This window comes from Drosophila montana, unplaced genomic scaffold, assembly GCF_035044405.1.
Source record: "Drosophila montana isolate Dmon_TW-CO22-7 unplaced genomic scaffold, ASM3504440v1 contig_2438_1, whole genome shotgun sequence".
NCBI classification, from domain to species: domain Eukaryota; kingdom Metazoa; phylum Arthropoda; class Insecta; order Diptera; family Drosophilidae; genus Drosophila; species Drosophila montana.
Genome location: NW_026997315.1, coordinates 135508 through 250236, shown reverse-complemented (window position 1 = coordinate 250236; position 114729 = coordinate 135508). Strand labels below are relative to the sequence as shown.

Genomic DNA, 114729 nt, shown 5'->3' with positions numbered 1-114729 from the left:
TCTTATTGCTGTAGCTGGCGCTGTCGTTGCTCCTGCCTCTGTTTGGTAACACAAATGAAAATTTATTGTATATGCTTTATGCATGCGTTGATACAATGTATAAGGGTAACAGGACAACGCGCGTATATAATAAATTTTCAATTTTCTGCACAGGACACTCGACAAACTGCGTCGCTTAAAATGAAATTTGCCAGGCGAAAGCATTAATCAAAAAAATTATTGTAAATATGTTTATAAGTAAATGAACTAGCATAAGAGCAGAGCAACTTATATTCCTTTGGCTGCCTATTGTAATATGCAAATTGGAAAAGTTTTGCGCACAGCGCTGAATATTATCCTCATTTTTTTTTCCTATTTAGTTGTGGGTGTGTTTTTTTTTCTGTGTCTGCAACTGCAACGTTGGGCTACACAAACATCACTCATACGCCGCGTGGGCTTGCAACCTAATTAACGTTTTCGTTTGAGTTATCTGTCTAGAGTATTTTTTACTTTCTTTCTTAGGTCCAAGCTAGAAAGGCTGCAAATGAATATAAAAAGTAAAGTTTTGCGATCTCAGGAGCTGGGAAGTTTTTGTTTACAAAGGCAACTTTTAACCTTTGTGTGTGTGTGTGTGTGGGAGGAGGGTGGTGGGGGCGTGAATGGATGCTTGGCACAGGTAGCTAATAGCTTGGGGTATTTACCTGAATGTCGTGGCTGCTCTTTGTTGCTATCTCTACCAGCCACATTTACAAGTCATTTACATATGCGACGGCTTAGCTCGCAGCTAAAACAGCAACAGGGCAACACGGCAACAGTCAACAACCATTTCAACATGCTCTATGCGGTCGGTGTTGCATTAAAATTTATGCTTACAAAGCCGCTTAAACAGCAACTGCCACAAAAGTTGCAGCTGTGTGAGTGAAGTTTGTCCCACGCGCCGTTGTTGTCATTATGGAAAACTTTACGGTTGAGCTCGGGGTAACATTTTTCCAAAATAACGACTTGGGTCCATTGAAAGGCACGACCTTGGCATCTAATTGATATGTGAGCCTTTATCTAAAATATTTTTTTTTTTAAATTAATGAGTTAGATTTATTTTGGGATTCGGGCTAGGCTAAGGATATCGCTGCCCCAAACCATGTTAGTCGAAGTAAAAGAGGTAATTTAACAATAACAATAATATTAATAATAATAATAATAATAATAATAATAATAATAATAATAATAATAATAATAATAATAATAATAATAATAATAATAATAATAATAATAATAATAATAATAATAATAATAATAATAATAATAATAATAATAATAATAATAATAATAATAATAATAATAATAATAACAATAATAATTATAATAAAATTAATAATAATAATAATAATAATAATAATAATAATATTAAAAATAATAATAATAAAAATAATAATAATAAAAATAATAATAATAATAATAATAATAATAATAATAATAATAATAATAATAATAATAATAATAATAATAATAATAATAATAATAATAATAATAATAATAATAATAATAATAATAACAATAATAATAATAATAATAATAATAATAATAATAATAATAATAATAATAATAACAATAATATAAGTAATATATTATTATAATAATTATGATGATGCTGATGAGGATGATGTTGTTCTTGTTGTTGTTGTTGATGATAATGTTTATTATTAACAATAATATTTTTATTGAGACGATGGCTTTTGAATGCCTTTTTGGTATATGGGGCCACTAAATTCCCGCGCTTAATATTAATAGTAACAATATAATATATATATAACAATAATAATAATAAGAATAATGTGTTAGTAATGATTATAATATTTATACTAATTAATAATCATTCACGTGGAAGACATGGGAAATGGATTAGCAAAATTCCTAGTTGAAAATTGATTTCAACATTTTCTAAAATAAAAAGACACTTTATTCTGTTACCGGACCCTCCCTGCTTGAAACCTGAAACCTATCCCCAACAACAAATGAACATATTTTTTCTTAGAAATTGACTTGTGTCGCTTGATGCACACATTGGACTTTGATGTATTTTGCAAATGGGGGCTCGAGAGTTATGGGCGTTGCGCCGTTAAACCTCAGCGCATGCAGGTTATCCTGTTATACATATCCTAAATATTTATGCTGATATGTGTGCATGATATGTGTATAAGATAGGTATAGCTTGGAGCCTGCGATGACGTCATGAGGCTGTGTTTGAGCGGGCGGGTCACGTAAAAGTAGCTCGTTAAAAATTGATGATGTGCATCAATGCGTGACGATATGGCTCTCAGGCTGAGCGCAGGGCCGCACTTGGTCCACGCCCACTTGATTGCAGATATGGGGCGGGGTGGGATGCTTGGGGGTGGTAACTGCTAACCCATTGGTGTTACCCTTCTTGGTTTCACCTTGGCCACCATTTTGTGCTTCGAGGACTTATCAACGTATTTGTTTTTAACATTTATGACATTTTAAAGCCGCATTAAAACTCGTAAAAAAGTCACAATAATAAAGCAAAAATGCGATATACAACTTTTGCTAAATGTATGCATATATCTGGAGGCACCTCTCTCTCACACGTGCGTGTGTATGTGTGTGCGTGTGTGTGTGAGTGTGCAGTCGACTTGCTAACCGGAGCACTGATATATAAATATATAATGCATGTCTGTTTGGTTTTGTGCTTTGATTTAACAGCGGTTGGGCGCAGCGTCGCTGATTTATAGCTATACGGTGCCCCACTAAAAGTATGTCAGACAGCCGCGGCAAGCTCTAAGGCTTGCGAGGTGCGTCTATAAAATAATCTAGCCTAGTGTCATTTATAATCGATCATTTATAATCGATAATTCATATAAGTAAGGTGCGTTAAAAAAATAATCGAGCCTAATGCCATCTCTATCAAAACTTTACAATCAATAACTTATTTAAGTAAGTCTAATAAGTAGGAAGACTCTAAAAAATAATCGAACCTTGTCTCAGCCCTAGCCATAATTTATAATCGATTACTTTTATTGATATAATTGATAAGTAAAGTGCGTCAAAAAAATAATCGACACCAGTGACATCTCAAGCGATAATTTATAATCGAATAGCGATAATATATAATAGATTCCTTTTATTGGTATAGCTAATAAGGTTCGTCTTAAAAATAGTAATCAGTGTCATCTCTGTCGATAATTTATAATCGATTACTTTTCTTCTTCAAGCTGATAAGGTGAGTCTAAAAAATAACCTAGTGTCATCTTTTGCGATAATTTATAATCGATTACTTATATTGGTACAGATAAAAAGTTATCTAGGGAAAACTAAATAATATGCCCCTTTATCTTAACGCAGGATTTATTATTTGGTGCAGGTCTGGAGATCAAAATAGAGAGGGGGTAAAACAGTATAATCTTTCCGCGTTTGAGTTCCCAGTAAATACTCTCTCTTATGGCAGAGGATTTTCCTAAAAAGCTGAGCTTGCGAGGAAGCTATAGAAGAATGGTTGCATAGTTATTTAACTGAAAAAAAAAAACGGACTGCGGCAAGTTCCTAGCCAGTCTACCCTGTTATAACTGACTTTAAGCACGTTCGCAAAATTATGAGCACCATTTTTTATTACAGTGCAAAGCATATACAAATTATAGACCATAATACCAAACAAATCAAGTCCAACCAACGAGTTGAAATGAAATTAGAAATTTAGCTGAACTAGTTAATATGGACATTTTTAGATATTTAAAAGATATATGTTGAGGTATCTAGGACTTATCAGATGCCCCTCCCATGGGCTTATATTAGTAAAAAAAAAGAGCAGGGCACAGTCTGCTGTTAGGCGTACGGAAATTTAATTAGTGCACAGACGCGTTCAGCGCTCCGAAAAGCATGCAACGAAATGTGAGAAACATGTAAAATGTATTTGAGTTCAACATAAATGCATGCATTTAACGCCTGGCTACGCTCACAGATAGGAGCGAAAGATGTAGCACGCTTTCAGGCGTTGCGAACATAAAATCAGCCCTAAATTGAGCTGTATAAAAAAGCTATGCGCATTTCAGACCCTTGTACTCCGAGAATCTGTTGGTAAAGAGATTTGTAAAGGTTTAAAAATAGAATTCTATAATAAAGCAACCAAAGTCCATCATCTTTCTTAAAATAACCAACTTGGTGATATTAAGTGTGTTAGAGTCCTCCACGAGCGTGAAAAAATACCTAGTGAAAAATGAACATTAGCTCCGCTTCTTTTACTCGACTGTGCAGATTGCAGTTCAATGTACAATACATCGATCGACAATGTCGATGTTACTCATTTCCATTAACATTTCGAGGAATGTAAGCAAAAATACCAAATAGCGCTGACATCGGTACTTAATGCTATATTATATATTTACTTGTGGCGCAAACAAAGTGGAACAACTTTTTCAGAACATAAATAAAGCTCTTTGCTCTGACTGACTGATTGATTGCTTGACGGATTGACTGATTAGACATCGATTGATTTGTGTTGTGAGGCCCAAGCCGTAAGAGCTAGAAAGCAGAAATTTGTATTTTATGTAGCTTATAAGTATTTCACTTAATATTGTGGAAAATTGGTTGAAAAAAGCTGAATTTGTGAGCACGTATGCACATGTGTATGTGTAAATAGCGGGTTAATTAAATATATTTTATGTGTTTTTATACTCTTTATATATACATATACATATATATATATACTAGCGGGTATAACCCGGCCTTGCCCGTGGCACGTATGTTATAAAATCAAAAAAGCTTTGAAAATGATTTTGAAACTGATCGGACGGGAATCAAACAACTTTTATGCAAATCGAAAAACTCTTAAAATTCACCAAAAAAATCTTAAAAATGCATTTTCCACCGAAGGAGTTTACATTTTGCGAGAAATGTGAAACACGTCTCTAATGATTTTTCTTATAGATCTTTGGAAATAAATTTGAACACAAAACGTCATCCACCAAATCTTCGACACCCATTTACACCAAGGAGGGATGGTTTTTCAAAAAGCGTGAAACACCCCTCAAATGAATTTGAACAAAGATCTTTGAAAATAAGTTTGGGGCCGATCGGATGGTAAACAATAAAGTTACATACAAACGTTTTTCGCGATTTTTACACACTTGCGAGTGGAATTTCCCGAAACCCCGTCTTAACGTGCACCTACATCACATAAGGTAACTACAGTGAAAATTTCAGCTTCCTAGCTCTTAAGGTTTGGGCTGTGCGTTGATCACCAATCAGTCAGTCAGTCGGTCAGTCAGTCAGTCAGTCAGGACAAACAGTTTTATAAATAGAGATATACTCTGTCTTTGCCTTTACTTTTTTTCTCTCCCTACGTCTTTTGTTCATTTAAGGTTGTGTATGAATAAAAAGTCAGTCTCCCTTATCTTACTTGATGGTAAATTGTGCGTGTAAAACATTTTTAAATATAAAAACATTTAAATTTTTTACTTACTAAGTTTGATGTTAAAAACAATCTTAAGCTCAAACAAAAGCTCCGCTTTTAACTCTCACATATGTCGACATTCTTTGTTTATTATTCAAATAATGCTTTAAGCTGTAATTGCATAAAACACATTGCTCATTCGACGATAGACTTTGTTTTACTTAAGCTTTTGGTTTGTTTAAATCTCGTGCTTGTTAGGGCAACTTTTGGCTAGCGTCTAAAAGCCAATTAAATCTCCAACAATAGGCATTCCTTTCAGAACTTTTTCCGGTAGAAAAAACTTGGGAGTAGTTTATGCAACGTCAACTCTGGGCGAGACTGTATTGATTGAGGTCTCTGCCCCAATCGGGCCTCGGGCTCACTAGCTAATTGAGTTTGGCAACAGTGTGTAAGATTACGCATACCACATGTGGGCGCCCAAGTAACTTGCAGTTGCCGCCTGAGTTGTCAACCTTTTTTTGGGGGGGCAATAAACAAAATGCTGACTATGTACATTTGTTTTTTATGTTTACATGGCGGCACTCAGAAACCAAACTCAACGCATGCTATTTACCTAAAATATTACGCATATGCCACAGTTGCCAATGTGTATGATGTGCCAACACCGAAAAAAAAAAAAAAATACAAAACGCCCACGTGTGCTGAAAATGCTTTTCAACCTAATGGAAAATTCAACGCGTTTACCTTTTTTGATATACGAGCACGAGGCTAGCACTTGCTCAGGCGGTTGTTGAATGTGTGTGCTGTGGCAAGGCAAACCAAGTCAAGTATCAGGCAGCGGTTAGGCTTTAAAGCAGTCGCACTCAAGTGTCAGGACATGCGCCTAACACTTAGCACCTAGCGCCCCACAAACGAGCCTCACAAGCACAAAGGAAATTCATAGAATTTGACTATTTTTATAAAGTTAATGCCAAACGTTTCCTATTTCGACCAAGGCTGTAAACAAGCTTTAGCCCGAACCAGCTCGAAATCAGAATTCAAATTTACTTTCGCTTATGTATCGAAACTTTTTTTATCCCATCTATCGTTTGGTTCTAAATAAAAAAAACTATTGAGGGAGATCTAGCCTAGAGTTATAAGTAACCCAACCATTTGTAAAATTGACAATTGAAAACTGATTTATTTCATTGAAATATAGAAAATATATGACAAGCTAAGAAGAAACACCTGGGTTCATGGATGTGAAAACCCAATTTAAAGAACCGAAGCCAAAAGCAGGAATTGAGCTCAAACGGTGAATCGAACCATCGACATTTTTTTGTTTTTTGGCTTGCCGTGGCTTCAACAGCACATTTTGAAATGTTTTTATGGTGTTACTGATGTGATTATATTTAATTTGTATAAAAAGCGAAGCTCTTTCACCAGCACAGTTGTTCTCCCAGGGACAAACTGTACTCTGGTATGCTCGCTTTGCTTTTCTTAAAGCTTCGAAAAAGGGACGAGTCTTTGGCAATTCCAGAATCTGTAGGCAGAGTCTTCAGATGATATCACCGGAAGGCCAAGCAGACAGCCGAAACTAAACAGGCTAAACTTATGCCTCTTTGTTTGCTGGTTAGTTTTTTATATAAAAAATACTCAACATTGTACAAAAAAACACAAACACTTTTCATAAGTATCCAACAATGTTTATATTTTAACAAAATGTTAAGACGTTTTTGGAAAATAAATATTGTCTGGCTGCGCAGTCAAAAGCGACTTCGCATCTGATAAGAGCAGCATCTTAGTTATTAGTTCGCTCTGCTTTAATTTCTCTCATCTCATTGTTGTATTACTCAAAATTATAAATAATAAATCAATTGTCGCTTTGCTTCAATCGGCACGTACCAATTCGAGTTCGTTTGCCGTTCTAGAACTATTGTTATTAAATAAAAAGCACAGAACAATTCGGGTCTGCCTGCTTCTCTTAATTTACAACAAATATACAAACAAATTGAAACACAAGCAATAAAATCAGTTTAATTATTTCTAGTGTGAAGGCCAAAATGCTCGATAGCGCAACAAATATAAAGGACAATTCATTACTAAAATTAAGTTTGACGTGCCTTTAAAAAGGAGCGGATAAATATATTAGATTTGCAAATGGTAAACGAAAGCCTACATGCGGATTTTGGTGTTCATTCAAGAGACAAGCAGACAGAGAGACATGGGTAAACCGACTTTCCTTGTGCTTCTGTTCGTTACGTATAAATCGACCACTTATTTATAACCATTTAACCCTTTCTTGCATATGCTCTCTTGTGTGAAATATGTAGTTTTACATGGCAAATCGTTTACTTTTGATTATGTTCAAACTCAATTTAGAATATTCATTATAATTGCATATATTCCAAATAAAAATCAGGTTAGATATCACAAGTCCGTGCGATTTGGAAGTCTAAGCGGAAAACTTGTTATCAGCTTATCGTACCGATAGAAAATTCAACACATTTTAAATAAAAGTATATATATTTCTGTTACAAAGAGCTCTAGCTTAAGAAAATAAATATGCATATATTGAAATTAATTTCTAATTTTGATGCACTCTACTCGTTGCGTTCCGTAAGCAGCGAGCTCTCCCACTTTTGCCAGATAGCCGAGGGCCTGAACTCTTTTATGCTCTCATGCCAGTGCGTAGACGCCTTGTCGGCTGATATTTGCATTCTTGGACTTGCCCGACTCTCGGATCCAGTGGACACTGAACAAATCGAAATGTTATCAATTTGGTAGCTTTTAGGGCTTTCTAAGCGAACCCATGACTTTATCGATTGTGAGTCCCATACAGATACGGAATCGGATACTTCCGAAACATCACTGCAGCAGCTCGCATTGGACGACCATGAGTGGCCAGTCAGAGACGGTTCCTGTTCAAGCAGCGTTGATAACTTGGTATTGCTGTAATCGTCCTCTGTTGGATATAGAATATATTGTTCGTAATCAGTATCGCTTTCCTGCAGCATCTCAGAGTAGGCAACGAATTCCTCGTAGTTAATGGAGCGCATGTTGGGGCATAGTTTGGTCACGGGGCGATGGTACGTGCAGCGGGTATCTTGCACCCAGCGGCGCGGCACCATTAGCTCCTTTCTGGCACTAGGTAATTCCTTAAACTTGCTGGTATCGCCGCCCAGGGTGATTACCAACGTGCTGTAAAAAATACCATCCTCTATCAGTTTCTTCTTCTCCTGCACTTTGGAGAATACGTCCAACACATGCCCGAACGGCCCCATCTCATCGCGATCTAGACCGTTCAATTGGCAAAGGATTTTGGGGGCCAGATAAGCGAAGCGTATATTCTTAAGCACATTACCCACACAGGCAATCCGAGCGGGCCAGTCCACATCCAGCCAGTGCAGCACCCCATAAAGTAGCTACGATGGGGAAGAAACAATTAGAATCCAATCCAAATTGGTGCATTGCCAACCTCAGTTTCAGAGTTAACAGCCAAAGAGCTGGACCTAAGCAGGGCGCATATCTGCATCTCGCTGAGGTGCAGAAATTCCTGACTACAGATTATGATCAGCGTCGACTTGGATATGCGGGTGGCCATTGCTTGGTTAATCTGATATAGCTCATGAAAATAACGTGACTTGTACATCACGGCAAAGGCCCAAAACTCCTTGAATTCATCACAGTCGAGCATTGCGTAGCACTGCTCCAGCAGTTCTTGAATCTCCAGGAAGCAGGCAGCTCGTACAAACCGCACCACATCCTTTGGCAAAAATGCCACATTCGACCTGATCATCCATTTGTAAATCTGCTCAAACGTGTCCGCCGTAAGCGGCGCCTTGCGCAAGTCAATCACAGTCTGGCCCCGGCACAGGGCAAAGAAGTTGGAATAGCTGCCCAGCACAATGCCGGAACAGGCAAATTCACGTAACTCGATCATTACAATTGTATCTGGGTCCTCGCCACGCTCTATGGTTCGTATTATCGGCCCTAACCTTGACTCTACCCTGTCCACCAATATCGGCTCGTTTAGCCGTTTGTTCCTTTCCTCTATACACTTTTTAGTGCATCTCTTGTTCACAGCGCACTTTTGTACGCATAACTTGTGCTGTAACTTGCTCGTCCTGTGGTTGGCAAACGCTTTTGCCATGTTATGCAGCTGTGGCTCTAGATCGCTCAGAAATAAAAGGAAGTTATAATTAAGCTAGGGTCACATGTGCCATATATCTTGCAGTTCGTTAAATATAAATATCATCTTGCACTGAATAGACGAAAAAAACCAGGTTAAAATTAACAATGAGCTTGTGAAGACCTAATAAATCGACGTTGTAATTAATTAAGCTCTGGCTTCTCATAGTCAACTGTAAACATCAGTTGCTCGTCGTAAACATCAGGTGGCAGCACTAACCTCTTTATGAATAAATTAATAATGAAAATGTGAAGGCGAAGTTAAATTTAAGGTAGGGTCACATGTGCCATATATTTCTTTAAACGTGCGTTACACGTTAAGATAGCAAAAATCAGTTGCTTCTTCATGTTTAAATTTACAATGAACAACGGGATAACTTAATAAAAGAAAGTTATAATAACGAAGCAAAAACGTAAGTTGATCTCTGAGTTAGCTGCCTTGGTCGAAAAAAACCATGAGGCTACACATAATTGCTTCTTCATGTTTTAATTTACACTGAACATATGGAGTCTTGCAAATGTACGTGTTTTTTCTATCAATATTGAGGCTCTTAGTATTCTCCAACACTGGCAGCTAGTTAATGTATATGCCAAAATTAAATTCAACTTACGTCTTAAATTCTTTGACGCTGTTTACGAGCACTGGCAGCTCATCCTTGGAGAAATGGGCCAAATAAGGACGACATTTGTCCGTTTGGATGTTATTCATTTTTATTATAAATTTATTGACTATTGTATTGTAAAAAAATATTATCTGCTTTTTGACTAACTCTAATCATGTAAGGTTTATTGGTGATTAAGCTGAAATACTTGGCCTAGGTTGCTTGGTTCGGGTGTTGAAGTTTAAAACGAGCCATGCAATTAGTTCCCACTGTCTAAAATGGAGGAGAAATTAGTAAAAGATCAGAGATTTTGCGAATGTATATATTAGCTTCTATGTACATTTGGAAATGCAAGTCTATTTACTAGTCAAGCAATATTCTATCCAGTTTTCCTACTTGCTTATGTCTCAGGCTAGGATAGTTCAGATGTCTATAGATATTTCTTGAATCGTTGTAAATCATTTTGTCCTTCTTCCTGTATTCAATTCAATGTTAACTCGCTAGCTCAATGCTGACTAATTTTGCACTAAATGTCAGCAAAATCAGATTTTACCAGAACATTACCGAAAAATATTTATGCTTTTCCAAAGAAATTTTAAAAGGGGACAAAGATAAATCGTTGGTTTGAAATGCTCTTTGGGCTGTCATCAAGTTGTGTACGTCATAATTTGATTCGGTTGTAATACAAATAATTTGACATTTTAATAAAATTTCTGATAAAATAATTTTCCAGCAATTTCTCGGTATCAATTGAGAAAAGTAAAAATAAATTGTTGCATGGCTGCGCAGTCAAGAGCGCATAGCATACTTTTGGGCGCAAGCAAAAAATAAAATACGTACTTTATTGTCAAAGAAAACTATGAAAACAATTTTATATAATATTCTTGAAAACAAACTTGTAAATGCTTTAGATGCTTACAATTTATGTTGCTGGTACATCTGCGGCAAATTTTCGTTTTAGTTTGACTAAAATGAGCGACATTGCGACTTGAAAAATATGTAATTGCTTAAATTAATAATCTTAAATGTTGTGCACTGCATTATAAATAACTAGAGTCATATTAAATAACACAACAAGTTGTTTATTAAGCAGCGATAACAAAATGCAAGCAAGAACTTTGCTAATGAATACTCACGACGGCGCAATACTCTGTTCCATGTGCAATTACAATTCACCGACTGCTGTTGCTTTTCTCTTTAAATTTGTGAAATATCCTATCATAATATGAAAATAATATCATAATAATGCTATAATAATATTATAATAATTATTATTTCCTTCATTTAGAAGGAAATACATTTAAATTAAAAACATTTTTTGAATACACTTTGAAAATGAAAAATTTACATCTATTTTCAAAAATATTCGGCAGGAAGTCTATCGAAATATGTGTGTGGTTTTATAAAAAAGATGTCATATACTAGTTGGTAACTCTTGCTTGTGAGACATTAAAAAGAATGCAAGCAGCATTCAAGTCAATAAAAGCTCGGTTCCTACAAACCCAAAAAACTCATTTTTCTCTTAGACATAGAGTATAAAAACCAAAGAAAAATAAAAAAATGAAAAACAAAAAAAAAACAGAAGAAATAAGATGTCGCCGCTTTGCGTTCTTCAAAAATTCATGACAAGACGCACAAAGTGCTCAATTTTATGAAATGAAAACAGCAACTGGCGGTTGTTGCCCTCGCCCGACTGCCTGCTCCTCCAGCGCTCAACTCCTCGCCGACGACCGCATACTTGCGCACGGCTGCTGCTCAGTTTTTTTCTTCTTTTTTTTTATGGTTTTGCATGAAATATGCAAAGGTGAACATTTGACAAAATGATTTCCTAAGCTGCCGCTAAATTGTCAAATATTAACGTGCTGTGCGTCGCTTGGCAGCCAGAGAGATGACATCAGTATAGATGCCCGGCTGTAGATACAGAAGCAGAGATACATTTGTACCTAGCTACACAAATGCATTTGCCGTTGCAGTTTTATATTTTTTTGGTGAGATGCACACTTATTGCATCACAGTGGGAATGCGGAAAACGCTGACGCATGCGGTCGGTAGCAATGACATCACTTTACACGCACGATTTGTGGCAAATGCTGCCATAATTTCTGCCTCGATGCTGCGGCGAGTGGGCGCAGGATGACCAATGCAAGATGGCGACGACTTCCGCGCGCGCACACAAACGGAAGCCAGCTACGTCGCTGTCTGTATGTGTGCGTGTGTGTGTGTGTCGCCATTGTCAACGTTCGTCTTTGCCATTTGGCCCACACACTCGCACGCACACACACACACACACACACACACACAGACACTCTTGCCACGCTGGCATTTGGCTGGCGTCCAACAAGCGCCCATCATTTTTGAGTACAGTCAGCAAAAAAGCTTCGGTTCACAAGCTAAGATGTAAAATTGTGTTGCATACCTTGCAGCGTTCTGGCTGTAGGTGACAGCAATTAGCGTCTGACAGCTAACTCCATTTCAGTCCACATGACTGACACAGCCAATGGACAACTGAACGGAAACTTTTTCCCAAAATCCATGGAAAAATCCACCCTCAACGCTCTGCCCCGCACCAGGCAAAACTTACCTGAATTTGTGAAAAAAACTCAGTTCGCTGCAAAACGTAAAAATGCAACGAATTGAAAACTAACTTCCTTCTGCCCGTGAACGAAAATAGCCTCCCGTAATTTAGTACTTTTAAGGAAGTTCGATTCGACAACAGAATTTAAAATGGGTTCTGCCTGCCATCAGCTGATTATCAGCTACTAGGAGGATACATTGGGCGTAAATAGGCATTATTAATATATAAATGTCATATAATATATCATTGTTATATTATATAGCCCAAGAATCACATGCTTCATTGACATTTCCAACCAGCTCGGTAAGTCACATGTATCGCAGATTGCCCTTTGGGCTCAGGCTTTGTTTTTTATATAAGTTTTTATGGTCGCATTATGATTTGCTGTTTTCTTCGTTTATATGTCAAATCTATATTTATACAGCTCGTTTACGAACGGCCATTTCCAAGAATATTCATGCATACATAAGAACACGCTTAGCTGCTTTTTATAACCCATATTCTAGACCCATCAGAAATTGAATTTACTTAGATTATATATCTACTTAGAGGCCTTAGATAAAACATAAAGCCATGGAACTACATGACATCAGCTAAACATAAAACTCAAACAACTGTAAGCGGCCATAAATGGACGTCTTAAACAATTTCCCAGAACTTACTGGACAATTAATCCGTCAATTGGATAATACGAGAATTGGACTTATAGTTGACCTGTTGTCAATGCCCACTAAACAGCAGCAATAAGCTGACATCATGCGCTGAAGATGACGTGCCAAAGAGCTCTTGTAGCTACGTCCCTTACCAAATCGGTCCAATGCAAATGTGCGGCAGCAATAAAATTGCAAACTTGCCGCAATCGCCTCTCAATGGAACAATGAGCCAATGCTCGGAATGGCAACTGAGCATTTGCCACCAGCGCAGTTTTGGCGGCAAACGCCTACGCGACACACACGCACACACTCATAGTGGCTGTGGCAGACAATTGTCTGGGTGTGTGTGTGTGTGTGTGTTTTGGTGTTGGTCATGGCACTCATTTCTGGCTTGCGGCTGCTTCAAAAATCACTCATTGAGAACGCCACGCACACACACAGCCAGACAAATGGCATTATATCCATCTATATATCTATGCATATATATTTATATATATATATATTTGCTTATATGTATCTATGTATCTGGTAGATGTGACTGTTTGTTAGTTTTGCTAGTTGGCAGCCAAAGCTGATTGCACGCGTGGGTGTTTTGCGTTTGGCGCTTTGTCTGTGTGTTGTTTTCATATCCCAAATACATATTTGTACTAGCCAGCAATTTGTTGTAAACTACTACGATCCCACTGCGCACTCTATCTCGCTCTAGCAGCCTATGTGTGTGTGTGTGCTTGTCAGTGTGTGTCAGTGTATGTGTGTGCGTCATTAAGTTTCATTTTATGACAGCGTCGCGAGTAATAGTAGCAGAAACAGTTGACGCAGCGTCTCTACTTTCAAAACTGGAAATTCCTTAAGCGCGTGGGCGTCCTGTCAAGACAATGTGCTGTACCCCCTTTTAGCCCACCCACAACTCCCACCCCGCCACCTCCTTTCCTTACTGCGCAGGAGTTGGGAGCACTGTTCTGTATGCCCGTCGCACGTCGCTGATTTGTATACCCTCCATTCATAGTTGAAAAGGGTATATTACTTCTGGTGGAAATGTATGTAATAGACAGAAGAGAGCAAAAAGAAGGCATAGCCATGTTATTGTAGGAAACATTAAAGGCTAAAGATTTTAAATTTTCAGCCAAGTTTGTTAAAAATTATCGATAACCTGCCCTTCTGTCATTATATCGATAAAAATTGATAGCGATATGCTAGAATATTCGCAGCTCGGCGCTGAATACAGGGTATTTCCTAATCGGTCCCAATCGAGCATTCTTACGTATTCTTAATGGAATTTATGCGACGCAAACTATTTTTAGTCGCTCCTGCTAAGAGAAAACAAAAAGTTATTAAAAGGCATAGCCTGATTTTTTTCTGGGCACGTATTTCGCCCAGGCGAGTGAGTAAACCCGAATGCCGACTATTTCTCAGATTGGCGCGCTTTAATTGTGGCGCGTGGGAAAGTCGTTTGGTTGGATGCCAATTTGTATTGGCATATTTTTTTTTCTGTAGTTGTCTGCCTGAGGCTAGAAATTACATCAGCGTATATGGTTTATACGTCAAGCTCTCGAATTGAGATGAATAAATACGTGAACGGTTGAATACGCATTACGAATCTTTTTTTTCTATTCACATGGCTTGAATTTGCGTCATGTTTATTTTTTTCTACTCCTTTTGTTTTGTTATTACCAAAGTTCATTCATATGCGGAAATTCGCGTCATGACTTCTCCAGAGCTGTCAATATAGCTGAAATCCTGCCCGGGCTTAAACAACTGCGAAATCTATTGAACATTTTGTTGTTTAAATTTTTAAGATTAAGTTTGTTTCCGAACAAAAGATGTTAACTAAATCTTAATTTTGACCAGTTAGCACAATTTATAAATTACATAAGTATTCAATTATGCCATGCCTCTTTTGTGTTGCATTAGGAAAGCTTTATTTCGTCTTCGTAATTCGAATTGCTATCCAGCCAATAGCTAGGAGTGGAAAAAAGGCCTGTGCATAACTTGCTGCCCGGCGGCGCGTTCGTAATAGGTTGCAACATTTTTGGAGGCACACACAAAGTGGCAGCTGTCAGTAAAATGCCAGGTAGCAGGTCTCTTAAGCGAGTGCAATTTGGGGCTGGAAGTGCGGATGGAAATTTTTGTGGAGTGTGGACGATTCTAGACGAGCCTAGATTTACCAAGAGCCATGCGAGCCTGTCAATAAAAGCCATTAAATGCGGTACCCTTTACCACAAAATGTTGCATAAAATGTCAGCGGGACAGCGGGCGGTATAATCGCAGTAACGGTGTGGGCGTGGCCACAGCGAAGGCCGTTGGGGGGGGGGTGCATGTTGGCTTTAGCCTTTGGCTTTACAGAAGCCCATTTTGCCATAACAATTGTGTGTGTGAGTGTGTGTGTGTGGGTATGGGTGTGTAAGCGTGTGCATGCGGGGCAATTCACAATAGTTAGATATGCGCTTTTATTGTCATCATAATTTATGGTTTAGTGCGCCCGGCGCATTGTCGCGTGGGCGTGGCTGCCGCCGCCCACATGGCCGCATATGTCTTTTGGGCCGCTGTGGGTCGCAAGAGAGCGGACAAATTGCTTTTCAATCAATTGAATTTGCAGTTATTGCACTCAAAAGTCGCCCCACAAAAGGTCGCGCCTTGTGGCCCAAGGAAATATTACACATACGCCACATGCGCCAGCACGCACTCACATAGACAGCAAATGTGTGTGGGTGGCTATGTGTATGTGCGTGTGTGAGAGAGATTGGAAAACACAGCGATATGTATGCTCGAGGATTGACTTTTCATTCATAGCTGGTATCGACTTTTGGTTTTCCACCATTGACTGGCAACTGGCTGCAAACGCCCCCGAAACGTTTTGTATTACAAATGGAAATTTGTCGAGTTTGCCAAAAAAAAATTATAAAATATATATAATACTTTTTTGTTTTCTATATTTTTGTGTTTTTCTTTTTTTTTGTGTGCAAAGTCAGACGCCGCCGACGCCACATGGCGCGGGTGTTGGCTTATTTATGATGTAGTTGATAAATAAAATAAATTTCATTTAAAGCACATTTCTGCTTATTATATTTATGCGCGCTATTTGTGTCCACAAATTTGGCCGTAAATAATATATAAATTGCCAAGCCCTTAGACACACCCACCGCCCATCAAAGCCAATGGGACCGGCCTCGTAAGACTGGCAGTTGCAATCTGCAGCTGACAACCGATGCGATAAGATAAAGATAAATCAGGCAACTGCTCGCTGCAAGCGATCGAGATGCCAGTACTCAATCAACAAATTGATAGATTGACAGTAAATGCTGAAGGGGCCGCAGGTGGTGCTTGATGTTATGTTTGGCTCTTATGGAACTTGCAACACACGGCGGCTCTGCGATTATGCCGCACTCCATAATCACACGGAGGGTTGTGAAATTGCGAATATATTAATACGAGGCATCCGAATACCTGCCTTCAATTGAGTAACCAAAAGGAGGACAAGCCTTCGCCGAACTAATAACAAGCCTTCCGTTGACTGGCCACGCCCACGGCACGTACAAGCGTTTTGGCAACCGCAATGGCATGTCGCCAAAGCCAACTAAATTAAAGTAAATCGGGTTGGGTAACTTTGATTACAACCACTCTCAAATTATCGATATCACTATCGATACTTTAAATGGTGCGCTCTCTAGCTGCAAGTATCGATTTTTTTGTGATTATCGAATGTTTCTATTGCAACCGTTATTGGTTATATATAAAAATCATTAAATAAAAAAAAAAATAATAATAACATAATTTTATTGTTATATAAGAATTACAAATGTCGAGCTTGTGCCCAATCGATAGTCTTGTGATAAGCTGTTTTTAATTGTAAATTAAACAAGAAAAATGTTCTAGTTCAAGGCACTGAGATCATCTCAAAAATACTAACAAATATTAATCACATAATTTACACTTTAGCATCGTAAAAACAGCAAACCGCGTATACAGAAAACCCATTTGGGGTCCCATTGTGTCTGGTCTATGCTTATGACCAGCCGCAAATTTTATGGCCGAAACGTGTTGGCAACATTATGACAATCGCCATTAAAGTTTAAAGCATTTCAGCACACACTTAGCGGTCGACCAAAAACTCCATGCCACCTGAAAACCACCAAAAAACCTGAAATAATTCAAACCTTTCAACTCCTGCCTGCAGCCTTATGGATTTGTTTTTCATACACTTACAGAGGGTATTATAATTAAGTTATTCAATCTGCAATCCCTGAAAGAATATATTTAAATTCATAATCGGTGTTAACAGCCAAGTTTAGATAACTTTCTAAATATCTGAAGTTTGGCTGTTTCGGTTGTATAAAATAGTGTTGAGCAAAATCTTATTAGCATCAGACTATTACGCTGGAAATTGAGTTTCAATAAGACAACTGTGCTACGAATATTTCTATTACAGTATATTTTAGCTTCTGCATACTAAATGAACTTCTACCTTGTTTTTATACCCTGAACCCATTGAAAATGGGTAAAAAGGATATTATATATTTGTGCAAATGTATTTAACAGGCAGAAGGAAGCATCTCCGACCCCATAAAGTATATATATTCTTGATCACCATCAACAGCCGAGTCGATCTAGCCATATCCGTCTGTCTGTCAGTCCGTCCGTCTGTCCGTCAGTCTGTCCGTCCGTCCGTCTGTCCGTATGAATGAACGCAAGTATCTCAGAATCTATAAGAGCTAGAGACTTGAGATTTTAGCTGAAGGTCCTCCTAGTACCTGCGCATATCGATATTCGATAACTTGCCCCGTTTCCAAGTAATCGATAAAAATCGATATCGAAATCCTGTTTTTTTTTTTTAGCAATTTTGGTAAATAACAAGGGCTAAAATCACCAAACTTGACATGCAGCTTCTAGAATAGTATATATATATATCAAGTATCTTTCCTTTTATACCTATCGCCTGTTGGAAGAGGGTTCAGGGTATCCCCTAGTCGGGAGCTCCCGACTAGAACCTCTTACTTGTTATTGTTGTTTTATGTTTATTTGTCCTTTAACGGGGTTATGAAAAGGGCAATAGCTATATAAATTTTAGCTGATTATAGGTATATAATATGTGACTTATTTTAATGCATTTATTAAGTTCTAGTCTAATTTGTACCAAGGGAAATTGGGAATTGTAAATGTATTCGTTTAGGAGCTTTCAGTAAAGGCCGGCTTAAAAGCTTATATACATATACACACACACTCTCTCTGCTCACTTAAAGTAGCTCATGACGTTAGCCACGAGTTGGGTTAGGTTAATGCAATAATAGTATAAAAGCGTTCATATGTAGTCAAAAATGTGAACCCAGAAATTTATATTTATCCAGTTTGGTGCAAAGGGGCAGTTATAGAAAAAATTGCATATGATCTACAAGACTTTTTGCTAATAAAAAACTTAAAACTTAAAAGTTCGATACAAAAATCTTTGAATCGCATTTTCCACCAAGGATTCGAAAAGTGTGAAACACGTCTCGAATGGTTCTTCAGCTTGAGCTGTGTTTGAACTGTGCGTTGATCACCAATCAGTCAGTCAGACAGGACAAACAGTTTTTTATATAGAGATGGATAGGCCATTTAAGCATTCCAATTTTTACGATAGCAGGATTCGCGCGCATTCGCTGTTATCGATAAAATTTTTCACGCCAGTGATGAGCGATTGGCATCAAAGTGCTGCTGCGGACCGCGGCTACAGTAAAAAAAAGCAAGCGTTGTTTTCTGCTTCTTGAACTGCTATTGTGTGTGTGTGTCCTTGTGCGTGTGTGTCCTTGTGTCTGTGCTTGTGTGTGTGTGAAAGTTGTTGTTTACTCGGTCTCAGGCTCGTAATTAATAATTATGTGAAGCGACTGACTCAGACGAAGACAAAGCGAAAGCCAGGACAAGCCGCAAAATGGGTGAAAGAGATGGCAAGAGAAGGATAGAGGGAGAGGGAAAGAGGGAGAGAGAGATAGACACAGATACAGACTGAAATCAGTCGAGCGCATTTTGCCTATGCGGCTTTTGAGCTGAATTAGTTAATTTGCAGATAATTTAAGCGTTAAGCAGGCTCTTCGTTAGCTGTTCCATAGCAAAGTACATACATACATACACACACACACACACATCAATTAGTTGGTGTTAAGCGACTCGCATTTAACAGCTTTTGTAACCAGTGTCCTGCTGTGCAGGACTAGGCAAATTTTGGCCAACTTTGGGCTGTTGCAATTTGTTAGTACATGTGCTGTCTGTGCCTCTGTGTGTATGTGTGCGTGTCTGTGCGATAAACATAGCCAATTAAAACTAACGGGATTTGTCTAATGCTGTACGCACTCGAGCGCAGTTTGCTTTAATTAAATCGCCTATCACAGCAGTCTCAAGTTGTCAATTAGCCACACGACAGCAGAGGGCAGAGGGATCGGCGGGCGTGGAATTTAATTGCAAAGTAAACAAGTTGATAAATGTAAAATGCCTATAAATAAGTTATTGATGGTTATTTTTAGACGCCATAGGCCATTATTATTGCACGTGTTGCGTTTCGAAGAAGTGCAAATATTTGCCCACGTAATTGAGCAACGGATTGGATTGCCAAGAGCCAACGCCGAGTGGAATTGGAGCAGAAGTGGTTAGCCCGGACCGGGAGCGGGAGCAGGAGCCGGATGCGAAGCCGGGCAACGATGGCAGCTGCGTCTAGACGTGAGGCGATGGAGGAGTCAACTGAATAAATGCGATAAATATACCACCAGGGCAAAATCAACAGCTTGGCAAGTCAGGCGTTAAGACACACACACACACACACACACACACACACACACACACACAGAGACACACGCATTCGCGCACACTCGCATGTATCTAATAAGCGTGTGTATCCAAAAATGTACATTGGCTGGTAAAACAAAGGCCCAAGCGATTTGAAACAGGAAACTTATGCTTTGCAGGAGTTTGTGTCATCCTTGAAGGAATTGCTTCAGACACTTTGTCTCAGTTGGCTTAATGACTTTACATTTGTGTGCAATCAAAACAAAAGAGCGAATGCATAATTGAATTACCTCAAGGTAAATGCTGTTCCTGGATCAAATACATTTATCTAGCAATTTCAGCTAGTTAATATTGCTGCCTTGTCGGATGCTCTTTAACAACTCAAACAACGCCCACAAGCAACTCAAACATTTACTTATAATGATCTATGTGATTAGTTGCAAAAAGCATTGCCTACTTTTCAGCCGCGCCGCATCACACTGTGGGACAAAGGCGTTGAAAAACTGTGCAAAAATAAAAGTGGATAAAGCAGAAAAGTTTAAATGGGTATTGGATACATAATTGTTTCGAATTCAAGGCTGCATTTGGCTGAAGAGTATTCAAGTTTTTGTTATCCTCGTTTTAAATTTTTGCAACCACTGTGCGTTGTAGACCATGATGGTGGGCGGAGCCTTTTTGCTGAAAGTGAATTATGCTGTTAGCTGTTTGCCTGGCCGTTGTTTATCATCTAGTATATTGAGGTTGTTGCTGTAATTGCTTTAGTTTTTGGCCATTGATTTGAACGCCCAAAGGAACCCAGAAATGCTCGGTGGGCGTAATTTATGTAACTGTCACTGTGGGCGTGTGCTTGCCTTGCCTTGCCTTGCCAAAGGGCAAATGCTAATAAGCTGGCTAGTCCCGCGTTCACCTAGTTCCTGCAAGCCGGGCGTGACGTCACACGCTTGATGTGTAAATGACAAGCAAATTGTAAAAGTTGTTAAACGCGCAAATAAAATGCGAATAGACAAAAGTTTTGTAGCGCCTACGGATGTGGCGTCTAGTTCTACGCCCAGCGATGTGTCCTTGACCAGCAGCAAGAGGACTAGGCAAAAAAAAAATATAATAAATACAAAAAAAAATGATTATGATACAACAAAAGTAAAGTTGACAAACAAGAACGTCTCCGTTGACGGCATGACAACCAAATAAAAAAGTTTCCGAAGCCTCCTTCTCAGTGAAGTTTGGCAATGGATGATGAACGTCATCAAGAGCAAATCCAACGAGCAAGCAAATAAACAAACTGCCAGCCAGAAATGAATACTTATATAAAACTCATCAACGTCATCAAAACGGCTGTTACCAAAAAAGCAAACAAAAGACCAGCTAGCGACAAATTTAATGACAATAATAAAACGTAACAGTTACATTTTCCATTGCTCATCAACGTCGTTAAGTGCCAGGGTAAAGCTGATGCGAATGCAAACAACTGCAGTCCGGGAAGCTGCCAGGCTGCCAGGCAGGCAGGCAGGCCGTGCGGACAACTTCTTCTTTAGCCGTTTCTCTCGCAACAGTCGACACAGTGCCAGCCACACTTAGCATTACTTAAAACAAACACTGCACCACAGTGACCAGAGGATTTGCATAAAGCGCAACACAGCCTCAGCATTGTCCTTGCAGCAGCTGTGATTCGATTCAGCCCGGGCTGTGGCGTAGCAACGAGTACGAAGTAGAGCCTGCTGCCGCATGCCTTGAACTTGAACATTTTGCCAGTCGGGCTCTCAGTTAGACCCCACCCAAGCACAGAAACACACAAAAAAACAGAAACCGAAAGCAACTGCTGCACTCGCCGCTTGACTTAGTTGCAGCTGTTGCTGGCATAAAATTTCACCATTTTCTTTTTATTTACCCAAACGAGTTTACTATAACAAACGCCAAGTAAATTTGCAAAAAGTTTGACTACTGTGCACATTTTAATGGATTTAATTAACTAACTTTTAAGGCAGGTCTTTAAAGGAATGTTGCAAGCACATAACAGAACGGTTACCAAGTAAAAAGCTGGAGACTGAACGTAACCCTATCAGGTTATTTTGAATGCAAATATATGTAATACTAAATAATAAAACAGTATAAGAATTGGGTGTGCCCAATGACAATGGCTTAATGGATTAACTGCTTAAGCTCTGCTTACCAAAACGCGATACCGAGAAAAATAAATGAACCTAAAGACGCATTTCTCATCAATGTGGCAACGGGCGCAAAAATGTTTAATGTATGGCAGCCCTAGCAAGGGCTAAGAAATTAAAGTTCTCATTCTCTTCATCTTCAAAAGGCAATCCTATTTGCCTATTGTTGACCAAGTCGAGGCTAACGAAATGATAACAAATTTCAATTTTTGCTGAATTTGAACCAGCTACCTCTCGCTTGTCAGTCTGACACTCAGACACTTAAGCTCGACAGGCGTCACGTTCGCAAAGCACAATTTTATGACCGAGATGATGCGGATATTAGTTCCCTAATGTGGAATTGAAGCTTCAGGTAAAATTTCAGCTAGCTAGCTTTAACGATTTAACAATATATTCAGTTGGAATACCTTTGATCTTATTATCTTCCATATTAAACATTTATTGATTCTTTAAAGCTTCAATCAATTACTTGGGTGCGCTTTTAAAGCTTTTAAAGCCAACTAAAGCTGAAAGCCCAACAATTATTTTTGATGGGTCGGCTTTTGAACCTCACTTTCCAAATCAACTTATGAATCCAGGCTTGGCTCGAAGCTTGCTCAAATTCTTTACAATTTTTAAAAGAACAAAAAAAATTTGGTGAAAATACGATTCGTCAAAGATTAAGATACGGCTGTTGCTTAATGACAACTTATCCGGTTGGAGGTTTGGTTAATGGTAAATAAATAAATGAAATTCCGTATATACATATACATATATACGTATTTTGTCTGCATCTCTCATTTAGCGTTCTTTTTTCATGCCGAGCCTCAGTTAATTGCTGGTTTGGTATCCATTAGGCATAAGCTGATATGTACGCTTGATTCTTGGCTGCAGAATGTGGTCGTGACTAGCACTACAGAGCTCAAACCAAAAACTGTCTAAATATAACAGTTTACCATATTTAAATTCTACTTTCAAGGTCAAGGGTTACGCGCTTAATTCGAGCCCTCATCCTGTCCTAAATTTAACTGGCAGGCAAAGTTTTTGAGTGCCAAGTGCCTGCCCCCAGGCTGGGAGTGGGGAGGGTCTGGCTATAAATCAGCGCCTGAGTGCAGTTCGGGGCACAAATACTTATATGGCATATGTGACATGACCATGAACTGTCGGTTGAGTTAGCTGCGACATTCTCTGCGCTCACCCTGGTACGGTTCGGTGCTTTGAACTCGTCAGTAATTACAATTTTATATTCAAACGACTTGCTATCAGTTCGGCCCAAGCAGCCAAACAATGACGACACTTTCTGACGCAAATTTTATAGGATATGCAAGCACTTATAGGCTACGTACCGTTAATGACGATGTCTGTGCCACAAAAATGCGACACACTCATATTAAGCACAAAGAGGTCAGAGTAACCAATAATCAATACAAATGCAAATATAGAAGTTTCGTATAATGGTTTTAAACAGGAGTTCGAGGTGGCAAGTTAAGCTTATATTATTAGATATTTGTGCATTATTGTAATTAATTTATGATTTCTATACCACAGCAAAGATCCCAAAAACTAAATACCCAGATAATTTGCTAAGGTGTAAACATATATATTTCGTTTTAAAACTTTTGTTGTGGCATGTTAAATATCAATATCATTTATTTTGCGCACAACGTAGGACGTATTTTTTTTAAAACTGTGGAATTGCTTCTTAAATTAAGGTACCGTGCATTCGGCAGTTAGCGTGGGACTTGTTTTATTTAAAAAGTGTGTGTATTGTTGTAGGCTAAATTGAAAAAGCATTCATTTAGCATCCAACTTGGGATTTGTTTTACGTTAAAAATAGTTGTTGCATTAGTTAATTTAAAAAAGGGTTGTTGTGTTGATACAAATAAGTATGTAAGTACCCCTATTTCGCGGCCAATGTCGGACTTGCTTCATTTTAAAAATACGTTTTTATTCTGGGTACATGTGGGTACCTTATTTTGCGCCCAGCATGGGCGCATTTCTATTTTAGAAACGAGTGTGTTATGTCTTATATATTTTATTTAAATGTTGTGTTACATATCATTCATTTAGTATCCAATGCAGGTCCAATTTAATCCCATTGTACAATGTCCAATTGCATTTACACCAGCAAACCAAATTAACCCGGCGTCCTGCAAGCAGCCATGTGAACATTGTCTGCTGTTTTTTTCGGTAGGGGATGTGCGGATGTCCGCCATAATACTAGTATTTCACAATTATATGTATCAACAAATAAGCATATTGGAGAAAGACAAACAAGCGTCGCCGTGGGGAGAAATCAATAAATGAACTGAGCTCGTGGCGCGTGCGAGTAATCAAAATGACATTTGCTTGCGGCCGCAACGACAGCGCATTTAAGTATGCTATAAGTATTTTCAGTACTTATCGATGGGCGGTATTCGGGGGCGTGTCACCGCATTGATTTGCGCAAATCAGCAACCTAATCGCCAATGAAATGTTAATTGGATCAACATGTAAGTGCCGCCTGCAAATGCCACGGATATTTCGATCATCCATCTATATACCACGCTTCGCACAAATTCAAACGATGTCGCGCATCTAAATAAACTTTAATTAATTTTAAGGCAGCAATTGTGGGCGTGACAAACACCCAACAGCAGACCTCACATTCGCCAGCGTCGCAATAATTTCCAATTAAGTCAAGTGTGCGGCAAGTCAAAGCCGCCACAAATGAGGTGCCCCAAATGCTACCCGAAGGCCAACTGGTTGTACATATGCCTGCGTGTGTGTGTGGGTTTTGTTAGTGTTGGGTGCACAGGTTGCCGTACTAATTCATTTATTTGCAATTATGGTGATTTACCTGTGCCCATTTGCCCATTGTGCCCGCCTGCGGTTCGTTAGGGCCAGCATTTCGAACAAATGGACAGACAACGTGTTGGTCAATATGCATGCACAACAGATTTCTGATTAATTTCATGTTCCAACTTACTTGCAATTACTTACAATTGACCGAAGAGCGTTTATTAAACAACTTTGTGTAGTTAGATTGAAGCATATAACGAATGAAACTCAATTTTTGACATACTAATCCTTTGTAAATTTAGCTCCTGGCTATTGGATTTCACTAGATATCACTTTTAGAAATCTTAATAGACAAACGATTCATCTACTATTCTGAAAGAATTGATATTTTAAATAAACGAGAGTGCTCTAGTTTGATGTGTTCGACTTCTAAGTTTCCTTCTAAACAACTGGAATAACTGTTTGGAGTCTGATTTTAATGAAATTTTTATGGCTTTCAAATGTGCGCAAATGCAAAAGCCCAAGCATATACCTCATGCGTTTTATAAAATTTTTGTGGTAATAGGGCGAGGTATGCAAAAAGTGAAATATACATTATCTTCATATGCTTTACGAAGGCCCACATTCTAAACGTTACCTAGTTAGTTATTAGTTTCGACAATAACGATTTTTATTTCTGGAAACTGAACAATAATATATATGCCTTATGCGGAAAGCCGTCTGCGTGTTACATACATATATATCTATAAAGCCATTATACTCTTTTTACTAATTTTCGATGGGTTTAGGGTATAATTAACATTACATAGATTTTTTCTACATTTCGATTAAGGTTTGTTTTTTATTATTATAAGTATATGTCCTATTTAATTATGAGCAATCAGCCCAACTTTCATTTAAATAGCACAGGCAATTCAATAATACACTGGAATTTTAATTCTGAATATTTTGTGTTTGTTGCTCTCATGAATGGGTCGCTTAGACAACTCATCTGCCGAGGACAACAGATATTTAAAATACCCCTCAAATACCGCGCAAATTACGTAAAGTAAATCTACATTCTCAATCAGAAATAGAACATATACGCCTACATTTATATAAGCTGCTTGGCTTCTAGAGCTTCGTCGATCAGCCAGATTATTGCCGCACTGGCGCACCGCATTTGGCATTTATCCTTCGGCGCCCTGTCGAGGACTCTGAGCCGTTTTCAATGGCCACTCAGGCAGGGCCCGTTTAGACGCTAAGCACCGTTGCCAGCATCGCAAATATTTTTCGGGAAAACCGAGGATACTTGAGTGGGAGACGGGACGTGGTAGGATGTGCGATGGTTAGATTGCCCTGAAGGAGTCTGGGCAAAATCAGAAATGTCAATATTTCCAGTTGAGCGCAGCAAAACAAGCGGCTTGAAAAAGCGCAGAGCGACGACATTTTTGCCGGAAACTAATTTAAGAAAATTATACGAATGCGTGCGCCTGGTCGGAAGAGGCGACTGTTTCATTTCTGGACTTTGCGGACAGCCGAATGGGGCACAGACTGAGGCGCAGGATAGAAACCCGATTTGCTATTTGAAGCGGAAGTGACCCTTGAAGTTTGATTTTATTTGTGCGGCATTGCCATTGGCAAACAGATTTAAGCTGCGCCTTTCGACTGTGCCAGCTCGCTCCTTTAGCTCCTCATGTACAGATCTGTACACAGTTATTTATTTATTTATTTACTTATTTATTTGTTGCTGTTCAATTTTTAATCAACAGCTTTGACTTCTTGGCAGCGGCTCTTACACTTTATGCAATTTCCTGTTTGGCTGTATCTAAACTCAAATAGCAAAAGGCAAAAAGCAAAGCAAAATTTAAAAATAAAGAAGGAACATATAAATGAAAATAAAAAAGGAAAATCTAACCCGGCGGGTTGCCTATTTTTAGGTGCCATCCCATAGAATTCAATGTCAACGACAGCTGCAGCGGCAGCAGATTGGTAAGTAACGATTGAGCGGGGGGTGGGCTAAAGGATGGGCGGTGGCTGTGCTGGAGTCTAAGGGCTGAGGGCTGAGGGATGAAGGGCAATTGCAAAAAGGCACTCGTGGCGGAAGTCCGTAAAGCTGCCATCAAGTGCCAACTTGAACATAAATAGTTAAGACACGTCTTATAATAGGGATAGAAAATAAAAGCTTGATGTCTGCCGGTGCGAATAAGCAAAGGAAATATAAAAGTGTAGCATACTTTTGTGCACCTAAAATAGTTGATGATTATACTTACTGCGGTATTTAAGTGTGCAGTATGTTTTGCTTAAATAGAATAATCTATATTTTATGGTTGTCAGGTAAAATAGCTGGATTCCCAGTTCAATCCCTGTTATTTTTGGATATTTCTAAAAAGGATATATGATAGTTATACAAATAAAATGTTAATATTAACAATAAATATAAAGTATTAATGTTGAAATTATAATAACGTTATTAGATAAAACTGTCATCGCGATAATTGTCATATTATTCTCTCACATCTGACAGTAAATTACAATTCATGGAAAATTGTACTTGTATGCAATCAAAGAATTTACATATATCAGCAATATTATAATTTTACCACTTTATTAGCTGCCAGAATTATATATAATAATATTATAAAATTGCACGAGGAAAGCTAAATACGTTTTCTGATGACTTATAGACGGTAACAGAAGGTATTTATGTTACTCCCCACTTTAAGACTTACTACAATATTATTTCTGTTATACGTAGTATAAAAATATAATTTCATATCCCGAATCAATTAAGATTTATGTAGCTATACGGAGATTTGTAGCTATAATCGCGAGCCTTTATGATTAATCATCATCAATCAGCTTAGGTTTTCATAAAAATATATTTTAAATTAATTGCATAACTTGACAAATTGGTAGCGAAAAAAGATTTCGGAAAGGAAAGGTAACCAGCTCGTAAGGCCAATTCATTGGAAATTCGCTAACTTTTGAGCTGTACACGCGACGAGCCCAAAAGTTGAAATGAGTGGCCAGCTAAGGTGTCAAAGCCAAAGACAATAGAAACATGCAGCGACACCAATACACACACAAGCACTCGCGCACACACACGCAGACGCAGCTTCGTGGCCGTATATCGTGCTCGTGCTTACGTCACAAATATGCGTAGGCGTCATCATCGTGCGGCTGCGGCACACCCACTGCTCCATCCAGCTTAGTCCAGTCGCGAGTCGTCGCCGCCGTCGTCGTTGTCGCCGCTCATTGAAAGAGCAAAAGGGCCGCCGTCGCCGTCGCCGTCGCCGTCGTCGTCGCCAGTACGGCGATAATGTCTCCATGCCGTACACTTGACGCTTTCCCCAACCGTGGGGCGCTGTTTGCTCAATGAAACTCGTAGCTTCGATTATTTTTTTGTTGTTGACGTAGTCGCCGCTGTTGTCACTGCGCCGGCGCCTGGCTGAATCATCTGTTGTTGTCGCCCTGTTGCCACTCCGACCGCCTGCCTTGGCCCAGCCAATGCATTTCGCTTGTGGTAGGACAGTTTATGAGCTTCCACTGGGCACAGGACACAAGTCGCTTAGCAGGTAGACACTGGGGATGGGAGACAACAGCTTTGCTAAGCTCGCTCAGCTGTTTGATATGCTTGTAGACTTCATCGCAGTGTAGACTTTTGTGCAACAAATTGTGTATTGAAGCCGGCTTTTTCTAAGGCTCTCTCTATAGCTGATGGTAAGGGATAGCTAACATAGGGCTAGAATGGCTAAGAATAAATACTGGTTATTTTTGGTTAATTAGGGTAAATTTAACAAAGAGTTAAACATGTAAGTTTGTTTTAGTATTTTATATATACAATATTCAAAGTGGTCTACAAACTACCAGTCTATCATTTTCAAAATATAATTTTACACAAATTAGATATTATTGTAAATTAAAAATAACGTAAAAGAAAATATATTGACATGGATTTTGTATTTGATTCTTTGGTATTACATTCTGAATGGAAAAATAACAGGCTGACTCTTATACAACTTGTAATGTCATATATTAACAAAAGGTTAAAACCTTTTCCCGTTGTAATAAATTTGTTACTATTTTAAATATTTGTTAGTTAGCTGTTTTAATTTATTTTAATGTTATGAGTTTTCCATAAAAAAAATGTCTACAAACAATACTATGGCTATGCGAAAGTTCCAAAATTGACAAGCCCAACCACTACAACCAAATTCTCATTCAGATAGTGCGATGTTAGCACAACTTCATCTAGCATTAAAACTATATTATAATTTTTGGTTCTGCTGGCTCGTAAAACGTAAAAGCCACAGACATTGTGACGACAACAGCAAACCGAGCAGAACTAGCCATGGCCGGCACCTGCCCCAAAATGTCCCAATGCCCATTCCAAATGATGAATTTCAGATGAGGCACACACACACACGCGCACACACACACACACACACACACATAAGCAAGTTGCAGGCAAACAGCAGAATCAGTAACAGAATCGGAACCAACAGCAGCAGCGGCAGCGGCAGAGGCAGAGGCAGTCGATGACGATGATCCTTGCATAGTATAAGTACGAGTATAACTATGAATATAGTCGTAGTTCTCCTTCATTCATGTATGCCTGACTCAGTTCCATTCGGTTCTCTATTGTAGGAGCCTGCAATTCATGTTCTCAGTGCCCATGTGTAGGAAAATACTTTTCCGTTTTATATATTTGCACTTGTTGTTGTTGTTGCTGTCGCTTTTATTGTCGTCGTCTTGTTTTGCTTTTTACAACTGTGGCAAATGTGTGGGCGTCATCAATGTTCGAACTCAGTAGTTCGAAAGAGGGGCTCAGCTAGGGGTAAATATGTGAGTGCTTGTATAAGTAGACTGAGAAAAGTCTCTTTGATGCGCAAGTGTTGGATGCATTCCATAGTTGTTAGAATAAAGTAGATTTGTGGAAAAATGTTTCCTAGAAATATTTATTGTTCTTTGGCTTCCTTTTCTTTCGTAAATTAGTTTTTTTTTACCTCTTTATATAACTTAATATGTAATATTGACACATAAGATGCAATCAAGGGATAACTTTATTATAAAATTCATTTTATAATTGGATTACACAAAATATTTTATCAGACTTCATTTATTTAAGATTCTTTCAAATAATATTTATACAAAAATTTGTATCCTTGTTTGTATATCCTTGTATGTTAAAATCATCTTAAATCTTAATTTTATATTTATTCTAACAAAATTGACATACCTTTAATACCTTTTTTACCCTCAATTATTTTTTCATTCTTTTGTGGTTTTCAATTTCCATGCTTGCTCTGCATTGTGAAATTCCTTTATACAGTCATGAAATACTTTATATGTTACCTTTACTACTTATATTTAACTAACGGGACTTTCCCTTAATATGTGCCAACTCAGCAAATTTTCTAGATAATAATCTGAACTGTGGGTTTAACCGAATTTATGAAACCAAATTAAATAAATTATCAAAGTAAGCCACAATCTTTTCAAGGGACAGCGGACAATGGGGGAATAAGAGGCAGAAGAGGAAGCGGTCAAATCGCTGCTGCTAATAGGAAAATCCTATTAACATAACGGGCTAGCCAAGTGCGAAAATTCGAACAAGTTGCTGCCCCTACGAGGGAGAAAAGGACATCATATGGGCGATGCCGGCACAATGAGCGCAGTTCGAGCGTAAAGCTAACCGTTGTCGTGCACTCTTTCTCTCTCTCTCTCCCACTCCCTCTCTCCCTCACTCACTGTCTCACTCTCTCTCTCTTTTTTTCCCTTTTGCTGTTTGTCTTTTGCTGTCGTTTTCGCTCGCAGTTTGGCAAAAACTCTACACATGACGCAGCGCACTGGCTGCTGCTCTGCTGAGACTTCGGCTTTGGCATAGGTTTCGGTTGCGGTTTCGGCTCCGGATTCGGCTACAGCTTCAGCAATGGCTTTGGCTTGAAAACAAGTGGTTGAGCGTGCGGCCTGTTCAGTATTGAGCGAACAAACGTATATGTCGTTTCGTGCTCGTTGCCCGTTGACTGAGTAAACGCACAGGAAGAAAATAGCAGCAGCAACAGCCAGAAGCAGTAGCAGACGCAGCAGCCAGCGGCCAGGACAAGTGAAATTCGAGGCACGGGCGACAACAGCAACAACGAGCAGCATTGCCCGAAACGAATGCACAACGAACCTGGCACGACGACTACGAACAGAAACGACTCACACACACATACACACACACACACTCGCACACATACATAGGCACTGGCGGCGGCTTGTATGAACATAAAGTGGAAATACGAAACGCCTTGAGGAGAGCAGCGCCGACGTCGTAGTCCGTGACGGCAACAACAGCAGCAGCGACAGCGACTGCGACTGCGGCAGCGACCGCATCAAGCGGCCAAGCAAAAGGCAGACAAACAGGCAAAACCTGCTGAGACGATACGACGAGTCCTTGCTCGTCGGTTCATATGTGCGGAACACTGAAGAGACACACTAGAAAAAGTTTTCACATCAAATAAAAGACTCCACACACAAATACAAGAAAAACATAAAGAATAATAACAACAACAAAGAAGCAATCAAGTGAAATTCGTGAAAAGAAATACATGTTTTTAAAGTGCAAACCTAATTCCCCCCTACAACAAAAAATATATTAACAAATATTTCTTAAAAATTTTCGAAAAATTTTCAACAAACCAAAATAATAAACTACAGCAAAGGAAAAGTCGTGTAAGATTTGTGCAACAAATAAAAAGAAAATTAAGTCTATGAAACTAAAACAAAAGTGCCGCAGCTGAGCGCTAAGCAAAAAAGTGCTAACAAGTTCCTTCAACAAAAAACAAATAAAATAAAATTTAAAATATATATACAACAATAACAACACAAATATTGTTATAACCATAAAAAACAAAAGTATACAAATATTATACACCATACAAATATTTCTTTGCATTTTTATTAAAACACCCAGTGAACAAAAACAGCCACACAGATAAAAAGAAAATTGCAAATACTGATCAAAGTCAAAGTCTTAGAAACGAAACGATAACCCAAGTGCCGTGCGTTCAAATTTCTGCCTCCCATATAGTAGATCATATGAAACATCAAATTTGGCAAGCGTGAGAGATATAAAAGGACCACCTAACGGGAAGCTATAAACACAGCAAGCGGTCAGAGCAAGATTTTTAGGCAGCCGCAAGCGACTTCCGTGCCAGTAAGAGTAACGGTAGAGTACGATATAGTGCCGACGGCAGAGATTTCATATATATATCTAAATATATGCATACTTACATATATACGTACATGTGTGTGCATATATAGACAGCAACTAGTGTGCCTACGCCTGTGTGTGTTTCGTCTGTCAGCAACTCCCTCGACAAAGGCCAACAAAGTTCAACAAACAACAGGCCAGACACTTCAGTTGGACAAGTAGACAATTGATTATTGATTTTGTCTAAAGGCAACTTCACAGCTAGCAGCGGCGTATAAGTAACGGGCGCGTTAACTGAAAGAAAAGGAAAAACCTTTGCGACCAGTGTTGTGCAGTGCAAAGCGCTATAGCGCGCAGTGTTGAGCAGCGAGCATGAAGACTTACAAGCGCTAAGCACGCAACACAAACAACCAAAGCAAACACTGCAAGTGACAAAAAAAAAATAACTCACTCGCACGCTCTTTCCCCCCCTAACCCATTCTTTGGCTCTCTTTGACACTCACACACACGCGCACACATACATCGCCAACATAAGCCGTTTAATTGATAAAGTGCGCCAAAGCAACAAATCGAAAATGTTCTTCTCGCTCGCACAGACTCTGGTCTGCGTGCTGCTCATCAACGGCGGCCTCTATGCGCTGCATTTGAGCGGCAACAGCGAGAAGCAGGCGGGCACTGGCTCCAGCTCGGGGCCAGGCTCCGGCCTGGGCTCAGCGTTGAGCGCCGGCCAGGTGAGCGCCTCTGGTGCTTGGCAGCCGCAGCAGCAGCAGCAGCTGCATCAGCATGCGGGCGGCGGAGCGCCACCTGGCGGCGGGCTGGGCAGCAATAGCCATGGACATCGCTCGGACGGACATCGTTCGGCGGCTGCGGCTGCTTTCGATGCGACCACGGGCCGTTTGAACAGAGAGATTGCGGACATGGCGCAGCTGGAGCGCGAGCGTTTGATGCTCCTCGGCCTGGCCAAGCAGACGGCCGAGAGTCCCGATGCGCCCGCTGGCCACCACGGCCGGCCCATCATCGCTGGCCGCGTTCAAATGCAGCCCAGTGAGGGCCTGGACGTGGGCGACTATCCGGCTCTGTTGCAGCAGGCAGCTCGCGGCTTTATGTTTGGCAGCGTGCAAAAGCAGCCGCCGCCACCGCTGGCCGCCGACGAGGACTACGAGCAGTTACGTGAGTTTGGACGGCGTCCCGTTAAATACGACTATGGACGCGTGATGCAGCCGCCGGAGCGTGAACTGGAGGACGAAACCCTTTATGAGCCGCTGCATGGCTTTGGCGACTTTGATGACTTCTCAGAGCTGGAGCCGAATGCCGAGGAGCCGCATTTGGGCGAGGATGAGTTGCTGCGCGAGCTAGACGCTTATCAGTATCATGGCTTAGAGGAGGAACCGCTGCCCGAGAATCCCTATCGTGCGGCAGAGCAGCTCGAGCTGAGCGCACCCGATGCCCTACAACAGCTGCTCGAGCAGGAGCAGCGCGATGCACCCGGCAAGTCCAATCCGAAGGCACACTCTCCCGGCAACTACAACATACGCATGCAGCAGAAGTGGGCCAGGAAACGGGCTCAGGCACCCAGGCAGCAGCAGCCGATGCTCCAGCGCAACATCTTTGGCCAACACTTCAAGCAGCAACGCGGCAAACTGGCACTGGCCAACTCGGAGGCCACGGCCAGCAAGCATCTAAAGGCGGCCACACGTTCCGGCAGCTCCAGTGCCAGCGCCACCAAGCTGGAAAAGTCAACCCAGAACGAGAATGGAGACGCAACGAGTCAGCTGCAGAACAAACAGCCGCACGAGTCACCAGCATTAGCATTAGCTGCTGGTGATGCACAGCAGCAACAGCAGTCGACCTCGTCCTCGTCGTCGTCATCGTCATCGCAACAACAGTCGTCCCAGCAAGAGCAGAACAAGAAGGAATCGGATCAGTCGTTGATGCATCCCAATCACAAACGATCAGGCAGCGCCGCCGCTGGAGCACTAGGTGGCTATGCGTCGCCGCCAGTCTCCCACAGCATTGCCAGCCAATTGATGCTGCGCACAGCGCGCGGCCAGCGGCAATACGACGTGCCACAAATCGGTGAGTGACCAAATCCTATAGTCAAATGTTTATTTATATAATATGCATATTAAATATAAAGATATTCGGTAAGTCGGTGTGCTCGATGCATAGATTAAATGTTTAGAAAATGCAAACACAGTATCATAGACATAGATTATTTTCTTTACAGACCAATTTTGCACTGATTTAATGCTATTATTGAAAATCCGCCGGATAACGATTTCTATATAAAACACTATCCTTCAGACACCTCACAAAATATCATAGATTTAGATTGTGTTCTAGACAAAATAATTTTTCACAGATTATGTATATAATATTGAAACTTCAAATTCCGACGGAAGTCCAAAAATATCGAACATTTTGAAAATTGTTATTAGCATTTGCTAAACATAAACTTCAGGAGTATCCGTATAGAAAAAGTATACTATAAATAAGAAAATTAAATATTTTAAACTGGAATCAACGTGCTTTGTAATTTGGTTAATTTTTAAATGCATATAATTCCCTGACAGTTAGACGTTTTCACATACTAAATCCCATTTAAAAAAGAGTCTCATAACAATGTGGTATAAAAACTCTTACAATTTTTTTCAAAACAAGCTTCAGAAAATAGTTTCATTTTCTTGCCTGAGACATTGAATCGAAGCAAATGTCTAAACTGGATTTGAAGAAGTAGTATATCCCATATCTGATTTCTTTTCTTGCCTTAAACTTACTTTTAATTCTTGCTTATTATAATTACCAATATTAAATCTAATTATAAAAAGATAAAAGATCCAGTTCATTCCAAAAAAAAGAGAAAAAACTAAGCACAAGCCAAAAGATTTCATATTCCTCCCTTAACATTAATTAAAACGAAAATACCGTCATTATAATTCGAAAATTAACTGAAACGGTTCCATCAATGTCCGGCACTCTGCAGATATTTACAGTTAAATGACGCAGCAATTTCTTCCCAGGCAAGAATCTGAATGTGTTGCCCACCAAAATGCCCAACCCTATATGAATTTCTCTATTAATAGTGTCCGTAGAAACGAACCTGTCAAATCACACATTAGGTTAGTTCTAATGTTTTGTTTACTAGTTATATACTGTAAATGGTCTAATTAGAAAAAGCCGAATACACAAATAAAATATTCCCATTTTAGCTTCGAATCCTTGCCCGGCTTAATAACCTTTTGTATTTTCAAGCACATTCCCCAATTAAACCTTATCTCTGCCGGGATACAACCCCTCTAGAATTTTATATAGCTAATTTTATACATCGCCTGTCAGTCTGGCCAATTGTTTCGGGGGGGTAGGCGCGCTTAACCCCTGGCGTGTTTACGTATTTCGGTTACAATTCACTTGATTCAGTTATTAGTTTTTATGACTTATTTTTATTTTGGGTCGAACCCACCCCATTAACCCCCAAGGGCAGTCGCTAATCGCTCTATTGGCGCACTGTCTATTTTTGTTCCAAAATTTATATCTTTGTTTTTTTTCCCTCGTTCTATTCGAATTGGAAGTTACATACATATATATATATGTATGTATATGTATACTATTTATACTCGGACAGAGCCAGGGTACTTGTCTGGCGCTTGCATAATTCATAGTTCAAAGACTCGGTAGCGCGCTGTGGTGCGGGTTTAGCTAGAACTGCACTGCGTTGGCGTCGCTTGGAATTTAATCCTTTTAGCCCGATCAGCATTGCCGGCCTGGTTGGCCTGGTTGGCCTGGTTGGCCCGGTCAGCCCCGGCAGCCTTGGCAGCCGTCCCATCAATCAGGCATCAGCTATCATTTAATAGATTGTCACTAAATCATTTGTCAACAGCTGGGCGGCGTGCACGGACAAAGTTTTTGTGGATCGAATCGCGAAAATATATATATATATTTTGCAAATATTCGCTTTTAATTGGCAACAACTATTTCGGCTGTATTTGTAAGGCTGGGGGAAACGTCCAACTTTTTGGCCATTGCATTTAGCAAATTAGTCGCATTGTCTGCGAACAATTTTCAGGAATTTCCATTGCCGCCCAATTCAGCTCGCACTGAAACTTTGCTTCGGTCTGGCAAATTTGCGCTATCCGCTTACGGTTAATCACTTGGCTGGCGTTGCCGCCTCTCCTAAATTACTTTACAGCAAGTTTTGATGGTCGCCATGAATACAGAATGTCAGCCAAAGACAATCGGAGCTGGTTTTTTGAACTGGTTACCTTGTTCCACCCACTCACTTTCTGAGCATTGTAATCAATTTTAATTTTTAATTATCACTTTCAAGTTTAATGACATAATTTTTATGGCCATGAGCTAAATGGCATGCCATTGTGCAAGTCACTCTACACTTACACATACACACAGGCACACAAACACTCTTGCGTGAATGGGCGTGGCATTGGCCTTATTAAAACGTGCAAAATTGTTGGAAATTTCGTATTTATCGGAGGTCGGAGATGTATTTATAATGAATTGAGAAAGCGTGTCGCTTAAAAGCTAAGAGCATCCTTTTCATTAAACCTGTTGTGCTCTATAATATAATAGAAGCTATTAAGCTAATAGTATTTCCTATTTGATTGAAGTTTTTTTTAAGGAATTTTCGGGGTTGATGAAAATTGGTTACATTCTTGTGTAAGATACAAAACTAATTAATAAGTAATTTTCAACTGTGTTTTCATGTATTTTATATATTTTATTGTAAATTATATATATATTATATATTTATATATATATATTATTGCTTGTGCATTTAGCAACTTTTTGAGCTTCAAATTGATTATTTTTAGAACAACAATTTATAAAACACAATTAATTATGATATAAAAACACGTTATTATGATTCTTATATGATACTTGATGAAAATAGTAAATGTTTTTGTTTGTTCATATTAAAATATAATGAATTCAAAATACACTATATTCATTAACGGTAATTAAGTCAATTCCATACGTTATGATTGAAGCTTTTTATTTGTATAAGAATTGATCCTGATTTAACAGTCGTATATCCCCAATTTGTATTTTGTTTGATTTTATATCTGGAATAATTCTAATAATTCCGTAGCTTACACGCTTATGCTTCCCTTTGTCAATCAAATGTGATTGAAGTGTGGAACTATACAGCTTATTTTGTGCAAATAATATCAATGGCTTTGCCGAATGCGCTGCTGCCTTAATATGTAGCCAAGTAAATGTATTTTCCGCCCATTTAAAGCAATTAATATGCAAAGTACTTGAAGTCTATTAGCCAATCAAATTTGTTTGAAACTGTTATTAGGGCTACCTCAGACTGCCGCGCTATACTTCTCTCTCTTACTCTCATTTGGATGGGGCAGACACCTTTTCTCTTTTATCTGCTTACATCTGATCGAATAAAGAAAATGATTGTAAACTTTATTTAAATTGTTTTTCCTTATGTCAAAGGCAGGGCGAAGGAAACTTTTGGTTCGTTACGGAGAAACGCAAATTCAATAAGACAATCAATGAATTTTCATTTTATGCGCACACTTGCGCAATTCTTATTGCTGTTGTTGTTTTTGTTGTTGTTGCTGTTGCTGTTTTCCTTGTTGCCAATTGTCACTGGCGCTTTTCATTGGAAATTTTCTTCTGTGTGCACGCACAATAGCGGCTTTGGCGAGGGCGTCGAGGAAAAACCTTGGCATCACCCAGCCCGACCCACATTTCATGCGGACTGAGCTTATTTAAATATATATTGAAGTGTGTGTGCGAGAGTGTGTGTGTGTGTGTCAAGCAACATGTGTACGGTGCCCCATTGACGATGCAATAACGTCATCAACTGTCATCGGTCGCTGAAGTCGTCGCTTTTGTTGTTTCACACTTTGCAGTAGTTGGGAAAATTACAATTGTTATTTCAAGTGTTTACATTGAAATTGATCGCACACACACACACGCACACACGCCCACACATACATACGCGCGTCATTTGCCCGGCGGAAAGTGCGACCAGCGACGCCTGTCGCTGCGGTGTGAACTCAGCTGCAGAAGCCGCCCCGCTGCTAGCGTGTCCTGTGCTGACCGTGCTCTGCGCGTGTGCATGTGCGTGTGTGTGTGCGTGTGTGTGGGAAAATGCTTGCAACGCTGGCAGCTTCCTCATTGTCGCATTAACCTTTTTTCCATGGAAAACTGTGCGGCATTTATGTGATGGTCGCGTTTTTATATCATTACACCACTTACTTTCACATACGATCCTTGATGTATGTGCGTGTGTGTGTGTTTTTTTCCCACTAATTTAGTAACAACACCCCAGGGGGTGCCTGCTGACGACCATCAGCCGGTGCCCGCCTCCGCCTCCGCTTTCGCCTGTGCCTTTGCCTTTGCCCTTGCCATTGCGTCCGCCGGACAGGCCACAGACACAACACTCATTTATATAGCCGCTGTTTGACATGTCCTTGCTGTGCGGGCAGCGTGCGCACGCCTTTGGTTTTCACTTTTGTTGATTTAATTTGTAATTCGAGTAACAACTTCGAGTGGCCACTGTGCGCATATCTACTTCACATCTGGGGCACAGCGGACGCGCCTTCTTCAAATGTTTTAGCGCTGCCCGCTCGCTGTCTGTTAAATATTACGCAAATTAGTTGGAACTGTTATTGGAGTTCTCTTTCTCTTTGACTGTGTGCGTGCGTGCGTGTGTGTGTCAGTGTGCGAGGGTGGGCCTCGTCAGCGGTGTCCTGTCATGTGCGTGGGCTGCTGCAGCCGCGCTGTCTGCGCGCTGTGGAAAATTTCTCAAGACGGTGACGAGCCCAGGACACAGCGACGACAGGCTGTCTGTTGGCTGCAGGCCTTCTGATTGGGATAGGTTACAGAGCATGTGTACTGTGTCAGTGTGTGTCTGTGTGTGTGTGTGTGTGTGTGTGTGTGTGTATCCCGAGTATTTCTCAATAATAGGGCATTGAAATGCAAAGTCGAGGATTTTATGCGCTTGACTCGGTCAGAAGATCAGACAGATGACTTTCGTATGATTTAAATTAAATGAGATTTAAAAGAAAAAAAAATAAAAAATAAACCGCTTGATACTTATGCTTATCATGCAACAAAGATTTTCATGCATTTTTAAATATATATTTTCTTGTTAAAGAACTTAAATGTTAAGCTGTTTTAAGTAAGCGGAGAAATTGTGTGTCATAAATGCTGTCTGTAAACGAAGGAATCATCAAAAGATGTCAAGTATGTTCAACTTATTTACTTGATAAATAACTGGAACTAGTATTAATAATTATGTTATTACTATCATTATGTAACAACAGTTATATTCATGCCTTAAAGTTATCATAACAAAGATAGAATATAAAGCTAATATGGAAATCGAAGCTAGATATAGCTCAAGAAATTGTTGTCCTTGCACCAGTCCACATTTTCTCATTCATGCCGTTAAATAGTTTCAGAGCGCCTTACAATAGGTCTATTAAGTCACAGAAAGGGTCATAAATATAATTTATAATAAAACTTCCATAAAATAAATTAAAAGTGGACTAAACGCAATAATGCAGCTCAACCAAACTGAATTGCAAATGTACTAAAAAGTGCTCAAATGTACTCACATATTATTATATTATTTGCGTATGTATTTTATAGTTAGGCATTTTATTTTTGGGTCTGTCCTTTTCTGGCCCATGACCTACAAAAATGTATATTATTTTTCCCTCTAATTTCGATACATGCTTTTCTTTTTTTTGGGGGCCATTCAGATTGTTATGGCTGTTGTTGTGTGCGCTGACCAAAAAAGGGACACATTTGACATTTGCTCAGTAGTTGGACATGAAGCGGTTCCTTTTTAGTTTTATTTTTTTTTCGGTTGGTATCTTCCTTTTGATGACAAGGCCGCATTGGCCTCTGTTGACCAAATGTTACTTTCTTGGCAATTTGTTGGTGTTGCTCTCGTATTGTGTCCTGTCAGTAGCGGCATTTGCTGCCGACTTTTTGCCTTGTTGTAGCAACAGCTAATTAGCCGCAACTCAATTTGCATAAGCAAATGTGGGGCGTTTGCATTTGGCCGAAACTAAATGAACTGTAAGCGACGACATCGCCTACGTCACACGCCCACAATACGTGTGAGTGTGTGTGTGTGTATGTGCGAGAGGATGCTACGCGTTAGGCGACCAAATTCGTTAATGAACACGTGTCAAATGTTAGAGCTGGCACTAGCACGACTAACAGATACTCTTCTGCGCGGCTTGATACTTGGTGGAGCTAGTGTCAACTGGGCACGACTAAGAGACACTCACATGCAGAGTATATTCATACTTATTTCTACTTAGACTCAGCCTTTTTTCTAATCACTATAAATATGTAGGGTATTTACGATATCTATTATTAAATAATGTTGCTATTAAGTACATAAAAACTATTTATTTATTAGGCTTCAATTTGGCATATACATATGTATTTCCAAAAAAAATGTAAACATATTTTTTTTTGTTTCCAAACGGATTAGCTAAGCATAAATTTTGTAAATTTATAGGGTATGCCTGGCAGTTTTTGCTATTTATTTAAAATGATTTTCCTTTTGGTTTTTTATTTGCTCTAACAGTAAATTAGCTTCACGAGTCAACGCAGCGCCAAAAATAAACAGACGACATGCAGAAATTAGGCAGAGGGTACTCTCAGTCATGCACACACACACACACACACACACACACACATGCACACAAATCAATAAACAATGACATCATCAGAATGGCAGCATCCGCCTGACAGATTTTAAAGCATACACACAGGCGCCCGACCGCTTGCATATATAATTATGGCGACGTCGACGGCGACAGCGAAGCCGAGAGAAAATATTTACATTAGCGTAAGCACAAGGCGAGAAGACGAGCGGGCGGGGGCAAACCATTGAGCAGGCCAATTGTAGGAGAGTGTCTGTCTGTGCGTTAGTGTGTGCTAGTGTGTGTGTTGGTGTGCCATTCAGCCAGTTTGACGACAGCAGCAGCAGCAGCCCAAAGCTGGCTACCAATTTTTTTCCCAACTGTTTTTCTTTCTTTTTCGGCCAGCGCTTGCGTCACAGAGGCAAAAGCGTCTAGGGAAACGAGTGATATATACTAAAGTGGCAGATGAGCTTGTTATGCATGTGTGTGTGTGATTGTGTGTGTGAGCAGTCCAATTGCTGCTTAGTTTTGCTTTTAATGTGCGAGACTGGGATTTTTTCTGTGCGCTGTTTGTTGTTGTCAAAGGATTGCGAAAGTTGATAAAACAAATGAATGAGCCATAGACGCACACATGTTTATATAAATATAGATGAGGCAGACAAATTGTGCTTATGATCAAGTCAATTAAGTATGCTATAAATGGCCAGCAAATGAGCGTGTCAGTGTGTGTGTGTGTGTGTGTGTGTGTGTGTGTGTGTGTGCGTATAATAAGACACAAGAGACCAACGCGCATATAAGTACAGCCAAATATATATGTAGTAGATATAGATATATAGAACGAGTCAAGCAGCCGCAAAGGCACTTAGTCATCCAAAAACTCAGCGCAAATAAATGTAGCTGAGTAATTGTGTGTGTACGTGTGTATGAGTAAGCACGTCGCTCTCTTGCTAGCTGTGTGTGCGTGTGTGTGCTTGTGCTAGAATTTTTTTAGTCAATGAAGCGTCAAGGACTTTTGCTTATGATATACTTGCACAAGATTCAGAGGCGACCACCTCAAAAGATGATGCAATGCGAGGTGGGCACAGCAAGAACAACAACAAAAACAGCACGTAGCATACTTTTAGGCCACAGACGTGTGAGATTGTGTGTGTGTGTGCGTGTGTGTGTGTGTGTGTGTAGTTGCCACAACGTCGTGCCTAATGAGTTGTGAGCTGACGCGGAATTTATGAATGAACTGCCCGACGTCAGAGACAGCAAAAAAGAAAGAGAGAGAGCGAGATTGAGAGCGAGCGAGCTAGCCTCAACTTGGCTGAGTTCAAGTCACTTCATCATGTGGCACAGCCCCACACCCATTTTGGTAGTCAGCGTCTTGGTGGCATTGTTTTAGCGCAAAGTGCGCGTAAAATTAGCTAAGTAGCATGAATTTTGCATATATTTTGCTGAGCAAATATTACACAAGAAGCAACAACAACGACAACAACAAGCGATACACACACATACACACACACACACACATAAATAATGGGTTATTTATTGGCAGAGTGTTTCGCTCTGCGTGGGTAGAGTGGGCGGTGGAGTGGGTGTGCCAGCTCCTTGGTAATTGGCATGCAAAGTAAGCTGTAAGCCGTCTGACTTATGGCCTGATAAATGACTTGTCTCAGCATACTTTTGGCCACGGCTTCAGTGCTCACTAATTTGTGCCCAGGCTTAAAGTGACTTCCTTCCGTTCGAAAGGTTTCAATTCCAGCTGACATTTTTAGCTTTGAGCCAGATTGGCATAGCCAAAAGGGAAAACAGTTCAGGTCCATAGCTTAAAGCTTACACTTTTCATATGAAATGAGAGCTTTTCTTTAAAATGTTCTGGAATTCTGTTTAATTTGTAATTTTAGCAAGTGCTGCTTCAGCATTTCTGTTTCGATTTACAATTTTCACAATTTTCAGCTGCAATAAATTGACAGACAAATTTTTGATTGACATAATTCCATTGCCATTGGAAATTGTCATGCTGCATTTGAAAAAGAATTTAGAATTTATTTATACACATATGATTTGTATTTGTGATAAATTTTCATTTTTATTCATGACAGCTTAACTCGTTCTATGATTTACAAATAAAATGTGATTAGTTTCTGAATCAATTCGATTGACTGCCTTTTTCAGGTGATTTGGCGATTTGATTTTTAACATCAGGAGTACGTTTTAATTTGCAAAGCTGTCATCGCATTTTCAACAAATTTTCATTTACATGAACAATATATGGAACATCTTGAAAATAGTTTATTTTTTTTATTATCATTTAATTTAGTTTTTAAGTTCGAACCAGAACCAAAAGTTGGGACATAACGTAAGCTCGCGCTTTGATAAATCACACGCGCTCTGCAGTTAATCACAATTAGGATTTGTTGTTTCTGGTGTCTTTTTTTTTTACAAACGGAAGCAATTTCGAAATTAGTTTCACGATCTTTGGCGGCCATTAATTATAATTGGGTCATGGCGTGACATGGGGCTTACAATTCAATTTAATTAAATGCATTTATTATTTGCATATTTGTTTCTGTGATTTAATTGAGCCGCACAATACACGTATTTAATATGCTACTTTTTATCACGTCTATTGGCGACACGTGCCACGCCACAAAAACACAAGCGCAAGCACAAACACAAATAAAACAAATAACAACAACAGAAGCAAACAACAAATAAATAAACAACATATAGAAAAACTTTGCGTAGGCGTCCATGCGCCAAATACAAATTGGAGGCAGACCCAAGCGCGTGCTTTTGGTCAATATAAGTGCTGAATATTAAAAATAGATATTATATAATACTTCTATATAATACTTTGTATAAATAATAATCGAAACATTATCTGAAATGCACACATGCCGTATAAATCGAAAGAAGAGGACAACTTAAGTATAATATAGCAAGAATTACTTTTCTAAAATTAGTTTAATCATAATAAATAGTTGAATGACAAAAAGCGAGATTTTGCTGACCGAAATTCACAGTGTATATAAATATATACGCATATTTAAAATAGATCGATGATATAGGTAAATAATATCGATAGTCGCAATTAAAATAATGCTTTCTATCGAAAATTTGTTTGCATGCAACCCTGCTTTCACAAGTGGATGATCGATGCAACTTTTTAATATTCACGACATCAAAGTCCTCTAAAATTTATGTTGTGTATTTATATGATCGATAATCGCAATTAAAATAGAAGAAATATCGATAAATTGCTTGCATACAACCCTGCTTTTGCGAGATAATGAGTAATGAAAATTTTTAAAAACACACACAAACCAAAAAGGCATAGAAATGTTTTAGTTTTCATCATGGGCAGTTTAGAAGTAGCATTCTATATATAGCTTTTGATACGCGCATTAAGCGGGCACCTACCCCACAGCATATTCAAAATCCACAGCGCAATGGCGCTTGTCCTTGAACCTGCCAGCTAGCCATATAAAATAGAATACCAAAAAAAATGCGAAAGGAAAGTACGAGTATCTACAAAAAATATTTATTGGTTGGCCCCAAAAACCGTTTCGTGGATAAAAATCTAGGCGCTGACAGCGCTCAAGTGCGCTCACACAAATGGCATATGAGTTTTTTTCCTACAATTTTTTTTTTTGTTGCCTTTGCAGTAGATTGGGGAAAAGGCGTTGTGCGTCATGTGCTATGAAAATCAAACGCAATAAAAATCATAGACATAGTTATATAGTATATTTGAACATATGTATATAATATATACATACATATATACCTCTGGGTACTTATATTTGCTGTAGCGGCTCAATGCCAACGGATGCGATGAGCGGAAGTATAAACTGGAGCAGGCAAGCCCGGCTTGTTGGTGTGTATATTTTTAGCTGGCACTGTGGCTGAGTGCAGAGCCATGCTAATGCAAATTATAGCCTATTTAAGCTGACAGCACATAAGTCGGGAACGGGACGGGAATGAAACTAAAGCCTACTTTAAGACTCGCACACTTGAGCTTGTCGCACACAGAAACTAAAATGCAAAGTGCATTGAAGTGCCCATCTCACAGAGTTGCACAAGTGGACGGCTGGGCTCTGTGTGTGCTGTGTGTATATGTGTGTGTGTGTGCGTGTTTGTGTGCGTGGGAGTGGATCCCTGTAGCTGGCTACTTAAAGGCTTCCGCCAGAAACTTGCACTCGCTTTCGCAGCACCCGTGCATAATGAGGCTAACACACGCCCAGCTGCATGCATAATTTAGCAGAAACAGACAAAAAACACAAACAAACAAAAAAAAAAAACAAAGAAAAGCCGAGTAAAATAACTGTAGCACATAGAGCACGGCGGTTGTGCTTTTCTTACGCCCACACGCTCGGCCGACCTCTTGCGGCCGAAATTTGCCTGGCTTTCGGTCTTTTCTGTAGCATCATGCTACAGTCGCTATTGGTAATAAGCAAATGGTTTGGGACAGCGCACAAAAGTATGCAATATTTATACACACCCACTTATATTTTAATTTAAAAGCAATTTACATACTTGAATTATATGCTCCAAAAAAAACTTTCTCAACGGCTCGACCCATTTATCAAGCAGCTGCAAAATTATTTGCAACATTTTACAACAGGCCCTCTGGCCCCTGTTGGCCAGCCTTCAATCAATCATCTTTTTTCCTTTTTTCAGCTATCATTTTACCACGTGGGCGTTGGTTTTAGCATGTGGTCAGTTATATAAACTCAATATCAAAGCTGGAGCATTACACAAAAAACGAAATAAAAATAAAATATACAGCTTTTGATCAATATATGTAAGAAAACAAAAACAATTTTGGGCAGAGCGCGATACATTTAAAAATTCCGATCTGTTTTTGGAACTCAAGCGATCATTTTACTACCTAAGTTCTACTAGGATTCCTAAAAATGTTTATTGAGTGTTTGGCTTGCATGAAGTATTATTTTAATTGCAGTATTTTTATAATTTAACCGTTTAAAGCTCACAGAAAGTTTAAGCTGTAAAGATACATAAATAGCACCGTGAGATTGGGGAATAAAAAATGATAAAAAAGCCGAAGTTCGATTGTATTTTAATATCAGAAAGTTGACTTATATCCTAAACATATGTTGCACGTTTAAATTTGTTTAAACTAATTAGACAAACGACTGTATCTGCTTGCATACAAGTAAGACTCGGCAATTGTTGCGGCTAAGCACTAGACTCGATGGATTGGGACACCACAAAATACGTAAATACCAACTAGAAACGGAGCCTTCTTTGTCAGCCGCATAACCAACACTTGTTGCCTGAAGCAGGCTGAAGAAGCCGCAGGCCTTGAGCAAACAGACAGCCACACCTAACCAGTCAAGCAAACCAACGAGCCAAGCGTCGAGGTGCCTAAACACCCACTACACAAACACAGCTCAAGACACCCACACACACACACCCACACACACACCCACACACACACACACACGCACGCACGCATATACGCCACGACACATAACCACAGAACAGTATTGAGACTTTGGGAGCGTAGGTTGTGGCAGCCGCTTCGGCGCATCTATCTGACTAATGCAGTAACAAAGCCAGAAAAAGAAAAGGACAAAATTACGCATACGCCACAGTGGTTCCAATCAGGCAAAGCCGCCAGCGAAGCGCACAAATTAAATTGACCTTTTGCGCAATTGGCGCTCTAGCTCGTGCAATCGAAATCGAGCCGTGTAACAACAAGAAATTGTAAGGTGGATTTTTTTGATAATACCCTGTGCACAAACTAGCCTAAAGATGGGTATTTTAAAGCTGTGTTCATAGCCTATGTATAGAGGATGAAAATATATTTATACATTATTTTACTTCAAATAATTAAAAAATGGAGTGCATTTTAAATAGATAATTTTAGTTATCTACAATTAATTAAATGCGAAGAGCTTTCTTTTGTTAAACAATGAGTCACAGAGTATCCCATTGTCGTATACTTTTCAATATTGTTTTCCTTTTTGTCCTGTTGCTGTTGGACTTCCTAACGAGCCGAATGTATGACAACATGTTCTGCCCGTGCCCGAGAAATGTTTCAACTTAAATCCAATTCAAAGCGAAACCCGAACCCGAACCAAATCCAAATACCGAAAACCACAGGCGAAACCACATTGTCTGCGTCTCCACGGCGGTTTGGCTCAATGCTGGCAAATAAATGTCAAGGTACGAGTCTGTCAGCGGTTGATTTTGTTGTCGCTCGCGTTGTCCTTCTTATACTTATCCTTGTCGCTCGTCGTTCGTCGTGCGTTGTGCTTTAGTTGAAATTGACAGCTGGTTTTGCAATTAAATAAGATTTATGTCGCTGCAGCTGCCGAGCCGATCCCGAAACGGCTTAATGCCCCTGTTCATGTTTGTATATATATACATATGTTATATATATATATATATAGTATTTACCTTGGCTGCCTTTCGTTTTTGCATTAATATGCCAGCAGCTGCCTGCAAATGACCTCAGCTGTCAATTGTGCGTATGCGTAATGTCTGACTGTTTCTCTTATTCTTCCTTTTCTTTTTTTTTTTTTTTTGTGAACGCCAAATTTGCTATTATGCAATACAAGCCATAATATACCCAACCATTCATCAATAACATTTCTAATGCCATTTCCTTTTTTTCTTTTCTCTCTTTACAGGTAAGTTCTCTTGACGTGCGTTAGAAACATGTGTTTCGCTTATTTATGGCTAAGTATTTGGGCTTACTCAGGTGCGTAATTAAAATTAAATGTTGTGCAAAATTTGTAAAGTTTTTAGTGTTCATTCTAAAATGTTTGAGACGTTACTTTTTTTTGAATTTTTTTTTACATTTTGTTATTGAAGAGGCTATATTTAATCTGTGGCTCTTTTAGGACAGTCATTAGACTCCTGAAGACTTATATAGAAAGTCACACTGAACATATGCAAGTCATCTTCAAGAAAACACCATTTGTTGATTTTTTACAACTTGAAAGCCAAAGTTACAAAATTTGATCTAAGTGAATTTTTATTATGCGCAGCTAACCTACCATTACCAACAAGACAGACAGACAGGAGCTGTCCAGCGTAACAATTTGGCATTTTTCCTAACTAAATTTAAATTAGTTTTAGCCTTAAATTCTCATTACATTTAGCCACCTTTAAAAAGGTTTTGAAGCCATCCATTACAGTTATGCCTCAGCTAATGGGCACGTCCAATAGCTGCAACAGCTCGTCTGGGAGGGGGCGGCTGGTCAGACACACAGTTCGCCCGGCGGCTCTGTGTGTATGCGTCTGTTTGTGTGTGTGACCATCCCGCGCAGCGAACAAACAACTCCGTCTGTAGTTTGCAGGCGCAGGCACCTGCTAGGCACATGGGTTGCCAGGTGATATACATGATAGGAAAAGTCGTAGATAGCTCCAGAGCGCTGGGTACATAGCAACTTATCGCTGCCTCTTGCTGTGTGTATATTTAACGCCAGAACGCCTAAAGCTATACACCATTATCTATACGACTTTCGCAAACAGAGAGGGGCAGGACGCGGGTAAGTCAGTCAGTCTGGGCGGTCATTGAGAGAGAAACGAGAGAAATGAGAAACGGGCGAAATGAATACGCGACAAGCGTTAGACCTGACTGGTTCGGTCTTTAACCTGGTGCTGTTGCTGCTGCTGGTCAAGTGAAAGTATCCACTAACGCAGTTGCCTACACACACACACACACACACACGCACACACATACCCACACACATGCCGACATTGAGCACCTGTCCGGCACGTAATGAGGTCACTGAAATGGGTGTGCGGTTAATTTTGTTGTGTTCGTCCCTTGCCGCGCGTTTTGTGCTGCGTCGTTTCTCACATAATTCAATTTTCGCGACATTCTGTCAAATAATTGTTTGATGGGCTGGCCCAAAGACTGTCAATGGGCCGCACACGTTGTCTGTTTTGATTGGACTGCGGCATGTTGGGTTTTTGGTATAATCAATTGGTAGCTGCATTGCATAACAATTGGGTTTACACTCCTTCTTTCATTCGGCTGGCTGGTATTGTTTTCTAATCAAAAAACTAAACAAAGCAAACAGAAGTGCCAAACACTTGAGCCACTGCGTAAGCCATAAACAAACAGCTACAGCAAAGGGCATGAAAATAGAAATGGGCAGGGGAAATGGCTGTGGAAATGACAACAATGCAAACTTACCGCCAGTTTTAGCATAACAAAAGGCCCAACGCACATTCCCATCCATGAATGAATGGCCCGCTGCCCAGGCAGCAATACAGCCCTGACACAGGCCCCAGTCCCCACCCCTCAATCCAGACGCTCTTTGAATGAAACAAAGCGTGGTCGTAAATCGCCGGCCAGGGCATCCAGCGTTGAGCACTCTATCACGAGTCACTGTTCTGGTCACTGTGATTTCACACACAGTATCTTAAATATAAGACTTATTACTTTATCTTAGTAAATAGACATTTTTGAAAATTCTAATTTCACATTTCACATTATTTTTAACCCTTTCTTTATTCATTTCAATCAGTTTATATTCAGATTCTTATAAGTTTTTAATTTATTTTGTTGTATGAATACTTAAGTATTTGCATATTACTATTTCTATATTTTATTAAGTACATCAAACCTTTTTTAAATATAATACATGAATATATATAATCATCAGTTTATTATTTATATTATTATTTTAATATTCTGTTAATTATTTTTAATTCTTTTGCATATATTATATTTTTGATATCACCCTAGTGTTCAGTCCTGGTTCATGTTATCTCATATCGGCTGGCCATCTGGCAGCTTGTTTTTTTTGGGCAGAATGTGTTCGGGGCAGCGCTACGTTACGGTCTGACTGCTAAGGTCAGAGTTGAAATTGAGTTTTGCTGCAAATTTAATGGACCAAACGACGGGCGAACCCAATGAAAAGTTTAGCAAAAAAATGTTGCTTAATTTCGCGTCGCCATATTGTCATTGGGCCTTGCCTTTGACTTTGAGAGCGTTTAACGTTTGCCACCACACAAACGGGGATTGAGTGTGGCCCCCCGCACACCAAGCCGGGCAACCAAACGTTTAGAGCAGACTGCATCAGCCCTTAAGGCCCCAGCGGGGGGCGCTGGCTGCAAGCAGCGACCCTTTACCTCTGACTGTTTGCCGGGAACGCACTCGCTGCTGTCTGCATTTCTTGAAAGGGGGAAAGTGACTGTTTGTCGGTGGGGAAGAGGGGAGATGGGGGCTAGCTGCATATTTTGCCTGTTTTGCTGCTGGTTTTGCTTTGCTATTAATATTGCCAAAGGTGCGCACTCTCCGGTACTTAAGTGGCTGCCGTCTGCGAACTGTCAACGGGGGTCGCCTGCTCCTGCCGGCGACTGGCTGCCTGACAGCCAGGCAGCTAAACCTCAGACCCAAGCTAAGCCGACTGCATTGTGTCATTTGACAGTCTCGGTCTCAGCCCCTAGACTCAGTTGCAGTTGCAGTATCGCCCCCGCCCAACCGCTTCCTGCTTGGGCTTTGTCTGGTTCGCATCCCCGACCCGAAGAAGGTTCTTGTGTGTGTGTTGCAACATCTTTGGAGGGCGGTGGAGCCACTTGGCTTTGAATATCACGCGGAAATTAAGTAACTAAGTAGCCAAATGCAAATGCCGTAGTCTAATCAAAAGTTTATATTATGCACAGCAGAAAAGCCAAGGCATATTTCACAATAAAAACGCGCCATAACATGAATATCATATAATAAGCAAGAAAGAGAGAGAGGGAGAGAGAGAGAGAGAGAGAACACTGGCTGGCCAGGTATAGGCGATAGTAGAGGTATAAAAAAAGGAAAAGTTTTATTGTCAAAGCAAACGCATAAAGTTGCCTTAAAAGTTGAAGCCAAGAAACGGTTCGTCCTGCAGAGACTATTTTTAGACGCCAACCCACCGTGCTCGTGCCTGAGCCTGGGCAAAAGTTTTACTCGACAAAATTACAGTGCAACATTTTTAATGAAACTTTTCTGCTTTTAGACGTCGAGCGTCTAAATATGTAATATTTGTATGTATAAGAGCAGAAGGCGTTGCGCGCAGTCTTAATGAAAAGTCAGCGCCACGAAGCGCTACGTGCCTGCCAGGCGACCAGCCAAAAATAATATTAATAATGTGCCGAGCGGCAGCAGCAGGCGGAGACGTTGCACGGGTAGAGCGGGAAGGCCAGGCGTTAGGGTCTATAGTCTGCTACGTGCTGGCCAAGAATTGGCTGTCTCAGTGTGCCTGAAGCTGAGCTATCATCCAAAAGCCCAAAGTGGACGATTGTTACTTTCTTTTTGAGCTCTCACAATTCTCACTTTTATCTTAAGCGCTGCTCCTTTTTATTTAGCTTGTGGGTTAGTCGCTGCTTTTGTGCTTATTTCCGTTCCCATTTCCCCAGAATTTCTTAGCGCTTGTGCCTTTCTTCTTTTTAAAACAAAAACAAATTCATCTATTCTGCTTGTTTAGCTTCTTATGCTACACTTTGATGCAGGTGCGAAATTAAAGGACCGTATTTCAGTTCTTTTCATCAAGGGTGTAATTAAATAAGGCAAATGTTTGTATCAAAAGAAATGAGTTATCTTCAACTCTTTGTTGTATATTTACGCATATTCTCCATTATATGCAAATATTTCTGATAATGAGTTTAAGTGCAGTTCCCTTTTGGTCCATGCACCTTCTACGAAATTAAAAACATAGAATATAATAGGCTATTGCCCGATTCGACTTGAACAGAGACACTTTAAGTCATGCTTTTATTGTATGCATGCTTTTTATTTAATTGTCATTTAGATAGATAAGTGTGTATATTTATAAAGCCATTTTTTTAATTTTGAAAGTAATTTTAACATAAATAAACCTCCTCCTGATTTCCATTATCAGCATCATATTATCCCAATTGTTTTCAAAGTTCCTGTCTCTCTCCACTCCCACATGGTGGCCCCCATTTTTGTTTTGTTTTTCCGTATATTTTTTTTGTGCCCCTTGTTAGCTGCGTGCGCGTTGAAAAACAACTCAAAACGTCAAAAGTTATAAATAATTTTCATATGTAAAAGTGATATGTTCAAAACATGTTGACAGCGCAACGCAGTCCGAGTCGAGTCCTGCGGCCGCATTGCTGTCCCAGTTTCTGGTAATGCGCAAAAACTTCAAAGTAAACAAACAAACACATCACCAGGACCCGCATCCACATCCGCATCCACGGCCACGTTGCCTCGTTGCCAGACAGGAGAGCACAGAAATTTATGTTGATTTGCACATGTTTATGTCCAGTTAGCGGCACCTGTAGGGACGGTGGGGGTAGAGGGCAGAGGTCAGACGCAAGGGGTCGTTGCTTGTTTTGCTGTATGTTTTTGGCAAGCCAAGCACAAAGCGCAGGGAAAACAGCAAAAAAAGAAGTGAAAAAGAAAAGCATTTTGTATGAAATTTGTATGGCAACGTTGCCAGGAAAACAATTGCGAAAAGTAGTTTTCCAAGTGCTGCTCCGACACGTAGCCGGGCGAATGTTTACCACGGGAAATTCAACTAATGTGCGCTTAACACACACGCATACACTCACATTCCAGTTGGTGGTGCATTAAAAATGAAAAAGCCAATGGCCGAAAATAAATCCAAAACGCATCCCATTTCATTTAAATGGTCAGCGCGCGGCCCCACGCTGGCGAACCCAACTAATTTAAATTATTGAGCGGCATTGATTGCAGTCGGCTGGTTTGGGTGCTGCTTGTTTTCATTGATTGGTGGCTCGCATAGCCCAACCGCAGCTGACGCAAATGACCACAAAGCGGCGGCGTCGGAGTCGGTGGTTCAAGACGTTGGCGACGATGGCGCCCCACGATAATCATCATTAAATCAACGACAGGACCTAAAATTATAGCCATTAAAGTTATAAATAAAACGCACAAGTCGCTGGTCGGGCCTCCATTTTTGTGGGCGTGGCCAAGCTTGTCGTCTCTCTCTCTCTCTCTCTCTCTCTCTGTTTGCCTTCTGTAATTATTTTGATTTTGAAATAGAAATAGAACATGGCAAGTGCTCTGAAAAATCGCATGCGCAAATTGAATTAGCAGCTGCTTCCAACTTAAAATGATATCGTTTGGAATACTAGAAAAAATATCCAATTGCATTGCTGGAGAGTGCTTGATTTGGGTATACCCTGTACTATTTTGAGAAACAAAGTGAAAAAGTAGCACAAGTATCGACCTCTTAGAGTACATTATATTCAAATTGTCCTTAATTACATGCTTAAATATTCCACTTAACAATTGTTAAGGCTTTATTTAAAGTCTTTATTATTAATGATTATTTACTAGGGTTCACTCCGCTATAAATAAGCAATCGTGTCTATTATCGAGTAGATTTATTTTTCAAATGATAAAATATAAATATATATAAAATATGTATTCAAAAAATATATTAAAATATATAGTAAGATTACTCAAAACAAAGTTTTTGAAATATTTTTTTTATCTCGAAAATATTTACATTTTTTTTGTGATTTTCTTTATTATATATTTATTTCTATATTATTAACTATTTTCTAGTGTTCCCATCTCTCATCAACCATTAATCGTAGTTTCTTTCCAATTTTTTTATTACTGCAAGTTTAATTTTCTTAATAAGTATTTAGCAAAATATTAAATTATTTATTCACTAATTTTAAAATGATAAAAATATGGCATTATTACGACAAGGTAGACATTATTATTTTCGAAATAATTAGCGAAATTCTGCAACAATTTTGAAAACTCCAACAATATTCACATTCATTCAAATACAACACTCTTTGGTATTTATTATGATCAGACGATATTATTGTTGTAATGTTTTTGTCGCCAAAGTATCTATGCATTTAAGCTGATTATGGCTAGAGTCTTCTATTAAATGCATCTCTCTTGGCTTCTCTCTCTCTCTTTTTACAAACAATTGTTAATTTTGTTAAATTTCATGATACTGTGACGCAGTGGCCATTGGCCAATATTTGCCTAGGCGTCGCGTAGTTTTGCGCTTGATTACATTTTTTTTTGCGCCTGATGGAGCGCATGCCACCCCTCGTTACACTCAGCGCCCAATGGCAGCCGCCCGCGCTGGCCCACAGTCTGGGCCCACAGGGTTTGCTGACGTCAGAGCGGGCACGGCAGCAACGACTTTGAGAAAGGCCTTGAGCCGGCCAGCGGTACATAACGGTTTTAGAAATACGAATCGAAATTGGAATACCAATTCGTATGGGGTAGGCAATTAGCAATCGCTTGACTGTGAAATTAATAACAATTTGTGGGCAGCACCCAAGAGCAGCAGCAGCAGCAGCAGCGTCATTTTAACACACGGCTGCACTCGTCAAATGAGCAGCTAAGCAATTAGTAAATTGCCCGAGCCATCCAAGATTCATACAACTTGAAAGTGTATCAAACTAATTGTGGTCGTTGCTATGGTGAAAGTACTTACAGGCCGTCAACATCGATCGTTGTCGCCTTTTAACGGCGGCTATAATTTAAAGTTTCTATTTTTGGCATAATTACATTAAATGCTTGTAACTCCAGATATACATATATATATATTTTTGAGTTTGATATGAGATCTGTTAATAACATTTTTTGAATATAACTTATGGAGCAATTATTTAGTTTGGACTGCTTTCATATTTTTCGTTACCTGACGCTTATAATTCTCAAAGACTTAAAGCGCTGAGAGGCTAATCCTTATGAAATCCTTATGATAACTGATTACTTTATCGCTGCTATATATTGTTCTGTATAGTTACATACTGTTATTTATAACTATAACAAAAATAATAAACAAATAATTGTCTAAGCTAAATACTTCTTACAAGTATTTCAGAGCTGGTTACAGGCTATTTGCCAGTTTGTAAAATTCAGCTTGACCATTGCTATCGTCGTGTTCTTTATTAAGTAGTTAATTTATGGCCGACAGAGCTGCAATTATGTCATTACCGTGCTGGCTGTGCCCGCAATCTGGACCCGTCAACTGGTCTTATTTGCATAGTTCCCTGCTTGCAGCCGTTGTTCTTATATATTTCAGCATTGTTGTGCTTCTACAGCCTGTAACTGAAAAGCTTATCTTATCAGCTGTGATTAGACGAGCTGTTTGCGTGATTGCTGAGTAACACGAGGCTTATGCATATGTATACTAAGGAACAGATAGAGCGAGATATAGAAAAAGAGAGGCACACAGGGTGGGAATTACAAATCGACGCTAAGCGGATTGCATTGATTTGTGAAGCGATTCAAAAGTATTATGTCTGGAATGTGTTTTTTAATCTGTTTATGTAGATAGAAAACTACTTAGAAACTATGTATCTTTATAAACTAATGTTTTAGTATCATCATTTTATATCACCTACCTAGATTTGTTCCTCTGTCTATCTGTTCGTCGTTAATAGATAAAAACACTTGATTTTGCATTTGGTTCTTTCATTTAAGGAATAATTCGGTCTATTCCCTAAAGTCTTAGAACAAATTTCTACGTTTAAATGAATGAGAATGAGTTTATTAAAATCTAGCTTGTTTGCATCAAAATCGATTAGTATCAATTTAAAAGCAAACACTGTGATTCCTGCAGAAAGTATCTGCGGCTGAGCACTCGCAGTAATGACACCCAATTCCTTGGAAATTAAAATGTGTATAAATTCAAAGATATATAAATGTTTATATAAATAGCTTGTAATTTAATTAATGATACCGTTTTTTTTTCTAAATCGTCAAAGACAATATTAAAAATGTAACTAAATATAGCTAACATGATTTTTCAAAGGTTCGGTTACTGAAAGATAGGCGCCAATTTCTGTGGCAGCTTCAACTTATCAGAATCAGCTAGGCTCATTAAGCGTGCCCCAAAAAGTAGGCAACAGTTTGCGGCAGCTCATTGTCAGACCTCATAATTTTGAATGCCCCGTCTCTGTTGTTGTTTTTGCTGCGTTGGCGACGCATTAAACATCAATTAGCAGAGTTCAGTTTAATTAGAAACGAGCTGAATATAATTGAAAAAAAGAAAGCTCAACACGCTGTCATTTGGGGCCGCTGGACTCATTGTCAGCCGTTCGTCGTTTTGGGGGCTGGTGGGGCTCAACAGGTGCTGCCAGGCTGAAATTGAAATACGCCCCCGCTTACCACAGGAAAGAACAAAATTGAGCGCGTGGCAAAGTGGCAAGTGTTGCCACCAGTAGCGTACACACACCCACATAGCCACACACCCACACACCACACCTGTCGAAACACTCCTCCGTAGGGGCAAAGCATCGACCCGCCGCTAAGCACACACCATACACCATACACCATACACCATACACCACACACCACACACATACACACACACGACAAGCGGAAATGACGACGACGTTGCCTTCATTTTCATTGTTTAACGGAGGTTAAAGCTTGCTGCCAGAAACCGCAGACTTTACTCTTGCTGCTGTTGTTGTTAGGCAAAGCGAAACGCAAATGAATGCCACATGACGCAGACAGAAAAATTTGAGCCTGGCTAAGCTTGAAAAAACATTAAAAAAATCAGCAAAAAATAAAAGCGAAAATGTCGCATACCAAAAAATGTGCCTGCGCTTTGTTTTTTACATATTTCCGTCGCGCATTTTGCCGTGACTTAATTGCTGCTGCCCTGCTCCCATCGCCAGATGTGTGTGTGTGTGTATGTGTGCTTATGTGTGTTTATGTGTGCTTGTGTATGTTTGTTGCTCTGCTATACAAATCCGCGCTTTTGACGCTTTTCGACTTTTGTGCGCTGGGCCTTTTAAGCACCCAGCAGACAAATGTGCTAAAAAACGGGGTATGCTAATAATGCCCAAATGTGTGCGGCAGGCGCAAAGGGGCGTGGCAGCGACATCTTGTAGACTACAACAACAATATATATGTAAAGCTTTGACTTCTTAAAATAACCCAATAATTATTTATGTTCAAATGAAAGCTGAGCCAAAGTCTCAAAGTATTTGTTGTTGAAATAAATATCAATTACTAACGATGTTAATCGATATCGATATTCAGGTTGTTGATGTGCAGTTGATGAATTTTTAAAAGTTTTTAAATGAATCTATTAGTTATGCATTATATGTGCTTCAAATCAAAGGTGAGCTAACGAAATTAATCGATATCGATACACAGATTTTTGATGTTCCCTTAGAGCATTATTGAGTCTTGCCATATAGAATAATCCTTCTAGCTATGCATTATTTATTCTATAAATGAAAACTGAGCCAAAGACATAAAATTTGTGTTGTTAGTAAAATAATCAATTGCTAATTAAATTAATCGATATCGATTTACTGATTATTGATGTTCAGTTATTGAATTTTTAAAGTATTACTTTGTTAAATATTTAAACTGTTGAGTTTATAACTTGTAATTTAATTTTAAAAAATTTGGTTACATAAAAGCAACAAAGAAAATTATTTAAAAATACTTAAAAACATTTTAAAAAGTGTCGAAATAATTCGCTTTCTAATTGATCATTATACTACCACTAGTTTTGTAGGATATCTAAAAGTTGTTCATATTGTTGCTTAATTATTGATGTGGCTCTTTTTTTATTTTTAAATTGTCGTGTTGCTTTGTCGCATTTTAATCTGCGCATAGCACGCGATTACCGCCGCACCCCCTCGACGACCCCGCGCTGCCAAAACACAATCCGCCGGTAGCGCTAAAGTATGTAAGAATTCCGGCAACAGTCAAGCAACAGCCTTTCCTAAATGTACACATGTGTGTGTGTGTGTGCGTGTGTGAGTGTGTGTGTGTTCTCTGTGAGTGTGCGTGTGTGTGTGTTTGCATTGTCGCTGCTTAAACACGATTTACATGCAAATGCGACGACGCCTTTTGCTGCCTTTTTTCGGTTCTTGCCGCACACAAAAATAAGTTTCTCTGCTTTATTTTTACACCCCGCCAATTATAAATAATGTGTATGTGTGTGTGTGTATTGTGTGCATGTTTGTTTGGCACTATTTTTAGCTGTTGTTCAAATTAAAATAAATGCAACAATGGCAAGTTAATTTGATTGTGCGACGTTGGCCGACATTCCATATATGTGTACATATAAATAAATGTACATATATTTTTTTGCTAACCATTTTTAATGGAACTTTTGTCGTTGTCGCCTGCCATTTTTTCTTTTTTTTTTGTATAAAATGCAATTTAAATGCAAACTAGACTTTGACATGTTTTTTTTTTCAGTTTTTTCTTTTGCTACTTCATTGTATTTTTAGTTAATGTGCGTTGAATGTATGCAAAGAAATTGGTTGCATAAAAGGCGGACCGCAATGCAATATGAATTATTTGTATGTTAATTGAGATAAATGAAGTGGGCGTACAATAGCGAAGCATCGCAAAAATTAAAGTAATGCCAGCTTGAATTTAATACAAGCGGACTGTGCAGCAGATCGGCAGATTTCTGAAGGTAAATCAGTCAATACGTATACGGAGACTGATTAGTTAACCACCGAAAATAATATTCGAAAGTTAAATAAACTTTAAATATAAACCGATACAGCATTCTATTGATGATATTGGAATGGCAAACGCATAAGTTAAGCAATTGTTTGAATACTTTTTGAATTTTTAACACTAAAATGCAGGAAGTAAAAGCATAAATAGCTATTTACTTTATGAAGGCACTTCTGGGTAATTTAAAATCATTCACACGATCCTTCAAGGTATTAATTCAAGAGTGGGGAATCCCGAACTTGACTGAAGTGCTCTCGTCAAAGCAATTTACGACTAACATATTTGAGCCCAAGACCCGCTTAGAAACTTTAATGGGAGCACTCAACAGCCTTCAAAATGAATACAAAGGACCGCATTAGTTGAGTTCCAATCTGACAAGTTAAGTGGACGCCCACCCGATGGGCCAGCATAAGGCTCAGATTTCAATTATGGCAACCAGGCGAATAACTAGAGAACAAAAGATGAGGAAAATACAAAAACAGTTAACAAAGAGAAATAATAATTAAGCGCATAAAGTGTAGCGCAAGTTTTATTGCGGTTCGAATTTCAGACGATAAAAATGAAAATAAAATTACCAGCAAATGCCAAGGAGCCCAGCCGGGCAGCTGGGCAAAAGAGCGTGACATTTGTGGCCATGGCGAACCGCATACTAATAAAGAATTCTGTCCGCAAGCTCAGCAACACGAGCGGAATCTATGCATTCGAACAGTTGGAACTGCGTTCAGCTCTAGACAATGCCCGGTAGATATCAGTTTTAGCGTGGCCTGTTTGTAAAGCACTTTGCGCATGTTCAGGCTGGGAGCTGGGGCTGAGGGCTGGGATTGGGGCTCGGGTTCAGGTCAAGCAAATGCCTTGAGACATCTCCACAATGTTCGAATGAAGCCAAAATGAAGCTAACCTCCTGCTAGCCCTTTATAGCTGTTGCTTGTGTTTGGCTCAAGCGGCTGATAAAAATATTTACCCAGTTGTCCCCTCACTTCACCTTCTTGGCCCGCTCTCCTCTCTTCGCATTTCTCGCAGTTGTACGTGAGACGTGTTTCAGAACAGGTCGCGAATGAGCGCAGCTCGTCGCTGCCCCTGCCCCCGCCGCAGTCGCAGCCGCTGTTGCTGCGTGCGCTGCCTGCGCAAAAAGGTAAACACATAAAAATTTGTTGCTGCGGCCTCACACAATCGCAAAGATGTGGTAGAGGCGCAGGCACAGTGGTCAGCTGAAAGCCAGTCTAGGCGTACATTATAAACAGAATAATATATGTTATATATTAATGTTAGATTTAACGCAGTTTGTAACTAATCTATAGTTAAATGATTGCATTTCTAATATTTAAAAACTTATATACAATAAAACAGTCCAAAATTCGATTTCTTTAAGATTTGAATGATAAAAGTGTTTTTCAAGACAATTCCGATTTCTATATTAAAAATTTTAGAGATTTTATTTAAAATAGATATCGAAAATTATTTGCTTAAATTATTATTATAATTATTATGAGAAATAAATATCTATATAGTTAATATAGTTAGTTAATAGTTAATGCAACAAAACTTATTTCCAGCTGGAGTCGTATAATAAGAATTTTTACATTAAAATCGGTTTTTATTGTACACATAATATTCTTCCAAGTTGGCTAAGCAATTTCAGGCCACTGTGCTCAAGCGACTCAAGGGGTCAGGTGGACGAGGTCACAACAAACAGACACTAAAAGTCCGAACAAATACAAATGAAAGAGTCGGCAAGAAAGATGGAGCGAGATGGCGTGCGCGGGCAGAGTGTTAAATAGAGACGAGTAAGAGCAATGCGTTCTTTTCTCTCTCTCTCTCTCTCTCGCTCTCGCTCTTGCTCTCTATCTCCCTCGTTCCTAACGTTTTGTTGTCATTTGCAGTATGCGGCCTGAAAGTATGCTACATTAAAATTTTACTGTGTCAATTGTGTGTGCTTTCGTGCGCATGTGTGTGTGTGTGTGGCAGTCACGTACCAGGTAAAAATGGCGTTCTAAATAAGTATGCGTGTGTATGTACGTATGTATGTGTGCCTTGTAATTGGCGTTTAAGGCTTTGACGTCAAACCCAAATAATAATCGTTCGCACTTTTGTTTGCCATACAGCCTCACCCCTCGATCCTCTTTTGTTCTGCGTCTTACTTATTTTTTCTTGTTGTCTTGTTTACCAATACATGCAGATGTGTGTCAGAGCACTAAGCATACGATAATGTGTACTAACAGCTTAACACACGCCCCCTCTGCTTCCTTTGACCTTTAAGCGAACAATTAAAATAATTAGAACAACAATTCGCAATTGACACAACAACATTCAACAGCCAACACAAAAACAACACAAAGCGGATGGGAAAGATAGAAATTCTTTTAGCTAGATTATAAACGTTTTCCCTCAGCACATCATTAATTTATAACGACAAAATATGAAGAAGAAAAAAAAACTGAAACTTGTTTGACGCTCCTGTCTGGCTGAAAAACAGTGGCCCCAGGGCTGTGTTACCAAGTTCATTATAAATGTATCTAGAATGTGGCAGCATTTTAAATTAATTACAATAGAACGAGCAGAGCTTTAAAGTTTTCACAAAATTACAAAACTAAAAAAATAAACTCTCAAAGATTACAAGCTTGTTAGCTTATCAAGTTCATTTTGATTAAAATAAAAACAAGAGTGCTCTAGTCGGGGTGCCCGACTAGGGGATACCCTGAACCAAATGCAGCTCTGGTTAGGGGTGGGGTGCGCGGTAGCTATAAAATGAAAGATACTTGATATAAATCTACTATTCTAGAAGCTACATGTCAGATTTGGCGAGTTAAGCCATTAATAAGAATTAGATTTGATACAAAACCAGGATTTCGATGTGAATTTTTATCGATTGCGAGATGTTTCCCTTTGCCACACATTCTGCAACATACATTTGCTCAAAAACATTATACCCTTCTTACCCACTTGCAATGGGTTCAGGGTATAAAATCACTACACTTTTATCTGTCATTTAAGTCATCTCTAGAGCTCCTACTTTTTACTTAGTTTCAAATTACAGTAAAAAAGAAAACTTTCTGCAGCTTTCCCATATAAATTCCTCTACATTTAATTTACTCACTCAAATATGAGTGCTGTTTTTACTTATTTGGCTGGTCAGTGAATTTTCGGCGTCATTTTCATGTGTAAGCAAAGTTCTTAATGGCTTTTACGTTTTAGCTCGAACGCGCTTTTAACGCTTTTTAATTGCCAATTAAGAAGTTTCCACACGCTTTTAAGATTTATGCATGCGAAATGCTTTGCTGTCGCATCGATTGATTGTTGGTGGACAAAATGGGATCCAACAGGATGACAGGGACGCAGCGTAACGCGGCCATTTTGTTCAGCAAAAGCAAAAGCTAAAGCCAAAAACCAGCACGCGTTAACAAAATCATTTAATTTGGCACAAAGAAAAAAAGAGAAAAGAAAAACGCAACGAAACAAAAATATGAGTTTTTATTACACTCGAAGCGCAAGAAAATAAAGAGCAAGAGCAGCAGAAGCAGAGGGTAGCAGAGGGAGGACAAACAGCGAAAACGTAAGGCACATTTTCGCATGCTTTATATGCATGCTAAAAATAGAATATGCCTGCCAAGGGGCACACCCAAAAAGCAGCTGAAGTAGCTGAGCAGCTCGGGAACTGGCAACTGGGTAGAGTTTTCGTTGCGTTGAGAGGGGAGGGTGGAGGAGTGAACTGAAGTGAGAGGGAGAGAGAGAGAGAGAGAGAGAGCTGTGGCTCAAGACAAGACAAGACAAGATTACAAATGTGTAAGCAGCAATTCCCAAAAGTTTCACTCAGACTCTCAGCGCCCGCCTGTGTGCGTGTGTGTGTGTGTGTCTGAGCACAGACGAGGCATATCAAACTGTTGATGGTTTGTTGCTTCTTTATTTGCCTCGTTTTGTTTGTTGCTATATTTGGCCGTTTTGTCCTTGCCACTGCCACAGCCGTTGCCATTGTTATGCTTTGTCTTATGACTGTCAGACGCGCTGCATATATATACATATATATATATATATACATATTACAAACAGACGGAGAGTGTGTGAATGTGTGTGTCTGCCATGTGGAGCCCTGGCCGCGCCTAAAAAGCTGCACATTGATTGTGTGTGTGTGTGCGTGCCGGAGCGCTGTGTGTGTGTTCGCAATGTTGTTAGGGACCCAAGTTAATTAAAATATATAAGCATTGGCATTTCCTTGACTAAATTGTGAACTGTTGAAAGGCATTGGCACGCTTTTGGCCAGATTAGCCAAAGTGGGTCGCAAAATGGTCCTTTGAGTTTTTCGGCGTGTGTGTGTGTGTGTGTGTGTGTGTGCGAGCGTGTATGCATGTGTGTTGAGTGTTTGTGGCCAATCTTAATTTTATCTGTCAGTTGTTATTTTTGATTTTCGCTCTTTGTTTTTTTTTTTTAGGCCAGCTTCAAATGTCAAGGTCAATCGCGGCGTTTTCATTAGCTTCTATTAATAACGCACAAATTGGTTGAAACAGAATTGCTAATATGCACAAATTAATTTCTGCTGAAAGCAAGTCGGCGGCCGTGGGCTGTCCACGTGTCGTATACTTGTTAAATATCAAATAAGCAACATTTTGACAAGCTGCCACAGTAATTGGCGGCAAGTGTCAACATTTATCAAACAGCAAATTGCAAATTGCAAACACAAATTTTAATATGCGCTCATCAGCATAAAACCTTTTCGACACACACATAAAAAAATTTGCTCGTCGGCACATAAAAAATTATGTGCCAAACGAGTTGGCTATAAAACTATGAATGACTAAGCCTTGCTAACGGTTGCTGCTGCTGCATAATTTGCCAGCCAAGTTAACAAATGTCTTCGCCCTGTTGTAGACGAAATCCATTCGCCACAAGTCAAGGCAAGTTTTTGTTTTTTTTAAGTATATATTACAAAATAGAAAATTTTGCGTGCGTGTGGTGCATATTTAGCGAGTGTGCAGCAAGTGGACAGCCCCAATTTGCATATTAAGTGCTGCGGGTGGGCCACATCAGCGCAGGCATTAAGCCCTCCGGTCCGGCAACTGCTCATAAACAAGGGACGAGCTGCTGCTACACCAAGTATGTGCTCATAGGCTGTGTGAGTGAGTGTGTGTGTGTGTGTGTGTGCCTTTAAATTGGTCGATGAAATGCTCTATTAATGCCGGGTATATAAATTTAACCCATAAAGAGAAAAAGTTAGTAACCGAGAAATAATATATCTGTTTCTTGTTAGAAGGGACTGAAAGTTTTCACTTTTTCTGACAGGGACTCTGCTAAAGCTATATAAATAGCTGCTGTTTTATTTTATAGCTGTTAACAATAATTTTATATTCGAATAATTTCACAATTTGAGAATATATATTCACATAATTTAGGTAGTTGGAAACCCGATAAGCCAAACTTTTATTAGCCTTTTTTATTATAACTTTATTTACGATTTAACTTGTTTCAGAATAAGCCAGTATATATTTATTTATTAATTTTAATAGGTTTTATCTTAGATCTGAAAAAAATCATTATAAAACGCCAAAGAAAATACTTTACCTCTAAATATATATAACTTCTTTTTCATTAAACTTGCTTGGCTCAATTCTTCTTAGGGTATCTTTCGTTCATCAACCTCAATGGTAGTTGTTGACAACCACAAGGAATTCAAATTTGCGGCATGTTTGTTGTTGTTGTTGATGTTCTTTGTTTGAGCTTTAGAAACACAAACTAAAAGGTTTCTCATGTTCAAGGCAGGCTCCTCAATACAAGCAATTGACTGCTACAGGGCCAATCGCTGTCAGCGTGTGTGTTGAGTCTGTTTTTGTTTGCTTAGCTATAGGGAAATATGCACATATGTAATTTCAAATGCTGGCCCACACACGGCGGAGGATGTGAGTGTTGTGTCTGTCTGCAATTAGCTTGCAGGCAGTGTAGCTGAATAAAGAAGCATAAAGAAGAAGCCAGAACTTATTAAATTACAATAAATGCGAAGTGGGTGCCACACACACCCACACATGCACATATACACACACAGGTTACACACGTAGCGGCTATTTCGTATCCGTTTCTCAATTCCGAGTATTTTACGCCTTATTCCGTCAAGAAAAAATAATATAGATAAACAAACGAATAATAAAAAACAAGAAACTGGAATTTTCCGTTAAATAACACAGCAAATGTAGCTTTTAGCTCATGTGTGTGGGTGTAGCTGTAAAAATTGGAAATATGTTAACATAATTGAAGCAAAACTCGGCCAACCAGCTGAGAACACAAAGGCCGTGCGATAAAAATGCTAAAATGCCAGGCAGAAGTCTTTCAATAAGAATGCAGACAAATTATCATAGAATATATTCGAGCGGAAAATTTAATCAAAACCTCATTAGACGGCACCCCACGCGCTTGCAGATCCCGCTCGATGGCAACACCTGGCAAAATTATGACAGCCAACACAAAGCTGAGGGCCTACGTAAATGAAAAGGACGCCTTGACAAAACAGACCCGAATCCTCAATTTGTCGACAACACAAACGAATAAAAAAAAGGAAGAAGTCAAGAAAGGAAAATAAATTCCATTCAATTTTTGACACAGGACTAGGACAGCCAGCACATGGAATGTGTCACTGTAAATGGGCTTTGTTTGGGCCACACAAAAGTGAAAGGGGTGCATCAGGGGGGGGGGGGGGGGGAGTAAGGGGTGATGTTTGGGCTATACGTAAATGAATGCCCATCAATTTTGCAGATGCCATTTATAAATTTGCAGAAAGCAGAAGGCTTTTGTTTTATGCATTTTTTCTATTTATGGCTGAAATATACAGAAGCAGGCACTGTGTGCGAGTGTGTATGTGTGTGTGTGTGTGTGAGTGTGTGGGTGGGTGCGTTAGGATGCGAGTTTAATGTCCCAAGCAGCTAGCCAGCATCTAGTTTTTTTCTTGCCTTGTCTGTTTATGTGCGCCACATAAAACTATCAATTTATAGCTGCAAAATCGTTGCGCGCTGTTTCCTTTTGCTGGCGCTTCCTTTAGCTTCCTGCAGACGACGCCCTCACACACACACACACACACACACTTACACACACACACACAGGCACACGCGCGCATAGTGCATTGCGCGCTCTCGTTTCGTGGGTTTTGTTATTATTGTTGGCAGCATTTTAGGCGCCATGTCGACGAGACAACAGGCGTTTCAGCTTTGGCTTTGGCTCTTTGGCTTCTTTGGCTCTTTTGGCTCTGGGCATTGGGGAGTGGGCGAAAAAGGTTTTCTCGCTCGAACTTTGTTACAACATTTTTCGAGTTATTTTTGCGGCGAACTCCGCTCATTCACAGGGAACTGCGCTTGCCACTTGCATTACGTATACGTCATGGCGCACTCGCTCTCCCTCTCTCTATCTCTCAGCCTGTCTCTCGTTCTCTTGCTCTTTTTCTCGCACAGTCGACAAAAATAGCAAATAGCATTTTCTTTTTAGCTGCTACACACACACACACACACACACACACACACACACACTCATACACACATAGCTACACTAGAAGCTAACCCAACCTACATCATTTCACCCCCTCAGTAGGATGCGCTGCTCAGCTGCGACTTGGCAACAGCCAAATCCTTTTTATGCTTTTGATTTTTTGACACTCGACGTGTTGTTGTTCTGGCGCTTGTTGTTTGTTTGTCATGGTTGTTGTTGCCGTTGTTGCTGCTGATGTAGTTGTTATTGTTGTTGTTGTTTTTGTTGTTGAGTGTCTTAGTGTCAACATGCGTTGACTGTTTCAAGCTTATGTCCTGGCTTATGTGCCAGTTAGTAACAGGATGTAGCAAGTTGGTACAGTTGTGTCTTATGCGTGTAAGTTGCTCTCCACAATCTGAACGTGATTTGCATGCAAGCATCTAGCTAAAGATTTATTGAACTTGCCTCGCATATGGAATTCTGTCAAACTTCTTTACCGCCAATTTGCATAAGCTGCAGCCATACATATCGATATAGTTTGTTTTACCTCTCAACTTGCCAAAGTTGCAAAATATAATGCAATAAATAAGAAATACCTTAAGTGCTGCATTCCCTTGCAGCGGGATCTAAGCTGACAAAGAAAGTTCAGGAACTGCCATTAAAGTGTCAGCTGCACTTCAGACATAAGCTACAAGGAATTGGGAATACATTGAAGGCTTTAACTTGAAGTGCAACTAGGTTGAACTTTCTAGGCTATGGCTATGCAATGCAATTATGAATATTCTAGACCTAAGACTCGTTATTCATTAATCTTTACATTGTTTAGTTGCACGTAGCTAATTACCCCTCAAAAAGTTTTAAAATATTTGTATATTATTTTTGGTCTATTATCTAATACTTCCTTGCATTGAAAATGTGTCTTACAAATTGGTTTTTTGTTGAATTAAAAATTAGCTTCAACTGGCTTCACATTTTATATTATCTTATAAATATTTTAACGATAAATGGAAATTTAGCATCTTCAAATTAATTTCATGCTATGGTTTCTCGCAAAAGCTTAAAAATATATTAATTATAATTATAAATTTAATTTTGGTTACTAAATTTAAGTTCTTCCTTTAATTTATTGCTCCTCATTTTGTTGTTAGCTTTTATTATTTATTAATGTTTAAGACTTTAATTTCAGAATGATGTGTACTCATTTAAGAATAACTATTTAAGCGCTATTTTATTTACTTTTATCATATAATATGATTTACTATTTTTTTATCGCCTACCTACAAAATAATGGTTTTTGAAAATGAATCTTTGCTAAAAATAAATATTTTATTATTTATTTATTACCTTTATTAAATCTTCATTAATATGAATATTAAATACTCTGTTATTAAATAATTATTTCATTAACATTGTAATTTTACATTTATCTCAAATAATAAATTAATATTTAATTTGCATTTTTAAAGAAACAATTATGCACAAATTGTTATATGCACATTGTTATATAATATGCGCAAGTTGTTAACAAAGGTAGTTTTGACAACATATTATTGCCTACCTGTAGGCGCAGGGCAACCGGAGTTTGCTTCGTATACCTGAACGAAAACCTAGCTGCAAGGTAGCAGAACTGCAATTGCTGCACAAATAAAAATACTAAGAAACTTGTGCGCGCTTATTTCGATTTATCGCACAAGCCATGGGCGCCAGAGGTGTAGGATGAGGAGGAGGTGGGGGAAGGGACGGAGGAGGGGGCAGAGGCAAACAAGCGCAAAAATCAATTTAAAGTTCAATAGCCTCGCTTGGCCCATAAGAAGCGAACAAAAAAAAGGAAATTGAAAAACATGGCAAATAGAATGGGAAAGAGCGCGTCCAAAAATTTAGCCATGTTACAAGTTGCAAGTTGTGCACCCACTCAAGCGCTTGCCCGCCCTCTCTGTCTCTCTCCCTCTCTCACTCACGCTCCCTCTCTGCCTCTCTCTCATACGCTTTATTGTTGTGTGTGTGTGTGCTGTGCGCTGCATAGTTATTTGTGTGTAAAATTAAGTTCAAAGTACAAAATGTGGGTTGTCGACAACTGCAATGGCTCGAATAGCTCGCCCCGCCTCGCCCCGCTTCGCCTAGACTTCACTCAACTGCAATGTAAATGGCGCAACAGCAATGCAGTCAGCATTGTACTAACCACAAAAAATAATGCCCATAAAACTAATGGGTGACGCACATAAAAATTGTTTTGGGTCAACGTTGCGTATACGCAATGCGCTTTAATTCATGCATATGCAAATACTGTGTGGCAACTGCAATCGAGACATGCGAAATCAGCATAAATGTGTGCTGTTCCCCACGCGTGGGCTATGTGAGCGTGGCATTTGATGCAGCCAAACGTGCCCAAGTATCCATTGACGCAATTAAATGCGCTGGCGGCGGCCGCGAAGCGCATTGATAAATGGCAATCGGCGACGCCGTTGGCGGCAACATTGTCATCGTCGTCATTCTCATCGTTTGGGGCTCTTCAAAATGCAAATAGCTCTTTGGCACGCCAGGGGCTTTCGGCTCATAGCGAACGCAAATCGCCCTCCCATTCGCGCCTCTCTTCACCCGGCACAATGTGCCTAACGAGGCGTTGGGCGTCGCAACTTTTTGCACCTGCCTCTCATCAATTGATTTCATGCTGACAGCAGACAACTGAGAATATGATGCCGACTTCATTTGGCAGACATACAAAATAACATCAAGACAGCTGGGCAACTGGCAGCGGGTTGTGCCACCATCTTGGCGGGAGTTGGCTGCGGGGAGGGGGGCGGTCTGGGGGTGCAACTGCTTAACAATTGAGTGTCAAGTTGCGCGCATTGCTTATGCACTTTTTTGCAGCTGCTGTCGTTGTCGCTGCTGCTGCTGCTGCTGTTCTGCTGCTGTTGTTGTTGCTGTTTTTGTAATGCGCATTAATGTGCTGCAAGGTGATTCAGCAGATATGCAACTGCTAATGGGGAGTCGCAATATCTTGTCGACAAGTTGAGTACATCTCGGGACTTGCGGCTGACAAGTGTTGAAGGGCAGGCACTTAGTTTGCATTGTTGTGCTTATGGCTGTATTTGTCTGTATGTGCCAGACACTTGTGCAGGGCCACATTAATGAACAGGCCACAGGGCCTGTTGTAAACTACAGCTGTCATGACTGGTGTGTAAAAGTGTTGCCTACTTTTCCGGGCTTGTGAATGAAATATGCAAACGCAGCAAATATTTCAACTGCCAGCTTTCGTATCGAAATTCGTGCAAGTCCTTGTAATTTTACGCTCAAGAATGAAGTTATAGATGAAGGCAGAAGCGACTGAGATTTAATAAGCTTACCTGTAACTATAAAAGGCTTAAATAGGTAGAAATTGAATTAACACATATTATATTTGCACAATATAAGCAGATATTTGCAATTTATATACATTTCCAGAATACTTTTGTAACTCCAATTACTCGTTAAATGCTCAATGAACAACATTTACGTTAATATGATTACAAATAGTACAAATAAAACAATTTAATACACTTTTTAAATAATCTGATAAAGAAACAAACCTGAAAAAGCAGCAATAAAATTAAATGCGAATGATTGCCAGGCTCCATTTAACACTTGTTCAACTGAACAAAAAACAAAAAGCCTGTTAAATGCTTATCAAATGAATATGCTGTTAACATCATCAAAAACAGCACAAAAAAAAAAAATAGCTGAGCGGCAATGAATGAATGAATTTCATTTGGTAAAATTGTAAATGGGAAACACAACAATGTGCCAACAATCCATGTGTCTGCACACTTTGGGCAAAAAGTGCAGTATAATTTTTTCCAATCGCTGCTACAAAAATAGCGCAGCTAAATTGCAAAAACTAGCGTGGAAAAAAACTAGAGGGGTCGATGGTAGAATGTTGGTAGCATAAAGAGGAGGAGGGGGGTATAAGGAGGCGGAGGTAAACCTATATGGGCAACTTCAACAAATCTCAATACGCAAACATGTAGCCAGGAGCAACAATAGCAGCAGTGGCAACAAAAACAACATGCACACACATGTGTGTGTGCGCAACGTGTATGTGTAAGTGTGTGTGTGTGTGGCAGAATGGCTGAAACTAAACCGGAGGCGCCAACATGTCCTAAAAGTGATTTATTTTTATGTATTTGTTTGTAGAGAGCAAAAAAAAAATAACACCGTCGAGAAAATGCCACAAAAAATAAAGTTTTCTTGTTGTTGCTGTTATTGCTGCTGCGTCGATGCAAGCGTAGCTTGGCTCGCCTATCCTGGAAACGGCAATGGGTATCCTGCTAGCACAGAAAGTAGTAAAGTAGCAAGCGTGTAACTATTTATAACAGCGTGAGCCGCTAAGCGGCAACATCGACAGGGGGTATATGCGGAGAGGATACACAAACAAAATGTCGAAAACAGAAAGAGAGCGAGGCAGAGAGAGAGAGGGGTGGCAGCAGGCAAATGGCATAGCATACTTTTATGCGGGTGTCGTTGCAACTTGCAACATTTAGACGCAAATCATGGCGGACATTAGCGTGCGCAAAGTTTTGCCTCGCAAGTTGAACGATTTATGTGGAAAGTTGTTACCTGTTACAGGGGGCGGGGGCATGGGGTGGGGGTAGCTGCCGCAACATTATGAATAAAACTATTTTGACTAACTGTGCAACCTGTTTCATTTCGTGTTTATATGTTTGTTGTGCCTTTGCAGAGTGCCCCACCGCAATGGATGGCATGGAGCGCTTCGCATGCCCCACACCGGATCTGCAGGGACGCTATCGTTGCATAGATGATCATGTGCTATGCGATGGCTTCATCGATTGTCCGGAGGGCGAGGATGAGGACCGAAGATCCTGCATGTTCTACAAGACGGTAAGCACAACAGATCCCAGACGCCGCCTATCTCCAAAAATGTTCTCAAATAACGCTTTTTCTGCTTGGGTTTTCTTTTTCTCTCAATTCCAGACGAAAGCTCATTTGGATGTGTTAGCGGATGCGTTACTACGCTGGGCGCGAGGGCGTTAAGTCCACACAATACCCGCACACGGACACACCTTGATAAACACACATACACACACTTGATTAAAAAAAAACACACCTAGAGAACCCACGTTAAAAAAAATTACAGTTAGTTTTATGCTAAATATTTAACATTAATCGTGCAAACCTATTAAGTTTAAAAACGGACAGGCACAACACTCACACACACACACACACACACACACACACACACACACACAACACACATACTAACCACTCCGCCTGCCCACACCCTCAAAAGTAAAAAAAGTATTGAACAAAATGCAAAGTTGTGGTATGTAAAAATTCCAAGTAAAACAAGTACTAATAATGGCAACAAATATTTAAAAAAGATATGATTTGGACTATTATTACACTATTGTTAATTAACAAAAAAAAAAACAAAACAAAAAATTAAAAAAAAAAAACTACCAATCAAGAAACTATTCAAAAGATAAACAAAAGATATCTAAAATGGCGTTAAAATTTCGAAAAGTAAAAAAACCCAAGTGGAAAATTTTGTCGCAAAAAACTTGCCCCCAGATGGTTTTCTTTTATTGTTTTGCGCATTAAATCGGTCCTAAGCTATTTTTAGTATATATATTAAAAAGTATTCAAAAAATATTAAATATATATATATATATATATATATATACATATGTATATACATATAATACAATTTGTATATATCGATATATATATATAGATATATATATATGTATGTATATTTTTCAATATATATATACATATATATATTTCGTGTACATTATTTAACTATACGTGTATTAAAGTTAAAATGTTAATGCAACAAAAAACAAAATAAAATAAATAAAAGCGAAAGAAAAGAAAACATTGAAAACAAATCAAAAAATGCGTAAAAGAAGGCACACAGCGAGCTGAAGAGCTGAAGAGCTGACAGTAGGGGAAGAGCAAAAGGGTTATATATACATATACAAATGAAATTATGAAAAACGAAAAACAAAAAAAACTCAAAACAAAATATGAAAATGCAGACATTAATTATATATAGTAAATATATACATATAACAAATAAATATACAATTAAAAATTGACATAGGTTTTATTGCAATGATAATGCTGATAATATGAACACGAATGCGAGTGCGTATGCCACAGATAACTGATTAACGATTATCATTCGATTGATAATATCGATAACTAACAATGCCGTGGGTCTACGCATGTCTGAATGATATATAGGAAAACAATATATATATATATATATATACAACCAGTAAACAGCATGAAAGAAGGAGCAGGAAAACATTTACAAACTAATACAATGAAGGTATAACATTTACATAACAAAAAGACTTGACTTGATTTTACTTATTATGATTGAAAGTTGAGGTTTTTTATAATTTATTACGTATTATGCGTATTATGCATTTAATTTACAATTATTATGTTAAAGAGCTGTTCCACTTTCAAGATATTTTGTACATAAATAATATGAATTCATTTTTATTTAATTCTTTCCATTTATGTGCTTTGGCTAAACTTGTTCATCGGTATGTAGAAATCATTTTTGGCTCATTTTGTACATTTATTGCTGCATTTTCGTATATTTCGTCTAAGTAAGTCAATTTTATCTCACCTTATGATTTCTTCATATATGAAACAGTTCTCATGGAAATGGCAGCTATTTGTAGTTAAGGAAATTTATTTAAATCAAGTATATTTAACTAACAATGGACTTATAAATATTTAAAGAAACAAAACCCTTAAACTTATACAAAAAAACAAAATTTATATTATTTAGTTAAAGGCCTGTAAAAACGCTAACAACAAAAAACAAATCGACATAAAAAATCAAAATATATTCATTTCGTACTGACTTTGCCATTTTAGTCCGCTGATTTCTGTTTCCCCCCCGCTAAGATGAGCGCAAATACAACCGTTGACTTTGCTAAAAAACTATAAAATATATTAAATAAACGCGAGAGATGACAAAAGTAAAATTTTTAATATTATCCAATATTGTTATTATGCATACAGAGTTCCAACAAACAATCAATTAAGAAAACAATCAAGCAAATTTTAAAACATAAAAAAAATGAAAATGTTGAGACGGTTGTGTATGCGGCACGGTAACAAATTAATAACAATAAACAATAAAAACACAACAAATAATAATTTGTAAAAATTCGAATGCTTAAAGTAAAAGTCTATTAACGTGTTCTCGGAGCTATTCAAACGTATTCTCGTCTTTGTTTTATAAAACCTTCAATGCCAACTTTTATGTAAAGAATAAGAAAAAACCAAAAAAAAAAAACCTACATCAAAATTATATATGAAATAACATATGAAATTGCGAGCAATAAAATTTCATATCTTATACACAGTACGTATAAAATGCAAGTAATTATAATCAATTAAACAAATCTTTATCGATAAGATTTGAATTTATGATTTTCTTATGTGCTGACACGCAGCTCAAATGCGCAAAAAATGCAATTTACAAAACAAAAATAAGTAAAATATAAATATAAATAAATAAATAAATAAAATGCATCTCCCGAAAATTAGGCCCCGGTCTGAGAGCTCTGTGTCCCTGCGATAAGAACGATCTTCGTTGAAAATATGAAATACTTAAAGCCAATGTTCGTAATCTAAATAAAAACAAGTCGTTTTGGGTTTCCTTTTCTCATTTCATTTTAATTGACATTTTGATTTACTATATTCTATTAATAACTGCAAAATAACCCACCTTTAAATATTAAAGATAATATTAATAACAAATAATAAAAACGATTTCTATACCGGTGTAATAACTCTACATAAATGTTGCTTACTGCGAAAAAACAAAAACGAGGAAAATAAATAAAATGTATAAACTATAAGTAAATTAACAAATATATATATGTATGCATATTATCCTTGCAAGCATTATACACAAAACCAAAAAAAAATTAAACAACTCCTAAAACCCAAATAAAAGCGCACTAAAGAAAAAAAAAAAACAAAAACAACCGAGGACAACAAAACCGAAAACAAATCAAAGTAAACCAAATGCAAAGCGACAGATGGAAATTTTAATGACATTTTTGAATGAGAATTGAAATGAACGGAAAATATACATATACATCTATTTTTGGCCTATTTTTCTATAACCGAAACATGAAAAGAAAAAAACAACATCAACAACTTTTTAAACTGCAACAAAAAGCGAACAAATCGAAAAACTTTTATAACACGAAATAGAGCAAAAAATATCGACCGTTATTTTGGTGTGCGTTAATGTAAATACACATAAGTTAATTCCATTCGATATGTGTCTCTTATATAGTCACTTGATTCTCATATATACTTACTTCGATTTGTCTTAGTTGTTTTTGAACTTAACGAAGATCGTTTCAATATTTTGCATTTCCTTGACTTGACTTTTTTTAGGCAGCCAACAAAACGGCAGCCGAATTGTATGTACAAATTTGTATATAAACGTTATTAACAAAATATCAATGAAAATCAATTTGAATTTTTGTGTTCAGTTATTTGTTTCCATTTTTGCGGCAAGAATTTTACATTAACATTTCTTTTTATTTAATTACTACATAAAAAACATATTTAATGTAAGCATAGCGAAAGTAAAAAAATAAACCTAGCCAAAAACAAAACAAAACCAAAACAAAAAAAATAAATTGAAAAGAAAAAAAACAAATAGTTTCTTGAACATATAACATGCAAGTATGATAACAGATAATTGTTAAATGTTTAAAGTAAAACACATATACAAGTGCATAGGCAAAACACACAGACAGACACACACACATTTACACACATACACACTAGAAATATAAACACATACATACACATATATACAGTTTAAGTATATGCAACACTCATACAACACAGTGAGTCAATATGCAATGAAAATGAATGAAGAAAACATTTAAAAAATAGATAACACTACTTGTATTTATTTGTATTTGTATATTTAAAAGAAAAACCCAACAAGAAAGGAAACCGAAAATGAAAATGAAAATGAACTTTAACTATTAATGTAGCAAATGGCCTAAAATTCAATGCCATTCGCACAATTTTTTAACAACTAATTACAATTAAAACCAAAATAAAACAAAAACTAAGTTCAATTCGAATTCTAATTTTAATCTATTTGTACTTTGTAATTGAATTTGTATTTGCTGTACATAAGTTTAGCCTGCCTCTCTCTCTCTCTCTTTCCCCTCTATGTTAAATCTATGATTTAGAAAGCAACTAGTTGATGATGATTAAGATAATGATGATCACGATGATGATGATGTATAATGTGCGCATTTTTTGCGGCCATTTTTTTAGTATAATCATAATTCCATTATAATTTACTGTTTACATATTAAATATATTAATAAATTATATATATACGAATATTATATAATACCGAAAAACGAAAACAAAGCAAAACACAAAAAGCAAACAAAAAACTATACATGAAGATGAAGAAAACAAATACACAACTTAATATACACTGAAAACAAATCAAAATATGCATTTCTGATTTCCTTTCTATATACACTCTCTCTCTCTCTCTCCCCCCCACAACAGATGCGTTTTAACTAACTTTATTATAATTTTGAATAGTTTCTTTGTTGTTGTATTTTCTTCAATTATTTCTTTTACGGAATCTGCATTTCCGTTTACAGATCTCTTGTGAAAATTAGTTTTAAATTACTTTTCAACAGCATTAAACTGTTTCCATATAATACTTTTGTTCTACTTTAGAATCATGACTCACTTTTCCTTAGCTTTCTTTTCTATAACTCGCTACTGCTCTAAAAGACAAAGTCTCTCCACAACAACAACAACAACAACTTTACACAGCACATGGTTACAACTGTTGCAAACACTACGCATACAGTAAGTTCTCATTATAAACTACCTATACATATATATTTATATATATTTGAAACTATTCCATTTCTTAACAAATTTATTTTTTATTTGGTTTCTTTCCCTTTTGTTTGTTTTTGGCTGCCTGACAAGAAATATCTGTTCAAGTTAAATAGCCAAACTTTGCACTCAAGTTGCGCTTTGAAGTATCACTTTAGCTTTTTAACCTTCTCGTAGTTATGCAAACAGTTGAAGTGCAATTCAAAACTCAAAGCTTAGCTAATTCTAGAAGCAACTTTCCATGTATTCAAGGAATCCTCTGCGGCGAGCTGCGTTTTCCGAGTCAGTCTGTTTAAGCCAAAGGCAGCAACTGCCTCTGGCCAAACCAAGCAAACAAGTTCCAAGTTGTCTGTGTTCAACTGACGCTCACTTCAATGCTGACAAAACAGACAAACTTTTCAACAATGCACAGGCAAGATTTTTTCATTCAATTTTTAGATGGTAAACACAACTAAATTAATAAGCAGCCATTGGGCGTTAAATTCTATGGAATTACAAGTAGATTTATGTGTTTTGAATAAAAATATAAATAAATATCCCATATATGAAGTGGAATTTTAACAATAAATTAATCGCAAATGAGTGTTAGAAAAGCATGTAGCCGGTTTTTTGGAGCGTTGTCAAACCGAAGAATATTTTCGGATAGCTTAGGCAATTTAAGGAGGGTTTGGAAGGATTTTTGGGAAGCTGATTATGAAAAGCATGTTAGCAACAATATTTCAAAATATTACATATATATAATCTATTCAAATGTTACTTAGTAAATGAATGTAACGGACATAAATATTAGCCAACAGAGAGTAATTCAAGCAAGTTTTCTTAGCGGTAGATACAAATACAATTTTGCTGAGCGCTAAAGCACTTGGCCAGAGAAACAAAAAATCAAATAAAATAATTAATAAAAATAATTAAACACAAATCGCAAATATCCTTATTAAATGTTTATTAATATGCATAATCAAATGGAAATTATAATCATTGTGTTAGGTGTCATCACACAGTTCTTGTCTAGACTCTAAGTAAGCCTGGGAAATTGTTGAAAAGTTTGAGAACATATATATAGTAAATAGTATAGCTATATATATATATATATATCTATATATCTGGTAAGCCCGAAACTGCAAACACAATTTGTATAGGCTTTGGAGGCTGCATGCAAAACAACTAGAGAAAATTCCCGCTAAATGGTTAACAGTTAACCCTTCAGCTGTTAAACCGTAAAACTGTAAAACCGTATAACTGTAACCCGTAACATCGCATATCGTATCGCCTGCGGCTCTTTGGCAAAGTGGCCTTCAATGCGCATCAGGTGTTGTGTGCCATTGATTCGAGCCCGCTTTTTCTTCACAGCCAAAACAAATAATGATATATATACATCAAATTTACACCATGCCGCAAAAAGCTGCACTCAATGCGCACAACCAGAGCCACTGATGCAATTCAATGCCACTTTCATTATCAAGCACTCTCACACAATTGCCACTCGCGATATGAGCCACAATTTTTGATCAATTGCTGCAACTGCTACCAAAATTAGTGGCAGCATGTCCCAACTTGAATATATATATATAAAAAAAAATAACCAACAAATCCACAGAGCTAAAAAATCGACATTTGTTTTGCATGCAAATTGCTGAAATAAATTGTTGTCCAGCAGTTGGTTGGCAAATAAGAACGGAAAAAAAAGACATAAATGTCGCACAAATTAGATTGGCATTAGCCAGTGCAAACAAAATGAAATTTGAATAAGAGATAGAAGTTTGAGCTATCATAAACTGTTATTTATGTATGACGCAGAACCGGGGATTTCCTTGATAAAGCAACTTATTTGCTTTAGCTTTTCTTTTAATGCGCATTGAAACTTGAGATTTTCTATTAGCTAGGGCAAAATAGATTGCACTTCGGCTTTAAAGATAATTTAATATTTTGTTTGTTAATAAAATTGCTGAGCATCCATATATTCCGTAAAACAATTTATTTTAAATGCTATCAGCTATGGTAGAGGCAGCTCTCAGTAAAAAACAACTGAAAAACCTTTAAGCTCCAGTTTACCTAACATTAATTTTAATTATATTGAATGTCAATCTATATATCATCTTTATATATATAGTTCATTTGAAAATTCCGCTATAATTTGTTAACGATTTGGCGGCGAATTTGTTGTGGGGAACACAGCCGGCTTTTTAACACGCTCTTGACTACGTCGAGCTGTTGCTGAGTGACCCAGATGGAGAGCTCGGCACAGATTGCGAGATAAAGTTCCGCAAATGAGCGACATGAGTGCAATCAGTGCAGTGCATGTGCATGAACATGAACACGCATGAGGCACTGTGTCAGCCATGAAAGTTTCCCAGTTTTGTTTTATTTCATTTGCATGTCGGCAGCTCTGATTTGATGCGAGTTTCAGTTGGCGACATTTTAATTTGTATAATTCGCTCGGATCCAAGCTAGACGAGTTCATTAGAAAATAATTATGTTGTAGAGCGTACCGTAAAAGTTTTCCATTACACACACACACATACACAGACACACACTTCTCTCGAATGCACGCACTCGTTAAATGTTAATCATGTTAACTCTAATTTTCTTTATAAAAAAATAAAATGAAAACAATTTGAAGCGAACTTTGTTGCAGGCAAAAATACGATTAAAATACCATAAATAAACTTTAAGCATGGCACAATGAATACATTACTAATTGCACATATTTAATATTTATGCAATTCATTAAAATTGCAATTGCACCCATTATTAATAAATTATTTTCAATTTATATAATTAGCCCAAACGCAAACTTGCAAAACAATTAGCGTAAACAATTTGCACTGCTGCACATTTATGTGATAATTAAATGCAAACGAAGATACAATTTTTTTAATATTTATATAATGCACCACAATTGCACTTACCTAAAAAACGAAAAAAAGAACAAAAAATATATATTGTTAAAATAAATTAGAATAAATGTATACATAACAAAAAAGAACTCCTGAATTTGTATTAGCTGCTAATTAATAATACATTTTCATTTTGTTTATTTTGTATTCTATTTTTGTGTAGTACGTAGCACTTTTTGCACAAACAAGCACAAAAAAAAAAACAACACAAATAAATATTATCTAAAGCCAAAACAACTATACACAAGCTTACGAGTTTATTTTGCGTCCCTGCCCTTTCAAAGTTTGTTCATCCAGAGATTAGTCTTCCACAGCACCAACAAACAGTTGATTAGTGCCGAACTAAGCAATTCCAAAACAAGTTGATCAGCCGATAAACGACAGTTAAATATGACACACAGAGAACAAACTTTGGATGCACGGCGATGCATTTGCTGTGGAAGCCCAAATTCTTCAAGGAATTAAAAAATATTTTCGAGCTATAACATAAGTAGTCACAAGTACCTTAAAGCTAAAACAAATTAACCAAAATCGTTGCATATGTTATGTGTAGACGCTCAGAGATGGCGGCAGCGTAGCTAACTCCAACTACATCAAGAGCCACGCAATAGCGTATAGACAACTACAACAACAACAACAACATGATAATTCTATTAGCTACACTATCCTATCTCATACACAAGCAGCTTAAAAGCAATCCGTCCTAACTGAAACTTTTGAGCAAAACACTTGAAATGCTACGCGGATTGAGACACTCGGCCGAGCACGTACGATTAGAACTACTTGACATAGTATACGTCTATTAAGAACCTATACACAGCCACACATCCATACACCTACACAGACACACATACTCTCACATACATACACACTAACACATACAATGCACTTAAAATGTAAATGTTGTGATTTAAATGCACCGCCTGAAAGTATGCACCAAAAAATTAAAAACAGATTTTTGACAAATGTATTTTTGCACAATTTTTAAGAATGCACGAAACAAATGTAATCAAAAATGTATTGTATTTTAATTAAATAATTGTACATGTATAGCCAATAAATCCCCTCAAATACATATATACACTATTATATATACAAAATTATATATATATATACATATATACGAAAACGTTACAAATTTTTTCGACTTATATTACAATTAAAAAAAAAAGGTCACACGAAATGGAGAGATTTTTATTTCAGTTTTTCATTTTGTTCTTTTAACTTTTGCAAAATCTGCAAACCTGCAAAAATAAGACAAGCAGCTAATTGGCCCAGGGTCAGGGCTCTGTAAATATACAAATAAAATAAAAAATTAAAAATACTTGAAAGAGAAGCTATGTACATAGGCCAGGAATAAAAACGAATACCAAATAATAAATAATATATAAACTAAAAGACGAGAAAATGAAATAACCTTATATTACAACTCAAGCAAGCAAAGCAAACAAAATGAATGAGAAACGTTTTAACTTTAATTATGTATAATGTTTTATGTAATGTATGGTAATCCACAAAGGAAATCCTACTATTAATTTCTAAGTCATTTAACTTGTAAATTATTATGGTTATAAATGTATCATACTATTAATGTAAACAGATAGACATGGATGGTACCCGAGTGCTACAACAACAGCGACTACATGATTTACGTGTATGCTCTTAGGAGAATGTGTGGTTAGAAGTTATACAAAAATGATGTCTGCCTATGATTCTATATACATTAAAATATATATATATATATATGTATATGTATACAAATATACCTACTGAACAACAAAAGATATGAAAAATGAGAAGCGGCAGAGCGGCTGCATTCGAGTTGAGCAAACGTAACTATTAAAATAAAAATTGAAATTAAAGTTGAAATTATGAGTACGAATATGTATATGCAGCCGAAAAATCTATTACAAACCAAAAAAAAAAAAAAGAAAAAGAAAATGTATAACAAACAAACATATATACACATTAAAGCCCAAACAAAAAAGGAAACAAAACCTAATTTATGAGATTATATAAATATATATATATATATATATATATGTATATGTATACATATATACAACAATAACAAAAATATATGTAAAATTAAATAAACGAAGCCTCAGTCAGTATAAAATTGAACGCTTCATTTGATTTTGTCACTTGGCCGGAACGCGCCCTCAATTATTCATGTGCAAATGATTTTATGGTGCCCATTTGATTGTGACCAGGGGTTGGAGGCGCCTCCATTTGTTACAGCATTCGCATGCAAAATATTTGTATATAGACGGCTATGTATGCATTATGAGTGTATTTATAGCAACAATTATCGCATTTAGCTGATGACGCAAGGGTAGCCGGTTGCGGCGTGCAATTGTGGAACGGAGGGACCTAAATGTTGCATAAGCGTAAGTATTTTGGACTCTTAATTGACAGCTTATAAGCAAGACAATTTTAATTAAATAATTACATTAATTAACTGAGGTAAATTAGATTGTGTTTTTCATAAATAACTCTTTAATCATCATTAAGGAACGGCAGCTTGCACTAATCAGGAAACAGGCAGATTGTTCAAGTCATTAATACAACAGGAGTGCATTCATTAGAGAATTGATTTTAATTTTAAAGTTTTGCAAAAGTCTGAAGGGATTCAGGACGCTTAACAGAATTCACATGAATTCCTATCTATTACTTGCCGTGAATAATGAGAGGCAAGTTCTTTAATGCAAAAAATAATCTTTAATGACTGAAGTAACCTGACAGCTAGGCCGCTTGGAAAGCTGGCTCTCTGGACTCTAGAGAAGAATTTCATAGGCAAGCTACGCAATAATTGCTAAAATGTATATATCATGATGGCAATCATTTTAAATGAATTTTTGCAACTTTTTACTGTTGTCAGCAAGTTCGTTAGCTGGATTTTATGATCACATAAAGCGGACTCAGTGTTGATCCTTTAAAGACCGCAGCTGCTCCCTTGACCGAATGCCAAAGAAAAACAGTAACGGCTTCTGGTTTGGCTCTTTGGGAATTCGCGTAAATATTTTGTAAATAAACAGGTATCATAAATTTTAATTAGCGCTGGCCAAAAACTAATTTCATGCGAAAAAGACCAGCTAGTAAATGTGGGCTTGGACGCGCGTGGACTGTGGGTGTGACTTAAGTCAACTTCTGGCCCACAGTACAAGGCATAACTAATACGCCATGTGGTGCCGATGGCGTTGCCAGTGCCCCATTGCACCCCGGAGTATACACGAAAATTTATTTTGTTTTGCGCTGCCCGCAGCCCCTGCTCGCCTGCCTTCAGGCTTATTTACGTTTAATTGCCTGCCTTTTTGCTGTTTATTGGCTTTCTCTCTATTTATCTAAACGCTTCTGCCCAGTCCCCTTTTCCTGGGAATCATTGCCAGCTAAGGAGGAGTTGGAACGACGTTTTTATGCTTTATGATGTGCATGTAAATAAAAAAAGAAAGTCACAAATCGTTTGGCCTGCAATGCAGCAAAGGTTAAAGTTCACCCTCCTGTAGCAATAGCTAATATCCTGATTGACCGTGTCCTGCCTGCATCATGTACTTCTAGTTGCCTCGAACAAACAAGGTGAGAGCCTTCTCACCCAACCCGAAACATGTCCTGACCTTTGCCAAGTGCGCGTCATATTTTACAGTTTTTTTTTAACATTGTTTTTTTTTTCTTTTACCACGGATTGCAGCGCAGAACGCAGTTTAATGAAAGTGTGACAAGTGGCAGTTGAGCGTACAAACTAAAGGCCAGCTCATTAAAAGGGATTTGGCTCTACCGGCAACTCGACGCGATAAAACAAATGCCAATGCCTAAAATGTCAATCGCTGGCATTTGCACTGCCTCCGCCCTTCAATTCTGTTGCAATTTGTTGCGCCCACCTGGATGTGTGAGAACGCCTATGCAAAGAGTCCTTGGCGCATGGGTCAATTAACCTGGAATCATGTGGGTGAAGCATGACGCGTGAGCTGGTCAGCTAAGTGACCAGCTTTATGGTTAAGTAAGTTTTAATAATGCGTGTTAGCCATAAATGAATTCGTAAGAACAATTATCTTTCGTAAATTAAATACACTTACAGACTTGGCACAAATGGCAATCAGTTAGCAGTCAAATATAATTATGACTTATTGTTAAAAAAGTTGGCCTGGGCATGGCCGGTTAGTTCCTGATTTGTAAGTTCTCTTTTACAAAACGTGTAATCCTGATGTATATTATCATCTTTTCAAAGATGATTTAAATATGAAAATAAAAAATTATTGAGAATATTTTTCATTTATGTTTTACCTTACCATGCCGTATTAAAGTTGACGTATTTTCAAATCTCCCTACTATGCGATTCTCACGAACTCAAGAACGAATTATGTGTTCCACAGGACTTCATTGTAAGTATTGCATCAAGAATCTAATGAACTACATTTCTATATATGTAACACTTTATCATGACAGAGCATGGATGCAAAGTATGATTGAAAAAGTTATATATATAAGATTCCCATCTCGAGACTAAAAAGGGCGAAAAATTAATTCAATGCTCTTCAAACTCCCTTTCAAATATCTATGTATATAAATATCTAAAATGTTCAACTTTAGAAGTGGAGTTCAAGAGAGTACGGCTGGCTTACAATTTTTCAGGGGCAAGATCTGGCCAATTGTTGTCAAGAACTCGAAGCAGAAAATTGGGACTGGGCAAAGCTGTCGAAAACTGTTGGACTGCTAATCACCCTACTATGCGATTCTCATGAGTTCAAGTAAGGCTTTCAACTATTCATACTCTTATTTATAAATCTAATAAATTGTAATTGACTGCAATTTACTTTTTTCTTTTTCTTTCTCTCTATCTCTTTCTGAAACTCATTTTAATCGATTTCCTCCTGTTGAAATTCATATAGTTTCGTCTGCGTAGTATATATAATAGAAAGTCCTCCGCATTCTAATAAATAGATGGGAATAAAATAATCGTGCGTCTTGTATGCCCATTGTTGGTAAGTACATATTTAAATATTTATTTTTTTATATAAAGCAATATATGTTATAGTAGTTTTGACCTCCACGTAAGATATTATTATATATTGCTACTTTAAATATTTGAAGCAATACCCAACATATTCTTTACCAGATTATGTAATTGATAATGGGACTTTAAAATATTGTATAAATGCATATTTATTTTTATTTTCGTAGTTTCGATTTTCCAACAATTTCATTACAGGTCCACATGAAATTGCCAAACATATTATTTCTTGGCAGGGTTAGCCAAAAATACGTTCTCAATTTAACTTGTAGTTTTACTTGTGGAGCTGCCTCCAACCCAAGTCGATGCACACTAAAAATAAATTTGCCGGCGCTGCAACCGAACTAATGCAAAATGTTGCGGTCTGTTTCCATACGAATTCTCGTGCAATTTGCAACTTGACGCCGGTTTTGGCAAAGATCCTGCCATGTCCTTGGCGTAACGCACAGCGCAAAATTTCGCCTTCGATTTGCGTGTGGCAGCTGACACATGCAGTTGCCGTCACAGTTGCCACTTGAGCCAGATCCAGGGCCATTGTGTGCACTGGACATTAACCCACTTTCATCTTCGTCAATTTTGTCCTTCTTTTTTTTTTTGCTCACAATTTGTTTACGCTTCCCCTGATGCTGGCAACATTAAAGTATCTACAAGATACAAATAAATTGCAAGCCGTGGGCAGCAGTACGCTGACATCTCTTTGTGGGCCTGCCGCATTAAATGTGTTGAAATCATTCGACGCGTTCTTTTTCGGCTTCTTTGTCTGTTCTTTTTTCTTGCGTCTTCGAGCAGCCACCAAAGTATCTCAATCTGTAAAAAGCATAAGAGACAGTGGTATTAGCAGCGACATCATCGCACTGTGGCACCAACTGCGTTGCTCATTTTATAAAAACATGAACCATTGAAAAATATAAAGACAACTTACTTGGAGTTTGCAAATTATATATAAGCATATATTCGTAAGAATATGACAACCTGAACTATGAATAAAGACCGAATCGAAATCCGAACCGAAGCATATATATTTTTAAACTGTTTTATTCAAAATTTTAAAAAATATGAAAAGCCAAGTTTCTTTTTGCATTTAAGGACATAGAAAGTCACAAATTTGTATGGTCAAAAAGGCATTTCAACCTAAGTATTTGAATAACTGAATAACTCCTTTAATATCACTTTCTCTGCTTAAGAATAAATTTTCATATAAATCTGAAGCGCTTCTCTCTCTGCTACTGATTATTGGAAAAGTAAAGAATAAAGAATTGCCTGAATTCTCCTCTGCCCCGCCTCTTTCTTTCTCTGCAGTCCCCCTTGCTCTCTTGCACATATATTTATAAATTTCTTACAAAACTTATTTTTAGACTTTTGGCAAAATGTTCGAGTTTTGGTTCCACGGTGCAACAGCCGTGCTCTCATTTACTTTCGTTTGGCTGAAATATGCGGCTGGTTTGTTATTTTTGGCCGGCGTCGCTGTCGTTTTATTTACAGCCTTTATTAATATTAATGATGTGCGACGCTCTTGTCTGTTCATGCTCCGCGCTAGTTGCAAAATATGTTTGCATTTTTTGGCATTTCTTTGAATTTGATATTCGGAAGATACGCAAAATCGATTTGGCTAAGGCTGATTAACAGCTTATTGACCAGACCAGAACAGATCCGGCCAGAAACTTTGCCAATGTGCTGGCAAGTGCGAACTTTGGCTTTTAGTTAGCTCCCCGAACAACAACTAGATACTCGTATTTAAATTAGTCCAGGCCTGCCAGTTGCCTGACATTGTTTTGGCCAAATTTGGAACAGACAAGAGCGCTCAGCCCGAACTGCCAACTGCCAACTGCCATGACAGCCAATCAAAAAGCCATCTGCACTTGCCAGTCGCCAGCCGCCAGCCACCAGCCTAATTTGCATGTTGATCCGGCATGTGACATCCCAACATTTACATCACAAATCAGCAGCGGGTCGCCCAACACTTCGCAGCTCATGTAGTCGTTCTTGTTGTTGTTGTTTTCGTATTTTTCATAGTTATTCTTATTGTAGTTGCTGTTGTAGCTGCGGCTGCCGAGCCACTGCGATGCAATGTCAACGTTCATGTTGCATGCAACTTCTGCTGCAAATTTTATTGTTAAAATTTTGCCGGCACAAATGGCACACAGAACCCTTTGGGCCACGGCCATGCGCAACCTCCTTTCATCCCCTCGCTCCCTTACCAATCCGCCACCACAAATCCCGCCCACTCTCGTGCATAGCAGCTGCTGTGGCATTTTGGCCCGCTATGCTGCATGCAAACAGTGGCTGGCATCTGAACTTTGCCTGTTGTTATTCTTGCTGCAACATTGTAATTTGGTTCGGTTGTGCGCATTGGATTTTTATGGCTTGCTGGCCTTTCCATAACACGCTCCCTAGCGGCCAACAATGGCACAAAACGAGACAGTTGTGGATGTGCTTAGTACATCCTGTCCAGCATATAAAGATTTGATCTGACGGCGATTTGAGTGAGCATGGCGAGCATAGGACGATCACGATTACAAGCACAACTCAAGTGAACAGGCTTTCAGCAGGCAATTGGCATGCAAATATGTAGGCTATAAAATGGAAACGGACTTTAAAGCGAGTTGAGCACAATATATTTGGAGCTTAACATTTCACAGGCAATGCAGCTTCAGTACAGTATACAGAATAGAACATGAGACGTTTTTTAAATTTGTACTGTGCTGCTTAATGCCTCACATTCCATTATTGAATATATTGATCTTTCGCTGCAAAATACTAATATACCAAGCTATATTGTATCCAGCTTGAACTTGAGAGCTATTATTATGTTATGCACGAGATCGTACTCCCAACAATGATCTGGTTTCGTCTTCAACCTGTGCGTAAATCAATAGCGAGTGCCTATATCAATAGGTAGTCTCTATAATGATAGACTACCGACCCGTGTTAACCGTCTTGCCTCTAAGCTGATCAGCTTATGCGAGCTGTGGACTACTCGAAGGCGAACTTCCGGTCGCCAAATCAACCTCGCTTAGCTCGGATTAGATCCGACTACTCAACGATTAAACTCTTAACCGCTTCTCTTTTAACCATACACGATCGTGTTGAATGATTAGGTTCTATATAAATTAAATAAAAAACGTTGTTTTCTAAAATTATATTACCTTTTGAAATTTTATAGATAATTTGGGTTCTGCAGAGTAGTTAGACTATAAAGAGGTAAAGTGACGAGAAACGATGTATAAACAAATGTTTGTATTGCTTAATGAAACATGGCAAATGCAAACAAACAAAAATCAATTTTATTTATTTTATTTATTTAAACATATAAATTTTCGCTTGAATTTGCTCGGTATTATTACCATTGTTCACTTGTGTGATGCAATTTTCTAATTTATTTGCTATAGATGGGTTAGTTTTTTTGTTTGCCATTTTGTTATCAAATCAAATAGTTTGCATTGATATTTGTTTTTGTCTTCTTTTTTTTCTGTGCCGTTTGTTGTGTATATTGAAATTGCATTTGGCTATTTGTGCTGTCAACAGACGGGTTGGGGGTAGCGCATGAATAGCCGGCAGATTCACCGTGGTCCCAGACAATGGGACGACGCTGCGGCACACTTATCACAATTGTATTTATTTTTGTCTACATTGGGTGTGTTAATTATCTGGCTTGAATTTAGCGTTTTAAGCTGTCAAGCGGCGACGACAGGACGGCACCTGTCAGGTAATAACAATGGCTAACAAAAAAATGTAAATTAAAATGCGTTAGCTCGATTATGAAATACCCTACAACAAGCCACATTCTCTTAGCACTCAGATATCGCTTTATGTGATGAGATATCAAATGTTGCTCACTGAATTACGACTGTTAAAAGTTTCTCAAAATAGTTAATGGCATATAAATATAAATACTATGCAGTCTCTTTCTTCGACTGCGATACACAAAGCTGCCTAACATACCCTATGTTGTACATATATCCAACAGAGTATTGGAAATGCGCGCCTGCTAATCAGTTGATTTTGTGTGTGTGTGCTGAAAACTTTTTAAACAGTGGTGTGTGTGCTTATGCGTGGGTGTGTGGGTGTGTGGGTGTGTGTTTTCGTGTGTTTTGTGTTATTTGACAAAAAGACGCATTAGCTTTATATTCTTGCCACATTGTTATGTAAATATGACCATAAAAATCCAAAAAGAATATCATGCTTTTTAATGCCTTTTCATTGTTGAGCCCTCGCTGAGAATTTTCGGCCTTTTAATGAGCCAGTCACATATCCATATCATCATCATCGACACCAACAGCCTTGTCCGGGTAGAACTTCTTGAGGACGCGATGCACATCCGAAACCAGATCCTCGTACTGCGGAAACTTATCGCGGCGCGGCGGTCCTCGGGTCAGACCAGACCACAGCTCGTGCTCGGAGGTTTTCGCATTTTGTGAAATGCACACCTCGAAGGCTCCATCCCGGGGCACCTGTTTGCCATTCTTGTTGCGCACCAGCTGGAACTCGCGCTCCGGAATGCGCTGCTGGAAGAAGGTCAAGCACTCGTCGGCCTTCACCTGAAAGATGGGGCATTCCGTGGTGTGTTCGATGAAGAATATGCTGCGATCCTTGGAGAAGTGTTCATCATCGGCCCAATCAACGAGTTTTCCCTTCTTTTTTTTTGGGGCCATTCTGCCAGAATTTAATAAGTAATACAATTTATGACAGCCCTGTCGTTCATTTTACAGTTTTCGAAATGTGTGCTACTTTATATTTATAATATTACAATAACAATATTATTATTTACAATTAAATACTTTGCCGGCGCTGATTGATTGTCATACGGTTAGTTTGTTGCGTCTTATGTTCATTTTGGCACTGCGCGCGATTCATAAATCACTTTCAGAACTTTTCAAGTGTCGTCGCGGCGGAAATTCTTAAAAACCGTTTTCCAAAAACAATTTCAGCCATTAGCCGGGCTATTTTAAAATGCAACAGGCACACTCGCACACACACACACACACACACAGTCACACACACTCGCACACAGTTCGTGGTACATATAGAAGCACATTCATAAAAAACAATGTTGTTAATTTGACAGACAACGCGCACAGCAGCTTTAAAACGCAGGAACAACAAAAACAACACGTTGCACAAACAAATGTTATAATATAAATACATAAATTAAGCAAATATTTATGCACACACAAACAAATAAAAGGCTGCATATGTATTCGGTACACATTATATATACTTATGTATATGCGTACATGCTACATTTCTGTTTCCATATCTTTTCCAACAATGCGATACCCGATGCTTTTGTGCAGCAGCAGGAGGTCATTAAAGTGAGCGCTATAGCTAACAACAAAGGGCCAACAATAATATAAATAGATAATAAAAACTGATCAATTCAACAAAATAGCAAAAGTTCAAGATTAAAATCAACATAAATTTAATTAATCAAAAACTAACAAATGTTACGCCATCAACTAAATCAAGTGAAGATTGAAGGAAATGACAATTAAAGATTATATTCAAAGTGTAGGAATACGCACGCCTCAGAAAGAGGTGTGACTCCGGTATGGAATATGTCCATTAAATAAAGACGCATATATCAAGACTCTCAGCCAGTTTTGAACCAAGCCAATTTTAATTTCTTTTTTATTGTTACCATTGACCAAACCCCTTTACTTTTTGCCTATAAACATTTTACTTCATACGAACGAGCATTCACAAATTGAGTTCGTTTTCGAAAAACTTTTTTGTTTATCAAGATATCTTGACGAAAACAGGCATTTATTAGTTAAACTATGTTGCTTATATATGAGCCACATTTTATCAAGATACTATATCTTATGTCCTATGAAACTATTTCATGGCAAAACCTAGCATTTACGATCGTCACTATACTCACAATATTGATCTTCTTGAAATTGATCCTTCTTGAAAGTTGAAATGAAAAAAACACCACCGTGGGAGCTTTCAGAAAAGGCCGAGATCGACTCATCTTTAAATTTGCGGCGAATACAAGCACACGAATTTAATGTATTTGGATTATAATTGCACTTTAATTTGCAAAGAATATTGTTTTGCCCGCCCACAGTTTATAGTTGAATTTTATGCCATATCCAGATACCGACAGCATTTCGTGTATGCAGCAAGTCCTGGTCAGAACATTTTAATAAAAAGCGAAAATGCAATTTGCAAATGAACAATAACAAAATGAAAACAAGAAAAGTTACGGCACACTGAACAAACCCAAAAAGTACCAATAAAAATAAATAAAATAATGAAGAAAAAAAAACTCCAGTGAACCCTAGAGCAAAGCATGGGGTCAATAGCAAAGCGCTCTCTCACAAACTCATAAATATTAATGCGTATTTTTATTTAATGCGACCGAGTTTTTAAAGCAATATTCAAATGCGCTGGCTGTTGTCTAGTCTGGCAATGTCTGTGTGTGTATTTACCTCTAAATGTGAAGCTAGATAAATGTATTTACACATTCTTATAGGCAAGCATACAGGAGAATTGTGGAAAATAAATATCCAGTGCAAAAATGTTAATAATAATCATATTTAAATGCGGCACATTCATGGCGTCTGCGTCAGCCGCAGTTGTGCGGCATACAAATTTAAATAAATAAACTCATATACACATATCTAAATACCTATACATACATATATATATATATATATCTATATCTCTGTATCTCTGTCTCTAGCTGTATCTCTGTCTGTATCTGTATCTGTATCTACATACGCATTTCCATGTATTTGAGTTATATTTTTAAAAAATCAAAACGACAAATCTCGCGGCGCTTTCGTACGTTGCAGCCCATTTTGAAATACAACAGATGCCGGCGTCTATGCCGACAGCGACGCTGGCGTCGACTGCGCACGTCTGCCAGCTGCAGGCAGCGATCGGCCAGCCTCAGCCAGCTCCTCGCTTAGTTCCACGTCGTGTTTCAATGCGCCCAGCCACGAGCCGAACGCGAAAAACGATTTTGAAATATTTTCCAAATACTTCAGCAACGCGTTCCTTGGAGCTCATTTAATTTATATAATAAGCAACGCTGTGAAAGTGAGTGAATTGCCTAAAGAGAATACCCTGTAAATATATATGAAAGGATTTAAGCAAGCATCTCCTCAATATTCCATTCCCTAACAGCCGCTGCAGCAGCATCAGCAGCCGCCATGCAGGTCTTCGATAACAATATGGTAAGTAAACATATATGTACATATATAGATATTGATATTCGCCATTTCCGTAAAGCGCTTTGTTTACGTAAGCCCAAAGCCAAATTAATTGTGGCCCAAACAGGCAGCCGCACAATGCGAACTGTGTACCTAGCCACACTTAGCCCAGTTAGCTTAACCCAGAAATGCCAATAGACAAATTCGCAAATCCGCAGTCGAAGCATTCATTGCGAACACGCCCATTTTGGCCAAGAAAATGTTTGCCGCTTCGGTCTGTTAACAAACATGCGGAAGTCTTGAGGGCTTCAACGCGCCCCGTAAAATTAATTACAAAAATTCACTTAATGGCCAAGTTCCAACTGGGTCAACAGCTGCCAAGAATCACAAGTGCTATAAAAGTGCATCCCTATATATATATTTATATATATATATTCACTTGGTATGCATATAAAGATTTCATAAAACTTTATTGCTTAAACCTATAATCATTTATGACTGCCCGGAACAAGATTCCAATTATATACATTTTTATATGATTTTTAATTAAGATTTTCTGAGTTTACCAAAGGTTCTTAACTTAGATCGACAAAAATGCATATTTTTTGTTAATTAAAAATATATGAAATTATAATATATTCGTTCAGTAATTTGCGCAGTCGTAAAAAGTTTTCTAATGGACCTTTACGAAATCTTTTTTTTTGGGTATTTTGCCAGAATTTTCCATTTGATTCCATTGAAAGCATTTCTATGCAAAACCCACTCACAAAATGTTGTTTGCGGCATAGCTAAAAATATTTCCAAATCTTTTGCCTATTAATATTGTCCAACCCGGCGACAAACCAAACTGATTTACGGGCCCAAAATTCACAAGTTTTTTTTTATAGACCCTCCCCCCGCCAAAAAAAAAGAAAAGAAAACAGAAACTAAAAATTTTGCTGGCAGCTGAGCCAGCAGATCAAGCATAATAAATAAAAATATATTCTTAAAGCCAAGTAAAAGTTTTGAAATATACGCATAGCCTTTGTAGTAAATGTTGCCACAGAGTTGCCACATATTTCGAAGGTAACAAGAGGGAGCAGAGAGTGAAGAAGAAGCAGCAGGATTTGTGGATCAGATCAGAAACATGCGCCTACCAAAAACAAAAAACAAGGCAAGAAAATGAAAAAAAACTTTGGTTTGGTGACAAGGTCAAACACACAAAAAGAAGAAGAACAAGAGGCTGAACAACGATGACGGAATGACGATGACGCACAGGTTTTGTAAAATATGTTGCCACAGAGTTGCCACACATTTCAAAGGTTAACAGAAGTATAGGGATCGCAGCATTTACCCAGAAACTTGCACCTAACAGAAGGGAATGCAAAAGAGTTACAAATACAAAGAGGAGGGAGAGGGTGAGCAGAAGAAGAGGCAGAACAACGATGACGAAATGACGATGACGCATAGTTTTGTTGGAAATTGTTGCCACAGAGTTGCCACACATTTCGAATGTTGCAGGGAGGAGAGAGCGAAGAAGAAGCAGCAAGATTAGTATATCAGATCAGACACTTGCGCCTACTAAAAGAATGCAAGAGAATTAAAGAAAACTAAAGATTTGTGACAAGGTCAACACACACAAAAAGAAGAAGAATGAGAGGGAGAGGGGGAGAAGACGAAGAGGCAGTACAACGAAGACAATGTGGTCGACGCATTTGGCTCAAGCTCAAAAACAACAACAACTGCAACAACAGAAAGAAGAACGAGAAATCGTCGATTTCCTTTCAATTTATTTCGAGCTCGTGTAAAAATAGCCAGACCATTTTACAATTTGGCCAAAAATCAGCAATAGAATTGGTTTATTTTGGTGCAAATAAATCAATTGGCCGTATTTATGCAGATGCCAGCATTTGATTATTTCACACAGTCGTTGATTTATGGGCGTGGATGCCTTTTAGCCAGGTCTGGGTCGCCCTTTACGGCCACTCTACATGCGCACTTACATTCGACACACACACATATGTATCTGTGTATCTGTTCGAGTGTGTGCCTGTGTGTGTGTGTGTGTGTGTGTGTGTACACATATGTCATGTGTAATTGCTATATGTCAATGTCAATGTGTGGGTGCGGCCATGATAGATGCAAACCGGACGTGCAGTTAGGGCTTTGAGGTTTTTCGTATGCAATTAAAATTTTCTATGCATCTTTCATTTCAATCGAATTCAATTATTCGCATATTGTTTTTATGATTAAGTGTATTTAGTCCGTTTTCATTTGGGCCCAGCACTTCCAAGAATTCCAAAAATGCCTAAATACAACTTTTGTAGGAAAAGCTCTGTTCATAATGGCACTAGAAATAATTGCAAACACTTAAATACATCAAAAGAAATTGAATTAAATTTAGCATGAATTTATGTTCTTTAATTACACAGCGCAAGTAATTCAATGGAACTTAAATGTTTTCCTTGAAAAGCAACATTATTGGGAAATTTATTTGCACGAATAATAAAGTTGTGTCCACGAATTTATTAAATCAATTATTAAAGTTCTATTCGTTGCACAATTATTTAATGACAATGTTTGACACACTTTAAAGTGCTTACAAAAATGTATTTTAATTGTATACAAAAAAATACGTTTGGATTAATTAAAAACAACAATCTAGGAGGTGGCTACTCAGGCTCTCTCGTTCTTGTTTATTGGCTGAAATTGTTGCTATTTAAAGAATGCCAACTTGGAGATTAGTTAAACTATTTATGGAACTCATTATTCTGATAAACTAGCAGGGATTCCTAAAGAAATTCAAGAATCCACATAAATTAGTTAAAAACATATATTATGGAAGAAAATGCGGGGTCTGTTTAATAAATGTCTTTATATAAAAATATATATATTTTTCAACGATTAAATGTCTTAGTACTAGTCATGTCATATAAAACATTCAACTACCCAAATGCGCTGAAATCGACTTCATGCTGGTAGCATATACTCTTTGATACCTCAAAACAGGGTATTAAGCAGTCAGTTGCTCTTTTACTGTAACTTTTCGGAATAACAATAACAACAACAATAATGTTGGGATTAAATCTTAGACTTGTTGCTAGTATTTATTTTTCCCATATAAATGTATATATGTCAAAGAAGGTCTATATAACTAAGATTGTTGAAAGCAGCTGGAATATAGCTATAAGTAAAAAATGCACAAGTTTTTAAAGTGAGGCTCAAAGTTGAATCCTTTGTTATTGCATTTGTTAAGCCCATAAGTGCCTGGACATTAGACTTGCAAATGAAGAAAGGGTAAAGTTCGAATCAATATGAGCAATTCGTGGTCAAAATATTTAACGAGAACAGTTTTCAAAAAAAAACAATAAACAAATAAATACAATAACATGCATTTGTATATGGGACACTAATCTCTGTGTAAACAATTGAACATTTTTCAAGAGCACAGAACGCAAAGTATTCAGCGATTAATGACGCGCCAGATAGGCAAAGAAATTGTATAATTTAAATAAAAGCGCATTGTTTATTGAACGAAATGCAAACAAAAGAACAAAACAATTGTTTTTATAATGTGCACACAAATATTGGCAATTGATTAAACAACACATTTACCCATCACATGGGGCCGCAACATTTCGACTGTGTGAGCTTTCATCACACAGAGAACTGAACTGGCTGACTGGGGCAATGAATAATTCAATATTTTGCCACTTGTTGTGACCCAGTCGAAAGTTCTGTCAGAGCATTCTAAATACTTATAAATTAATGATAAAAAAACGACGCATTTCGAGCCCGAAAAGTTATTCGCCTTTTTTGTACTTAGACGAAAGCCAAATCAGATATTAACATTCACCGGGACAACGGATTAACTAGTTAAAGTTAAGCAAAAATCTTTTGTAAAAAATTTAAAATTCAATTGAGCCCAGACTTTGCTTATGAATTTTAAATGAATGTGAAACTTGGCTTGTTACTTATTTAAAGCCAAAAGGCTAAGATATATTTGGGTTGCTGAAGCTTAAAAACTTTTACAAGTTTGCGATATATTTTCGTATTCGGCTTAAGAATAATTGTCTTTGTCATTGGATCTATTAAATATAGTAGCTCCTTTTAAGTCCACAAATATGTTATTTTGTAAAATAACTAACTCATTCGTGGGTATATGGTATAGGTTTTCAAAGCTGATCAGATTTAATCTAGTTTATTAAACTCAAAAATATATTTAACAGTAAAAGAAAAATTGTTACTATTGTTTACTATTATTGGATTGCTTTTCAAACTTCTTCTATAATTACATTCAGAAAATGCTAATAATCGTTGAGTTTTCTAATCAAGCGTACTTAGTGCTAATTAAAGCTTTGTTATTTTTATTTTTAATTTCAGCGCCGCGCCTCGCGACGCGCCTCGTTGCGACGTGGCTCGATTTCGGCGCTGCCACAGAAATCGGCGGAGATTCCATGGGACATCTTTGAGCGACTCTGTATGCCGTTTCTGTTCTGCCAGGCGGCGGCCATTGTCAGTTCGCATCTGCTGCATGCGCTGAACATTTCCAATATCTCAACATTTGCGGTGTTCGTTTGGTTCGCCTTGTCCACGGTGGGGGCCGTGCTGTTTTATCATTTTGTAAAGGTAAGTCCACAGATTGCAGATGCGAACAGCTTACGCATTACATTTGAATACCGCACACGAGGCGACTCTGAGGAATGCCACAAGTCCATTTCAGACATTCTAATCCTTTTAACGCCATCAGGCCGGCAGGCAGGCAAACCACATTCCGGTTACCCAGCCAGAGCCCAGGCCACATGCCAGCACAGGCGGACACAATGCCTGGAAGAGCGTTCGGTTTCAGTTTCGGATGGGACATAACTTTGGCTCATGTCTGGCTGCTGGCTGGTGACTGGTGGTAGCTGGGGCTTCTGTTTGTGTAAGCCTAAAAAAATTTGCATGTTACAAGTGCCAAACCGCAAAAAAAAAACAAAGCGCATAGGCAAAAGGACAGGCCGGGCAGCAATAGTAGGCAAAACAAATCACTAGAAACTAAAAATAGGCAAAGCCAAGAACTCAGCACAAAAGGACACGAGTACAGCACGGACTGACGACAAATAACTGAGCGACAGCATTGGGGTTTTTTTCCCCTTTAACCACCAGCGGCATTTGGCTGTGGATTTGTCCATTGCCAAGTCCCTCTTGGTCTTGTTTGATATTTTAGAACTGACTGCGCAATGAAAATAAAAACAAATAAATAAGCAGCAGATAAGCAGGAGCAGAGCAGAAAGACACAACATGCTACAACTGCTCGGGTAATGAATACAAATTTGTGTATATAAGAAAACCAAGCAGAGAAAAAGAAAATACTCGAAGTGCATTTGAAGTTGCGCCAGAGAAAAGTGTTGAAAATTGCAAAGAGCGAAAATTGTGGCAGCTCAAAGCTGAAAGCAGGAAAGTAAGAAATATAACACTCATAAGTAGCAGATAAGATGGAAATACGAATATGTATAACAATACTTGATAAAATAAAAAGCTTAAACAAAACCGTGCACAAATAATAATAAATTTAAAGAGCTCCAAAGAAAGTACAGACTTAATATAGACACCAGTTAATTCGGGTATATACTTGATTATAAATATACATTGATCAAAAAATACATAAGGAAAAACACAACACATACAAATATATGTACTTTATACAATAGTAGTTGGATAATTAGTACATCAACTTTGTATCTATGGAATATTTAGTATATATTATATGGTATATATACAAAATAATACAATATAATACAAAATATTGGATGTGAATTATAAATCTAGGTGAATCAAAGAATATTTTATAAAGCTTAAGGTCTTAAATGGTTGCTACTGCAGCCAATTAAATATGCTTATCAAATACAAGTGGAAATTACAAATTGGCTTCCAAGTATAGCCCTATAGTTATAAACATCGTAAAGCTGTTTTTTTCTGTTCGTTTTAATACATTTATGTGTTACCTACTCTGAGATTTGAGAGTATTTGTATGCACTCTGCTAACAAAGATCTTAGCTTAACAGAAACATTGACCTTTAATAATAAATTTCTTAATGGTGAACGTGGAAAGTGGCCGCAGACTGTTCTATTTGTATTTGGATTCGTGGTACAGTTCATTAGCTGCCACATGCCACACACGTTTAATTTGCTGCTAGCACATTCCATTCACATTTCATTCTCATTCTCATTTCGAATGATATCAGTGAATATAGCTGTGATTTCGCTTTAGCTTTTATCTTCGCATGCAATTTGCTCTGCTCAAGACGAATTAACGTGCATGTTAGCCGCATAAATTGCCACATTGCGTATGCGCAATTTGTTTTACTTCAAACATACTTTTATTCGGCTGCTAATAAATGTATACGGCCGAGGGCAACTGTGTGTGCCGTCTGTCGGGCATTCGTTTCATTGTAAATCGGCGGAGATAATGCCAAAGATATTTCTTCATTTGCTGGCCACTGGGCTTGAAATATCGATGGCGCCAAAAATGGCCACAAAAGGCGTCAGATAATTCAAATTTGCGTGCACTTTAATTAGCTTAACTGCCAGCAGGCTAACGCAGGATAAGGCAGGACACAATGCTGCTGACGTTGGCCATTTGCTGCCTGACTGGCAATTACAAGTGCTGCTGGGCCACATTTTATAGTCGTGCCGGGGCACGTAGGCAACATTTTGCATTGATAAGACAGCCGGACGTGTCCTGGCATGTGCTCGCATTGTCCTGGCAATTGCCGGCTGCTTTCCTACTAGCGTGCGCGATATGCAACCAGGCATTAACGTAATAAGCAGCCCGGCCAACAGGATAATTAACAGCTGCAGCTGCAACTCCGGATGGCAACTCCAGCAGCAGCAATAGTCACACCAAGTAGCACCAACACCAGCAGCAGCAACAGCCATGGAAACTTTCGCTCCTGACACTGGGCCACTCTTTTGCGTTGCTTATACGCAGCGTATGACCTCAGCACAAGGACGCTGCGAGCTGCTGACGCTGGCGATGCCAGTTGGCGCTTTAAATTCAATAAAAATAAAAACAAATATGCTTAAACAAATGGCAACACGCTAATACAATTGTGTGAGCTTCCCCGATGCCGAGACCAGATGCTGACGTCGTCGCTGGCAGCGTGTCGATGTCGTAAATCGAATACAGCCTCAGCTAAAGGCTAATCAAATGCGTCAAGGCTCGGCACGCATGCGACCTTTGCCATTTTCTATAATTTCAAACGCATAGCTTCACAGCACACACCACACACACACACACAGTTAAGTAACTGTCCGACAGATAGACAGACAGACAGCCTGGCAGATAGACATCCAACCAGATAGATAGATAGCTACTTACTTAGCCGCAGCTTCGACATTTTCGAACAGTTCACTTAAAGTAACCACCGCACAGTGGAAACTCTTTTCTTATATAATATGTAATATAATTTTAGCAACATTTTGTCATTCTATTTTTCATCCTTCGCTAAATATATTTAGCACAAATCGCATAGTTAACAGACATTGACATTGATTATATATTTTCTCAATTCATATCTTTTATTAATATTTTAAGAAATGTATTTGATCAAGTAAGGGTTATTTAGATTGATTATATATTTTCAATTATTTATAACTTTGTATTTTATTAGTAAGGTTTTTTTTTTGTTGGTCTTTTTGGGTTAAATTGTGGCTCTTCAATCTGAAATATTCCGAATTGTCTACACGTCCAACTCCATTTGGGACCCACTGTTCTGCTATGCCATGCTAAGCAGCTCTGAGTCTATTTTGGGACCCAGCCACAGCCACATAATCGGTTTACAGTTGAGCGTCGAGCGTCGAAATGGGCGTCAACGCCCTGCAATGGCACCGGGACCAGGATCTTAAAGTGAAAATCAGCTCCTCTGCCATTAGGCCACAAAGCGAAATGATGTCGTTGGCTTTGATTAGTTCGACTCGGCAGCAACAACTATTAACCCTTAACGGCCTTGAGAAGGGGCGAAACGCGATTCTAGCATGTCTTCCTTTCTATTTGTTTTATTTTTTGCGTTGTTCCTAAAAAAATATGTAAAAAAATGGCTAAAACAGAAGCAGGCATGTGTGAACCTTAAGATAGTGCCAAAAATTTGACTTATACAAAAATTTGGATTATATGGAATTATATTAAGTTGTCAATTCCTGGTGGTAGCTAAGTAACTTACAAAGAATTTGGTTGCTTCGGAGTTTTAACGAGCTATACTCAGGTTTTGGTTCAAGCCTTGCTTTGTCATCGATTTTCAATAAACAAATAATCTTAAGGGCATAGAATACTGCGCACCAGCCACACTAGATTTTTTATTTTTGTTCTTGAATATTGTTTTTTTTTTGTATTCCCTATATTCCGTCCCAAATACAACGTGGCCTGTTCTTTGTGTATTCTTTTCGTCGTCGTTGAACTGTTTGGCTGTCACGTTTGATTGTTTTGCGCATCACGTTGTGCATTTCGTTTTTCTGTCACGATTGTCAAATTAAATTACACGCACGCACACACACACACACGCACAGAGGCACGCACATGGCACTCGGCACACGGCACAGGGTACAGGGCACACGGCACACACGTACCTCTCCGGTCACATTTGGCAGCTGCTGACGCCGCGCCTGAAAATATGGAGCACAATTCGCGCGCAATGAAATGCAAATGCACAGCTTATGAAATATGAGCAGCCCAACCGGCTGCATGGCGGCAATGCATTAGGCATTATCATTAAATATATGCCTGCCTTTAGTCATTTGAATGCAGGTGCAAGTGTCCTGTCGGCGTGTCACATTTCAGCTGCAGCGTCGCCAATTACACTTAGCATATTACGCATAATTAAGCTTTGCCTCGCAAGAGTTGCGCCCGGTGCCGCAGTGCCGGGCTGCCGGAGTTCCCGGAATTAGACATTACTTATACGCCCGTGTGTGCGCATTGTGTGTTTGCGGCGATGTCAACTGCCAGCGCTGTCGCTGTCGCAGTGTAAATAATTGAATTAATAGCTTCATGTAAGCGCCACTAATGAGCAGTTGCTTAACACGCTCGCTCAGTTAAGCCAGCTCCCCATTCGGTCTGCTGCCCGACCTGACCAACCCGCTCAGCCCAACACCCGCCACCCGCAACCCGTCACCCGCCGCCATCCACCCGCCACATTGTTTGCATATTTTAGAGCGTACTTAACTGACGTATTAAAATGTAATTGGCTGCGGCATCTGGAATTCTCTTTAACAGTTTTTAGCCCGGGCGCGTGCTCTTTGAACTTTGCCGCCTCCATCTAGCCCCCAGCACCAACCCCTCCGTCCTGGTTGGCAAGTTTACTCAACTGTCATAGACAAAGTTCCGGGCGCACCTGAGCAGCAGAGCAACGGAGTTTATCCTCCACTTGTTGGGTTAGTTACTCAGTTGCCCGCCCCAATGGCAACCACTCGAGTAGCTAACGCGAGCGTTCCTCAAAGATCCCGCTTGAATTTCCGTGTGTGCGCAAAACTTTCAAATTGATGCGTTGCCGCAGGTGAAATATATCTAAAAAGCTACGTTTCAGAGTGCAGCCAGGTGCAGGCAATGAAAGTTAATCAGATTGCATAGCTATATAACGATGGATATTAATACTTGCAGAATTAAATAAAAACTTGTGTGCAATCGAAAGTTCTTAAAGTCGCGCCATTCATAAAGTTAAATATATATTCCACGTAGAGAGTTTCATAACATACTGAGTCTAAAAATTAAAGCCATTGCGTTTTTATATTTATTTAAAACCTGTTACCTGTTTTAAATACACCTTATTAATTTATCCAAAAATTATAAAATGGCGTTGCCACCTAACCTCAGAATTATTGCAGTTTTACAACACTACATCTTTATTTATATATTTGAAGATACTTTTAAAACGTTTCTTATATCAACTCATCTTGGTTTATTTATTTTGTTTAAATAATAAAATTTTGTCTAATTCTGCACTCAAGTCAAGTTCCTTATAGTTCTAAGATAAGTCCGTTATTCCAATCGAAATACTGTGCACAAATTCAGCTGAGACTTGACAACTTACAATGTTACTTTAACTAGGAAGGGACTTGTTTATCTCCCAAGCAGTTCACCTTGTTTTATACCCTTGCAGCAGGTATTATAATTTTCCCATGAAACATGAAGCACTTTCGACTACATAAAGTATAAATATTTTGGATCAGTATCAGTTGCCAAGTCGATATGCCTATGCCTGATTGTCTGTCTCTATGCAAACTAGTCGCTTAGTTTTCAAACTGCCTTAGGAATGCAAGGTCTTACTAGAAAATAATTTTCTTTTTTAAGATATATCAGAATCGCTCGAAAAATGAGCTTCGGTATGGGAAAATGTTTGATTTGTCAAGAAAACATATGAGTTTAAAGCTTCCCCCACATATAAGTAAGCCTCTAAGCCATATGTCGACAAGGGTATTTAATCTTCTGCGTGCCGAACATGCTTCTTGTTTTTTGTGACGGTTTTGCTTGTTCCTTTGGCCCCAGAGAAGCGTTCGCTTCCTGAAGAGCTGCGCACTTTGTCGCATTTACAGCTTCATAAAAGCTAAAGCGTTGACAAATTTTACGCTGATTTGTGTGTGTTTTCCGGGCACAAAGAAAAAGTTGCAGCCTGCAAAGAACAGGCACCATTGTCAATTATGTAGACTGCGTCCAGCTTTTCTAGTGCCCCCACCCCCCCTCTCCCCCCCCCTTTCAAACCTATTCCATGCTCTACTGGCTCTGTGTGCTGTGCTCTCCTGGGCACATGCAACAATGGCGCAGCGCGCCGCTCGCTGAAGGCTACATAAAACGCGGCCAGTTCATGTTCTCATGCCCAGACTTTTACACACACACACACATCTTTACATCATAAAATGTCATTATGTGCGAAGCTGCGTTGCGTTGTGCTGCCTGTGTTTTTGCCCAGTTGCCACGTTTCTGTTGCCCGCGCTCTTTTCCGCTAGGTTTTTATGGTATCGCGCGTGGCCTGTTGCTTCACACACGCACACACACACGCATGCACAAACTCATCCTCCAGAGAACATGTTAAGGCAAGGTCTTTTGCGTGCCCGGCCCGACAATGGCTAAAACGAAGGACATGCCTCATGTGGCCCATACGCGATTGCGTTTCTAAGAATTGCACGCCATTAAAACGCCTTGACAACTCGCTGCTCTCAGCTCTGACTGGCTGACTGTTGACTATTGACTGCTGACTGTTGACTGCTGGCTGTTGACGGCATTCTGTTTACTGTTTTCCGTTCACAAATTTGCTGCGCATTTTAGTTAAATGAAAAACCAATTGCACATGACACAACCGCAGCCACAACGAACGCCAACGGGCCAAAGGTCATGTGCGTCGCAAATGGCAAAACAAGCAAATGATTGGCAACAGCAGCCGAGCACAGAGAAAGAGTCAGGTAATTGAGCAGCCAATAGCCACCCAAAAATCAGAAATTGCATCGCATTTGCATTTGCACTCCGCTGTCCCCCTCTGCCCCTGACAGACGCACGGTCTCTCGCTGCAGATGCACAAAGCCCGTCACCGCTGTTCAATAGGTCAAACCCGTGGACTGTCCGAAACTGCAACCATAACCACACTGTGGCTAACATTGTGCTGCGGAATAGACCTTTGGTCAACACATGTGCATCATCTGATGTGGTACTGTTGCGTTTTACATGGCAGCCGGCAGCTTATTACCAACCAACTGGGTTACTCGGCACTTAACGAACTTCGTTTGGGTATAGAATTAATAGCTTGAATTAGGGCATGATATGAGCACTCACTTGGATCAGGACGTGGGCCAAGGGCTGTGGCCAGGCATAATTACACGAGAATGGACCTTGAAGAAAACTTAAGCCATGCTCATAATCTGAATCCTTAAATGACAATCGATTATTCTGCTATCTATGTGTAGCAAGGGAACTTATTTAGCGGCAATTTCGGGTGAGACATATACTTCCTCCGTTGTCAAGAAATATTTGGTAGACGGGTCAAAGGTTTAGTAAATGAAAGTTGGTTCTTTAGCTTCTGGATTGTCACCGCAAGACTAACATGGGCGGAAACCTTTGATTCCAACACTTGGTTCTTTTTATCTAATAAACACTTGAAACATATTTTAAAATAGAAGCGGGGATCAAGATGGGAAGATTTCAATTTTCCAAGGGCGTTTACTTTAGCACAACACGTTCCACGGGCAAGGCCGCGCAATACCCGCTAGTATTTATATATATATATATACATATCTCATCAACGAGGTTACGGAGTCAAGTCCAAGACGATTCACCTATATAAAATAAATACATTAACAATAACAATATAAATATATTAATTTTTAATTGAGAATTTAATTAATGACTAACTGTCGAAAAGTTTTCAATGAAAAAGTGTTTATTTTAATTAAACAAAATGCCAAAAGAAACATACATTTAAACCTCAAATACAAATGTGTGTTAGGCTTATCAGCTGCCTTCTTGTTCTTGTTTGTCTGGCAATTATGCTGGCTATCCATAGCCAACATCCACTTAACATGCATTTTATGCATAATTATCGTCTTTGAGCACTTAGCAAAGTAAAGAGCTTCACAAGTTTACCCACAGAGTATGCTCCATTTAGTCTTTAGATATTGCTCTAAATATTAATTAACACAAACGCCTGGGGCGCTATTTGTAGCCTGGCAACGGTGAAAACTAAACAAAAGCTTAACCAAAATATAATCACAATTTAAATATAGATAAATTTTCATATAGCAACACGCACACACAGAGAGAAAAGGAGAAAGAGAGAGAGAGAGAGAGAGAAAGAGAAATAAAGCATTTATTAATCCTTTGTTGAAATATGTGTGAGCTTGTGGCATGTAATGAGTGACTGACTGGCTGCCACAAAGTCAAAGGCTTTGCGTGTTGTCTGCCACAAGAGCCGAGTCGCGGCAAGTTGGGAAAACAAGCTGCAAATTGGCTCAGGCTTAAACTAGACAACGTACAGCGCGTCGTTTGCGCAATGCGAAAAGCCTTTAATGCTGCCAACGCCTATGAAAGCGTATGTGAATGTGAATGGCGTAAAGTTGCCAGAGGCTTTCAACTAGAGTTGGGCGCGTCACCGCTTTATCCAATATGCCGCGATATGACCTGCATCGGAGGAGACAAGATTGCGGATCCTAACCATGAGAATCCTTACCTTGCCATGCAATTCCACTCTCATAAGAAGTAATAAGAAAGAAGTGGTAAGAAAGAAGTATTTGTCTTTCCAACTAATGGGATAATGTTTCATCCTGTTTCGTATAACGGCATACTATCTTCCAGACGGGCTGAGCCGAATGTTAAGCTCGTGCTTAGTCGTGTCACGACTCGAATCTGTTCGCTGCTGCCATCTCTATCCCTCCACTTATAGGTGCGTGTGTGTGTGTGTGCGTGCGTGTGTGTGCTATAGATAAAAACACAAAAATGGTTTTTAACTTTCCAGTTAATTAATTTATTAATTTACACGTTCAATGACTTTTGGCGTTTGCTTCCTTGCGTTTATTTGTTATTTTCAACATTTCCAGCTTTGTTGCTGCTTCTTCTCTTTGTTTTCGCCCTGCAATTCGCGTGGATTTTAGTTCGTTGTCACTTTTTGGGTGTTTTGTGTTTTTTTGGAATGGGTTTCGTTGCTGTTGTTGTTTTCGCGGCTATTTTTAGAAACTGATTTAATATGCGTGCATGCGTGTGCGTGTTTCCCTTAAATTTTTTTTATATATTACTTTTTGTGTTTCCCTACATTTTTTCCTTTTTTTGTTGCGGTTGCCTTCTGAGCGCTTTGTTTCAGCATTTGCTTTGGCGCATTTCGTCGCCTTGTTCATAATGGCACTGTGAGGACAATTTGTATGCGGTTTGTACGCCATTTTTCACTTAAACCCTGCGACCGGGCGCCACGCATTCCACTTATGTAGATTTATAGGGGGTTCTCGGGCGGTCAAGCGTGTATTTTGCCTGCTTTTCTCTTTCATTTTTTTGCTCATGCGAATTTCGTTCGCAAGTGAAGTGCCTGTGGGTGGCAAGGACAGCGACAGCGCGCATAAAAAAAAAAACAAAAACATATATAGATAAAACAATGCGCCAAAGAACGCAAATAGGGAAAGAGAGCGACAAAGATGGCGACGCTCTCTTTTCTCTTTCACTTTATATCACTCGAGCCCTCGGCCCGTTGCCTACAATTTATTTTGCTTTGCGACTCAGACTCGCTGATGCACGTGTACCAAGGAGCCGAGAAAAGTTTATTAAAACTTGGAGCCTGTATACAAATTTGCTTTATTTGTTTTTTACTTTATCTTTTTCTTACTAATGGCTTGGCAGCAAATCCCTTCAAGTTTATCATTTACTAAAATATTCATTTTTAATTTGAAATCAAAATAGCTTGAACCTTTTCTTAAAATAATATATATAAAAAAAATGGCAAAATGGTTTAAGCTTTCAAGAAGATCTTCAGTGAAATATTATACTGGAGTATTCAGCCTTAAAGCTCCGAAGGTATTTAACCAGTTTGTACTGCCGGGATATATATTTTATTTGTTAGGATTGTTAGATATATAGTTTTGTTGATTTGCGCTGGTGCCCTTTTAAATTGTTATTATGAATAATTATAATTGGTTTTAAAATGAAAAAGTTATCTTCCACATTTAACTAATTTTAATATTGCATCAATTTAAGCAATCGGAAGTACATACAACCAAAATCCAATGCATCCCTTAAGAAAATCCCTTCCATTAAGAACATATATTGCTTTTAATGCATAAATATTTTATAAAAGCTTATCAAATCGCATTTCTCGGCCGTGATTCACTCGAAATGTATTTCATGTTATTTCATTTAATTTTCACATATCCATGGGCTTATTTACCTTTTTCTATAATTTATTTTTTATGTTCCGGCATCTTTTAACTCTCACCCAAAATAAACACTCACATATTTCTCAGAATATGTACACCTGACTACACCTGGCTGGCCCCAATGTCCACGACTATGGACTACGCTCTAAACCCTTGATAGTCATAAATTTGTAACTCGCAAATGAAGCCCCAACCATGTGCTCAGGTTCATGTGTGCTTGTCGTTGTTATTGTTGTTGTTGTTGTTGTTGTTTACATTTTGCACGCATAACTTTCAACACACCCACGCAGAGAATGTGCCAGCCCCGACTCGGTCGCTTAGTCAAATGCGTCAGATTATCCGGTTGCCCCACTCAGGCCCTTCTATACCCTTCACCTGGCAAAGGCTTTGAGGCGCAATTTGATTTCATTAAATACTGCTAACTTGTTGCAGTTTGCACATTAGGGCAGCATAATGCATTATACATACTATACAAATATTACGTATACGCCGTGTACGTAAGTTAAAACTAATGAATCTTTCGCCCAAGTCCAAGCCCACGGCCCAGCCAAGTGCCATGGCTTTAGTTGGCGACTGTTGGCAGCAGTTGGCGGCAAATCGCGTGCCAGTCGCACATTTATCAAATTTGGCTAAAAGTGCGCGCAAAATGTGCCCATTGCCCGGTGCCAGTTGCTAGTTGCTGGTTGCAGGTTGCGGGTTGCTGTTTGCTAGTTTCTGGTTGCAGACAACACCTGCTGCGCAGCGCTGCTCGTAAATCTCCCGCTCTTTGCAATTAAAATGCAATTGAGGATGCATTTAACTAAAACGCAATTGATGCCCCTTCACAAAGCCGGCGCATTTCCGCTTAACAATAGTTCCGCTCCGACTACGGCCACGGCTACGGCTACGGCTACGACTACGGCTACGATTGCAGCTCGACCCGACTCACTTTGGCTGGAAAGAACAGCTCTGTTAAATGCTCGAGTTGATTGACACACGCCTCCCCACAGCGACTGCGACTGCGACTCTTGGCTGTTGGCTGTTGGCTGTTGCCTGTCGGCTGTTGCCTATTTTGGGGCATGCAACTCGCGTCTATTTTGGTAACGTTTATAAAAAGCCAATGCGAGGGACGTATAACCGCATCCTGCCGTGTTTACAGACACACGACATGACTGCCACCTTTAAGGCACACGTTGCGATGCGTCTCTTGGTTGGTTGCCCCGCCTGCACCTGCACCTTCTCCTTCTCCTGAACTGACGACACGGCTCTAGTCAAACGTCGTGTCGGCCTCTTTATGCCTTGCACGTAGCCCAACTGCACTTTGTCAAAACTTTTTATGCCTGTTTTCTTTTTTTGCTATTTTTATTTGGCTTGCTTTCACTTTTTTGTTGCAGCACAAAAAGCTGTTAAAGTGGTGCAAGTGGCGTTTGGTGACACTTTTCGGTGCCACTTGACAGCGAGCAGAGCGGCAAGGTGAGAATATCGAAAAATTCAACCGACAATTGCCGACAGGCTGGAAGATCTCCTTAATTCGACTTGTTGTAGCAAGTCAAGTTTTTAAATAACGGTATATTTTTTGTATGCTCATTCAAAGTTTATTAATTAATCTACATATTAAGAAATCGGAGCGGCATTTTTTAATTAAATTTGAAAAGCTTTCATTTTTATTTAAATTTGACTTTTATAATTTGTTTTAAATTTTATTTTAAACCAGATTTGTTCAACAAAATAATAAATTTTTGAAAAATAATTAATATTTTAAATGTTTATTCAAATGTTATTAAATATAAATATTATATATAAATATAAAATATTATAAAAAAATAAATTAAAAGCAAAATATTTTATTTTTAATGAAATTTGAATTCATTTGCGTCATAAATTAATTTTCGTTATTTTATTTGAATTGAAGTTTATTTATAGTAAAAAAGCCTGGTCACACTTGTCAACTCCTTTGTTTAGTGTTTAGTTTAGTTTTTTTCTAGCTGAATTTGGCTATTTGCAGAGGTTATTAGCCGGAAACAGTTACAAATTTTAAACAAATTTAACTATTTTTGGCGTTCGTAACAACAAGTGAAAGAAATCCTGTTTATTGCCAATTTCTGCTGAGAAAGCCAGCTTTTAAGCTAGTTTTAGCTGTTTTAACATTCGATTCAGCTACTTTTACACCCACATTATAAACCCATCTCAGATAACTTCTGTTTAATATATAACTGCTTATACAATTTTAAAATTATCGAAATTTTCTTATTGTAACAAAATCCAGCACACAATTCACTAGATAACTCGTTAGATCTGTTGCAAATATGCAAACTATTTAATGAAAAAGTTTAAAGCCGTTATTTAAACATTCACGTCGACTTCCTTGGCCTTGCCTTGCGAAGAGCTTAATAAAAAATGCAATTCAATGCGAAACGTGATCGATTTGTGGAGCATTGCATAGAGCGGCGCTTGAAAGGCATCTAAAAATAAAACCTCGACGCTCGATGCACTTTGCGAATTTTCTTGTACATTTTGCACAAGCTGTTGCAGGCTGCCCTCCCCCCTGTCTCACCACCCCAGACATGGACAGCATTTAATTGACTCTAAATATTTTGTTGCGCGGTTTTTTGCTCGATTTTAATTGTGCAATTCCCGTTAAGTCAGCACTGGTTTTTGTTACTGGCCGCAATATACTTGCGCAAACTTTAAAGCAATTTCCAGCAAAACCGCTATAAATTTTGGGTGGCTAAGCAAAAAAGTAATGCCAGTGGATACTGGCAGCTTGGCAGCCTGGCATCCTTGCAGCGGCACGTAGCAGCAGCAGAAGCAGCAAAAGTTGACCAAAAGTTTATGGCAAAAATAAGTAAAGTCGCATAAAAAGCAACAACCACAAAACAAAACAGCAGCTGAAAAACTTGTCGCTGCCTTCGACCAAAACTTACAAAACAGCTGACACTTCGGGGTGTGCTGTGTGGCGGGGGACAGGAACCTCTGACTCCTGTCCGACCATAGTTATTTCAATTTTTATTAATGCCACAGATTTGATAAGCCCACACACTTATAGCCACCAATAAAATGTTGGCCAGTCTTAATGGGTGTCAATAGCACAGCCAATAATAATACGCAGACAACGAGGCTTCTCTCTGCTTATTCCAGTCTTGTTTTTCTCTTCTTCCTTTTTTTTAACAATTTTACGAGCACTTTATAACCGTTTAATAGCCTGAACAATGAGCTTGGTCCCCCAGGGCCCAACTTCAGCCTGGGCTCACAATTGACGCACTAGAGACGCACCACTTGAGCCGTTACCAATACAGTGACTAACTATTACTATATATATTGGCTAATGGCATGATGAATTATGGCACCACTACCACCAAAGGCAACCTAGCTGTTGCCCACTCCCCTCCCGCCTCCTGTCTCTCGGCCTGTTTGTCTAGCTGTCCAGATGTCTTTCTTTCTGACTTGACTTGGACAAACTGCGATTTTCCTTTGTGCCAAGCATCCGATACACCCACACATAGGCAGTCACACACACACACACACACACACACCATGTCAGCCACAAGGCGCGTGTGTCTAATACGGAAGTGTCAATGCACACGTTTTGTTCCTCTCCTCTTCTTTTCTTAGTCTATTTTGTGTATGAGTGTGTGTGCTGTATATGTGTATTTGGGTGTGTGTGTGTGTCTTGCTAGCACGAATTTGCGCATGTATTTGTTTGGCAGTCAGTCGGTCAGAGCTTAAGATGAAGCCAACTAAGAAAATATTGCCCCTTGAAAGCGAAAATACTTTTGTCTGCACTCAACTATCAACATACAAAATGCTATAATTACGAATATTGAGGCTAGCTAAAAATGAAATTTACTAAGTAAATATTTGTACAACACTTCAATAAGTTACCGCTCAAATCAGTTTAAGAGCTTTAATAATTATTAAACTGCAGTTTTAGATAAATGTATTAGTACTCAAAAAGACATTTTAGCTCATCATTTTACATAACCTGGAAACAAGAAATACTGGCGTGAGTATTTGATTATGGATATAGTTTATTTATATTATTAATTTTTTATAAAATCATCTACCTAACCTTTTTTATCCTCGTTGTTCAGAGGAGTTATAATAAAAAATTTAATTAAAAAGAAAATTCCAACTTTAATAGCTAACGAGTATTGCGCAGTTTTATTATTTATTTCCACTTTGGAAAGTTAAGAAATATGCAAAAAAATATTGACGCTCGCTTGCAAAGTTCATGGCAGCTGCCATGAACATTAATTTTGCTAAAGGATAAATAGTGAGGCTTCAACAAGTTGGCAACTCCTTACCGGCCAGTTGGCAAAGCGGGCGGGATTGATTAAAGGGCAGCTGATTGAGATTCGATTGCAAACTAAACGAACTTTTTTTTCAAAGAACAAAAGCCGACAACTCATCTTCAATTATTTATGTTTTATACTTACAAGAATGTATATATAGAGCTGCTCCGCTGACATGAACAGTTGACAACAAGTTAAAGTATGTTAAGCTTGTAAGGAACTTGAGCGACAGCAGCTCGAAAGCTATAAATGTATCTAATTGACTCTCACTTTCAAGCGTATATCTTAAATTAGGAATGTCCTTTTATGCCACATCTAAAAACATTTTTGGCAGCTCGATAAGGTCAAATGTCTCACATTTCCTAAGCGAGTAAAGAGTGCTAGCTAATTGCCCACTTTTAAATACACCCGCACAAATATATATAAATAGGCACATTTATTAGACACAGTAAACACAGATACAACTCGATTTACAGCTAATTGGTTGTACAATTATTGAACATTAATTAATTGACGGCTTCAGGAGACCTCTCACAAGAGGTGAAAGAATCAAAACAAAAGTTGAATAAACCAAATTGTTTTGTTTGTCCCTTGACCCATTCTCATTCAGGTTTCTGCGTCGGGCAAGGGTGTTTTAATCACCGGCTGTGACTCGCCATTGGCCTGGTATCTGGCCAAAAAACTGGATGATCTGGGCTTTACAATCTATGCGGGCTTTAACACGCCCATCGATGACTCCGACGAGGCCAAAATACTAAAGGAGGAGACCTCGGGGCGCATGAAGTTGCTGCACGTTGATGTTACCTCCGAGAAGAGCGTAAGTTTTCAAAGATGTTGTTGAAGAACCTTTGGCGTGCAAAGCTTTTAGCCTGGTTTCAAACCATTTCCTTTTCAAACTCTGTTGGCAGCTTTTGGAAGCTGCGCGCTATGTCTCCCAACATTTGCCGCATGGCGCCGAGGGCCTGTGGGCTTTGGTGCACGGCGCCCATTGGATTGCCCTCGGTGAACTGGAGTGGATACCATTCGCAGTGCTGCGCAAAAGCTTGGATCTGAATCTGCTCGGTAAGAGATGGCGCCACTGTGTGCTTTCAATGAGAAGTCCTTTCGAATAGATAATGCGAATTAAAGAGCACTCTTGAATGTATTTGTGCATCTGGGATGAGTTATGAGCTTCACCTCTTCTCCCTTCACTTCTCTCATTTTACGATTCTTCTTACCACTTTAAGGAGCCGCGCGTTTGACTCAAATATTTTTGCCGCTGGTGCGCCGCGCCCATGGACGTGTGGTATTCCTTACCTCTGGCCTGAATCGTGTCCCGTCACCGGTGCGTGGCATCCAGTGCGCCACACAGGCCGCCGTTGACTGTTTCGCTGCCTGCCTGCGCCAGGAGATGCGCACACGCGGCGTGGATGTGTCCGTGGTTGCGGCGGGCGAGTTTGCTCCAGGCAACGGCTGGTTGAACGAGACGGAGCTGCGCGAGCAGGTAAGTCGCCAAATTCCATTGACAAAGATTGCACAGGCAACCAACCTTTAATGCACCTGGCCATTTCGTGCTTAATGACAAGGACATGGCAGAGCAGAGCTTGCCTTGGCTTGTTCCAGTTTTTACGATAATGCCCCAGTTGGGCAGTCCGGGGTGGGAGTGGGGGTAACATTAAAATAGTTGCAGATGGCCGACATGAGTGAGGGGCTCATTAAAACTCTTGTCTGCTTGCAGGCCAAGCAAATGTGGAATCAGCTGTCCTCGGAGCAGAAGAAAACCTACGGCGAGGACTACTACGAGGCGGCCATGACATCCGTGGAGAAATACTCGCGCCAGGTAAGCGCCCCTAATCCCAGCCAGAGCTTATCTACATTGTATGTATATGCGGCACGCTAACGAGCGCTTCATCCTCAGGCCGCTGACATTCAGCCCACGCTACGCGTGCTCATCGATGCCGTGACTAGAACCTTCCCCATGGCCCGCTACACGCCCGTGACTGCCAAAGAGAAGCTGCAAATATTCCTGGCCGAGCACTTGGCGCCCTCACTGTACGAGTCCATCTATGGCGAGCAAAAGAAATTTGTCTACTGAGCGATTTCCGTTTCTCCCCGCCAACCCCCTACGCCACCACCGTTACCCCACTTCACGACGGCCACGCACATTGTTTCCGCTTGCCCGAAATTGTTATTGTTTATCTATTGCTCCGCTACTGTGTAAAGCGCATTTAAAATGAAGCATCGCGTTGTCGCCCATCGAGCATTTAGCGTTTCTCTCTTATATACTACACTATATATCTCATACACAAAAACATTTCTGCTTTCTATTATGTGAAAATATTGTGCGTCAGTAGAATTTCACTTTTGTTGTGCTTTCTTTTTAGTTTCTAGCGTGAATTGTAATACATATACATGTAACGATAAATAAAACCAATGATAACATTAACAGGCATTCGTTATTTATATTGTTCACTTTCTAAGAATCAATTAAAAAGGGAAAACAGCATAAATACAATTAATTGACGTGCAAGATAAATAATTCAAAAGCGTACTTTTACGTGAAGCAATTAAATGTGTTTTAGTCGGGTGTGCCCAACTAGAAATTACCCTGAACTGATGTTAAATAAATACCGGCATACACAAACATGTGTGCTTCTTTCTTCTCGGTGTTTCTAGCCCAATATTTATGAAACTTTCAGGATACCAAAGTGGCAACCAAATATGTGTATATACCAAAACCCAAGGCTATACATCTAATAAACATTTTCTTGACAGCAACTGAGGAACTTATCCAAAGCTAAAGTATTCTAAATGTGTGTATACTAACCTAAAGCTCCTATAATTATCGAGTGATGCTTAAAAGAAAAGCCAGCTTTTAAACTATTTATTTAATTTATCAAAAAGAAATGACAAGCTCCAGCTGTGTCTGATATACGTTAATATATATTTCAGACTTTAAGTCTTTATCATTTCTAATTGCTGTGATCGCACAGACGGGCGGGCCCAATGACATATGGACGCGGCTAGATCGACTAAGTTAATTTAACTGATCAGAAATATGTATTTAACCCTGTCTTCGCATAGGTATACATCGCAAAAAGTATGAAAAGCAACTAGATAATCCTGTTTTCCCATTGAATACATTGATTGACTTTTCCTTAATTGTATTGTCAGAGCTGTGAGTGCATTGTCTGGCGTATGTTTGACGTGACGTCTGCTCGGTTACAGCTGGAAATCAGCACTCAAGTGCATTAGCCACGCCCACACACAGCTGGCGACTACTTTGGCCGGATGGGTAAGCTTAAGTGCAGCTCGAACGCGCATTTCGCACGCCAGCTCAAACAAGTGGGCCGCAGACGGGGAGCTGCACATAAAAATAAATTCAATAAATATTTAATACATTTGATTCAGCAACAATGACAGCGGAATCGCATTTTAGCAGCACTTTCCACCGCCAAGGCCGGAGCTCAGGTGAAAAAACAAACTCCCCTGACAGCTCAATGAGCTGTGCCGTGTGCCGGGACGCGGGGGCTGTTATGTAAGGCGTATAAAACTAACGGTAACAGATACCAAGAAGCGCATAACTTTTGCATAAATCTCTCATAGTTGTTAATGCAAACCGCGCCTGGCAGCCCCCAGCTCTTAGTTCCCAGTCCCCAGTTGCCAGCTTCCAGCTGGCAGTTGGCAGTTGGCAGCCGTCGCACGTTCGAACTTTTCGACAAACAAAAAAAAGAAAATGCAAACAGAAAAAAGGCTGCATGGGAAATAAGCTGGTTAGCTAAAAATATATATAAAAGAAACAAAATGAACACAAAAACTGAACGCAAACACCAGCGCGACCCTGGCAATTTTGAACACTGACCGCTGGCTTCCATATGTATGTCCGACTAATCCCCGACATACATACGCCAACTTATATCACTCACGCTCGCACATTTTACCTTTTCCTGTTCCACACATATTGCTATCTATCGAATTTATGTGTGTATGTATGTGAATCCCAATCTATTGTCCCTTTGGCCGCCAAACCATATTTCTGTGTGTGCGTCGTGTGTGTGTGTGTGTGTGTGTGTGTGTGGGCTGATAATTTGTCACATTCTGTGTAGCATACCAATAGGGGCTCGTGTCATGCGTTGAGATAAGCTTATGCGACAGCTTGATAGCTTCTGCATGACAGCTGCATTAAATTTTAAAAATTAATAGAATAGTTCTCGCAATAATATATTCGAACAATTTAATTTGGTCACAACTAATTAGTTACGATGTTAACAAACGCTGGCTTAACTGATTAACTTGCAGTTTAACTGTTAATTGCTAACAACTTGTTACCAACTAAATCAACTTTATATTGCAATTTTAATTTTATTTATTTATTATTTATATATTATTTTAAAGATTTATTTAAGAGCTCCCAATATATTCAAGTTGCATTTCGCGAAAAGCTGATTCCAATTGAGGCCAAGTCAGTAAAGATAACTTATTTCACAAAACTCAAATTAATAATAAATTAGACTAATATCCTTATCAAACCATTGTTGAGGGTGTTATAATTTTGTCATGAAATGTGTTACTCATAGAAGGAGATATCTCCGACCCGATAAAGTATATATATTTTGAATCGGCATCAGCAGCCGAGTTGGCATAGCCATGTCCGTCTGTCTGTCTGTCTGTCCGTCTGTCTGTCTGTCTGTCTGTCTGTCTGTCTGTCTGTCTGTTTTCCTGCAAACTGGTCTCTGACTTCCGTCTTTCTGTTGCGGGCAGTACACTTGTCGGAACCGGCCGGAACGGACTGCTATATCATATAAATGTGATAGGAACAATCGGTCCAAAAGATGGTTCTTGTATGAACCACTTTTTGTTTATCAAGATATATTAACCAAACTCGTGATTTATAAGTATCG

At 38.7% G+C, this 114729-nt stretch overlaps 4 protein-coding genes across 7 annotated transcripts; 2 read left to right on the top strand and 2 right to left on the bottom strand.

Moving 5' to 3' along the window:
• Positions 1 to 7866: 7866 nt before the first annotated feature.
• On the bottom strand, positions 7867 to 10320 carry LOC135428198 (uncharacterized). Of its 3 annotated transcripts, XM_064682042.1 has the most exons (4): positions 10162 to 10320; positions 8838 to 9537; positions 8170 to 8784; positions 7867 to 8114 (listed from the first exon to the last, which is right to left on the bottom strand). In XM_064682042.1, exons 1-4 carry the CDS (start codon positions 10257 to 10259, stop codon positions 8031 to 8033), a joined length of 1497 nt encoding a protein of 498 aa, XP_064538112.1. In that variant the 5' UTR covers positions 10260 to 10320; the 3' UTR covers positions 7867 to 8030. The 3 variants fall into 3 exon arrangements, with proteins under 3 accessions (XP_064538112.1, XP_064538110.1, XP_064538111.1); XM_064682040.1 differs by having other exon boundaries at positions 7867 to 8784; positions 10162 to 10319; XM_064682041.1 differs by having other exon boundaries at positions 7867 to 8784; positions 8838 to 9529; positions 10162 to 10302.
• Positions 10321 to 31011: 20691 nt separating this feature from the next.
• On the top strand, positions 31012 to 71337 carry jeb (jelly belly). The gene is made up of 3 exons (XM_064682067.1): positions 31012 to 34308; positions 70442 to 70602; positions 70696 to 71337. The coding sequence occupies exons 1-3, from the start codon at positions 32808 to 32810 to the stop codon at positions 70753 to 70755; spliced, it is 1722 nt and encodes a 573-aa protein (XP_064538137.1). The 5' UTR covers positions 31012 to 32807; the 3' UTR covers positions 70756 to 71337.
• A 16349-nt stretch (positions 71338 to 87686) lies between these two features.
• LOC135428082 (selenoprotein BthD) lies at positions 87687 to 88284 on the bottom strand. The gene has a single exon (XM_064681885.1). It carries the CDS (start codon positions 88215 to 88217, stop codon positions 87810 to 87812), a length of 408 nt encoding a protein of 135 aa, XP_064537955.1. The 5' UTR covers positions 88218 to 88284; the 3' UTR covers positions 87687 to 87809.
• A 2209-nt stretch (positions 88285 to 90493) lies between these two features.
• On the top strand, positions 90494 to 112274 carry LOC135427996 (D-beta-hydroxybutyrate dehydrogenase, mitochondrial). Of its 2 annotated transcripts, none has more exons than XM_064681778.1 (8): positions 90494 to 90612; positions 90700 to 90749; positions 95088 to 95333; positions 110460 to 110666; positions 110758 to 110911; positions 111076 to 111332; positions 111567 to 111668; positions 111747 to 112274. In XM_064681778.1, exons 2-8 carry the CDS (start codon positions 90726 to 90728, stop codon positions 111921 to 111923), a joined length of 1167 nt encoding a protein of 388 aa, XP_064537848.1. In that variant the 5' UTR covers positions 90494 to 90612; positions 90700 to 90725; the 3' UTR covers positions 111924 to 112274. The 2 variants fall into 2 exon arrangements, with proteins under 2 accessions (XP_064537848.1, XP_064537847.1); XM_064681777.1 differs by having other exon boundaries at positions 90494 to 90641.
• The last annotated feature ends 2455 nt before the right edge of the window (positions 112275 to 114729 follow it).

Coding starts and splice junctions, on each gene's coding strand:
- LOC135428198 (XM_064682040.1), bottom strand. CDS start 10,259: ATGAATAACATCCAAACGGACAAATGTCGTCCTTATTTGGCCCATTTC. Junction 9,538..10,161: donor AGCGTCAAAGAATTTAAGAC/GTAAGTTGAATT, acceptor TTTATTTCTGAG/CGATCTAGAGCCACAGCTGC. Junction 8,785..8,837: donor CTGTTAACTCTGAAACTGAG/GTTGGCAATGCA, acceptor TCCCCATCGTAG/CTACTTTATGGGGTGCTGCA.
- jeb (XM_064682067.1), top strand. CDS start 32,808: ATGTTCTTCTCGCTCGCACAGACTCTGGTCTGCGTGCTGCTCATCAAC. Junction 34,309..70,441: donor ATACGACGTGCCACAAATCG/GTGAGTGACCAA, acceptor GTGCCTTTGCAG/AGTGCCCCACCGCAATGGAT. Junction 70,603..70,695: donor CCTGCATGTTCTACAAGACG/GTAAGCACAACA, acceptor TCTCAATTCCAG/ACGAAAGCTCATTTGGATGT.
- LOC135428082 (XM_064681885.1), bottom strand. CDS start 88,217: ATGGCCCCAAAAAAAAAGAAGGGAAAACTCGTTGATTGGGCCGATGAT.
- LOC135427996 (XM_064681778.1), top strand. CDS start 90,726: ATGCAGGTCTTCGATAACAATATG. Junction 90,750..95,087: donor AGGTCTTCGATAACAATATG/GTAAGTAAACAT, acceptor TTTTAATTTCAG/CGCCGCGCCTCGCGACGCGC. Junction 110,912..111,075: donor CTTGGATCTGAATCTGCTCG/GTAAGAGATGGC, acceptor TACCACTTTAAG/GAGCCGCGCGTTTGACTCAA.